This window comes from Hippopotamus amphibius, chromosome 13 (assembly GCF_030028045.1).
Source record: "Hippopotamus amphibius kiboko isolate mHipAmp2 chromosome 13, mHipAmp2.hap2, whole genome shotgun sequence".
Classification (NCBI taxonomy): domain Eukaryota; kingdom Metazoa; phylum Chordata; class Mammalia; order Artiodactyla; family Hippopotamidae; genus Hippopotamus; species Hippopotamus amphibius.
In genome coordinates, this window is record NC_080198.1 from 76,025,005 (window position 1) to 76,169,183 (window position 144,179).

General features: G+C 38.4%; 2 protein-coding genes across 2 annotated transcripts; both read left to right on the top strand.

Annotated features, from left to right (window-relative positions):
• Positions 1–29,116: 29,116 nt before the first annotated feature.
• Positions 29,117–72,650, top strand: LOC130835002 (cGMP-specific 3',5'-cyclic phosphodiesterase-like). The gene is made up of 4 exons (XM_057706168.1): positions 29,117–29,557; positions 50,969–51,557; positions 71,432–71,552; positions 72,551–72,650. Exons 1-3 carry the CDS (start codon positions 29,436–29,438, stop codon positions 71,468–71,470), a joined length of 750 nt encoding a protein of 249 aa, XP_057562151.1. The 5' UTR covers positions 29,117–29,435; the 3' UTR covers positions 71,471–71,552; positions 72,551–72,650.
• LOC130834503 (rho GTPase-activating protein 20-like) lies at positions 72,590–118,751 on the top strand (the record flags this gene model as incomplete). The annotated part of the gene is made up of 14 exons (XM_057704647.1): positions 72,590–72,654; positions 90,601–90,768; positions 95,096–95,245; positions 97,662–97,703; positions 98,335–98,419; positions 102,169–102,246; positions 104,695–104,761; positions 107,291–107,491; positions 110,163–110,338; positions 111,728–111,889; positions 115,321–115,430; positions 115,974–116,163; positions 117,390–117,519; positions 118,450–118,751. Coding segments are annotated over 14 exons (1,755 nt in total), but the record flags the coding sequence as incomplete, so codon positions are not given.
• Positions 118,752–144,179: the final 25,428 nt, after the last annotated feature.

A 144,179-nucleotide genomic window follows, 5' to 3' on the forward strand; every position in this document is an offset into this window, starting at 1 on the left:
TCCATTGCTACACATAGCTAGCAAAAAAATTTTTTTCTTGTGATGAGTACTTTTAAGATCTACTCTCTTAGCAACTGTCAGATATTCAATACAGTAAGTCCCCTACATAAGAACCCTCAAGTTGCAGACTTTCAAAGATGCGAACATGCGTTTGCATGTACAATCACGTAAGTTAGTTCACATATCTGGCATACATTGTCACATGCGTGAATCCTCTACAAGTGGTTGTGCTTTTGTGTACTTTACTGTACAATACTTTATAGAGTACAGTAGTACAGTATCTTTATTTCAAGCCCAGGATGTCCAGAAGTAAGCATAAAAGCAGCAGTGATGTAGCTGGTATTACTGTACTTTTCAAGGTACTACACTGTAAGATTACAAATGCTTTCTTTATTTTTTGTGTTTGTTTTTTATGTATTATTTGTGTGAAAAGTATTATAAACCTATTGCACTACAGTACTATATAGGTGATTATGTTAATTGGGTACCTAGGCTAACTTTGTTGAACTTAACAAATTGGACTTACAAACATGCTTTCAGAAAGGAATTTTGTTCTTATGTAGGGAACTTACTGTACATTATTTTTAACTTACAGTCACCATGCTGTACATTACATCCCCATGATTATTTATTTTATAACTGAAAGTTGTATTTGTGCCTTTTGACCCCCTCTACCCATGTTGCCAACCCCTACCCCCCACCTCTGACAAACGCAAATCTGTTCTCTGTATCTTATGAGCTTGTTTTTTTTTGGTTTAGATTCCACATATAAAATCATATGGTATTTGTCTTTCTCTGTTTGACTTATTTTACTTAGCATAATGCCCTCAAGGTCCATCCATGTGGCAAATGGAAAGATTTAATTTTTTAATGACTGAATAATATTCCATTGTATTTATAATACCATATTTTCTTTATCCATTTATCTGTCAATTAACGTTTGTTTCCACCTCTTGGCTATTGTAAATACTGCTGCAGTGAACATGAGGGTGCAGGTATTTTTTTGAATTAGTGATTTTGTCTTCTTCAGGTAAATACCTAGAAGTAGAATTGCTGGATCATGTGGTAGTTCTATTTTTAAGTTTTGGAGGACCCCTCCCCCCATACTGTATTCCATAGTGGCTGCACTAACTTTACCTTCCCGTGAAGAGTGCACGAGGGTTCCCTGTTCTCCACATCCTCGCAAACACTTGCTAGTTCCATGTCTGATAGTTTCTTCACAAGCATCTTTGATATAGACACCTTCGCCGCAAGCATTCTTGCTGCACACATTTTCGCCACATAACTACTTAACCACAAGATAGCTTTGCCATAAAAGATAAAATAACAAAAAATAAAAGAGGAACATTAAAAGGGGCATAAACAGGAAACATCAGAAATGTTTTGTATTTTGCAATAAAGTGATTGTAATTTTATTATTCAGGAGTGACTTCATTGCACTTTATTGCACAATACAACATATTTTAATGCATTTAAAATGTGTGTACATTCATGGCAATATGCACAAATACCTTTTTTTATGTTGTGGTTTGTACCTAAGCACTTGTCTTTAAAGTATTTTTTCCTTAGTATTTTATATCTTTTTTGTTTTTTGCTTGTTGATCCTTCTCCTTGTTCAGCATCACACTTTTTCTTTTTCACTAAAATTTCTTCCTTCATTAAGATAGACTTTCCAAATACTAGGATGCATTATTTATAACTGAGCTTTGTATTGTGTTGTGAAAGCCTTCCAAACTGTTGTTTGTTCTTGGAATATTATGTCACATGTCCATTGAGAGGCATTCCAAATTTCTATGGGAAATGTGGATTTGGCCTCTTTCTCCTCCCATGTACTGTGCTTCAAAATAAAAAACCAATTCTTGGTGCAAAATCACCATTATCTGTCATGCTTTTTGTATGTCAAACCAAACTATCAAACAGTTATTTTATCTTTTATGGCAAAATTGCCTTACAGCCAATTAGTTATGCAGCAAAAATGTGGCAAAAATGCTTACGGCAAAGATGCTTATGGAAAAAGTACCTGGAAACGTTATTTCTTGGCTTTTTAAGTAATAGCCCTTCCAACAGGTGTAAGGTAATATTTCATTGTGGTTTTGGTTTGCATTTCTCTGATAATTGGTGATATTGAACACTTTTTCATGTACCTGTTGGGCATCTGTATGTCTTCTTGGAAAAATTTCTATTCAGACCCTCCCCCATTTTAAAATCAGATTATCTTTTTTGCTATTGAGTTGTATGAATTATATATTTGGGATATTAACTCCTTATGAAATACATGATTTGCAAATATTTTCTGTCATTCAGTAAGTTGCTTTTTCATTTTGTCAGTGGTTTCCTTTGCTGTGCAGAAGCCTTTTAGTTTGATGTAGTCCCATTTGATTATTTTCTGCTTTTGTTGCCTTTACTTTTGGTATCAAATCCAAGAAATCATTTTTAAGACTGTGTCAAGGAGCTTACCTATTTTTTCTTTTTTATATACTATATAGTACTCTCTAACATATTTTATAATTTGCATGATTTTTATGTTTATAAAACAACACATACACTCCACAGAGCAGAGATTTCTTTTGTCATTTTTTCCCCATTGCTACCTTTCCAGTGCCTAGAAGAGTACCTGACACATATTAGACACTCTATGAATATTTATTGTATGTTGAATGAATTTTCCTAGACAGTAATATATAATTTAAAAATTGATAGTCGTGTCAGTTTTAAGCTTTTCTAGGTCACTATTATGTGCTAGAGAAGTTTAATCAAAATTCTTGGCACCAGTATTTCTCAAGATATACTTGATGGAAAATTAATTCACAAAATACCCTTACCAGACAAGTTTATAAAACTTAGTATGCCATTCCTCCCACTTGGAGATTTGCAAAGTCTATTCGTATATTATAGTCTCCAAGATAGTTTGCTGTAAAGAAACCTATTTAACTCTAATCCAGCATTTCTCAAGTTTACTTCATATAACTTATTTCATGAAGCAACTATTAGCATCCAATGGAATTATTGCTCTGAAGCTTATACTGGGGAAATATTACTCTAGACCAATGGTTCAAAAATAATAATATCCAAATGGAATTTAACCCAGAAATGAAAGGTGGGCTCAACGTATAAAAATCAGTCATCATAATACAGTATATTAACTAAATAAAAGACAAAGACCACATGATCATCTCTATAGAGTCACAGAAAGCATTTGACAAAATCCAAAATTATTTCATGATAAAAACAGTCAACAAGTGAGGAATAGAAGGAAACTTCCTCAATCTGACACAGGACATCTACAAAAAACAAAAACAAAACCACAGCTTACATCGTACTCAATGGCGAAAGACTGAATGTTTTCTCTCAGTGGTCAAGAATAAGAAAAGAATATTCACTCATAACACTTCTGCATCACGTTAAACTGGAGATACTAGCCAGAGAAGTTAGATAAGAAAAAGAAATAGAAACATCCAGATTGGAAAGGAAGAAGTAAAACCATCTCTATTTGAAGGTTACATGATTTTTATGTCACACACACACACAATCTGAACTAATAAATGAGTTCAGCATGGTTGCAAGATACAAAAACAGTTTACAAAAATAATCAGTTATATTATTATACACTAGTAATGAACTAGGAAATGAAGTTAAGAAAACAAGTCCATTGATAATAGTATCAAAAGAATACTTAGGGATAAATCTAACAAAATAAGTGCAACATAAGTACACTGAAAACAACAAAATATCATTAAAAGAAACCAGTGAAGACCTAAATAAATGGAAAGACTTGTTCATGGATGGAAAGACTCAATGTTGTTAAGATGGCAGTGCTCCCCAAACTGATCTACAGATTCAGCATAATCCCTATCAAAAATATTAGTTGACTTTTTTTTTCAGAAATTGACATGCTGATTCTAGAATTCATTTGGAGATTCAAGGGAACCAAAATAACAAAAGAAAGAAAGAAAGAAAGAAAGAAAGAAAGAAAGAAAGAAAGAAAGGAAGGAAGGAAGGAAGGAAGAGAAAGAGGGAAAGAGGGAAAGAAAGAGAAGAAAGAAAAGGAAAAAAAGCAAAAGAAAAACCTTGAAAAAACAAAGCTAGAAAAGTCACACTTCGGATTTCAATACTACGAAGCTACAATTTAGTTACAGTGTGGAACTGGCATGAGGACAGACAAACAGATTAAAGGAAACTAATTGAGAATTCTACACCAATTCTCGGTGGTGGAGCTGAGATTCAAACCCAGGTCAGACATGAAAACCCATGTTTTCCCCATTACCACCTAATTTTTGTTGTTGTTGTTCTCTATATTCTCCAAAATAGCTAGTAATCAGTCAATAAGTAACCAGTACATGAATGCTTCTGGTGATGACAGCTATCTTAGGGGAGTGAGTGGCATATAAGGAGGGATAATTATATCAAGTACAACACACCAGTTACCCTGAAGTCAAAGAAAGAAATTAAAAGTTATAATTGTCTGTATGCTGAATACAAAACACAGATGGAGTTTCTATGCACTAACATCCTTCACCCTTCAGAATGGATTGGTAAGAATATGAGAAGTAAAAACGGTTAGCCTGAAATATAAGACACTAAAACTTAAGATCAAAACTGAAATTAGAGGGACTTCCCTGGTGGCACAGTGGTTAAGAATCTGCCTGTCGATGAAGGGGACATGGGTTTGATCCCTGGTCCAGGAAGATCCCACATGCCGCAGAGCAACTAAACCTGTGCACCACAACTACTGAGCCTGCACTCTAAAGCGCGCGAGCCACAACTACTGAGCCCACGTGCCACAACCACTGGAGCCCACACGCCTAGAGCCCATACCCTGCATCAAGAGAAGCCACTGCAATGAGAAGCCCACGCAGCACAACGAAGAGTAGCCCCCACTCGCCACAACTAGAGAAAGCCCGAGTGCAGCAACGAAGACCCAATGCAGCCAAATAAAGAAATAAATAATTTTTTTAAACCCTAAAATTAGAGTAACCAGGAGACTTTCATCTCAGATTCTCACTTTTCCTGCCAATCTATTTTCAGTGAGATTAAGGTACGTGTTAGCTGTGTGGGAGGGGGAACATTACATATACACTAATATACACGAATTCTCCTGGGAAGTCCTGGGAGGCACCATAACCTTTAAGATCCCTGGAAATTTTCAGTCTTGGAATAGATTCACCAAACAAAACAATCTTAAAGAGTTTAACATCATGCGTGACTAATATGCACCATCTCAAACCTGGCTCCTCTGACACAGAGAATGAAATGCTACCGTAATCAAGCCCGACAGTAAAAGTGTTGAAGCACTAAGTGGCTTTCTAACAAATTTAGACTTGACAGTTATTTTGTCTTTCTCTTGTCTTAGTGGATTAGTCCACAAGAACACTGCGTATTTTCTGGCTGCTGAGGGAAATACACACTAACCTATCTGCCTCCAGGCAGCCATCCAGGATGGATGCCCTGCATATCGAGCTGTAGGGTGTACTTGTGACAGCTGTTTGACAACACAGGGGAAGGATGTCCAGAGGAGATTGTGGGTGACTGCTAGGCCAAACTTGTCAACTTCTCATTAGTCTCCTTATATAGACTTAAGAGCTAACCACGGGCAGTTGCATGCTTTGATAAAAGGGGATCACAGAAATAAAAATAAGTGCCACATCTGGCACACGTTTTAGGCTCATTTCTTTGGACAGTTGAATGTAAACCATTGTCTTTTATGGGATAGTAATGTTTAACAGGTGTTTTTAAAGGCTTTGTATTTTGTCTAATATTATGATATAAATGAAGCTATTTTAGGTAAAACAAATAGCATCTGAATAGTGGCATTTCAATGTTTCTAACCTATAAAATCACCTAGAATAATTTGCTTCACTTTTAGAGCCTAAATTTTGCTGCTTATGAAAATAGCAATAGTAAAAGTCATCTTTCTATTTTTTGTGTTACCAGGAAAGCTATTGTACAGATAGTGTAAAATATCCCTCTGGTATGAATTTAGCCCTGAATGAATGATGTGGGCTTGAACTAACAGAGTACAGGACCTTATAGGGTGCCTTCCTGGGAGCCAAACTTAAAAGGCTAATTTGTCTTCCTACTCTTGTTTATCTTTTGCTCTGATTTCATTACTTAGTTCTTTTAGCTTGTTATGTTATGTATGTATTTTGTAAGAACCTGCCCAAACCCTTTTGGAATAAAATGAGGGTATAAATAATCAAATTTTAATTAAATAATATAGTCATTTAGTTGGATTTTCTTGAGCACATGCTGGGTGATTATGGGGATGAAACAAGGAAACAGTAGAAACAGTAGAAAATTTTAATGTTTTAATGTTTCACTTAGGAACACCAGCTTGTTAACCACTTAAAATGGATAGACCACATACACATAAATAAGGTGCCCCTTAACATTTGAGAGAAATTTTAAAATGAAAAAAATGCTGAGAGTGAGAATTCAATATTTATTAATACACTTTTATACTACATGTTATGTGCCAGACACTATTCTGGTTGTTTTACATGTATGATGTGTGTTCTATTATTACAACCATCCACATTTTACAAATGAGGAAACTGAGGATCAGAATGGCTAAATTCCTTGCCTAAAGTCGCACTGGTAAAAAGTAGCAGCCAGGATTTGAAGCCAGACAGATTGGCTACAAGGTCTATTACACTATTACCCTGCATTATCGCTCCAGACAGTACAAGACAGTTGTGTAAACAGCTCTGTGATCCTCAATCCTGAAGGCTCAACAGCAGCATCCTGGGAAGAGGTGAGGGAAGATTAAAACACCTTGATATATGGGCCCCACTCAGAAATCATCCCATATATTTTTTTAAAATCCCTGCAGGTGATTCTATTCTTGCACCCTATGTTAAGAACTGCTGAAACAGATGAACTATCTATTTCAATTCATAAACTAAAGAGCAGCAGACTTTGAAGGGATAGATTATGTTCTGAGCAGGCTTTTCAAAATCTTTGGAATGATTGAATGCGGTAGCATAGTGATAAAAACAGTTATGAGAATAATCAAGACCCAGAGAAACCAAGCCATATACATACAGGTGCCAAGCTGTCCCTCTCCTGTCAACAAAAGACATCGCAATTGCAGCAGTAGGGAGTTAGATTCTATAGTCAAGAAAATACAGACATTTAAGTCCAGAAGTGAAGGAAGGCAGGCCAAGGAATGCCTCTTTTACAGCCTGTGTAGGTTGCACTTTCCATTAGTGGAAATGGAAAGAAGTACCATTGTAAGGTAGCCACCCACCAAGCTAAGTATACAGCTGCATAGTCCATTTTTACGACAGAATAAAGAATATCCTTTTTAACCTGTGTTTTATGGTCAAAAGTCTGAAATATCTTTAACCACTTTAATCTGTGATAGAAGATCACGGAGACTGAAGGTTTTTAAGTTCGTTTATTCTGTTCTTAACAAAAAGACTTTATTTGGAGGAGAGAGAGCAAGAGTAAAGGAGCAGGAAGGAGATTAAGTGAGAAGCTAAGTAAAGTAATAAGTTAGAACCAGCATGTGTATTTCCCTTGAGAGTTGTTGATTTCTCATGGAGATGTATGGTGCAGTCCCTTTTAATGTCAACCCTCCTAACTCAGTTATTTTAGTTCCTGGAGTTTTCCAGATGCACAGAGGATTTAACAAGTTGCAGAGACTACATATGTAAATTATTCCCTGGGCTTTTTTGGTATATTTCATGCATTTCCACACTGCTAAATGCAATTGTGTTAGGTACCAAATTCCTGGAAAAAAAAAAAAAAAGATTGTTCTTTTCTCAATAATGGTTTAGAGGCTTCAAATCTTTTGTGACGTGGTAGGGGTATAAAGAAGTAAATTAATATTATATGTCCTCACAGGCTGCCCGTGTTTATTCCTGCACGAATATCAAGCTGATTTGCTAAATGAGGTGACAATAAAATGGTCGTTATAGTTCCCTACTTATATTTCACTATGAGGTTCTTGACTTTAGGGAACAAACTGCTTATCCAGAAACCTACTCTCTCACCTAATTTTATCTTGACTGCCATGTGGTAAATAATCCTTCGCCTTTATGTGGCTGATTTTTTTTTCTTTCTTTCTCTTCAGGCCTTACAGCTTTATGGAGCAGTTTTACATCTCGAAACTGTTAAAAGAGCTCCTTGAGAATTTGGAGGACTAGCTCCATATCAATTTGAATAGCAAAGGAGCAACATTCTGTATAATCCTTCAAGGACTTCTATTTATAGGATATTATACTAAGTTGTTTGATGCTAAGGGGAAAATCTACCAAATGATAAGAAAAGTGATAGCAAAAATAAATAATAATAATAATAATAATAATAATAATCTGTCATGAATGATCATTTGGACAGGTTCTAGGTTGTCATTTTCCCTAACGTAAGTAGTTTGAAGAGGCAGGCTAAACAAATTAATACTCTGGGTAAGGTTACAGAGCAAGCGGTATTTCAAATACATATTTTCTGGCATGGCAAAAGCATCTGCTGATCTACAAGGCATTGTTTATTGGGGGAGTATTATCTGAGAAGAATCATTGCACAGACATCATGAGGGCTCATCTTTCTCTCTTAAACTGCACTCTGCAGTGTCTGAGCTTGCCAGGTAGACCTAGACTCCTCCATGAGACTGGCGGGCAAGTGTAGGTGGAGTCAGCTTTGCTGAGCCAGCTCCACCTGCAGAAGGGCTCTAGGTGTGTGTTTTGAGTCGAAGCTACAGAATACTGCCATTTCAACCTTGGGTCTCAGCTTCATTTTCTCATTCAGCTTTACTAGCCCTTAGTACGCGGACTCTTTCTCAACATTTGTGTCTACTTTCTACCACTTGGAACGTGGAGAAGAATGGGGGTGATTCATTGACTCCTAAATTTTTTTTTGGAAACTTTCAGTGGCCACCTTAGGCAAGTTGCTTCACCTCCACATATTTTTTAGGAATAAAATGCTCAGTATTAAAGGTCCCTTCAGCTATTTTAACTTTCCTAGGTAACACATTTTTTTGGCTAGTCAAATGTGCATGGATGTGGAGAAAAGGGAACCTGTGTGCACTATTGGTGTAGCCGCTATGAAAAACAATATGAAAGACCCTCAAAAAATTAAAAATAGAACTATCACATGACCCAGCAATTCCAATTCTGGGAATATATTCAAAGGAAACAAAACACTAACTGAAAAGAAATCTGCACCCCCTACCATGTTCGTAGAAGCATTATTTACAATAGCCAAGACATGGAAACATCCTAAGTGTTCATTGTTGGTTGAATGGATAAAGAAGATGTAGTGTATATATGCAATGGAATATTATTCAGCCATTAGGAAAACAAGAAAATCCTACCATTTTGTGACAGCATGGATGAATCTTGAATGCATTGTGCTAAGTGAAGTAAGTCAGATAAAGACAAATACTGTATGATCTCACTTATAATCTTAAAAAAACAAACAAAAAACCAAACATAGAAAAAGAGGTCAGACCTGTGGTTACCAGAGGGAAAGGGTGCAGGATGGGGAATTGGAGGAAGGTGGTCAAAAGGTACAAACCTCCAGTTGTAAGGACTAGGGATGTGATTTACTACATGATGACTATGGCTAACACTGAAGTTGATATACAAACATATTGTATTATTGTGCTTTGTTTTATTGCACTTCAAAGATACTGTGTTTTATCAGAAATTGAAGATTTGTGGCAACCCCACGTTGTCAGATGATGGTTAGCATTTTTCAGTAATAAAGAATTGTTAATTAAGATCTATACTTTTTTTTAGACATAATGCTATTGCACATTTAATAGACTACATTATAGTGTAAATATACTTTTATATGCACTGGGAAACCAAAAAATTCAAGTGACTCACCTTATTGTGATTTTCGCTTTATTGCAGTGGTCTGGAACCAAACCTACAATATCTCCAAGGTACACATGTATAGGAAAGTCATTATGAGAGTAAATCCTAAGAGTCTGCATCACAAGGAGAAAATTTTTCCCCTTTTTTCTTTCTTTACTTGTTTTATCTGTATAGGAAGATGGATGTTAGCCGAACCTGTTGTGATAACCATTTCACAGTGTATGTAAATCAAACCATTATGCTGTATGCCTTAAACTTATACAGCAGTTTTTGTCGATTATTTCTCAGTAAAACTGGGAGGGAAAAGTAGCCAAATGTGCATTTCCCTAAAAAAAACACCACACTTATGTTCAGGTCTACAAATTTGTGAGACTTTAAAATAGGAATTAAAAATACAAAATAAATTCTTATCTACACTGTTTTCCTCTATTCCTTTAAGATAGTAGATCAAGTATTAAAATATCTTCTTTTATTAAAGGAATTTTACAATTACTGTTATTTTCTTATCCCATGTAAAGATTGCATCTAGGAAATTCAAAAGGTTAAAAAAAAATACTGTATGAAAAGATATATGGATCCAGCACGCATTCATGAAATAAATACTCGAAGGCCTATCATCTCCAAAGCCAAATTGCTGTGAATCAGAAACTCAAATATGATTGCAAACTACTGCAGCGACTATTTTTGCCTAAAAAGGAAAAGGATAGAAAAGAGTTTCATCTTTTGAACATCTAGATGTGCTAAGTATTATGTTAGAGACATTTATATGTCTATGTAATTGAAACCCCTGCAACAGTTTTGTGATATAGTTATTTATATCCCCATTTTTATAGAGAAGTCAACTGAAGTTCAGAGAGATTGAACACATGCGCAGGAACACACTGTTAGTAAGATCTAGAGTTTGAGTCCCTATGTGATGACCCCAGAACTCAAGTATTTTCCAAGTCATCCTCACCATGTGCTGGCATGAGTTACACTGGCTGGTGGCAGTGGAAAACTATGATGACAGGGTGGTTTTTCACTTCTGACAGGATAAACTCCCTTTATACTCCCATCATCTATGTTTTTTTCAAAGAGCATCTATTCAGTCATAAGCCTCACATCCTCAGGAAGCAATTGTCCCATCATTCTTAGAGGACTGTTACTTCCTTAAATGTTAGATGGAATGAGGTCACACCTCAGGCCCATGGCAACCGATCTTTGTTTAATGTTTGATAATGCATTTGTCTTAAGGTCAAATGGGATTATTACCAGAACTCTACTGAAACATAAAAGGCAAATGGAAAAGTGACAAAAAACAGCATTGGGTCAGAACTCAAAAAAAGAAAAAGAAAAAGGAAAAACACCCACCACAGAATGGATTTGATGTTGAAAAGACAAAACCTGGGGACAAAAAAGCAGTAATGGAAATATATTTTACGAAGCTTATAAAAATTTGTTTAAAAGACAGATTTCAGTTTTGCAAGGCAAAGGAATGAAATCAAGAAAGTGTTTCTTTGCTGTAGAGGGGAAAAAAACTAGTAACAGATGACATTAAAAACAGAGATTTACATAATTTTACTCCTTCATATATTATATCTTATTGAAAAAATAACATACGTATAGGAAAGTGCATGCATTAGCCTACATATACATAAGTAAACATCTCAGTGAATTTTCATAAAATGAACACACCTGGATAACCACCACCCAGATCAAGAAACAGTATATTTCCAGGACTCTGAAAGTCCTTCCCTGCCCTGCAAAAGTAGCTCTCCTGACTCCTAACACTATAGATCAGTTTTGCCTGGTTTTGACCTTCATATAAACAGAATCATACAACGTGTACTTCTTTGTTATCTGACTTCTTTTGCTGGACACCTCGTTTATGAGATTTCACCTGTATTGTTACATGTAGCAGTTGTTCATGTTCATTGCTATATAGTATGTCATTGAATGAATAAAGCGCAGTTTTCTTATCCATTCTATATTTATAGATATTTGAATTGTTCCCGTTGTGGCTATTATGAATGCTTAAGAATATGCATATTCATGTACCTGACTTTCTGTAGTTCACATATCTGCTGTATATGTACTTACGAGTGGGATTGCTGAGTCATTAGCTGTGCATTTGTTCAGTTTTAATATTTATTATGAAAAGTTTTTCTGAAGTTGATGTATTAATTTACATTGGCACTAACGGTGTATGAGGTTCCGGTTGCTCCAAACCATTGCCTGAGATTGGTATTGTCAATCTTGTTCATTTTAGACATTCTGGAGGTTGTGGGGTGATGTCTTAGCATGGTTTTAATTTGCATTTCCCTGATGACAAGTGAGGTTGAGAACATTTTCATATGTTACTGGCAATTTGGATATTCTTTTGTCAAGTGTCTACGCATGTAAGTCTTTTGCAGCATTTTCTAATGTGTTTTCTATCTTTTTTCTTACTGATCTGTTGGAATTTTTTTTTTTTTATTCTAACTCTGTCGATTTATGTATTGCAAATATCCTCTGCTTTGCGGCTTGCCTTCCTTACTATTATATTTTATCAAGGTAAGTTTTAATATAGTATGATTTATCAGTATTTTCCTTTTTGATTAGTATTTTCTGTATGCTGCTTAAGAAGTCTTTTCCTACCCCAAGTTCATGAAGTTATTCTTCTGGGTTATCTCTGTAAACTTTATTGTCTTACGTTTCACCTTTAAATCTCAACATCACTTTGAATTGATTTCTGTGTGTGGTAGGAGTTTCCTTTCTGAAAAAAATGCCTGTTCTAATCCGTCATCCAGGACAAGAGATAGAATGATAGGGAATCCCCCTAAAGTGAAAAAAACAATTTAATTGTAAAGCAGTCTTAAAATATTGCATATGTTTGGATTACTTGTGCTTGGAGATGGGATCCTTATTTATAAAGTATATTGGCAGCTGTCACTATAGAGTCAGAAACTTTATTCTGAAAAGATAAGAAAGAGAAATAAAGTGACCTCTTTTGGACGCTAAAGAATACAAAGCCCCTAGTTATTTATGGTGGTGAGGGGATAGGCAACGTGCTATTCAAAATGAGTTCATGAGCTTTAGCAAGGGTTTTGCAGACAAAAATAACTGGGTTTACATTTTCAGTCCTGCCACTTACCAGCTGCTGCAGTTATCTAACTCACTGTGTGTTCTCATCTGCACAAAGTCATACCTTTCTCCCTGGGTTAAAGGGAGGAGGCAGATACCATATATGTTTTACTCATCATTGTGTCTTCAGCACTTACGATAGCATGTGTCACATAGTCGGAGATTAATATTGCATTTCTGTCTGTTTACACTATCATCATCAGTTAGCTACACTCTAATTAGAGTAAACATAGAGGCTCCATTGAGGGTAAAAAAGCAAGAGGTCACGAAGTAACTTCGAAAACCTGAGACTACTTTCACAATTTGGTCAAAGCAAAATTAGTAAGCTTAATGTTAATACTCAGGTAGAATATCATTATTTTGAAAATGTCCTTCAAAGGCCAGAAATAGAGTAATTAGCATGCCTTTGTAAACCCAAGTAGTGCTGGAAAGACCAATTTAATTTCTTTCCTTATATATAGCAATGTTGATAAAGGGGAAACTCTTTAATCATCACTAAGAGCTTTCGTTTCATCCTACCCAACATTCCTGGGAATAAACTAAAGTCTTGCTCCTCAACGTGTAGGCCTTGGCCCTGAATCCGCAGCGTAAACATGGCGTGGGAGCTTGCTAGAAATGCAGATTATCAGGCCCTCCCCCAGACCTACTGAGTCAGAACCTGCATTTTAGCAAAATCCCCGGGGGATTCTTAAGCACTTTAGTTTTGAGAAGCACTGGACCAGACAGCAGATTAAAGTCTCTACTGATCTGATAACCCACACTTAAAAAATAAAGCTAGGAATGGAAGCAAGGGTAGAAAGGGCGGGGTGGGGGGTGGGGTCAAACTGAAGCAGTGGTAACCATCCTGTATAAGGTCAGTTTACTTGCTGGCAAGGTCATACTGACTGCAAGCCCCAGGCACTGGGCACTGCGTGCTCTCAGCCAGGGCTGTTTATCTTTCCATTTATCACCATTTTTTGGCTCTTTTCTCCACAGTCTCAAAAAAAATTGTAATGATTGGATCTTACTTTTACTTTTAATTTCTGTCTTAGCTTAAAGAGGACTGCAGGCAAACTGAAGGAAAATAAAATGGAAGAAAGGAAAGAGGCAAAGTCTCTAAAAGAAATTGCAGCTAACATACTGTCCTGGTCTGTCATTCAGAGACTGATTCAGCCAAAAACTGTTCTCCTTTTCAATCTCTGACTTAGAGTCCTCAATTCTTTATCTATACTTCCTACATCCTCCCTTTGAAGAGAAAAACAGCATGAATGGATTGGGCCAAAGAGTTTCCAAAAAAGTATTTTTTGTTAGTTGATTTGTGGACGTAAACTCTGGTGAATTGAAGTGAAATGGGTGGCCCAGATCACTGTAGTGGTCTATGAACCTAAAAGTTTATGAAAATTGCTAGATGGTTAAGTCCATTTCGTTAGTGGGTACCCCAAAGACTTACTGTGTATGGTTTAACTACCTTTGTTAAAGAATGCTGATAAAATAATGAGACTAGTAACAATCACTAATATGTATGGTTTGGTTCATGTATGCCAGGCACTGTGCACATATTTTGGATATAGTCTCACATTTAGTCTTCTCTATAATATAGATGAGTTAGGGAGATTTTATATCAGTATTCATTTACTGAGTCCCAGTAAGTAAGAAGAAAGTAAAAGTCACAATAACACAAAACATTCACTAATAAGTTGACCACTTATAGAATGAATTCCCGCTCAAACAAGAATCACTTCTACTTAATGCCGGCAGTTCAGTTCAAGAGCCAGAGTTTTTGTCCTTCACTTTCTTGTTAATTGTATCAAACATCCAGCACCACAGTGAAAACCAACAACAAAGTATAATTGTAGATGTTGGAAGAGGTGAAGTTGATAAAAAACAAAACAAAACAAAAAAACCATGTTGGAACACTATTTAGATCACAGGCAAAGACATAACAAATGCGGACCTGGCAGAATTTAGAATAGTTAACAACTGAAAAAGAGAAAATCAGCAAACTGTTAACAGGTTATGTTCTTCATAAAAGAAGAATTTATCAAAAGATTGTGATCCTGCTAAAAAGCCAAATACAAAGTAAAGATTGTCTATCATGATATGATTTTATCCCAAAAAAGAATACCAAAACTTAATAACTGATTCATTCTTTATTTATGCAAAGAAATAACTTTTTTGCAATGTTAGCTATGAATTAAGATGAATTTATTTTCATATAGTTTAGCTTTCATTTTTAAAGATGAATTTGCAAGCTTCATACAATTTGCTATAAATAATGTAAAATGATATTTGAAGTGTATTCATTTTAAGTGGGTTTTTCTTTTCAGTATCAATCCTGCTCAGGCAAGAAGTCTCTCTTATTTTATTATTATCCATTTTTAAAAAATTGAAGTATAGTTGATTTACAATGTTGTGTTAATTTCTGGTGTATAGCTAAGTGATTCAGTTATACATATATATACAGATTCTTTTTCATATTCTTTTCCATTACGGTTAATTACAGGATATTGCATATAGCTTCCTGTACTTTACAGTAGGATCTTGTTCATCTGTTTTGTATAGTTTGTCTCTGCTAATCCCAAACTCCTACTTTATCCCTCTCCCATCCCCTTTTCCCTTTGCTAACCATTAGCTTGTTTTCTATGTCTGTGACTCTGTTTCAGTTTTGTAGATAAGTTCATTTGTATCATATTTTAGATTCCACACATAAGTGATATCATATGGTATTTGTAGTTCTCTGGCTGGCTTAATTCACTTAGTATGATAATCTCTAGGCCCATCCATGTTGCTGCAAATGGCATTATTTCATTATTTTCATATTTTCATTCTGTTATCTATGGGATAATATTCCATTGTGTATATATACCACATCTTCTTTATCCATCCATCTGTTAATGGACACCTAGGTTGCTTTCATGTTTGGACTATTGTAAATAGTGCTTCTATGAACATTGGGGTGCATGTATCTTTTTGAATTAGTGTTTTCATTTTTTCCAGATGTATACCCACGACTGAGATTGCCTGATCAGAGGGTAGCTCTATTTTTTAGTTTTTTAAGGAACTGTTCTCCATAGTGGCTGCACCAATTTACATTTCCACCAACAGTGTAGGAGTTTTCCCTTTTCTCCCCACCCTCTCTAGCATTTATTATTTGTAGACATTTTGATGATAGCCATTCTGACCAGAGTGAGATGATACCTCATTGTGGTTTTGATTTGTATTTCTCTAATCATTAGCGATATCGAGCATCTTTTCATGTGCTGATTGGCCATCTGTATGTCTTCTTTGGATAAATGTCTCTTTAGGTCTTCTGCCCATTTTTTTGGTTGGGTTATTTGTTTTTCCAATATTGAGTTGTATGGGCTGTTTGTATATTTTGGAAATTAAGCCTTTGTCAGCCGCATCATTTGCCAATATTTCCTCCCAGTCTGTAGGTTGTATTTTTGTTTTGTCTGTGGTGTCCTTTGCTGTGCAAAAGCTTATAAGTTTGATTAGGTCCCATTTGTTTATTTTTGCTTTTCTTTCTATTGCCTTGGAAGACTGACCTAAGGAAACATTGGCACGATTTGTGTCAGAGAATGTTTTGCCTATGATTTCTTCTAGGAATTTTATGGTGTCGTGTCTTATATTTGTCTCTAAGCCATTTTGAGTTTATTTTTGTGTATGGTGTGAGGGTGTGTTCTAATGTCATTGATTTACATGTAGCTTTCCAGCTTTCCCAATACCACTTGCCAAGGAGACTGTCTTTTCTCCATTGTATATTCTTGCCTGCTTCATTGAAGATTAATTGACCTTAGGTGTGTGGGTTTATTTCTGACCCATTAGTCCATATGTCTGTTTCTGTGCCAATACCATGCTATTTTGATTACTGTAGGCTTTTGGTATTGTCTGAAGTCTGGGAGGGTTATTCCTCCAGCTTTGTTTTTTTGTTTCTTTGCTTTAATTTATTTATTGGCTGCGTTGGGTCTTCATTGCTGCACACGTTGCTTTATGTAGTTGCAGAGAGTGGGGGCTACTCTTCATTTCAGTGCACAGGCTTCTTATTGTGGAGGCTTCTCTTGTTGCGGAGCATGGGCTCTAGACTCGTGGGCTTCAGTAGTTGCAGCTCATAGGCTCAGTAGTTGTGGCACATGGGCTTACTTGCTCCATGGCCCATGGGATCTTCCCAGATCAGGGCTCGAACCCATGTCCCCTGCATTGGCAGGTGGATTCTTAACCACTAGGGAAGCCCTCCAGCTTTATTCTTTTTCCTCCAGCTTTATTCTTTTTCCTCAGGATTGCTTTGGCAATTCTGGGTCTTTTATGTTCCATATAAATTGTAAGATTTTTTCTTCTAGTTCTGTGAAAAATGTCACAGGTAATTTGATAGGGATCACATTAAATCTTTAGATTTCTTTGGATGGTGTGACCATTTCAACAATATTAATTCTTCCAATCCAAGAGCATTAGTTTTCTAAGGAACTTCTATACTGTTCTCCATAGTGGCTGCACCAATTTGCATTTCTTTGAATCAGCTTCAGTTTCCTTTCTCAGTGTTTTATAGTTCTCAGCATATAGGCCTTTCACCTCCGTGGTTAGGTTTATTCCTAAGTATTTTTTTTTTTGGTTGCAATTTTAAAACAGATTGATTTTTTACTTTCCCTTTTTAATATTTCATTATTAGTGTAAAAAAATGCAACCAATTTCTATATCTTACTCTTGTTTCCTGCTACCTTGCTGAATTTTTTAAATCAGTTTTAGTAGTTTTTGTGTGGAATCCTGAGGGTTTTCTATATGTAGTATCATGTCATCTGTGTATAATGACACTTTTACTTCTTTTCTTCCAATTTGGATATATTTTATTTCTTTTTCTTGTCTGATTGCTATGGCTAGGATTGCCAATACTACATTGAATACAACTGGTGAGAGTGGGCAGTCTTATCTTGTTCCAGATTTTAGTGGGAAGGCTTTCAGCCTTACACCATTGAGTATTATGTGAGCTGTGGGTTTGTCATAAATAGCTTTTCTTATGTTGAGATATTTTCCCTTTACACCCACTTTGGTAAGAATTTTTGTCATGAATGGATGTTGAATTTTATCAAATGCTTTGTCCACATCTATTGAAATGATCGTGTGGTTTTTGTCTTTTCTTTTGTTGATGTGCTGTATCACATTGATTGATTTGTCTAAGTTGAACTATCATTGTGACCCTGGGATGAATCCAACTTGATTGTGGTGTATGATCTTTTTTATGTGTTGTTGGATTCTGATTGCTAATATTTTGTTGAGAACTTTTGCATCTATATTTATCAAAGATTTGGCTTGTAGTTTTCTTTTTTGGTATTGTCTTTGTCTGCTTTTAGTATCAGGGTGATGGTGGCTTTCTAGCATGACTTGGGGAATGTTCCCTCCTCTTCAATCTTTTGAAAGAGTTTGAGAAGGATCAGTATGGGTTCTTCTTCATATGTTTGGGAGAATTCTCCAGTAAAGCCTAGACTTTTGTTTGCAGGGAGTTTTTTGTTTATTTGTTTTTTGTTTTTTTTGTTTTTAGTTTTTTTTTTTTTCACATTCTATTTCACTTCTAGTCATTGGTCTGTTTAAGTTTTCAATTTCTTCTTGATTCAGTTTTGGTGGGCTGTATGTTTCTAGAAACTTGCCTGTTTCTTCTAGGTTGTCCAATTTGTGGGCATATCATTGTTCATAGTATTGTCTTACAGTTTTTTGTATTTCTGTGGTATCAGTTGTTAGTTCTCCTCTTTCATTTCTTGTTATGTTTCTTTGGGTGCTCTGTCTTTTCTTCTTGGTGAGCTGACCAGAGGTTTGCTGATTTTGTTTACCTTTTCAAAGAACCAGCTCTTGGTGTTATTGATTTGTTCTAATTTTTTTAAGTCTCTGTTTCATTTATTTTCTCTCTGATCTTTATTATCTCCTTCTTCTGCTGACTTTAGGTTTTGTTTGTTCTTCTTTTTCTAATTCTTTTAAGTGGGAGGTTTAGGTTGTTTATTTGAGATTTTTCTTGTTTCTTGAGGAAGGCCTGTATTGCTATGAACTTCCCTCTAAGAACTTCTTTTGCTGCATCACATAGATTTTGTATGGTTGTGTTTTAATTGTCATTTGTCTCAAGGTATTTTTTAATTTCCTCTTTGATCTCAATGTTGATCCATTGGTTGGTTGGTTTGTTTGTTTTTTGTATCATGTTGTGTAGTCTCCATGTAATAGCTTTTCTCCCTCATTTCTCTCTCTGTGTTTGATTTCTAGTTTCATGCCATTGTGGTCAGAAAAGATGCTTTAAATAAATTCTATCTCCTTAAATTTGTTGAAGTTTTTTGTGTGTCCTACTGTGTGGTCAGTCCTAGAGACAATATCTTGCACTCTTGAAAAAAATGTGTATTCTGTTTTTTTGTGGGGTGTTTTTAGATGTAATGTTCTGAAAATATCAATGAAGTCTAACTGTTCCACTATATCATTTAGGATCTCTATTGCCTTATTGATTTTCTGTCTGGGAGATCTGTTCATTGATGTGAGGTGGTAAAGTCTACTATTATTGCATTCTTGTCAATTTCTCCCTTTACATCTGTTAATATTTGTTTTCTGTATTTAGGTGCTCCTATATTAGGTGCATATATGTTAACAAGTATCATATCTTCTTCTTGTATTGATCCTTTTATCATTATATAGTGTCCTTCTTTATCTTTCTTGATTTTAAAGTCTTCTTTGTTTTTAAAGTCTATTTTGTCTAATATGAGTATTGCTACCCCCACTTTCTTGTCATTCCCATTTGCATGAAATATCTTTTCCATCCATCACTTTTGATCTATTTGTGTCCTTTGCCCTAAAGTGGGTCTCTTATAGGCAGTATATTGTAGGCTCTTATTTTCTTATCCAATCTGCCACTCTGTGCCTTTTGATTGGACCATTTAGTCTGTTGCCATTTCAGGTAATTATTGATAAATACGTATTTATTGCCATTTTAAGCCTTGTTTTCCCATTGATTTTATATTTCTTCTTTGTCCCTTTCTTTTTCTTTTTGTTTTTCCTTTTGTGGTTTGATGATTTTCTTTTCTATTATACTTATGTTCTCTTCTTTTTGGTTTTTGTGAATTTATTGCATGTTTTTGTTTTGTGGTTACCCTGTTTTTCAAGTATGTTAACCCCTTCCTATCTCTACTTGCCTTAGACTTGTAGTCCTATAGGCTAAAATGCATTCTAGAGGAAAAAAATCTACATTTTCTTACTCTCCTCCCCTATATTTTATGATTTTGACGTCCTCTTTTACATCTTTTATGTTCATCCTTTTGCTGTTCATTGTGGTTGTCATCAGTTTCACAAAAAATTTTTGATTTTTTTTTAATCTGTGTACTGGCTTATTTAAGTGATTTACTTTCCAGTTGTGATTTTCTCTTTCCTATAGATTCTTACTTCTTTTCTGTTAAGAGAGGACCTTTCCCTGCTTCCTTTAGGATAAGTTTAGTATTGCTGTGTTCTTTTTAGGTTTTGCTTGTCTTAGAAAATTTTTTTATCTCTCCTTATATTCTAAATGATAATCTTGCTGCTAGAGCATCCTAGGTTGCAAGTTTTTTCCTTTCAGGACTTTGAATATATCTTGCCACTCCCTTCTGGCCTTCAACATTTCTGTAGAGAAATCAGCTTATAGCCTTATGGGGGTTCCCTTGTAATTATATTTCTCTTGCTGCCTTTAGAAGCCTCCTTATGTTTAATTTTTGCCACTTAAATTATAGTATGTCTTTGGTGAAGGTCTGTTTGGGTTCATCTTGTTTGGGACCCTCTGTGCTTCTTATACTTGGTTATCTGTTTACTCCTTTAGGTTTGGGAAGTTTTCAGCCATAATTTCTTAAAATACATTTTTTGATCCCCTTTTCTCTATCTTTCCTTCTGGGATCCCTGTTATGTATAGATTGTGGTGCTTTGTATTATCCCATAGGTCTTGTATATTGCTATCATTTTTTTCACTTGTCTTTCTGTCTGCTGTTCTGATTAGATGATTTCCATTATTCTAGCTTCCAGATCACTTATTCGCTCTTCTGCATCATCCAGTTTTCTCCTGATTACTTTTAGCTCAGTAAATGAGTTTGTCTGAGCAAATGAGCTTTCTCATTTTAATTGGCTTAAGTTCCTTTTTACAGTAATCTGCATTTCTATCAATATCCTTTCTCAATTCCTTCAATATTTTCATTATGTCCTTTTTGAACTTGGGACCTGGTAGACTAGAGATGTTTGTTTCATTGTTTGTTCTTTCAGGGGAATTCTCTCTTTCTTTTAATTGGGAGTGGTTCCTCTGCATCTTCATTTTACTTATGTTACTCCGAATCTATGAGTTTAGGAGAAACAGTTACTACTGTGGTCTTGAAGGGCTATTTTTACGAAGGAGTATTGCCTTGTCTTTCCTCAGTGTGTGTTGGCCATTATCCCCTTGATAGGGGGTAGGATTGCTGTTGTGGTGACTAGAGCCTGCACTGGATATTGTGCAGAGCCTCATCTTTTCTCTGTGGTTGTCACAGCCCTGTTAAGGGCAGGTCTGCTCCCTGGTTGTTGGAGTAGACACTCCCAGATCTATTTCTGAACCGCAGAGTGGGATAAGCAGGACTGGAACACTCCTACTGGGACAGGCCTCACTGAGTATTCCTCTGCAGGAGCTGTCCACCAGAAAGTGTGCTCTGTGGTGCCACCTGTTACCCATTGTGCAGGCTCATAAAGTACACTGTAAATGGCACTGCCCTCAGCCCTGCATCAACTGTGGGAATTCAGTCCCCCAGGCACTGTGCTCACAAAGCAACTAGCACAGATCTTCTGGAACAGAACCACTGAGGTCCGGCACAAAGACTGCCATAGTGACACACTTAGACCTGCCTTGGGAGCTACTAAGTCTATCCAGATCCCAGCCCTGCCCCTGCATGCTTGCCTGCAGTAATCCACTTAGATGTCCACAGGCACTGAGTTTACAAAGCCGCCTGTGGTACATAAATCCACAGATCGCACAGCTGCTGAGACACTCGGATTTCAGCCCTGCTTATGAAGTCATGCAGCCCCTGAGAATTGGCTAGGATTTCAGCCTTGCCTCTGTGTGTGGGCAACCTGCTGGTACTTGGGTGCTCCCAGAACTTGTAGAGGTGGAGCTGCGCCCACTGTTGCACCCCAAGAACGAGGCTGCTGTGGCGGTCCCTGCCCCTCCCTTTGAGCGCACACCTTAACAATGGGGCTTTAATGGCAGAGCCAGGCCCCTTCCTGCTCACATCCCCACTTGTGGCTTGGACCACACTCCAGCCCCTTCAGGCTGTCTCCATGCAGCCAGCTCCAGTCCTCTCCCCAGGTCTGTCCTTTGAAGCCCGAGTTTCAGCACCTAGGCCTTGCACCCACCAGCCAACATGAGTCCTCAGGCTGGGGACTGCAGCAAGATGGTCAGGACCTTCTGTGCAGGTTTCTCGCTGTTCTGCCTGCTACAACCCAGCTGTTGCACTCTCCTCTGAGCTTCTGAAGCTCCCTTTCTGTCCCAGCTGATCTCACAGCTGGTGAAGGGGCTTCTCAGAGTGAGGGAATCTTTCCTCTTTCACAGCTCCCTCCTAGGGGTGTAGGTCCTGTCCTGATTCCTTTTTTCCCCCCTTTCTTTCATCCTACCTGGTTATGTGGTGATCTTTCTTGCAATTTTGCTTGTATGATATCTTGCGCCAGCATTCAGCAGGTATTCTGTGAGAACGCTTCCACATGTAGATGTATTTTTGATGTATTCGTGGAGGGAGGTGACCTCTGTGTCCTTGTATTCTGCCATCTTGATCTGGCTCTTACCCATTTTATATATAGGAAAACTGAGGCTTTATATGGCTCTCTAAGTTGACTAAGATCAGAGCCGGCATCCATTCTGCAAGATCAAGTCTTAGTCTTACAGAGTATTGGTACTAAAATTAGGATTCTAAAATCATTTCTAACAATAAGAATTTGACCAATGAAGCCAACAAAATGAGACCGAGGAACGTCAAATTCCTGACTTCTAAAGTTGTTGAAAGTAATATGATGATGTAAGACGTAGAATAGGACTTGGGGAACTCACTGAATTTATTATTTAGGGGTCAAGATTCCTTAGAGAAAGTGAATGCAGCTGGTACTGAGAGAAAAATTTTCTAAAAAGATGGTATTTGGTGGATCATTTAGTACAAAGCAAATTTGAAAAATCAGAGAACATCTGTAACCGTAAAACCATGTCATCCAAGCCCAGTGCTACATTCTACTCAAGTTTATGGACTGTGACCATGTGATTCATTGCACATTCAAATTGAAACAAATGATGCAGTACCAAAGAGAACTCTGGATACAACCTTTCATTTATAGAGGTAACCGTAGGTCCCAGACTACACAGGTATACATGCTAATTACAGCAGTGACAGATCCCCTCATGATATAAACTGCATGATAAATGGAATATCTGCTGATGATCATATCTTTTAATTCCAGTTGCTAGAATACATAGCCTTGTCTATTCTTCCTTTTCATATATTTGAGGAAATAGAATATGCCTCAAATTTTTGGTTAGATAAGTATGATATCCTTGGGGGAGGAGGGAGAGAGAACAATTTTATATGGTTAATTATCAAAGCTCCCACTAGCTCAAATTAAATGTAATTTTGTTAAAGATGTAAACAGCAAAAGCAAGAAGGTTGACTGGTGAGAAAGATATACTTGAACTGGGGAAGTTGGATTCTTGCCAATATCAATCTGAACTTGAGAATCAACTAAGAATATTAACCCTCTTAGGAAGAGTCAGTATAACAAAGAAATTGCAAGACAGAAAATATGTACATAATTTGCTTTACTTTCTTTTTAAAACTCACTGTATATTGACACAGAAACGAATGCTTATTAGTATAGACTTCTAGGACAAAACAAAATAATTGTGTGTAATTGGTAAGATGGGTTATATGGTGATTAACGTTTAGTTGTGCACATTTGCAAGGATGAAGGGACACTAAGCTGAATGTCCCAACATGCACTCACATGAGGGTAAAGTTGTAATATTTAAGCTAGGATATCTAAGGTAAGGTTGTATAGAATGTGTGGATTAGCCTCTGTACAACTGAATAAACGTATGATAGCTTGAAGGAAAGGTCAGGGAGGTCTTTGAGGACATAATGTTTTAATAATAATAATAATAATAATAAAAATCATAGGCACACCACTATGAATCCTGGGTGAATAAATTGTGAATGAATGAAACATTTAGTCAATGATTGAACTAAAAGCCTACAAACAAAACTGAGAAATGCTTAAATTGTATGAACACAGGATCATTGGATGAATATTTATATAAACATGGGAAAAAGAGAGCAATCACCTCAACAGAATATATTTGGACATGTCAACAGAAGTCTCTCAAAAGCCCTAACACTGTAGAAAATGGCTTGCAGCATTTGGCCCTATCTTATCAGCTTGGAAAATCCATCTGGGCAAATCATTGTCACCATTTTTTTGTGTAAACTAAAATAATCCTCTCCTCAGCTAGATATTAGAGTCCTGGCCACAATCACAGTCACCTCATTTGAAAGACTCAACCAAGGGAATGTGTGTGTAAAGGTACAAACAGCCACTCTAACAAATGTCACTTCACCCTACCACATGTTCAAATAAATCATCCAATTTCTAAAACCCACTGTCTATATTGAATACCATGTTAGGCAACAGAAAGGAATTTATAGTATGTTTATGAAAGTTTTCAAGTAATACTAAGACAGGTGGGTTCATTACAGACAAAAACAAGGTAATAGCTAGTAAATTACCAGGAAAGACTGATTAAGGACTAATAAGGAAAAAATTCTAGAGTCACAAAGGACAACAAATTAAATGTGTTATCTCAATCCTTATCCCTACACTGTCATATAATGCTTACATATAGGATAAATAGGAAAATGAGAGATAGAAAGACTTTTCTCTCAAAGTTAATATATGTCAAATCTGAATTAAGAGCTTTGTATTTTGAGGCCTTATGTTGCCCCCAAGTTTAGGAAACAGGAGAGAGTCTTGGACAAATTTTAGGAATAATAAATAATTTAAAATATGCTAAGTGCTATGAAATGTTAAAGATGTTTAGATAAGGAAAAAGAATAGCTGTCTTCTGAGAATCTTACCTCACATTTGTTTCAGAGTAGTATAAAACAAAATATATGTTTATTGATTTTAGATAGAATGGAACTCTTTGTAACTCTTTTGCAGGAGGATGATATCAAACCCTTATAACCACAATGAGCTGCCACTTCATACCCACTAAGAAGGCTGTAATAAAAAAAGATGGACAACAGTACATATTAATGAGGATGTAGGGAAATTGGAACCCTCATGCATAGATCATGGGAATGTAAAATTGTGCAATCACTTTGGAAGACAATTTGTCAGTGCCTTAAAAAGTTAAACAGAAGAGAATTGAAAACATACGTCCACACAAAACATAGGTCCACACAAAACATACAATAATATTCACAGAAGCATTATTCACGATAGCTAAAAGTAGAAAAATCCAAAAGTCCATCTATCAAAGAAGGGGTAAACAAGACATGGTATATCCATACAGTGGAATTTATTCACTAATAAAAAGGAATGATTCATGCTACAACCTGGATGAACCTTGAAAACATTATGCTAATTGAAAGAACCCAGACAGAAAAGGCCATATTTTATATAATTCCACTTATATTGAATGGTCAGAGTAGGCACCTGTAGAGGTGGAAAATAGATTAGTTGGTCTGGAGAGGGGATGGGGTTGGGGAGTGACAGATTGCTTTGGGTAGTCATTTTGTAGTCATTTTGGGTAGTCATTTTGTAGTCATTTTGTAGTCATTTTGACAATATTGATTCTTATGTGAGGAGATGCTGTAAGCTATGAAAATATCCCATCCATCATCAGTCTCATTAATTAGTTTTAGCAACCATTAATATTAATATTTTTCTAATTACGTGATTCTTTTTATATTTATTTGTTGGTGTTCTACTGTAAGAAACATCCCTTTCTCTTCTGTTTATTTGGTTATCTAGTTATTATATCAGTATGGAATCACAGTTTCTTATGTTAGTCAATGGTTTAAAATTTGTTGCAATCAATATATATTTTGATATTCCAATTGCTTTAGATATGTACATTGGAAGCCCCTTTCAGATATGTCCTCTGTTCTGATATGTTGGCATCATTTTTATTTTCTTATTTTCTGTCAAAACAAGATTTTCCAGGCACATTTTGTACTTTTCCTGACACAAACCTGGAATCTTTTCTCCAAAGACTCCTGGTTTCTTTTAAAGTGAATAATGGTATTTAGAAACCAAATCTGGGACGAAGTGTACTCATTGCCACATGAATGTCATTGCTTCTAGTATCTCTCAGTGACGGTGAAGTATATACTGAGATAAGTTTAACAAAAGACATGCACTAAAAACTACAAGACATTGCTGGGAGAAATTGAAAAGATTGGAATAAATGAATAAATATACTATGTTACTAGATTCTAGGACCCAGTGTTATTAAGATGCCAATTATGAAGCTGTCTTCTGCTTAGCATCTCAGAAGGCTGCAACCAGTTTATTGGCTGGCATCGTGGTCTTATCTAGGCTTGACTGGGGAAATATCTGCTTCTGCACTCACTCCAGTTGTTGGTGGAATTCAGTTCCTTGCAGTTATAAGACTGAGGAATTCATTTTGTTGCTGGATGTAGCTCCTTGTAGGCTGTCAGCTGGAGGCTGTCCACAGCTCTTAGAAACTGCCTGCATTTCCTTGTCATGTGGGATTTCCCCACATGACACATGCGCACACACACACACACACACACACACACACACATTTAATTTTTAACCTCCAATTCCATTTCAACACCACAATGTACCTTCTAGGCTTCCCCTTCAACAATGAGAAACCTAGATCGCATTATATGTGCAAATGTGTTTACTCAGTTTTCTCAAGCCTAGAGTATATAGGTTCGCTGCAAGGACACAGAAGCTGCTATGTGGTATTTGAACAAAACAAAACAAAAGGCAGGAAAGATGTCATGACTTTTATAATTTGTGTTCTCTTTTTTGGAAAAGGAATTTGATTATCCATGGTTTTGTTCGTTTTTTCTAGTTGTATGAATAAAACCTTTAGCAGCAGAGGTCGGTAAAAATCATGCAGAACCTTTTAAGCCATGGTAGAGAGTTTGGGTTTTATTCAATGGGAATGGACTGGAGGGCTTTCTGTTAAGTCGTTGCATGTTTGTTTGTTGTAAGTAGTATTAATATCGTTTTCCAAGTTATTTCCTAGTAATGTTTATCACTTACTCATTCTTCAACTTACTCTACAAGATAGACATGCTTAGAGCAATCCATACCAAAAAGTGAGAAAATACATAAAATAATGGAGCAAATAAATGGGATAAAGAATTAATGGAGCTGGAGAACAAAAGGCCAGGGTGAGGCCAGTTCAAAATATGCTTAACTTTAAGTACTTTAAAGTTACAAGACGTACTGTTTTCTCTGAGTTTTCTAGAGACTAGAACAGTTTGAAGTGCCTCATCCCCCATCCCTTGAGATATACTCACTCAGGTAACAGGCCTTCACAGTAACCCTCAACCCAGCATCTATGCCACGCAGAATTGAGACTCACTGATGGGAGAGTCCATGGATTGTTTTTCTTGCACAAATTTTTCGGAAGCCTTCCTGGTTGCTGATAATTTAACCCTTTGAGGTTAGGAAAGAAAATGGACATTTGGATAACGCCTGTTTAGTTAATCATGGTAGCCAACCAAGGCAAGAAATTCAAGCCAAAAATTCACTCCATCTTTAGTAGGACATAGACTTTTAAATTATAATTGACCTCTTGAGAGGAGAAATGCATGGCTTTCCACAGGGAAAAACTGAGCACTGAGGAGAAAGTCTTTATTCCATGAGCACCATAATCACTATCATAGTAACAAATGAGAAGAGAACTTTCATTTTAAAATCGGATATAATTTATCATGCATTACTTCATGCTATACTCCTTTGCTTGTTATTGGTTTGTGGCTACTTGCATACAATAATGAAGTTTCAAAGAAACTGAAGTTACAAAAGGACACATTTAATGCAGGAAGTATAAACCATTGCATTGGGGGACTGGAAGACATTTTTTAAAGTTCTCATATTATCTGTTGAATTATGTGTTTCTACACAGTGAGTAATGTCTTACATTCTTGCCAACAGTGTTTTGAAAGAAGTTTGTTAAAAGTATGTCAGCTAAATCACTTTTAGGATATCACTGCTAATGGTGTCGTTCACACGTTGTGAAACACACAGCTCCAATTTAATTCTGCCCAAAAAATTAGGTCATTGCAAAATACCATATGAAAACTGCAGGGAGACAGGGATGAGGATAAAGCAAAGGAAGACACCAATTCTTTTTTGTAAAGCGTAATAGGGATAGGACAAAACCGGGTAGGAAGGCTGAGCCCTTTTAAACAGATACTTTTTTCCGTGGTGTGTGTGTGTGTGTGTGTGTGTGTGTGTGTGTGTGTGTGTGTGTGTGTTAATTCCAGTTGAGTACAGATGATGAATTAATTTAAAATTGGGCTAACTGGCTGTTCTGCACTGTACCTGGGTAGTTCCTGTACCTTCAAGTTCACCTAATGGTACGGAGATGCCCTTGTTTTCTGACTTCATACAGAAACCATCGTGATTATTGTATCTCAATTTACTTTTTTCTTTTTCCAGTCAAGAAAGGGGGCTTAATGCAAATTAAGCCTTTGATGCGAAGGCACATAATTTATAATCATGATTGTTATTATTAACATTAAATCGCGGGAATGGCTTTGTTGGAAGTTACCCACCAGGACCCGCAAATCTATTTCGGTGACACACGCCCCAACTCTCCTCACCGAGGCGTGGTGCTTGGCTGGGGCGCTCTGAGCCACTGCGCTGGCTGAGCTCCGAAGGAGGTGGTCCCCGCTCCTCCCGAACCCACGCGCTGGGCTGGGAGAAAGCGAGGCGGGACAGTCATTGTTCTCCCTGGCCCGGGCTACCAGCACCTCTCACTTTCGGGAGAAACTTCCCCCGGCTGCCGCTCTCTGGGCTTGGGATGGGTCTCCACGGCGCGCCCTTCCCTGTCCTGGAGTGGGACGCTCAGCGAACACACACCCCCACAGTCACCTTTGCGCGCTCGTCCGGGGCCGGCCGGCACACAGCGCACCCCAGCGGCCGCGTGGCTGCCTTCTCGTCCTGGCCACTAGGCTTCCGCAGAGCTCGCCAGTCGCCGCCGCGCGCGCCTCGGAATCTGGGGACTCGAGAGCCTGCGAGAGCCAGTCTCAGCCAGACCCCAGGGAGAGCGCGGGGCTGCGGCACCCCGCCCCGCCCGCCACACCTGGGAGCGGTGAGGACCGGGAGAGGCGGGGCGCGGCAGGAGGCTGGCCCGGTGCCTGAGCAGCGCCGCCGAAAGCCGGCCGGACTGGAGCGGGGCGAAGGGGGAGGGTCTCGAGGCCGAGTCCAGCTCCTCCGAGGGAGGGACCCCAGCTGGGGTGGAAAACCTGCACGGGGGAGCCGCAGAGACGCGCCGCGCTGATCATGGAGTGGGCCGGCCCCGGCTCCGCGCGGCCGCAGCAGCAGTGGGACCAGGAATCGGTCGAAGCGTGGCTGGACGATCACTGGGACTTTACCTTCTCTTACTTTGTTAGGAAAGGCACCAGGTAAGAAGAGGACCCGTGGAAGACCCGGCCGGGGCATGGAGCGTAACCTGGGGCTGATCTCTGTCCCTTATTGAATTTTCCCCTTCGTTAACCATTAAACAGTCTCCACTCTCAGGCCCTTTGCCTTTGAAGTAGGGCCGTGATCCTGTTACGGTGTAGAGACCTCGACTTTAAGGCGAGTACAGCCGAAAACCCCAAGCGTCGGATTCGATCCAACTTGCACAAAGTTCAAATCCAAAATTGAACGTGCCGGACCCCCCTCTCCCTCCCTCCCTCCCCCCAACACGCTGGCAGCCCTGGTATTCCCTGGGAGCAAGACTATTTTCCTATGCCTGCGCTCACGGGCCTTCCTCTAGCCCTTCTCTAGCCTCCTGGTTCCCCTAAATCTCCTTAGCGAAACCAAAAACAGTTTTTGAGCCCTTTCCCTGCCGCTCCGGAAGCACCCTTTCCAATGCGGTCCCTGTGGCTCCGCTCCTCCCCCGTCCCCCTTCGCCCCGGCCCTGGCGGGGCGGGGAAGCCCGGGTAGGGCACGAGACCACGAAGAAGCCCCAAGGGCAGCAACATGCCGGAACCTTCCCAGAGTGAGTGCTGTCGGTTTTTTGCCCCCTTCCAGTCCCCTGGTTGTCCCGCGCTCCTCCTCTCCGCCGCTTTTGCGCGCAAGGCGGCGCCGCCGAACGGGCTCTGTGGAGGGGTTCGCGGCGCGCACACAAAGGACGGCGCGGAGGCGCGGCGGGGAGCGGACCCTGGGGGGGGTGACAGGTCCCGCGGCCCGGGACAACCCCAAAGGCCAGCTCTTCCTGGTCCGGAGCCAAGCGCCAGGGCGGCTGCTGCGGAGGGCGGGGAGGAGAGAGAGACTATCCTTCGGGAGGCGGCTGCTCAGCGGGCAGTCGGGGCGCGCGTGGGAAACGCTCGCGGGAGACTTGGAGAGGAATCGCGGCTGAAGCCGAGGGGCTAGGAGGGCGAAACGCAGAGTGCCCGGCGGCCGGGTGCCCCGAAGCCGGGGGAGTTGGTGCGAAGCCCGGCCGGCCGCTGCGCGCGGCGCGGGGCTGACTCCAGACGCACCCCTTTGAAGGAGGGGCCGGGATCTCGGCGTCGCCGGCTCCCGGCAGCGGCCCTCGGGCAGCTGGCGCTGGCCGCCTCTCCGGGAGGGAGACGCGAGCGGGGCGGTGATGCTGAAGGGGCCGGCCGGGGCTGGACGCTGGGCTCCCACCCGCCGGTGCACCGCCGCGACTCGGCCGGGCGCTCCCCGCCAGGGGGCGGCGCAGCGCGGGGCGAGCGGGCGGCGGCGGGCGGCGGCGGGCGGCGGCGCGACGGCGGGGGCGGTAGGGGAGCCGGCTTGGAGTCGCTGGCCTCACCTGGGCACGTCGTCGGCCCCCAGCCCCCACCCCCACGGCGCCTCCTCTAGTCCAGGGTCCGCCGACGCCGCCTCATCTGCATCTCCAACTCGCCACGTTTGCTATGTTGCCTTTTGGAGACAAAACAAGGTACTTCCTTAAGCATCCTCCCCCTCTTTCCCCACTTTCCCCGGGGGCGCGGTGGGGGCCGGGTGCAGGGTGCTTGCACCCAGGTCACACCGGCGGGGCGATGCTTCGTTGAAAATGTGCTCTGTGACATTTCTGTCTTCCTCTACCTTCCTGCAGATGTAATACTTTGAGGTCTTAGATGGGGCGCTTTTTAACTCCGTTGCTCCTAACGAATGTTCAGTGGGTGTCGAGTTGATCACTTTTGGGGGGTTTTAACAGAGGCGATGGCTTCGGGACAGATCTTATCTCCTCTGTTTAATTACTCAGCCTGCCTTTTAAAATCCTCTTCCCGCTTTCGCCTTCTATCAAAATACTAAATCTGGAGCGAGCCAGGGGATAAATCCTGAATGGAAAGTGGTTCCCTTTCTAAGGGCACTTTTCTGCGGGGTTGGGGTGAGGCACTAAGACCATCTAGGTCTGGAATTATCGATTGCTGGGAGCCAGCAGTTTTGAGAGGTCTCCTCCTCCGAGGCCATCTGTCCCCGTTTTCCTTTCACCCTTGCATACTTCCACCCTTCCGCCCTTAATGAATTATAGCGCATAGTATAATGTGGAGTGGGCAGGAGAACGGGGCTGATATTTTAAATGTGTAGAGGGATGTTCTTTAGGCAGATTATTAAGAAAGAACAAAATTATTTATTTTAAACTCAGCGTAAATGTCCTTTTTCTTTTTTTCTCCCCTCTCCCTTTAAAGACATAAACTTGGGATTGTTTGGTGGCAGCTTTTAACTCATACATAACAACACTTCACTTTGAGAGCCCGCCAAAAGTTTGAGTAACGTTTTTTTGGTTTTTTTTGTTGGTTTTTTTCCGGAAAATAAATTGAACGAGTTGTTACATTTCTTTTCACATTACTTTTTTCTCCCAAATAGCATAGGATTAAAATCCCAGTTCTCAAAATTACACTGCTTAGCGTAAAATGTAGATCATTGAGACTTTGTTAAAGGTTTTCTCTTCAGTTAGGGTTTTTATATCATAGTTGATGTGGACAATACGCTGAAACGCTTTCTGTGGTATATATATGTGTGTGTGTGTAATCTTGGGAGAAGAGTTTATGTTGAGTTCAAGTTGAAAAACGAAAGTGTAAGATAATCAAGAGTAGTGTAGGCCCTCAATTTTAGGAGTTATACATAAAGCGCTGAAAGTAGTCAGTGTGAAGAATATAATCTGTCTTGTCTGTAGCCAGAGATTTTTCACGGAACAGTACTCCAGTTTGGGCTTCTATTTGATGGCATGACCTGGAGACACAGAATGAGAGGTTGAACATTAGCAAATTATAAAAATGCCAACCTGCTGAACACAGTGTGATTCACATGGTTGTGGTAAAAGCTTATTGGAGACACTTTGTTTACAGCTGTTTTTTGTTGTGGTTTTTGGTTTTTGGTTTTTAACGAAAAGCTCACATTACTTTGCTTTTTCCCCTTTTGTTAGACTATGTATAAAATGAACACTGTATGTGATTTGGGAAACCCTTGAAAGAGAATAGTTCTGTAGAGGCATTTGGTGTGTTTTAAGATTTAAAATAAATTTGCATTCACTTAGAATGGCCAGCTGTGCCTGTAAACAGGCTGGTTGGTAGAATTATTTCTACCTTATTTGATTTAATTGTTGTTTGACATTCATGCATGCTTCTCTGTTCTCTCCCCAAACTGAATGGTCTGCACTCAATAGTAAGTCATTGAATAGAAGGAAGGTTCTGGCCCTCCTTAACTCTCATGTAAACACCTGTGAATTTTGGTTGACCTTGAAAGCAATTATCGCTGCTATATTTTACATTATTTCCTATAATTATCTTTCCTTAAAAGCTATAGCTTGTAGCACACAAATAGATGCTTTTTAGCAATCAAAACCTGTTTCAGTGAATTTTGAGAGTGTCAGTTGAACATTTCATAATATAATCTATTGGCATAAAAATTAACTTGAGACTAGTAACTAAAACCTATGGAAAACTTCCACCCTCGCTATTATAGAAAACTTTGCAGTCCTGCAGGTTTGGGATGCTGTGTTCATTAAGGGCTTTAATGCTTGTACATTCACAGATGGAGCCTTTTTGGTGCTAATGCCACTTTAACAGCTGTTGTTATTCTTGACAGCATATTAGAATAATTTATCTTTCATTAGTTACTAATCAGCTCTGTGATTGTGGGGGATGTTTTTGATCCTTTAGTATTGTAGGGGTAATATGATTGACTTTTATTGCTTTGTTTTGCACTAGGCAAAAGCTTGAGAATATTTGGCATATACTGGAAATAGGAGATATTAAGTGAGGACAACTTTTTATGACTACTTGGATCAAAGTCCAGAAACAGAAGTTTTACACTCCCATGTAGTTTTCTATGATAGACTTTTTATTTGACATTGCAAAGCTGTGGTGAATTAGTTGATGTTTCAGGTCCTGTGTTTGGGATTTTCTTTTTCTCTTTCTTTCTTTTTCTTTTTTCTTTCTTTCTTCCTTCCTTCCTTTCTTTCTTTCTTTCTTTCTTTCGTTCGTTCGTTCGTTCGTTCTTTCTTTCTTTTTCTCTTTCTCTTTTTCTTCCTTTCTCTTTCTCTTTCTTTTTTTCTTTCTTTCTTTTTCTTTCTCTTTCTTCCTTCCTTTCTTCCTTTCTCTCTTTCTCTCTCTCTTCCTCTCTATCTCTCCTTCTCTCTCTCTTTCTCTTTCTTCCTTCCTTCCTTCCTGTGTCTGTCTCTCTCTGTGTGTGTCTCTAAAAGCTATAACCTTTTATTTGCATGATATTTATCTTCAAGTCAGATGATGGGTGTAAAATAAATCTTGCTATTCGATCTTAAAAATGATTGTTTCTGTGATCATATAGGAATATAAACTTTTCACAATTTTCAAACGAGTTGCTAAGCATATTTTGTTAAGCAGTCACTAATACTGAAGATAATAAAGTCCTGTGGGCATTGACTCAGTCTGGCTTTGATATTATTTCTATTTTCATTATGGTAATTCTGGTGTAATAATGTCCTTTTATCCGTGTATTGCTTATGACCAGGGTCCTTATAGCCAGCTCTAAGACACCTTTTAGTGCCCTAAAAGTACTCATGTGGATTGAATTTGCATAGGATTGAATCTGGAAGAATCCATAGGAGCCCCTGAAATGTTTCTCATTGCTCTTCTATCACCAGTGTTCTCAGGGTTTCATATTCAGTTCCATTTTGAAAGCCCCCAATACAAGATCATGATTCCTAAAACTGTGGCAGAACTAATCAGTGGCAATTAGTCATTCAAATCTATTTGCTTAGTGTAACACTTAAATAGGCTTGTAGTACAATTCAGTAGCTTTTTTTTGTTTTTGATCTGAAGATCTATAGAGATTGCCAGTATTTTCTTAATATTGTTTTCAGTACCTAAAGATGAGCAGTTTTTAGCATTTTGATTATGTTGTGCAACCCAATTTCCTTTCTAAATAGTTCCACCTGAAGAAATGACTTGAGTCTGGTTTCTGATACGATTTCTTTTAAAATATGTGAAAATGCTTTCAAGTTGTATGGGTAAAGTTTGTACCTTCACCCTTATCTGATTACAGAGAGTATGTCTTACTAAGATGCATGCTTCCCTTCTTCTAGATTTGAAAACACGAATTAACCTAAACATGCTTGAACTTCCTAATACTTTTTAATAATGCTTGGGAAAGAGTTCTTTCGTATGAGAAAAGTCTTTAAAAAAACTGCTTGGTATTTATTAGTTTGTCCCTCAAATATTTTTCAAACTAACAATTTATTAAACCCCTAACTGTTGCGTTAAGTTAGATTTTTTCTTTGTTCTCAGGGCTAATTGTAGGATAAAAACTCTTGCTTTGGTAAGGGCTTCAGGGCAATTAAATAAATCACTGAGTTGATTGATAGTGGACGGTTGAAAAATGACTAATTTTTGAATTTAGACTGCACACTAGCTACTGACTTTGCAGGACTTCCTATGAGATTACTTTAGCTGGACAGATGTTGATTCAGTTGATCAATGTTACAGCTGATTGATGTGGCCTTGGAAATATCTGTTAAATCAGATTCTCAGTAAAAAAAAAAAAAAAAAAAAGTGCCTATGAATTACAACCTAAGAATAAAAATTGAAGAAACTCTTTCCACATGAGTCATTCGTTTGATATTTAGCTCTGTAATCTTATTTACTGACTTGGTATTCTCACTTTATTTTGAATCATATTTTTTTTCATGGTGTGAGTGCTTTATTCATTTTCTCTAACTGGTAGGAATTTCTACTTATTGCCAACTAAATATTTAAGGCAGGTACGGTAAACTAAGTGTTACGTTCATAAGAATCATCCTGATGAATAGTCTAAAAAGCTTTATAAAAAGCCTTCTGTATATGGATGTATACATAGATGTATATATACACATACCCCATTTTGTAGTTTGTAGTGAACATGCTTTTTAAAGTCTTAGGTGCCATTGTTAGCTTCTGTATTCTTTGAGACCTTTCCCTTATTTCTGAATTGTAAAGTAAAATTAACTTTTTGCAAATTGTCTTCTCGGAATAATTTTATTATATCTAAACTTGAGAAAGAAAAGATCCCTATCTGATCTCATATCCCTGGTAATAATTATTTTTTAAAAAGTCATCATTTCTACTTTCTGTTGAATAAGTATACTGAGGTTATAAGAAGAGAAAAAACCCTGATTTTTTAAGCTGATGAAATAATTAAAACACACAGGATCTTTGAACTGTAGAGTTAGAGGAGATCATGTCCAGTGTTTCTCAAATTTAAGTAATGTTTACCTTGTAAGAAAGACATTCTTATTGATCTCCAGTATCTTCGTTAAAAAGCTTTTGGTCACAAGTGACAGAAACTCATCTTAAACTCATACAAAATTAACTGACAATTGACATTCCTGGAGTTTGGTTTGGGTGTGAAATTCACCTGATGAAATAATCTTGTCAACATTCTTTTTGTCTGTATATCTATCTAATCAATCTTCCTTCCTTCATTCCTTCTCTCCTTCCCTCCCTCCCTCCCTCTCTCCCTCCCTCCCTCCATCCCTGCTTCCCTCCATCCCTTTGGCCCTATGCAGCTTTGGCTTTATTCTCAGGCAGGCTTTCTTTGTGCACTGGAAAAGTTTCTCCTTGGCAAGTTTATGTGGGTCTTAAACTTCTGATGTTTGAGAAGTACCTTCTTATCCATATCAGTCATCTCAAGATTACTTGGCCTTGCTTGCATGACTTGCCTGCTCTGGACCTGTCACTGTGTCGGGAAGAATAGGGGTGTCTCACTACTTTTCTGGGGCAGGTCGCCCATAGTGTGATTCGTCAGTGGGGGAGGAGAAATTCCCCAAAGAAAGTGATGTCAGCACCTCCAGAGGTTCCAGAGATCTGCCATACCTAGTACTGACTTTCTCTTATTTTAATGTTAGTTAAATGTGGAATTCTTAAGAGTAGGTATAAGTTAATCCTAGTTATACCAATTATACAGCTAATACCAAAAAAAGTGTATAAGTTAATTATGAATTAAATGATAAAACTCTAGCCAAATGTAAATTGACAGGCTTCATTAAATCATCCTGGTAAGGGTGACTGTGGCCCTGATTCCCCTGCGGGGGTCTGGTGAGGTCCGCTTGCCTTGGCTGCAGTTGCCTCCTGATGATTGTTTCTCCCAATGGGGCCCTCTTAACAGTCGTGCAACTTTTAGTGCCATAGCACAGTACACCAGCTTTGGGGTTTTATTTGGCTTGAAAGCATATTTGCATATTAAATCTACTTTTTTTTCTCTTTACCCCCGAACCATTGGGCTGCAGTGTGATTGTAAACAGAAATATAAACTTGACTGCTAAAATTGCAGGATAGTATTTGGTTATAAGGTGGTCATCCCAATCATTTAAAGTATATGTCTTGTACTTTTTTTTTTTTAGGTTTTAATTGTCATTAGTGTGAAAACGCAAAACTGAAGCATTTCCATAGAAAAACTACAGATCTTCAAAACATACTTGCTTTGGACTGTCCCGGCTTCTCGTACCTTAGATTGAGACATGCCAATCTAGTCCAGTCTTTCCCATATCTAAGCTGCAAAACAAATCGGTTTACATATTTACAGTATAGATTTTGCTTATTAGGTTTTCTTTCAGATGTAAGTAGGTTTTCCATGAAAGAACATTTTTCATATATGTGATTGTGAATGCATGGAAAATTATAAAACATGTCTCTTCCAACTCTTGGTCAAATTTGAATGTAAAAATATGAAGCAGTTGTGCATTTTATTTATATTTGGTCCCAGTAAGCGTCTCAGATGTTTTCATAGCTGGAGAACACTTGGGAACATCAAATAACTTTAGGCAGCATTTGTTTCTAAACCATGCCAGAAGCAAAGGAACTACTCACTGTAACATCAGAGTAGAGATTATTGGAGGAATCACTTGGAGGTGTCCCAGATCGCCCCTGTTTCATTTAATACCCTGTTATAGTATGTTAATCTTTTATTCATCCAAACCATTGCTTTTTTTTCTTTCCTTTTTTTTTTTTTTAATTGAAGTATAGTTGATTTACAGTGTTGTGTTAGTTTCAGGTTTACAGCGAAGTGATTCATCTTTTTCAGATTCGTTTTCATTGTAGTCAACCATTGCTTCTTAAAGGGGATGCTGTTTGGCATTCGGTAGTGATACTTTTTGTTGTTGTGAGAAACTGTTCCGCGTGTTGCAGGATGTTTAACATCCCTGGGCCCCAGAAACTAAATGTCAGGAGCACCCCGATTATTGTGACACACATTTCCACATGACCCCCAAAGGCTGGCACCACTACTTGGTTAGGAGCCACTGTTCTGAACCCTTTAAAATTTACCTCTATTTATGGTGGTTAAGGGCCCCAGATAAGATAGATTTAAGCTTCAACCCCAGAACTACCGCTTTCTTAAAAGTACCTTTAGGTACTTTATTTGCTTTCTCTGCAAAATGGGAATAATAGCATTGACTTCTAGTGTTCTTAAGGAATTTAAAGGAACTAATACATATTTCCTTATCTTTTTTAGACTGATTTTCAGTAGGTTACTGTTTATTTTACTGAGAATCATCAGTGCCTTAATTATAATTGCAAACTTTGAGAGTCACCCCCTTATTCTGATAAGTGGGAATTAGAACAACAGAACAGGGACTTAATAGACTTTGTGTCCTTCTCATTTTTTAGATGAGTTTTTATTAATGGTTGGAACAGAACCTTTTGTGGATTGTGTAAGGTACTGGAAAGGGAATTGAAATGGGAGTCCAGACCTCCTGCCTGTGTTCCCAGCTTTGTGACTGGCCCAGGTTAATAAATCTTGGCTTTAAAATGGGAGATAGGAGGGGGTGAGAAATCAAAGCAGAGAAATTCATAAATGAGTTTAACAATCTCTTTCAGCTCTAAGCTTTCTTGATTCTCACCAGGAGAGCAGAATATCAGCTTCTCAGATTGAATAGTTTCCTTCTTTAAGTATTTTCCAAGTATGAGTGGTGGATCTAGGTCAATTATGCAAACAACACAACTAGAACTGTGTAAAATTAGGATCCAAGAGCAGAAGAAATATCTAACATTATATTTTATGTGAGTTATTTTTACGTGTTTCCTACAGATCATTTTATCACATTTCCCTATGTTATCAACCATCCCTTTTTAGACAGGAAATTAGTGTACTCTTTGTAATTCTGGTTTTAAGTGGTTAATTCCCATCAGTGATGGAAAAAGGCACTGGAGAGAAAGAGAAAGGGGTCATGTTTTAATAGTAGACTTAAAAACATGATTGTGCACTGTGTTTGTGGATCATTCAGGGCCTGTAACTGTTTCCTTTGTTTTGTTTGAGGCACCCTGCAGATCTCTGTAATGTTACTCAAGGGTAACATCCTTGAGGCCCAGATATCAGCCTACCTATAGAATTCCCCCAAGTAAGCCCCCTTGGGTGGGAGCTAAAGTGGACCAATTTTAATCCCCAAATCTCCTGTAGCAGAGTGTTAAAGCATTGTTTTTATCAAGTGTTGATATTTAAAACCATTCTCCAGTTTAGAGGTATGGTTGTTATGAAATATTGCTATGGTTTTTATCATAAGTAATTAGTTGTATATTTTATCACATTTGTTGTCAAACAGTTTTATTATATCTGTGATGTTTTGAAAAACTCATCACCGAAATTCTATAACTTATTTTTAAAAATTAAATTCTGAGCAGTAATAGAAAGACAGTGATTTTTCTCAAGAAACAAAACACAACACTGTTCAGCTCTTAATCTTTGTGCATTATTCAGAAAATTATGTCATATGTAAGTGTAGTTATTGGTCTAGGGAGTCTATGTTTTTTCAGTTCTAATTTGAGAAAATACCAACATTGAAACAATTGTTTTTTTTTGCACAAGTGTTTCTATAGAGAAATTAGTGCTTTTAAACTAGGAGCTTAAAAAGAAACAAATGGGTAACATCTCATTATTCTGTAGAAACCCATGAATACATTATTTTTATTTTTACAAAATAAATTTTGAAAATATATTTCAGTTAATGTTCGATTAACTTGGGAATTTCCTGGTGGTCCGGTGTTTAGGACTCAGTGCTTTCACTGCCAATGGCCCGGGTTCGATCCTTGGTCAGGGAACTAAGATCCCACAGGCTGCATGGCGTGGCCAGAAACAAAAAATTCAGTTAACTTAAAAACAGTAATGACCACATATTAAACACTGTGTACTAGACTCTATGCTATTACTTTATAGGCATCATTTCCCTTAATTTTCTGAAGAACGCGATGAGGGTTAATGCCATTATCTCTATTTTATAGAGAGTGAATAATGCACCTGAGGTCTTATCTCAGAAGCAGCTCTGGGGTTGAAGCCTCAGTCTGTCCCACCAAGAGCCCTTACCCACCAATCTCTACTGAAGTTCAATATTCAATATTAACGGAAGCAAAGCAAAGACTCATAGATTTAATGTCGTGAGGAATTTAACTCAGGAAGAGGCTAAAGTTTCTCCTAGGGCCTCTTAATGTGCAAGCACGTTACTAAATGAGGTGCCTAAAGACTTTGCCCAAGTGGGTTTCGTTTCCATATATAATTTTAGAGTATGAAAAGTGGGACCTCGCCAATGACATTTTAAAATAGAACGGCTGAAAACTTGGGTACTGGACTGTTACCATTGTATTTTTAGTATTAGAACACAAATACCCTAAGTACAGTATATTTTCAAAGAATTTTTATCCTCTGATACATTATTTTAGGCAAGAGTACGAAACACATTAAACTAGTTGCTCTACAAGTAGATTTCATCTAATTATATTTTTAACCCGTGAGAATTATGTTCACATCAGAATTTTATACTGCTTTGTAAATTTTTCTTTGCCTTACTTTTCTAGATGCCAGGAAATAGTCTATAAAACCTAGACAAAGTATTTAAATTATTTTTCCCTTTCAAGGCATCTGGAATACTGAATATGTACTTTAAGGTATTTCTGTCTTTTTAAGATGAGTGAGCACAGTAAAAGCTATTGCTTCGTGGAGCCCCTTTGTACACAGTTGCGAGTGCATGTGTGTTTGTGTGTGTGTGTGTGTCTCCCTTTTGCTAACCGTATTTGAAATGGTATGTGAGAATTTGCATCCCACTATGCAGTAAGTTTTGCATATTCTATTTAATACTTCTAGATAGTAAGCATTTGGAAGAAGCTATGACTTGTTTAGATTAGTGGGAAATTTCTAGAACACAAATTATAAACTGTAGTTTTCCTCCCTGGGATAGGTAATAATATTGAGTGAAAATTAGAAATTGCAAAAGGGGGAAAGTTGTCATTCATAACAGAGTATGTGCCATCATCTGGTGACATTCCATTTTTTCAGTGGATATTACTAATCAGTTTATAAAATTTTTGTAGAATATGAGATGAAGCATAGCTCATATCTAAAACTTAAACCTATTTAAATATCCCGTAAAAAGATATTCTTAGCTTGGTACCATTAAATTTAATCATTAACTTAATTGAATCTATCATTTTAAGAATGATACACTTTTCATCTTCTTTAAAAATATGAGCACACAGGATGTGTAGGAATGAAATATGTAGCACTTTGTTTCTACCATGTGTGTAATTTTGATGAGATAACTCTTTGTTACAACCGTTGTAAAAATGACAATTTACCTCCTAGGCTTTCTACCCCCCAGAATTTCTTCGATGCTTTTTTCTTATCATTCACGAATGAATTTATTCTTTCCATTTCTCTGTGTATTACCAAAGATCCCAAATGCCCGACACTGGAAATGTCAAGCTCAGCCTTTTCCTGCAGCAGCTGCTAGAACCTGGCCGCCTGGCCTTTTGAGTGCATGAACTCATTTAGTTTTGTAGGGTGCTCCAGCCACAATGAACATTGTCTTGAAGGATGCAGTGCCGTTGGGGCTTTACAGAAGCCTCCTGAAATCAAAATATGTTAAACGTTATTCCTCATGACACTGATTTTTGTATTAAATCATCATTGCACGGATGGGACTCTTGAGCTGCAAGCGTCTTCAGTAAAGTAGAATACTAAGATAGTAGACTTCTGATTGGATTCATTGTTTTAAGAGATTGGGGGTTTAAAATCCAAGTCACATTTATGATAACTCATGGCACGTTTTGATCAGCTTCCAGTGGCTGTATTTCCAGCTATCTAATTAATTTCAATCTTTTGGGTTCTTTACTTGCTCAGGAAGGGAAAGGATCCCTTCGTGAGCCCTGAGCAGCATCTCTGGTACCTGTAAGTTTGAAAGCACAGATGGTATTCACATTCATGTTACCTGAGTGAAGTAACTCCCAACATTGATGTTGGCACCCTCCAGGGTTTCTCCAGTTATTTTAAGACATATTGTAGAAGTTTAAAAACAAAACTACATCGAATTTACCCATTTTAAAAAGGTGTATAATGCAACTCATTTATGAGGTGAGAAATTTTGTGTGTAATAAAATGTGGAAGGAAATAACTGACTGGAGAATAATAAAACAGATTTCGGTGAGGAGAGAAGGAATGACTTAGATGGGGTGTTAAACATCGGGATCTTGTCATCGATGATAAATTCTTGGCGTTAATTTTTATTGCATTTCCCTTGGCTGTGGGTTTTTTTCAAGGGTCCCGGGCCTGTTGTCCTTCATTAACCAGGGCCTGTTGTCTTTCATTAACAGCCTTGTAAAAGTTAAATCAACTCAAAGACTTCAAGAGGTCTGTTCTGCTTTCGATTGCAGGGCAGTTAGCAAGGACTTGCTGATACCTGAAAGCAGAGTCACTAAGTTATCAGTGCTTGTAGGAGAGGGTAGAATACCTTTGTGGAACGTGCATCCATTTTGTTCTTTTCGTTCAAATGGCTAGGATGTAATTTATGTAGAATTATGATGTAACTCTTCTTTTTAGAGGGAGAACTCAGTGGGATTCTATAATGAGTGACAATCTGCAGTATCTGCTTTGGACAAGTACTCTGGATGCTCAGGGTGCAGGTAGTCAGCCTGTTTCCAAACCCTCTTAGGCCCACTCAGCCTGTGGGCCTGTACCACCAGGAATACAACCTTTTTCTCCCTCACTTTCTCTGATTCTCTTGGCTGGACTTTAGGAGGGAGTGAACAGCCATGGCTCCTTACCCCAGCCCTACGTCTCCACTGGAATGAATCCTAAGGGTCTAGGAGATAGCAACATCTTCAATATATGGAAGAGATTTTGAAATGCTTCCACGTGCGTTTTCTAACTTGACTCGCACACCAACCCTGTGCGGTGAGTGAAGGAGGAAGAAGTCTTTTGCCTGTTTAAAAATGAGGAAGCTGAGGGGCAAAGGGAGATGACAAGAGTTGACCAACCTAATCCTCATCACCTACTGGCCCGTTCATCATGTAAGCAGGCTTCATGACCTGTTCATATGGCTGACCGTGTGTACAATGAAGAACTTGTACTCTGGAGAAAATGAACTCCAGAGAAGTTGTGATTGGTTCAGCCTCACGTCTGTGTATTCTTATAGTTGGAACTAGAGTTCTCTCCTGATGGCCAGTTTGGTATTCTTGACTTCATACTCTGCTGAAGAAAGTCAGCACCTTGCGCTTCATGAAGAAGTTAGAATAGGCAGTATTTCCCCTATTATACAGAGGATGAAATCGAAACTCAGAAGAAGGAAATTGTTTGCCACTGGTCACAAATCCCATTGGTAGCAAAAGCTAAGATACAGATTGGAATTTAGGATTTATGGCTGAAAAACACAGCTTCTCGGGGTGTGGTTGTAAGTCCCAAGAGTTTTTAGTACGTAGTCAGCCTCCCTTTTATAAATAGATTGCAGTTTGTTTTTTTCTCTATTAAATATATGGTATAGTTTGGACAGTAAAATGAAAAAGCTTGATTTTAGGAAGACTTTTATGCCACAAATTATTAATCCAAGAGCTTTCAAAAGGTTCAGTTATCTTACACAGGATCCTTTGTGCTCTTTCAATGATAAAATTAGTATTAGTGATTTGATAGCCTGGAGCTCATTAGCATGCTGCATAGAACCTGCTTTTTTCTTTGTTGTCTACCTGCCAACAGTGTCACTTGGGAAAAATAGAATATCGAGTGACTAGTGTGGCCAGCTAAAATATAGGACACCCAGTAAAATTTGAATTTTAGATACTGCTGATATTAAAAAATTATTCATTGTTTACCTGAAACTGAGTTTTAACTGGATTATCCAGGATTTTTATTTGCTAAATCTAGCAGCCCTGAGAATTATTCTTCTCTTGAACACATTTATTATATATTCTTTTCAGTGAATCATTTTCGGTTTGTAAAACATTTTATGCTTTCAGAGAAACATAGGCATGGGATTCAGTCAGATTTTTTTTCAGGACACTATCCTTAAGAATCTTGGTTCTCTGAATCCCTTGAGGCAGTGTTTTTACCTCAGTGGTTAAGTGTGCTGTCCTTTTATGATCTGGATGGAAAGAATTTAGTTAGAGGATGTGTATTATAGGTGATTTTATTTTCTCTATGCCTTGTGTGTTTAAATTTGATCTTTGACTCTTTCAGATGCAGCTAGACATTATGAAGTGTCTTCGTGACAAACATTGATGTTCTGGGAACTTTTAGGTTCTTGTAGGCCGTAAGACTTGGATTAGGAGACCCAGATTTGATTCCAGGTTTTGTTACCAGCTTGCAGAATGTGTTTGGTTCAGCCATTTAATTTAGCTTCATAATTTAGAAACTGGGATTGTGCATGCCTGCTTCACGAGGTTTAAATAAAATGGTGCTTTTTTTTCCCTTCCAATATCACTAATGTAAATACTTTTCAAAATCTCAGAGACTCAAGGAAGAGAAAGAAGGGAAAACAGAGATCCTATCTCAGGCCAAAGAAGTGATTTGCCCCATCAGAGCTACCAGCCAGGTTTCTTGAATCCCATCTGGTATATTACCCTCATATCTGACATGTTCATCTTTCCATCTTTTTTCATTCACATGCAGTTACATATAACTTCATATGACAGCAAATTCAGTGTGTGTGTAAATTAGCTGCTGGACACAATATAAGCTTCAGTTTGGGGAGGAGAGGTCTGGGCTTGCTCACTCCTGTATCCCTAGTGCCTGACACACTCAAGGACCTTCATGAGAATAATTTATTCTAGAAAAAAAAGGACACAGAAGTGAATCCAATTAAAACGGAAAAATATCAGTGAAAAGGCTTTGATTGGAACTTTATCTTGAAAAATGGAACCGCGGGTTATAAGAGTAAATTTACCTTATTTTAGATTTAAGAAGATTTAGATTATAATGAAAACTCCAAGCTATTAAAATAAACAATTTTCTGGCAAGGCTGTATCGTAAACACAAGTATCTTTACTTCTTATTTGGCATTCGCAGCAGGATCCTAAAGAGAGTCTTTTTTCCTCAAATATAGTTTTTTAAAATTAATATTTGACGTTTTTCCAGCAGCCTTTCTTAATCTAGAATGCAGTTCTTTGAATAGAATTCTCTTTTCACGTGTTTGTTATATCATGATCCTTGTTGATTTTTTCCAGTTGTTAGCTGTTTTTTAATTGGACTTAACCCTTAATTATCAGTGGCTTTATGTAATATTAGAATAGTTCTCCAATATCACCTTGGTTTCCTTCTAGAAATTCTATATCTTACATAAGAGTGTAAAATTTCAGTCTCCAGGTGATTTGTATTTGCAGAGATTAAAGTATTAAAAAACAATCAACAGGAGATGATAGATATTAGTCTTAGGAAGGAAGGCCCACTTCATACAGCCACGTAGGTCATGCACTGCAAAACCTCAAGGGATGCCTAAAGAGAGAGAGGTGTGAGAGAGGATTTAATTTCATTTATGCTTGGTTTATAAGTGATTGTTTTGATGTTATGATAACATATGTTTTCCTACGCAGGGACATATCTACAGGGACTCAGATAATCAATAATGTGGTCGTGAGAAAACCCTTCCCTCCATGACTGGTAGTTAATAAAAATTGTTGATTGACTCACTGAATATACCAGATCTATTTTTCCTGTGTCATTTAATACTGAGTTCATCTCTCCAAGAAAATATCTAGAGGTAAAACACTTGTGACACAATTAAATATAATACAAAACACCTAACAAAGAATTTTTGGACACTGGCTTAGTTTAAGACATATATTAGGCCCTATAGGATATCCTATAGGGTAAATTAGCCATGGTCAGTTATGAGACTCACATCCAAAGGAAGATGAACATTAATAGCTAAAACACAATGTTGATTTTCTGTAACAAATATACCAGCATTCACATTTTCAAAGGACTATTGTCCCTTTTAATGCAGTTAATTTAGGAGGCTTCATTTATTTATTCATTCACACAAATAGTTATCAAGGTCTTAGTATGTGCAAGGCATTTTCTAAGTACAGACATGCAGCCGTGAACAAGACAGACAAGTATGACATTTACATCTCCTCGGAGGAGGCAGACAATAAACCAACAGATTGGTAAACAAGAAAAATAGACGATAGTAAGAATTCAGATAGCGTGGGGGGAGAACATAGTGTGTCGAGGCCACTTGAGGTGGAGTGATCAGGGAAGACCTGTCTGCGCAGGGGATGAGGAGCTGCAGTCAGCCGGGTGCAGGTGAGTAGAGTGGTCCAGACTGGGGGCAGTTAGAGTTTGATGTGATGAGGAGTATCAAGGGGCCGGCATGGGCGAGAGGGGCTATGGTAGGGGATAGAAAGAGTTTGAGTTTGAGTCTCAATTCAGTGAGAAGCCAAGTAGGGTAGTTAAGATGTTAAGGTTTTCTTTGTTCAAAGATGACTCTGGCTGCTGTGTGGAGAATGGATTGAAGGGAGGCTAGTATAATATCAGAGAGACCAGTTAAGGGGCTGTGGCCACAGTCCCAGGTGAGAGGTGGTGGGCTTGGATCAGGGAGGTAGTACAGGAGATAGAAATGAACAGACTAGAATATAGGGTTTTGAAAGTCACGTAGACAAGACTTGGCTGCTGGATTGGACGTGTGAGTTGAAAGAAACAAATTCAGAGTAACTCCTAGATGTTTGAGTAGCTAGGGAGATCATGGTGCTACTTATTAATATGAAGAAAACTGTCAAGGAGTGAGGTTGAAGCAAGACGAAGGATGGGCCATTAGGAATTCTGATTTCACGATTTTAAGGTGTCTGTTTAGATGTTCACATGGAGTTGTCAAGTAGGTGGTTTGATTAAAAAATTTAAAAGTCGATCACCATTTTTCAATGAGAGGATAAGAAAAGTTGAGGCTGTGTTTCAGGTTTGTAGCTGAAATAGTTAAAATGCCTATTTTTTGTATACATTTGAGAATTTAAGTTACATGTACACACTTTTAAATCACAAGACGAGACGTTAAGTTAAATGTATTGCTTTTTTCTGTCTTACATTTTATGAAACAGCTTATTCAAATGCTTCCTGTGCATTTTTCACATACATGTCTGACATCAGTGTCTTTGGCACTGCTGCTGTGATTCTGGAGGTAATGCAAGCATTTCCCAAAGTATGTCCCCCTCATTTCTGTCGAAGTTTTTGAGATACAGCATTATTTTATTATCAGTGTATGTTCTCATCACTGGAAATTTTGTCCTAAGCCTTGTCATGAATTTATAAAACATTAGGCAATTATATTTTAAAAGATTCTGTGCTGTAGGTATACAACGGGGATCTGTACAGTATACTTACTACATTGCTTTTCTAAAAATAAATTTATTTATTTATTTATTTATTTATTTATTTATTTATTGGCTGCGTTAGGTCTTCATTGCTACGTGCGGGCTTTCTCTAGTTGCGGAAAGCAGAGGCTACTCTTCGTTGTGGTGCCATGGGCTTTTTAGTACAGTGGCTTCTCTTGTTGCAGAGCATGGGCTCTAGGTGCATGGGCTTCAGTAGTTGTGGTGCACGGGCTTAGTTGCTCCGTGGCATGTGGGATCTTCCCAGACCAGAAATTGAACCCGTCTGTGTTCCCTGCACTAGCATGCGGATTCTTTTTTTTTTTTTTTTAATTTTTTGGTTATCTTTGTGTCATTTTTTTAAATTTAAGCTCTTTTTTGGAATATAATTGCTTTACAGTGCTGTGCCAATTTTTAAGGTACACCAAAATGAATCAGCTGTATTTATACACATATCCCCAACCTCCCGTGACTCCCTCCAACCCTCCCTATCCCGGCCCTCTAAGTCATCACCCATCATCGAGTTTGTCTCCTTATGTTATGCAGGAACTTCTCATGAGCTATATATTTTACATTTGGTTGTGTATATATGTCAAAGCTACTCTCTCACTTCGTCCCAGCTTCCCCATTCCTTCCCCCTCCCCCAACCCTGTGTGCTCAAGTCCATACTCTACATCTGCATCTTTATTCTTGCCCTGTCACTGGGTTCATCAGTACCATTTTTTTTTTTTAGATTCCATATGTATGAGTTAGCATACAGTATTTGTTTTTCTCTTTCTGGCTTACTTTGCTCTGCATGACCGATTCTAGGTCTATCCACCTCATTACAAATAACTCAATTTCATTCTTTTCTATGGCTGAGTAATATTCCATTGTATATATGTGCCACAACTTCTTTATTCATCTGTTGATGGGCATTTAGGTTGCTTCCACGTCCTGGCTGTTGTAAGCAGTGCTGCAATGAACATTATGGTACATGTTTCTTTTGGGATTATGGTTTGCTTTGGGTATATGCCTAGTATTGGAATTGCTGGGTCATATGTTAGTTCCATTTTTAGTTTTTTAAGGAACCTCCAAACTGTTTTCCATCGTGGCTGTACCCCAACTTACATTCCCACCAGCAGTGCAGGAGAGTTCCCTTTTCTCCACACCCTCTCCAGCATTTATTGTTTTTAGTTGTTTTGATGATGGCCATTCTGATTGGTGTGAGGTGATACCTCATTGTGGCTTTGACTTGCATTTCTCTAATGAGTAGTGATGTTGAGCATCTTTTCATGTGTTTGTTGGCCATCTGCAGGTCTTCTTTGGAGAAATATCTATTTAGGTCTTCTGCCCATTTGTGGATTGGGTTATTTGCTTTTTTGGTATGAAGCTGCATGAGCTGCTTGTATATTTTGGAGATTAATCCTTTGTCCGTTGCTTCATTGGCAAATATTTTCTCCCATTCTGAGGGTTGTCTTCTAGTCCTGTTTATGGTTTCTTTCCCTGTGCAATGGCGGGCGGATTCTTAACCACTGCACCACCAGGAAGCCCTACATTGCTTTTTTAAAAACTAATTATTATTATTATTATTATTACTATTTTGGCCCATGCTGCGTCACATGCAGGATCTTAGTTCCCCAATCAGGGATCAAACCTGTGCCCCCTGCACTTGAGGGCATGCAGTCTTAACCGCTGGACCACGGGGGAAGTCCCTACATTGCTTTTTAAAGAGAACTTTAAAATTTATAACTGTATCTAACACTTGGAATTATGGGGTAATCCTGATCATATCTGTGTTATCTTTTTTTTGACCCATTTCATTCTAGACTGGTGTCATTTCAGGGTAGTACAGTATTTACCAAACAATAGTTGCTGTTCAAAATAAAATAATTAAGGGAACATTCTATAAGTGAAAGACTTAGTAGAGACTCAGAAAAAAGGCTAACTCTTCTTTCTCCCTTCTGGATCTTCTTTTTTCACTTAATAAATTGTGATAACTATTCACATCAGTACCTATGACCATTTTTAAATGTCTGCCTAGTGTTCCCTTTATAAATGTGCCATGATGTGTTTGTTTTTTTTTTTTGGCACACGGGCTTAGTTGCTCCGTGGCATGTGGGATCTTCCTGGAGCTGGGATCGAACCCGTGACCTCTGCATTGTCAGGCGGATTCTTAACCACTGCGCCACCTAGGAAGTCCGCCATGATGTGTTTTTGCCAGGCTTCTGTTTGTGGTATTAGGTTGCTTCTTATCTTTGCTATAACAAAAAGTACCACAGTAAATAAATACCCTGGTACTTCTTTTCCCACATGCGTAAAATCTGTGGAACAAAGGATAAATGCATTTTAAAACTTGTTAGCTATTGCCTACTTGCCCTCTGAAGAGGTGTTATCAATTTCTATTGCATCCAGAAGGATTAGAGAGTGCCTGTTTCCCTGCACTCTCCAAAATGATACACTGTCAAACTTTTTTATCCTGGCTCCTTGGTGAAGATAATCAGTAAGTCATTGTCAAGTGGAGATTGCATTGCTTTTATAGGCCAGTTCTTTTAAGTATCCTCAGTGGTAGCAAGTTTCTGTCTCTTGAAAGTGAATTTGAGTTTCAGAAAAAGTCAAGTCTAATGCATAAGATATACATTAAGTTAGCTTTTACTCTAGGTTTTTGTGGTTTTACTTGCTTGTTTTGAGAGGAAGGCTTAGTGAAAAACAAGATCTAACTTTAAGATAAAACAAATATTCTTTCTACTCAATACTCTGTAATGGCTTACATGGGAAAAGAATCAAAAAAAGAGTGGATATATGTATAACTGATTCACTTTGCTGTACAGCAGAAACTCACACAACATTGTAAATCAACTGTACTCCAAAAAAAATTAATTTAAAAAACTAATATTCTTATGTGGCTCTTGAAAATTTTTAGAAGTTAGTTTCAAAAGAAGAGTTCCAAAAATGTCTAAAGTAATGGCACCATCCGTTGGCATGAGAATGCAGCTTCCCAAGAGGAATTATTTGACCTGAACAACAATCATTTGGATGTGTATGATCTCTGGCATATTTGTTTTAAAAAATCACCCACTGTGAAGGCTTTAGCCCAAATGGGTTTTTTTCATGGGATGGCACATTAATAACATAAATAACTTAAGTTTTCTTGGACTGAATTTTCTATATTAGTTATTACCTACCTTTTTTGTTTTCTCCTTTATACAAGGAGTAGATACTCTAGAAGAAGAGATCATCTTTACCATTAATTGAACAAATCTTATTAGGATGATTTTAATGGAAATCTATAATCTTTCTACCACATACCAGATCAAATGGTTTATATTTTCCATTTCCCTTTCTAAATCTAATCTATATGTAGCGATATAGATTAAAACAACTATCTACAATTAAGCATATTAGCTAGCCAATTTTATATAAATTTTTAAAAATTTTTAAATATTTAACTTCAGAAAAAGTTGTATGTTTTAAATAGCAGATAAATTTCCATATTTATATTTTCCTAAGACTCTTGTCAAATTTAGTGTCTTTTACTTTAACACAAACTGATTTGAGAGGAGCAGACTTGACAATGTGTTACAAATCAGATATCTGAAAATACACGTTATAGGAGTTAGGCTTTATTAAAATGTTCACTGAAGCAATTGTCCTCTAGAGTTTTTCAAAATAAAACTGTCTTAAATAAACCATCTTGTTTTTATTTTCTATGACAAATCAATCATTACCACATCAGTTTACCATGAGCGGCTTTTTAGAAGCTTTCCGGGGTAGCAATATTTAAGAAGGGGTATTCCTCAAACATTTACTGTGTCTACATGTTCTTTTCTGCAGAGAAATGGTCAATGCATGGTTTGCTGAGAGAGTTCACACCATCCCTGTGTGCAAGGAAGGCGTCAGAGGCCACACGGAAGCTTGCTCTTGCCCCTCGCAGCAGAGTCCCCGTGCAGAGAGCAGCGTCCCTGGAACACCAACCAGGAAAATCTCCGCCTCCGAATTTGATCGGCCTCTTAGACCCATTGTCGTCAAGGATTCTGAGGGAACTGTGAGCTTCCTCTCTGACTCAGAAAAGAAGGAACAGATGCCTCTAACCCCCCCAAGGTTTGATAATGATGAAGGGGACCAGTGCTCAAGACTCTTGGAATTAGTGAAAGATATTTCTAGTCACTTGGATGTCACAGCCTTATGTCACAAAATTTTCTTGCACATCCATGGACTCATCTCCGCTGACCGCTATTCCCTGTTCCTTGTCTGTGAGGACAGCTCCAACGACAAGTTTCTTATCAGCCGCCTCTTTGATGTTGCAGAAGGTTCAACACTGGAAGAAGCTTCAAATAACTGTATCCGCTTAGAGTGGAACAAAGGCATCGTGGGACATGTGGCTGCTCTTGGTGAGCCCTTGAACATCAAAGATGCATATGAGGTAAATAAGAAACAGAGGCGGGGTGGGAGGTGGAGCGTGGGTGGGGCCTTGGACAACTGCTGTGAATTGTGGAGATATTTGAAACTGAGATGTAAAAATGTGCATACTTGTTAAAAATGGGACTGTCTGGTAAGGACCTCCCCATCTTTTAAATGCCAGAGTTTCTTCACTGGGGGCTGAATCAAGGATAGAGGCCTGAGGGAAATATTGTCTTGTTTTCCTGCTTAATGATAATTTAACATAGCTCATCTCACAGTTGTATTCTTTCATCTTTTTACCTCATCACTATACTTATCCCCTATCTATGTTATCTCCACATGAACCTCTGGGGACTTTACTAAGATTCTAAAATGATAGGTCCAAAAAGTGTCAGAAAGCCAAACCCATAGTCTTTTTAAATTCATTCACTCAATTCATCATATTCATTCATTTGAAGTCCCTTTGACACCAAAGTCTGAGTTTCTTTCTTTCCACTCTTTCGTTTCATTAAACAAATAAATGTGTGGATAGCTCTAGAAAATGGACATTTTTGCCCTACAATATTTCAATGGAAAGATTTGATATTTCTTCCACTTTTGCTTCCATTATGAACAGATCTTTATTATGGACTTAAAGTTTACACTGTATGATTTTTCAAATTTCCCATTTAAAATGATTCTTTTATTAATTGAATTAGAGGTTTTAAACAAATCATCTTAATTGAATGACACTTAGTATGTTTATGAATTATGTTCTGGCATCATGCTAGAACAATTATGCTAGTTACTTATCATGTGGTACACTTTGAAGATTCCATAATAATACCAGCTTGAGGCTCCTCTGTGTCATTTGAGGGGTCATAGATGTTTTATTCACTCCTGTACTCCTGATGCCTAATACAGTGCCTGGAACATAGATAAGTGTTAATAAATATTGATTGGGAGAAAATTATAGTAGATGAGATAAATAAGTAGACTAGATAGCAGGTCATAATTGATCCAGGGAAAATGTGTTAGGTTCAGGGAAGCAGGAGATCACATATAATTGGGGAGATGGAGAGAGGTTTCTTTGAGGAAGCAATGATTGATATGGACCCTGGAAGATGGATAAGATTTCAGTAGATTGAGTCGTGTGCATATTGAGATCCAGTTGCAAAAAGAAGTTTGAGGAAGAAACAGGAAGTTGGACCATGGGGTGCTTGTAAGGAAATGTGTGGGTGATAGTATAGACGTTGAGGAGCTACTGGAGATTACTGGGGTCTTAAATGCCAAGCTGAGGAGTATTTATTTGATTCAGAGCCATGAGGACTAATTAAAGATGGTTTGAAAGGGGGACTGGCATGATTCAGACTGTGCTTTAGAAAGATGAATATTATGGTGGCCATAAAATGAATTAGAGGGAAAAATACTGGAAACTGGGAGGACAGGTTAAATAGCCTGAGGGAGTAAGCACCTGAACCAGAGCACTGGCCTTTGAGACCAAAAGGAGGGAATGGATTAAAGATGAAGAAGCTGAATCTGCTAGTCTTGGCAGCTAACAGGAGGTGGAAGTGAGGAGAAAAGAGGAGTTGGAGAAGACTCAGGTTTTGAAGTTGGGTGAATAAGTAATAGTAACTGGTGAGAAATACTGAGGGCAGGTATCTGGGGAAAGATGTGATAGTTCAGATTGGCTAAATCCTGAGATAGCTTTCAGAATCCACTCTATACCAGCAGTCTTTTCAATTTTGATTCTTCACGGAGCTATCTCCATGACCTCTTTGAGCTCTGTAAGTAATGTCACAGCATAGCAGACTCCAAGAGGGGTATTAAGGACACAGCTGAAGGATGGCTGCCAAATTTGCAGAATTCCCTTCCTGTCTTAGGTGACAGCTGGGTTTCCGCTTTTCAATGGCACTATAGTCCCAAGTACAGTAGGACCATAAATATGCTACAGCTTTGCTGAGAAAGCCTTCATCTGTTTGCATGGTCCTAAATTTCTCCAGCCCTGAGAATTTCTTCACTTATATGCACGTTATTTAATCTGTTTACCATCTTTAGAGTTTTGATGGTGTAATCTTTGTTTTGCAGTTAGTAATGATTTAATTCTTGTACTGCCATCTAAAATAGGCTCAGTGTCCTTGATTTGCAGTGACCCCAGACTGAAGCCTCTTAGTCTGTGGATTTCTCATGTTGCTGCTTCACCCTTGACACCCTTGATCTGTGTTTATAGAGGCCTTGCAGAAGTTATTCCCATCCCAGGAATTTCATTAGAAGTTGTGGGATTGATCTGGGCCATAATTTACATTGGTATTAACAGTGGAAATCAGTTGGCTAGTGGGTAATTCATCACTTAGCCCACTCATAATTTGAATAGTCAAAATACTGTCTCATAGCCTTTTATGAAAATAGTCAGAATATGAAAGTACATTCTATGTTTTCTGAGTCCTACTGCTTTAAATACGTGTCTGTGAAAATGACACATTTCTTCAGCTTATGAGACCACAGAACACTTAAAAATTAATAATGTAGCAGTAGAAAACCAAGAAGTGGCCGTGAAACAAAGTAGTGCTCAGATTGAAGCTAAGAGTAAAAAAATAGTCTCCTAGATAGATTAATTGTAAGAAATGGTCAACTTTTGATTCACTTTTTAAAACTTTGTAACAGAATGATATAAATGTAGGGATTCAACTATTTTGTTATTAATAAAATAATACATTAATATGTTTAAAATAGAAGACAAGGTCCACAGTTTAGACCAGTGAGTTTCAATTAGACCACAAATACCAATGGTGTTCAGTCACACATCATCTCCTCCTTCATCAGCCCCATCATTTGTGCAAATTTCTTGAATGTGGCACAGTGTTTATTAATAATAAGATATTAACACATAATAATCAGAACAACTATATAAATGTGTTGGCATTATCCTCATATGTGAAAACTAGATATCATCCAATATCAAGATTGAATTGTGTATTAGTCAGTGTTCTTCAGAGAAACAGAACCAGTAGGATATCCAGAGATAAATAAGTGATTTATTGTAGGGATTAGCTCACTTGGATATGGAGGCCTAGAAGTTCCACAATCTGCCCACCATCTGCACAATCTGGAGAACCAGATAAATTGATGGTATAATCAACTGAAGGCCTAAGAATCAGGGAGGGGTCAATTGTGTAACTCTGGTTTGAGTCCAAAAGCTTTAGTTCCAAGAGCTCTGATGGACAGCAGGAGGGCAAGAGAAGATGGATGTCTTAGCTCCGAAAGCAAATTCGTCCTCCCTCTCCCTTTTTGTTCTGTTCAGGTACTCAAGGGATTGGGTGATGCCCACTGCGTTGATGAAGATCTTCTTTACTCATTCTCCTGATTCAAATGTTCATCTCTTCTGGAGACGTCCTCATAGACACACCTAGAAATTACATTTTATCAGCCACTTGGGTATCCCTTCGCCTAGTCAAGGTGACACAGAAAATTAACCATCACAAATTGCTTTGAACCCCTGGTTCCATGACCTGTGGAAGCCATAAGCCTCCCCAAGATTTCCTATGTCAAAGGATTTACATTGTGTAAACAACCCTTTTTCCTAAGTCAACTGGAATGCAAAACTTGTACTCTTCTCTTGTTTCCTGGAGACAGCCTCTCCATGGATACCATGATTTCTAGGGAGGAAACTTGGAAGGTCTTAGGGAAGGGTCACATTGCCACTCATGTGGCCTTCACCCACCCCTACTTTATTCCTCCCTTTTCAGTCCTTCTCCAGATAAACAAATCTTCACCAGCTTTCATCCTACAGGTCTCACTTGCTACTCAAGTGAATTTCTGATGAATGAAATTATTTCTAAAATGAATTTTCAGAGGAAAGAAAGAACAACAGCAACTGTTTTAATTTTGATAAGTCTTTAATTTATCAAAATTATTAATTTTGATAAATTTGTCATGGCATAATTGTACTCCAGGAAACACAGTTCGGGAACTGCTCTATCTTTGTTCAATGTTCTAATAATCTTTAGGTATTCCACTTTGTGGAAGAAAACCGACATATAATTTGGCAAGTCTACTGTGTTATTTCCATTTTCGTTTTCTTTTATCTTTTATTTTTATATTATTTCAAGCTTACAGAAAGGTTGCAAGACCAGCATCACAAACTTGTGTATACCCTTTACGCAGATTCTCCAATTGTTTATATTTTGTGCCATTTGCTTTATTATTTTCTTTTTCTATGTATAATGCATGTAAGTAATATATGCATATTATTTTTTTTCTGAGCCATTTGGAGACTTTTTTATGAGTATATATTTTCTAACAAGAATATTCTCTTACACAATTGTGATACATTAATCAAAATCTGGAAATTTTATGATACAGTACTCTTATCTGACATTCTATAGTCAAATTTGGTCAGTTGTTCCATGATGTCCTTTATAGTTGTTTTTTCCCTCTGATCAAGGCTCTAATTCAGGACTGCATATTGCATATACTTGTCCTATCTCTTTAGTCTCCATTAAATCTGGAATAGTTTCTCAGGGTTTATCTTTCTTAACATGTATTTTGGAAGAATACAGGGCAGTTATCTTGTAGAATGTTTTCCTTGAATAGATACAAGTTAGGCACTTTTGGCAGGAATACCACAGACGTTGACCTTGAGACCTTGTTTGGTTTTACAAACAACAGTCAGTTCTTCACTTCTCCTGCACCAGCTTTGAGCTACATTGCAGCTCAATTCAGACACTAGCTACGTGGAGTTAGTGCAGACCCCACAGGTTAAGGACTCAGTGCCACAGTATTGTCCCCGCTTCAGATGCCAGCCATACATAGGATCCCCACATCCATGTCTGGCTAGCTACAGATTCAGGAGTTCCCTGCTCAGATTTAATGATTTCTTAAAATGACTCAGAACTCAGAAAGCACTATAATTAACACTACAGTTTTATTATAAAGGATACAATTCAGAAATAGCCAAACAGAAGAGATGCATAGGGCAAGGAACGAGGTGGGGGACACAAAACTTCCATGCCCTCTCGAGTGGGAGGAGGGGCAGTGCATCACCATCCCAGCACACAGATGCCATCATAACCCAAATCTCTGACAAACGGGGCAAGAATATACAATGGATAAAAGACAGTCTCTTCAGTAAATGGCGCTGGGAAAACTGAACAGCCACATGTAAAAGAATGAAATTAGAACATTCTCTAACACCATACACAAAAATAAACTCAAAATGGATTAAAGACCTAAATGTAAGACCAGACACTATAAAACTCCTAGAGGAAAACAGAAAACACTATAAAACTCCTTAACATAAATCATAGCAATATCTTTCTGGATTCATTTCCTTATTCTTTATATATGTGTGCATGGGCTCAAGCCATGTTCCAAGCTCTTTACTCCTCTCTGTAGAATCTCTTATCTTTCTCTTCAAGCTGAAGAGCTTTCATTAACTCTTCTTTAGTACCCGTGTGGTGGTGACAAATTCTCTGATTTCATTTATCTGAAAATGCCTTTATTTTGACTGTAATCCTAAAAGATATTTTCACTGCCTGGACAATTCTTAGTTAATAGTAGTTTCCTTTCAACACTTAAAATGTTCTGCCACTTTTTTCTGGTTTTAATTTTTCTTATGAGAAGTCAGCCAGCCTTCATTTTTCACCTTATGAGTTTCACAATATATGTCATTTTCACACTATGTGTGTATGTTTAAGGTTTTCACTAATGTTGGGAAATTTTTGGTCATGTGTTCAAATATTTTTTCTGCTCCATTCACTTCTCTTTGAACTCCAATTGTATATATGTTAGACCATTTGATGTTGGACTCAGAGAACACTGAGGCTCTGTTAACTTTTTTATAGATTTTTTTTTTGTCCTCTCAGTCCTTTTGACTAGATATTTTCTGTTGATCTGTCTTCAGGTTCACTGACCCTTCTGTTGTTTCCAGTCTGTTGTTAAATCCATCAATGAACTTTTGTATTTTTCAGTTCTAGAATTTCCATTTGGCTTTTTTAAAATACTTCTTTCTTTCTACAGAGATGTCCATCTGTTCATTATTACCATATTTTCTATTCAGTGCTTAAACACACTTATAATAGCTGCTTTAAAGTCCCTGTTTGTTAATTCCAACCTCTGAATCATCTTGAGGTCATTTTCTATTGACTGCTTTTTTTCTTTACTGTGGGTTTCAATTTCCTATTTCTTCACACATGTTGTGATTTTTTTAAATTTTTTTTATTGTAGGTTGGATATTGTGAATGTTTTGTTGTGGGGCATTTGGATTATATCAACTTCCTTTAAAACAGGACTGACCTTTGTTCTTGTAGGCAGTGGAGTTACTGGAAGAGGCTTTCCGTCTTGTCAGGTTTGGTATTATTATTTGTTAGGATGGATCTACTTTAGTTTTAAATTTAGTCTTAGGAAATGTTGTCTGAATCTAGGGTATGGTCCTTACTTCCAAGGAGTGGCCCTTCTGTGTCTCAACTGAATGCCTGAGGTGCCTAGTAAGGTATCTCCTCTGGTGGGTGGGACCCCAGTGTCTTCAAACATTGTTATAATTGGTATCACCACTTGCTTCCAGGCTTCAACAGGTAATTTTTGCTGCTTCTCTTAGAGTCTTGCCAAATACATGTCTGAAGTGACTAGCCACTCAGTCTTCTGCCACTCCTTTACACTCCCTACCCCCACCCACAACACTGCCTCTCTTATCAGGTACTTTGCCTTGCACATTCCAGCCACTTTAGAAGCCCTGAATTCAGTTCCATTTGGAACTATTACTCTGGATACCAATTGTCTTCTCCTCCTGGGGGAAAAGTGCCCCCAGGAAGAACCAGATTAATGCAAGTCAGTCGTGTGTATTCCCCTCTTCACTGTGTGTGTTTTAGTTATTGCATGTATGTGGTCTAATCTTATATTTTTCAGCTGGAGGGCAAGTCTGGTACTAGTTATTTTATTATGAGAGATGCATATCTAAGCTTTGTGTTTTTTTTACACTGTCATGTTCTCATAAACAGTGAAATAAATAATCACAATAATAGTTGTGCTCTATTTTTCTTTCGATGGGGCTTAGAAGTTCTCTATGTGTTTACAACCCCTGCAGTGGGTGCATTGTTAAAGGAGAATTCTTTGAGATGCTAAAATTCGCTTAAAGTGATTTTGAAGCATACATTCCTCCTACCTCCTTCAATAAAGAGTGAAATCCAGGGCTGCTGTTTATTTTAAACTTCCAGTATGCACAAAAAAATTCTGTGAAAGTCCTTCTAATTTCAGACTCTTGCTTTGCTTAGATAGTTGGGTTGAATCCTCTTTTCTATAAATTGGTCTTGTAATTCAGATATTCATTAACAAAATAATTGCTGAGGATGCATTACTATTCATATTTTGATTATTAGCTTGTAGAATAATTCACTATATAAATTCATAATTTTTAACTTCTTTTACTTCATCCATGTCAGTATCCTGTCTGCTCTCTTTAGATACCTAGCAATATAGTATGTTATTTAAGAACTGCTTTTTGGAAACATTCAGCCAAGGTTTTCTCTGTCTTTCAATATAACTTTGAGCACTTTTGCAGAAAAGTTAAAAATGCAATAGTGTTTATTTATAATATAAAATATTCATATTGATTTTCCACCATTTTATAACTTTTCTTCTGAAATTTTCTTTACTGCCAGAGTTTGGCCCTCTCAGGGGAAAATTGGCCTCATTTCTGACCCTAGTTGATGGAATCTAGTGTAATCATTTACTTCATTCACAGCTTTGGCTTTGCGTGACTTTAGACTAATTAAAAAAAAAAACAAACAGAAATGACCTTCAAAGATGAGGATTTTTCCAGTGTGACTATTCCATATTCTCTGAAGGGAATTCCAAAAGCAGAGTTTTTAGAACAATAATGCTATTATTAGGTTGAGCATGTAAGTTCCCAAGGCAGTTGCTTTGAAGGGAACAATATGCATTCAGATGTTTATGTTCTGGTATGTTTGCTTCCATTCTAATTGTAGCTCATATACTGGTGTCTGTCCATTTCCTCAAGTATATTTTTCCTCCTACCTATAAGATTTGCTTTAAACTATAGTAAGCTAAAAATGATCACACTGGATAACTGTGATATCATTTGTTAATGATATCATGATTTCCTTCATTTATTGAACAAATGTTTCTGAGTTCCTGTGCTAATATTGGGAATACAGTGATGAACCAGAAAAAGCCCCTCGTAGAGTTTACAGCCTACCTTTAATCTTCTCAATCTGGTTTAATGGAAAATAGCCTGTATCTTTCTTTCTTTAAGCCACATTTAGAAATTTTACACTTTTCAGAAGTCCTTTGTGATTATTGAATGTGCAAGGATGTATTTTGTAAAAGGGGAGAGAGATTCAAAAGATTGAGAAATTGATTATAGATGAAGGCCATGCAGTTTTATTAGATACAAAAAAGGTAAGATTTTAATTCTTATGCACATCTGAGATAGAAATACAGAACAGTGAGGAAATATATAAACAGTCATTATGAGGGAAGTCAAGTCAGTATTGGAATGGTCATTTTGGAGGTGATGGGTTTTATAGGAAAACTTTCAGACCAAAGATGCGTTTCTTTTTCAGAAGAATCAGTGAGATGGGAATAGGCAAACGGTATTACAGAGGGGGAGAGTTGCCACTTTCCCCCGAGTTTAAGTGAGGCTGTCTAAATTGGTTAATATTTTGAATTTCCTTTATTTCTTCACATTTGTTTCCATCTGTATTTTTTCATTAATACTAGCTGCTAAAAAACCCTTAAATTTATCTTTGTCCAAGATGATGTGTACTTATATGCTTTGATGCCTCTTACAATGATAAAATTGTCATTCAGAACAACAAGGTGAGTCAAAGGTTAGATTTCTCTAATCCTATAAACCAGAAAAATCAAATCAGTCTTTGAACAGGTCAGTCACTAAATTGAATTTCTTCTTCCTTACTAGGATCCTTGGTTCAATGCAGAAGTTGACCAAATTACAGGCTACAAGACACAAAGTATTCTTTGTATGCCAATTAAGAATCATAGGGAAGAGGTAAGCCAATTTTCCATTTTATAAAAGGTCATTTGGAAACATTTTTCTTTTTTGAAAAAAATTTTTTCACTTTGCGCACTTATGAAATAACGCTATAGTGACAAGTTAACTATAAAGTGCTTAAATGTTCTGCTTGATGTGTTTTATTTAGACTTGAGTAATAGGGTTGAATCCTGATACTTTACTTTGACCTAGAAATAAATTTTAGACATGTCATTTCTGTACCTCTCTTTCCTGAGGACCTTACTGACTCCTAAGATACATAATTGCTATTGTGGTTGTAATCAGTTGATTTCATATTATATTTTAAACATCTCAAAAACGCTTATTTCATAAATGGTTATCCATTGCAGTGGTCGTCAGCTGATTTTTTTGTTTGGATGCAAAATGAGGTTTGAAAAAATGGAAATTGCAGCCAAGTCCAAGCAAAATTTATTGTGAAATTATAACAAGCCATTGAAAATGTTAGTTTATATTTCATCTAACTAGAAGGTTTGGATTCTGTAAGCACTGAATTCTCTCTTCATTTTACATTTATTTGAAAAAAATAGTTACTACATTATCATTTAAACTGAGCGCTTCAAATGAATGTTCTCAGTCCTGTCTGCACATTACAATCAACTGTGAAACTCTAAAACATTACCAATTAAATCAGGATCTCTAAGAGCTGGGTCTAGATACTGATACATTTTTAAAGCTCCCCAGATAATTCTGAAGTGTAGCCAGAGTTGAAAATCATTTCTTTAAGTGAAAACAAATAGATTGGAAGAGCCCATGTTTGTGGTTCTTAATCTTGGCTACACATTAGAATCACCTGTGGAGCATTTAGAAGTTCTCATGCCCAGGTTTCACCTTAAATCAGAATCTCTGGGGTTGGGACCCAGGCACATCAGTATTTCTATTTTTTTTTAAGCTCTTTATTGGAGTATAATTGCTTTACACAGTTGTGCCAGTTTCTGCTGTACACCAAAGTGAATCAGCTGTATTTATACATATATCCCCGTATCCCCTCCCTCCCACGACTTCCTGTCCTCCCTATCTCACCCCTCTAAGTCATCACCTATCATCCAGTTGATCTCCCTGTGTTATGCAGCAGCTTTCCACTAGCTAGCTATTTTACATTTGGTAGCGTACATGTCAGTGCTACTTTCTCACTTCGTCCCAGCTTCCCCTTCACCCCCCACCCCGTGTCCTCGAATCCGTTCTCTACATCTGCATCTATATTCTTGCCCTATCACTGGGTTCATCAGTACCATTTTTTTTAGATTCCACATATATGAGTTAGCACACAGTAATTGTTTTTCTCTTTCTGGCTTACTTTGCTCTGTATGACAGACTCTAGGTCCATCCACTTCATTACAAATAACTCAATTTCATTCCTTTTTATGGCTGAGTAATATTCCATTGTATATATGTGCCACATCTTTTTTATCCATTCATCTGTTGATGGGCATTTAGGTTGCTTCCATGTCCTGGCTATTGTAAATAGTGCTGCAGTGAACATTGTGGCACATGTTTCTTTTTGGATTATGGTTTTCTCAGGGTATATGCCCATTTCTCCAGAGAAGACATGCAGATGGCTAACAAACACATGAAAAGATGCTCAACATCACTCATCATTAGAGAAATGCAAGTCAAAGCCACAATGAGGTATCACCTCACACCAGTCAGAATGGCCATCATCAGAAAATCTAAGAACAGTAAAAGCTGGAGAGGGTGCGGAGAAAAGGGATCCCTCTAACACTGCTGGTGGGAATGAAAATTGGTACAGCCACTATGGAAAACAGTATGGAGGTTCCTTAAAAAACTAAAAATAGAACTACCACATGACCCAGCAATCCCACAACTCGGCATATACATCAGTATTTCTTAAAGCTCCCAGGTGGTTATCATGTGCTGCTAGGGTTGAGAACCACTGCCAAGAATACAAGAAACACTTTGCTGGTTCTACTTGATTTATATTCGGATTCTGATATCTTTCCTTTCCCTCCCCCATCCAGTCCTTTACCAAGTCCCGTCGCTTTTTTTTCTGTTAGTGTTTCTCATTTCGATTTCTTTCTTTTCATTCCTGCTGCCTGTACCATAATTCAGATCTTGAAGTAATGCCTAAACTTTTAAAATATTCTTGTAAGGGGTTTTTGTACTTTAAGTCAATTTTCCTTTAATCCACCCTGCATATGCCCTTGGGAATTTTCCTGAAACACAGCTTTCTAAATCAGTGCTTCTAAAACAGTAATGTGCATATGACTTTTTTTATTTATTTATTTATTATTTTTTTGGGGGGTACACCAAGTTCAATCATCTTTTTTTATACACATATCCCCATATTCCCTCCCTTCCTTGACTCCCCCCACCTCGAGTGCCCCCCACCCTCCCCGCCCCAGTCCTCTAAGGCATCTTCCATCCTGGAGTTGGACTCCCTTTGTTAGACAACAACTTCCCACTGACTATCTATGCATATGACTTTTAAAATGCAGATTCTGAGTTCAGGCGGTCTAGGTGAGACCTGAGTGAGGTTCTTTTCTAACAAGCACCAAGTTGATGCCAGTGTCCGCAGATCACAATTTGATGAACAGGATCCTAAATCAGTCACTTCTCAGTCGTCTAAGATAAGTTCTCAGTGCCTTAGAGTTGCTATGTGGTTTCTTAAGAGGGTAGTTACAGCCACAGTTACTGAAAATCCCTGTAGCTAAAACATGCAAATGAGCTTAAATAATTGATTAGCTAATTAATTGTGAATGAATAAATAAAATTGAAAAGGCCATGCATGGACCAGTAGTGTTCTTAATCAGATCGCCAGATAAAGCAAATAAAAACCATGTCTTATGCAATATTGGGGACATAGTTATATTAAAAAATTATTTGTTGTTCATCTAAAATTAAATTTGACTGGATGTCCTATATTTTATCTGGCTGCCCTAGTTATAAACCAAGGACTATGATTGTGTGCACTTAAGAAGATGATGTTCAGCTTTTAATTTGTAAGTATGTTTTAAAACCATGGCCTGAAAAAACAACTTTGTACTGGCCGAGAGACTCAGCTTGAATCACACTCTGGTGAAATATCTCTTCCTAAGTAGCATGAACGGTGGGGATTGGGGGGAGCCATGAGCAACAAAAACCCCAGGGTGAAGCAGGTGAGACTGCCCTTCTGTAAGAGAGCGTCCTCTGGATCCGTGCACTTCTGTCTTTATGGTTACCAGTGAGGGTGATGTAAACTGAAACACCAATAACAAAACCCCCTGCTGTAGTGAGGTGTAAATTACGTACCATATAATTCACCCATTTGAAGTGTATAATTTGATGAGATTTTGACACATGCATGTGTAGTCATATAAACACCACTGTAATCAAGATACAGAACATTTCTGTCACCTCAGATAGTTCCCTGTACCGCTTGGAGTTGATCTGCTCCTCCTCCCTCAACCCCCAACCCCCACAATCACCGCTCTGTTTTCCATCACTATTGTTCTGCCTTTTCTAGAGTGTCATAGAAGCCATATACGTGGAATCATACAGGAGGTAGTCTTGTATGTCTGGCTTCCCTCACGTAGCGTAACGCTTGTGAGACTCATCCATGCTGTTGCATGTGTCCATGGTGTGTTCCTTTTTATGGTGGTTATTCCATGGTATGGGTGTGCCACAATCTGAATATCCGTTCATCCATTGACAGACATGGAGTTGTTTCCAGGTTTTGTCTTGTTAGGAGAAAAGCCGCTGTTGATGTTTGTGTGCAAGTCTTTTTGTGAACATGTTTTCATTTCTCTTTGGTAAATATATGAGGGGAATTTCCAGGTCATGGGTGGGTATATGTTTAATTGTATGAGAAACTTGCAAGCTCCTATCCAAAGTGGCTGTACCATATACTTTCTTACCAGCAATGAATGAGAGTTCCAGTTGCTTCACATCTGAGGCAACACATGGTATTGTCAATTTAAAAACATCGTAGCCATTCAGTTTGATTACGTGAATGAATAACCCCACTCTCAGTCAAGAGCCGTCCGCTCACCTACAGACCTGATTAAAGTGGATTCAGCTACAGGTCCCCAGATTGGGATTGTCCAGAGCTCTCCCTAAGCGTCCTGCTGGGTTCCTCAGGATCCTCAGGGCTGTCTGCCTCCACACTCCCTCATCCTCTCCTGCTGCCTCTGTTTTACCCTGTGATGACTTGATATAAGGCTGGGCTCTTCACTTGTTTCCACAAAAGTTTTTTTCACACCAAGCATTTCATGAGATTACAAAAAAAAAAAAACCTTCAGTAACTTCACTGGAGTCTTAGTAACTTTACTGATGGGAAGGTTTCCAAATACAGCTTTTTAAACATCTTGCTGACCCTCCCCATTCTCTGTCCTCTCCCCCTTGTTCCCTCTCCTCCCACGCTCACACTGCCCGGTTTGAAATTATTTCCTGTGAGAATTATTTCTTCAGAAAAAAGGAATGAAGAGAAACAGTCGGAAAAACAGGCATACGCTCAGCATGGCTGTTGTAGAATAAAAAGTAATCTGGCTGACTGAGAACCACGGCCCCTAAGAAGATGCAATATAGGACTTCCAGAATTATCTTTAAATTTACAGCTACGTAAACAAACTCAGGGCAATGTTTGCTGTTGTGTACACACAGTAGAAAAGTACTCTTTCTCCCACGAGCGTTTGAAATCAAAATAGAGAGTCACAGTAAGGCTTTTGGGAGTAATTCTTAAGATTGCTTGCTGTGGGCTTGAATCCCATCTTCACCACTTACTTGATGAGTAGCCAGGATGGAATTGGTGAATCCCTTCGTTCTTCAGTTCCCTCATCTGCACAATGAGGGTTATAAAAGGACCCACCTCCTAGGGTTGTTGTGAAGATTAAATGCGTTTGTGCATGCAAAGGGCTTAACATATTTCCTGGCACACTGGAAGTGATTGATAAATGTCAGCTGTTACTTTTGAAAGGAGATCTAGAACTAAGCAAACTCTTAGGAGAAACAAGGAATGATAAGTTGTATGCAGAGGTCATCAGCCACATTATAACCAGTCAGCTGAGATCAAATGACAACCCAGCACCGTCCCTGACTTCACTGGTCTGTTACCCTCTAACACACTTTACGCTTAAAAGAAAAAGACTTTTCATTGTTTTTCCTCATAAATGAGGCAAAGTGAATTTGGTTTCTTCTCTCTGTTGTAGTCCAATTGTACTCATTCCGACTAATTACCAAGGAACCTAAGATGAAATGTGGTTGTTCATAACATGTCTTGGTACCTTTTCGTGACTCTAATTTCTTAAGGTGCCACCTCTGAAGAGCTGCTTGAATGGAGCAGTTGACTATTGAATGCTAAAGTCTGAACTACAACATAGTCCAGAAAATTCAGAAAGATTTTTAAGATTCAGTAAAATCTGTAATCACTGCATCTGCCTCTCTTCTTGGGAAGTATTTCAACTAATTAAAATTTTTCGAGAGTTCTTTTCATCCGTGTTATAACCATAAGTGTAATAGCACAATGCCTTTTTAGAAGTCAGGATCATAGATATTCCTAAAACCTCTATGACAGAATTATTTTTGAATCATAAAGGATAAGCTTTTGCAATTTTCTCCTCTCTGTACTCCCTTCTAAGACAGTGGAATTAATGGGCAGTGTGGTGGGGGTAGGGTGGGGACTGGAGAAGCTAGAGGAAGCTAAAATAATTTATTTTGGAAAGGTCACAGAGCTATTGGCTAGAGAAAATGAATGAAGACAAAAAGTAAAGGGGTCAAGGGAGAGAAGAGAGACAGCCCAGGCTGTATAATAGAATAGTTAGAGGAAAGACGGGGTAGGACTTTGGAAATAACTGCCTATCCTGTGGAAGCTATTCTAAGGACTTGACGTATATTCTTTCATTTAATCTTCATAACAACCATAGGAGGTAGTTATTATTTTATTCCCACTTAACAGATGATGAAACGGAGACACGGGACATTTAGGGAACTTGGCCAAAGTCACAGAACTAAACACTGGCGAAGCTCAGATTCAAGCCTAGACAAGAGGGTTTCTTAAAATTCTGCCGTGGATGACGACTGCACTCTCTTTTCTTCCCCCTCAGTGTTTTCTTGAGCCACTGCAGTCAACATGTAGATTCCTGTTGATTTGGGGGTGGGAGGTACACTGATGGGAGATGCGGCTTCACATATTGTAGAAGCAGGGCTCGAAGGTGGAGACAAGGAGAGCTGGCTGCATCCTGATGGTTCTTCAACGTCAAGTGTTGAGACCATTCTGCAGACAAACTTTTTAAAAAGAGAGAGAGGGGTAGCAGGGAGAAGGAAGGCAGGGGAGCAGGGGCGGGGGAGAGAAAGAGGGATCAGAGTCACATCCTCTGTAATGTCTTAAGAGGACTCCATCTAGTAAACAAGAAGAAATTTTTACCAGGGATGAAAGAGTTACAGGAGCATGTTTCATGTTCATCTGGGCCAGTGTGCTCTGTGATATGCACAGGAAGCATCATGAAAAAAAATTTGCAGCAAGTGTGTGAATGTTTAGGGCTGCTGTTACATTTCTTTCAGGCTTAACGCTGGATTTTTCAGACCTGGGCACTTGGATCCGTTTTTTATTTTTGTCACGTGCGTTACTTATTTCTATAAGCAGACGTTTCTTTTATGTTTAGTAAAGAAGTGCAGGGAAACTCAACTCTTTCTAGCTCAGATGACCTATTTCTGAAATCCTGCCCTCTCTTGAAGTATTGCTTGTTATGACATGGTAGCGATGAGTGCTTTTTTTTCTTTTTTTAATGTGTAGGGGCTGCACCAATGAGGTAGAAGCCAGGACATTGTGAAATAATGCAAGTTCTATGAAAATTTTGTATTGATCTGAGGTAGAGATTCTATCCAATAATATCAGGCTAGGCATAACCTGTTTTCTCTTGGTTGAATGTCAACTCCAATTTTTATTAAGTAAAAATCTAATTTGGAATCAGAGCTCTTATCCTCCTTCTCTGTTTTTATCATTTTGATTTTATTTTATCATATTTGATGATATACTTATAATTCTTTGATGAAATGTAACAGTTATAATAAAAGATTTATGGTAAGTTTTTTTACAGTATAAGGGAGCATTTTTAGCTAAATGTCCAGTTGTTTATATATTCTTTTAAAAGAAAACTGACAAACTTCAAAAAATATCAGCTAATTTTATGAGATTTTTATGAAATAAGTACAATACTTTGATGAATCAAAGAGATTTAATGTCTGCTGAAAATCGTAAAGTAAAGCATTAATGGAATCAAATGTGTCATTCTAGCTGCAATATACAAAAGTAAATGTTTTCTAGAATTTAAGGTACATAACTTTATCTGCTAATCCCCTCCTAAATTATCTTGCTTTGAAAGTAATTGTTGAATCACTGCACTAAGTAGAGCCCTGGTCTAGGCAGTGAGGGTATGAAAAAAAATGAAGCAAGGAAGATACTTGAAACTTTTTTTTCAATTTCAATGAGAGGGAGACCTTATATACCAAAAAGCAAATATCAATGCAAGGTAGCAAGACAGATGTTAAATAAGTTCAATATTCAACACATAAGTTCGAAGGAAAGTCTGTGGATTTCAGGAGCTGGAGGAATCACAGAGGAAGGCCGAAAACTGTGGTTTCATACAGCAGATCCCTGCTGTGTTTATCCCACAGGCTTAAGAGAGGAAGCTGGAACATGCTTTCTGTGAGAGGGTGGATGCTTGCCTATGATCTTCAGCTCGCAGTACTGACTAGGGCTTTTCTTAAACTTGACCCGTAAGCTTGGAACAGATAAACGTTACAGCTTTATACATAATCCTACAATTCGAAGTCAGACTAGATGAAAATAGAGCTACAAGAATAAGCAGAGTTTAATTGCAGACTGTCAGTTGATCTAGATCTATTTTAGTCTTAAAGAATTGGCTACTTATGTGTTTTTTTGAAAACTTATAAATTGTGCATTGCATTTATTCCCCTGTGATATTTGTTTTAGAAACAAAACAGAAATACTCCGAAAAGTTTCCATTGGTTCTGGACTTGATATGGTGATGGTGAAGATCTTTTCCTTTTTTTTTTTTTCCACGTTACCCTTTGAATAACAAACAAGTGTATTTTACAAAAAGAAGAAGATGGTAACCACTTTCCTAAGGAAAATAACATTTCTTAAGAGCATCAGATGAAAAACATAGTGCTAGTAAGTTGAATCCCTGAGGCTACACTACTGATCCAGGAGAAGAAAGAATGAATAAAAGCTTGAGACTGAAAGTTAAGTTAGTGGTAGGCTATATTTACCCAAATCTTATTTTCAATGCTCAGAAAATTTGGTTCAGACTGAATGCTATGTTTTATTCAATATAAAGTTAATCTTCATTGGTACTTTTAGAATTCCAGCAGTTGTTGGAATGCCTTGCATTTTTCATTTGATAGAGCATTTGTAAGTTTAATTTTGAGAAGTTTTATATAGATTCTGAATTATGGCTAGTAGAGGTCTGGAACCAGCTGCAGGTAAGCGAAAATAATTTCTTTGTATAATATCTGACCCAGAACCACATAATGAGACCTTGGGATGGATTTTGATTATTAAATAATGTTCATGCATTCTTAAAGAGTTAAGGTAGTTGTCAGTGAAATTGCTGCTCTCAATAGATATATGTATGCAAACATCTTTATTCATCTAAGAGCTAAGATTATATAGGCAAAGTGCTTTAAAAACTATGTACTCTGTATTCCTTCTTATTAAATCCTCACCTAAAAGTTCTTACTTGTTTCTCTTCTACCATAGAGTGAAAATTAATATTCTGGGTGGAATTCAAATAAAAGTATAGAGTTGGTGATCTTATAAAATTTTTGAATCATATCTTATCTCTCTCTTTTTTTTTTTTTTTTTTTTTGCATCACTTGGTAGCAGTGAAATAAAGTGAAGATGACCTGGATTTAGAACTTCCAGATGCATTTGATTATTACACATTATTTGATGATCCTGTGTATGACATTAGTGATCTCTTACAGCATAACAGATTACCCTAAGCTTAGTGATTCTGAACACGAGCCTTTCCTATCTCGGTTTCTGTGGTTCAGGAATGCCAGAGCGGCCTAGCTTGCTGGGTGGTTCTGGCCCAGGTTCCCTGCCCGTGGCTGCACTCAGGATGCAGCAGGGAGGCCTGACTCACGCTGGAGCGTGCACTTCCCAGAGGGCTCGCTCGCGTGGCTGCTGGCAGGAGGCCTCAGTTCCCGGCCAAGCAGGCCTCTCTGTAGGTCACTCTGTGTCCTTGACACACGGCAGAGGGTGAGCAAGGAGGAAGCAGCAGCGCCTTGTACGTCCAAGTTGTTCACCTTCGCTTCACGGTAGCTGTTCATTAGAAGCCAGGCCTCACGTCCGGCCCAAACTCAGGGAGGGCAGTTAGGTCCCACCTCTTGAAGAGAGCAGCATCAAAGGATGTGTGGAGATACTGTGAAACCACCAAAAGTCCTAAGAGTACTTTGAGGCTTTAGTCTCTTTCCTTAAAACTGGTCAGATGATAAACGAGGAACTCTGCTTGTTAATTAAAATAATATCTTAAACAATAAGGACCTACTGTATAGAACAAGAAACTGTATTCAATATCTTCTAATAACCTATACTGGAAAAGAATCTGAAAAAGACTATATGTGTGTGTGTGTGTGTGTGTGTGTATGTGTGTGTAAAAACTGAGTCCCTCTGCTGTACACCTGAAGCATTATAAACCAACCATTCTTCAATTAAAAAGATCTTAAAAAATAGTGTTTTCTCAACCTTTCATGTTCTAAAAATAACATCAGCTACCAGAGACAGCATAGACTGGATTTAAAATAAGGTGGTAAGTTGGAGTGTGTGCCCTGCCGGGTTGGCTTGAATCAAAGGGAAAAGAGCAAGTAGAATTACAAGAGGAGAACTGAGGAGGAGAAGAGGTAGATCCCTGCTGTTTGAGCTGCGACAAATGATTGGGGTATTAAAAGTTTCTAAAATATTATGTCACAAATGCAGGTCTTCGTGAGGTCACTGTTTGTGTGTAGCTTAAGTACTTTGCTTCTTAATACCTATGGAAAATGCTCACTGGTATATCCTTATTATCTCTCTGCACCATTGATTTTCGCCTCCCTCGTGGATCAGGATTGGAGGGAATGTGTCTAGTATTTCGGCACAGTGTTTGCTTGGGTGTAAACTGGAGGCGAGGCCATGCAGGCAAGCTGAGGCGGGATTGTGAAGAGTCGGCAAGTTGCCATGCAAAAGAGGTGCTGGATTTTTTTTTTTTTTTTAAGCCAGGAAACATTTGCTGTCATTTAAAGATCTGTGTGGCCAGAGTGTTAAGGATGAACAGTTTTCTTTGTTTAATCTCTAACCCAGAGCCACATGATTTGACATGATAGATTTTGATTTCCATATTTGTTCATATGCAGGGAAAACCCTGGGTGTGGAAGCAGGGAAGCTGGTAAGGAGGCTTTTGCATAATCCAGACTAGGGGTGGATTTGTTACACTTCTGTTTGGGCAATTGAGGGATTGATTTGATGGAGGGTTAAGTAGAAGGAAGAATCTAGAATACTTTCTAGGTTTTTTAGATAGATGTAATGGGGTAGAATTGTGATATTCCCTAAAGTAAAACATGCTACAGAGAGAATTGGTTTGTGGGGATCAAAACCATTAGCTCTTTTTTGGGGGGTATGTTTTGCTATCTGTTCCTTTCTCCTCTCTCCTCAAATCTCAGTGCTGCATCCCCAACCTCACTTTCAGCCAGTGGTCTTGCTTACTGAGAATTTGAAAACAGGAGCTAGGTTATTGATGGGGCAAGTTTTCTGTATAATTTGGAGGAGATCCATAATAGCAGTGGTAGAAATTTGCTGAGGATCGGAAGTAGGACCTAAGAAAAGAATTGCTTTGTATTTCCGTGAACCAAAAAAGATGCTTTGTTATGTATTACAGAATGGTTATACAAGTGTTCAGTTCAGAAATTGGTGGTAGTCATCTCAAATATTGAAAGTGGGGAGGTCCTTGAAAGATGGCAGTTTGATATTGAGTGTGACAAGACTGCAAAAGATGACAGGTAAGTAGGAATTTAAATTATTTCCACCTTAATATGCTTGTTCTAAAACTTGTTGTCTTTACTAAATGAGTTCTAATGATATTGAACAAGTTTCATATAAGGTATAGTTTTTTCTACAATGTTTAATTTGATCTTCAGTCTCCTGTGGAAAAGAATTGTGCTTATGACTTTAGCATGTCATTAACTTCTAGTACTTTTAACATAATTGCCTTTAGTCTAAATTGGTGAATTTCAGATTGTAGTATTTATGGTGGTATATGCAAAACTACATATGATGTACTAGGTGGCCCATTTAATGAATTGTTTAAAACTACTTTTAACCATAAGGGATTATCCTAGACTCTCCCAGCTTAAGGTGCAACTCTGTTGCATTGCACTTAATGCCACAGATTTCCTGACACTTCATAAACCCTGAAGTTTCCAGACCATGGGAATGGGAAATGCGCATCATTATATGCTGATGTCTAGCATTGTCCTAGGCATACTTACCTGTAAATTCAGAACCATTTCTCATAATGAAATGTAGTTTGCTTCTGAAGCCTTTGGTCTATTTTAGGAAATGTTTAGCTTATAAAAATAATTTGATATACAATTTAATATCTTATTTTAGACAATAGGGAATTAGACATTTAGGCATTACTAAAAATGCCAAAATGACTATATCCGTTAAACATTTTAGATACCACTGTTATTTTTATTTTTTAAGAGGTGCTGAAGCTTTCCTAACTTGAAGCACTTGGCAAATTTTCTGGTCATCTGATACAGAATGACCTGATACTAAGACCAACCCTAAAAAAATGATTAGAAGGATAAATGAAATAATAAAAATACATAGTATGTCTACTGTGGTATGGGTCCTAATGATACACTCATTTTTTAAAAACACTCCTTTTTAATGTATTACTTCTTTGATTTTGGAGTCATTAAATCAGATAAATAACCTTACAGATGTTTTCAGTAAGTCATTAAAACTTAAACTGATTTGATCTCTTTGATAGTGCACCCAGAGAAAAGTCTCAGAAAGCTATCCAAGATGAAATCCGTTCAGTGATCAGACAGATCACAGCTACAGTGACATTTCTGCCACTGTTGGAAGTTCCTTGTAAGTATTATACAACTTCACATTGACTTAAATTTGTTAGGGAAAAGACTAAGCTACTATTTTAAGAATTACCATTTTATTAAATTTTTTCTTAGTTATCAATATCATGTAATAAAACTAAGGAAGCATTATAAAGGAAAAGTAATGTTATATGCATTCTGTAAAATTTGGAAATGCTGAAAGGAAAGGAATTAAAGTATTCCACAGTACTCACCCTTGAATGTTTTAATGTAATTCCTTCCTTAATTTCTTATACATTTTTATGTATTGATATATATTTAAGACTACAGCTATAATTGTGTCTTACTTGTCTACCTTCCTTACTCCTTCAAACATCACATGTGTCCTGAATACCTACTATGTGCCAGACTCTGTTCTAGGCACTAGGATACTGCAATCACAGAACCAAGATGTCAGTTCTCCTGTAGGTTATATTCATGTTATCCCATGTTACTGATTATACACTTTCTACAAATATCTTTAACGGGTTTCCTCTTTAAAGTAAAGAAAAAAAACTTGAAGTTTTCATAAGATAAAGTGAAAGGAGTGCAATATTTTCTGTACTACAGTAAATTTCCATTGAGGAAAAGCAATTAACTAGTTATTACAGACCAGGCTAAACTACTTTTCTAACACTATGGGTGGTTCAAACTGTGAGGGAGATAGGGCAGGCAGTTTTACTTTTGAAAAAATAATGTAGTTCAATGATTTTATCTGCAATTTAGGTTCATTTGATCTCCTGATTTATACAGACAACGATTTGGTTGTACCTGAAAAATGGGAAGAGTCGGGACCACAGTTCATTACCAATTCTGAGGAAGTTCGTCTTCGTTCATTTACTACTACAATTCACAAAGTAAATAGCATGGTAGCCTACAAAATTCCTGTCAACGACTGAGGATGAGATAAAGACAGTATAATGTACTTGTATTCTCAAATGTGGTTTTCCTGAAACCAAATCAACTGTAGTTGATATGTTTTATTTCATTGGTTAATTTTTAGATGGAGAAAACTTAACATTATGCTTTACTGAATCTGTGCATAATCGTTCCATTCCTTGGTACCTGTTTCACTTTCCATAGGGTTGACGTAAGTTATTGCACACTGTTCCAAAGGGAACTAGCAGATTACATCAGCATTGTAATGTCAGTTCCTTTGACGATGGTAACTGTAGATGGAAAAACTTTTGCGATACAGCTAAATGTCTTTCTAAATCAGACCTTTTGGTCAAGCACCTTGACTCAGAGTATACAGAAATATCTAAATATAAAATAGAGCAAAAGAAATATGAATATTGAAAACATGTGTTTAGATCTTGAAAGGAACTAATGATAGTCCATAAGTAATGAAATATTGATCCTGTTAGGTCCCTTTGCCATTTATTTGTATAGTTTCCATATTGAAAAGTTTTCCAATTATTTGATTTTAATTTATATAACTCGAATCTATGAAGCCATGGATAGTCCTGCTATTCAAATTCCTGTGATACTGAACTTTTCAGAATGTCTTTTTATGTTTTATAAAATCAAGCTTTAAAGGACAATGATGAAATAAAGTTAAATGTGTATGTTCTAAATTTGTCTTAAAATATTCTTATATTGGTGTGGTGCTGATACAGTTAAATAGTTATAATGGATTCAGTGCAGCATACTATTTCTTGTGCCTACTATGGTTAGCCTAAGAATTCAAAGTTGAGTAAGTCTTGAGGTACTTTCACTTTAATGGACAAGCTTTTATTGTACCCCCTTCATCTCAACAGTACATTTAAAATAAATGTTCTTTTTATGAAATGATAAATGTCCTTTGGAATTAATTCAGTTTAGCAAATGTTGAGTTGTAGAACCTTTCTGTACTCTTAGCCTACTGCCAGTCTAATGTTCCATATACAGTTGACCCTTGAACAGGGCAGGGATTGGCTCACTGACCCTCCAAGCAGTTGAAAATCCCAGTATAACTTACAGCCAGCCCTCCACATCCATGGTTACCCCATACCCATGGATTCAACCAACCACAGATCGTGTAGTACTGTAGTATTTATTACAGTACTGAAGCTTGAGATCTTATGAAGGAGAGGAAAATACACAGCAGAGGACTATGAAGTAACCAAACAGTTTACTTCATTATGTATTGTCTTTGTTGTTTCACCTGGATAATCTTCTCTCTGATCCAACAGTGTGCTTGTTAAGAATAAAGGGCAATGTCTTATATTCTTCCATCTCTTAGAGCTGCTGGACGAATAGGTGCCCGTTTTTGATGATGGGTATCATGAATGCTGTTGCAAAAGCCAGTCTCTGAAGTGTTGTTGAAGCTATCTAACAGGTTCACCCACAAGTCTTCCTAAATAAGAAAGTAGTTACTCGGAAATACTGTTGATTTAGGGATGGTCAAGAGTCAACATTTGAATTCTTGAGCTGTTCATAATCTGTTAACATTTGAAATATGCGTTGAGAAGGAAAGCAGAAATAGAACTTGAGTAAAAATATGGAGAGTGTTGAAAATCATGGTCCTGTTTTTAGGAAATACGCTTGAACGTTTTTATAGAAAGCAATGACTGCTTCAGGGAACGCCGAATGCGCCCTCTGTTAGACAGTGGGAATAATGATGTGGTTCTTCCCCTCCCCGCCCCCAAAAAAGCTCACCATTGTATATTACTGATGACGCTTAAATTTCTATCATGGGTATTTTTGACAAATTAAGTGACCTTTAATATTAGTACTTTTCATTTGTGATTTATTATGTTACTTCTCCTTTAAGAGTTATGTCCAAAAATTAATGCTCTGGATTTGAAACTCTCAATAACAACCTTCTGCCATACAATCTGTTGCCCACAGGTTACGCTATAGTATCAGGTCTGCATCAGCTAGGCTCTTCTTTTTTTGAAAACAGCAAAAATTGGTGCTGAAAAATTTAATGGAATAATATTAGCTACGTAAAGAATCAAAGGGAAGGCTGAAAACCAGAGGACTAGGGCAGCCCCAGGGATTTTCAGTGACAAATTTGTGCGATCTGTATATCTTTATGTAATAAATGGGTCACTAGTGTTACTCAGTGATCTATCCAAATGACTCAGGTTGATGGTTTAAAAAAAAGTGACAATGAAAAGCTTTATTTCCATTTTAACAAGTTGAGATGTAAGACTAAGAATTCTGGGAAATTGCATTTTAAAATACCTTGATCATTTCATCTCGGCCAACATCCTTAACATGGTTAAATTAGACTTACCACACCATTTGCATGTTAATATTTACTCTTGTGAGAATTCTGAGGAGCTAGTCATGATCTCTCTTACCTCTTATAGATTATATGTCAGTTCAGAATTACACATATTTGAGTTGAGTGGGAGCCAAGCTATAAGCTTTAGTGATTAAACGAGATTGGGAAAGCTTTGGTCTAAGGTTCCAACTGGACTTGTTCCACCCTCTTTCTATACCGTGAGGCACACCCTGGGAGGGAGGTACTTAAACCAACAGATGAAAGAATTGTGACTGACTTCCACACCGTGTTAAATATAGAGAAGCTAAGATCCCAAGAGTCTGGTGGGCCTCTAGAGATGCCTGGGCTCTGACTCAGTTTTGCTTACCAAGGAGGTAGAGGAATGAAACCAGGTTCCAGGGGAGCCCATCAAGTTCTGAAATAGAGCCCCAGAAGGGACTGAACCATACCTGGTCTTCAGGATCCTTCTCCCAGTACCATCAATCCGACAGAGAAGCCAAGCCTGTGGGAATTTTTACACATAGGTTTAACAATCTCATGTATCAATTGGCTTTTGTTGTAGAGCAAACAACCATACCATTAGCAACAATAAGCATTTTTTCCTCAAGTCTGCAGGTCAGCTGGGGTGTTTATCTCATTCTCAGCTAAGCCTGCAGGTCATGTGTCTTGTTCTACCACTGAAGGGGCAGTGACTAGCCAGAATTCTCGAAGCTTAGGTTCAGAACGTGCACACTGACACTTCTCCACATTCCACTGGCCAAGGCACGTCTTATGGCTAAGCCAAACGTCAGTGGGGAAGGGAAGTGTACTCCTCCCAAGGAGATGGGGGGAGAGGTATGACAATCCCATGACAGGATCTAATAGACCAGGGGTTGGCGAACTTTTTCCGTAAAGGGTCAGATACTAGTTTAGGCTTTGCAGCCATATGGTCTCTTGCACCTACTCGAGGGATTCAGTTGTAACTTGAAAGCAGCCTTAGACAACAGGTAAATGAATGAGCATGGCTGTGGTCCAATAACAAAAACCAGATGGCGGGCTATATTTGGTCCATGGGTTGTAGTTTGCTGACCCTGTAATAGATCTGTTTGCTGTTTTGTTTACAAATATTCAAACCCCTCCCTGGTTCAGAGCAATTGATTCTATGATATTCAAGGCTCACATTTAAAACAGCATCATTTGTTTTTTCCATCCATGGTACCTCAAATGGGACAGCTCTCTGTCTTATCTCAATCCTGTATTCTGTGAAACACAACTGGCTATTTCTTTAAGGTACTCCTCAGGACACCCCACAGTGAATTATGATCTGAAAACTTGGGAAGGGAGGTTCTTTAGCACATGATGCATACAGAGATTCCAAATAGCATAAAGACATAGACATTACCTTCTGTTACCATTTAATTGCTTCATCTGTGAAATTTACCTTAATTTTATCTGTGAAAGATCAGAATAGCTACAATGCTATATTGTAATACCTGTATTTTCCACCAGGTGTCACTAATGTTGGGATCCTTAAAGTGAATTTCCTCTGACTCTAAAGACTACAATATTCAGCTTTTCTTACTGGAAGTTAACACTGGTATTTCTGTCTACAAAAATGTAAAGATATTGGGGGGGGGGGGAACACAGCATCTGTCTTTTGCTAGGCACTTCACATGAACTATTTCATTTAATTCTCATGCTTTAGTGCACAAACAGAATTGCAGAGTCAGTGTGCATGCAAACGGCACCATGTTTTTTAAAGTTTAGATGGTCTCTTTTGACCACAGCCAAGGAAGCTCATTTGACTCCACAACAAGCACATCAAAAGCAATTCTTCTTACGCCTTTTCTTAATGGTTCTTACCTTCTACATCCTTTGAGCAATTGAGTGTCCTGAACAAATTACTTTTTCTTTACTGGGCTTTAAGTTTCATTGGTGAGTTTGTATTTATGCTTTCCTCAGATGACTTTGACCAATGAATGGAAAGAACCAAAACACAGAGGACTTTATCCTATACCTTATCTATACTGTTTACAGAATAAATCAAGTATGAATTTTCAAGCATCTGTGAAACAGTTTTCCAACTAATCAGGAGAATTGTTCATTTAACCATCTCAGTTACTCCTTGGGGAATTAATTTTTTTGCTTAACTTGTAAATAATAGTTTCTCATTCTTTTTCTATTCAGTGTATGAAGTTGTAAAGTTATTTTGTTCAATGTAACCATGATAAAGGTTTGTGTTGGAATAACTATGAAATAGAACCTGTCTGCTAAACTTCAAATTTTATGAGTTATATTTTCTAAAAACAGATCTTCAGTGATCTTTCCGTTCTTGAATGTGGCTTTGAAAGCCAGCAGTATTAACCTACGCTTATTAAAAAAAAAAAATCTAGCTGGGAAAGCTACTTAATCTCCATTAGAGTTGACAATCCTGTTCCAATCTGGCAAAAACACTGTAGCCCTAGCAACAAAACTATTAGAAAAGGCCTAGAGAGAAAAATGTCAGAGTTGACCCTCTGATTTCACAAGTCAGTTTATGTTACCACTTCACCTATTTTTGTCCTCCTGCCATTTGATCTATTTTTATACTAGAGAAACATAATATAGTTTCATTTATTTGTGTAAAGTCCGTTTTCATCCACGTTTATCTGCATCATTTTGCTATGCAAGCCTGTTTGCACCTAGGAACTTGCATGAGATCAAAATCTTTATTATCTTGGAATTTTATCTGTGCTGGAAAAGGCCGCTGAGCATAAGGAGGCAAACCATACTCTTTCTATGCAAGGGAAAGATCTCAAAATGTCTTTAAAAACTATCTAGATATGAACATATTGAGTGGATGCCTAGACATGGATATGATTTCTGTTTGAATGGCAGTCTCACTAAGTGCAGAAGTTAGTGGTTTTAAAGATTGAGTCAGTGATATCCAAAATATTTCATTTCTAAAATACAGTTCTTGGATCACTGTACTCAATCATAATAGTCAATACAGCTCTGTAGAAAACAGTTCAAAGCTTCCAGATCTAAGAAAAGAAATTTATAGGTAATGAGCATCTACTGTGTGCCAAATACCAGTTCGGTGCTTTACACCTGTTCAGCCTGGTTCCTTCTAGGTGGGGAAGTGGGAGACTTGGGCTACAGCCTGTGGTCTTGGAAACTGGTGATGGGACATAGGCAGAGCCACGAAGCAAAGAAAATGATGAAGTCTGAGTTCCAAATGACAAGTCCTCCAGAGTAAGGAATAGCTCCAGAACTTCAGGTCTGTGAGGGGAGAAGAGTGTGGAAAGAGAAGGACTGGATCCAGAATGAAGGTTGTATAACTGCTGATCCCCAGTAAGTCCCAGAGGATAACCGTGAAGGAACACTGAGTAGGGAGAAAGAATCCTTCCTAGAGTATCTTTAGCTCAATTTGTGGGCAGGGAGGGGATCCGGCATCAAGTTAGTACATTACACATGCATTATCTCAGTCCTCTCAACAACCCAATGAGAGTTACTATCCCCATTTTATACCTGTAAACAGTGAGATTCAGGAAGGTTAAGTAATTTGCCCAACTTGAAACATCCAGAATACATCCCCAGACCCGACTCCAAAGCCCATATTCTTTCTACTGTATCTCATTGCTTCTCAGAGACTGGGGAACAAAGAAGGGTTCCCCTGTTTCCCTGTGCAGACTCAGCCAAGGAGACTACAATACCACACGACTCTAACCCCAAGCTGGAGAAGTGAAAACTCACAGCCACAATATTTGAGTGTCAAGGAACATTAACTTTTTAAAAAACTCTTTTGCATAATAAGCTATCACTAAATGTTTATTAACACAAAACATTTTGTTGTGTAACAGGAGCATTCGTTTTCTTCAGTCAACATTTTCTTCTCTCATTTCTTTCACTTGTTTTTGTAACTAAATGCTGTGTTGGAATTTGGGCTTCTGCTTTATGGACTTTAGCCAGGTTGAGAAATAGACCCAGGAAGCAGAGATTGAAATGTATGTCTTATCATCTAAATTATGGGGTTCCCTAGTAAAGCTGAGTAGGAGAATGAGGCTTAGGCCTAAAGCAGAAATAGGTTTGCTCCAGTTCTCCACAAATGAACTTCAGTCTTCCTCACTCAAGCCCAGCTCCAGCGTGGGAGTAAGAAGTACTGCTCCCTGAACGCCAAGGGCAGATTTAGAAAACGCTGTACCTGAGCTCCTGCAAGTCTTAGAAACTGAGTTCTTCTTTGTTGCCTGGGAAGGTGTGAGAGAGAAGGTGTAGAGAGGGGCCCCAAATATTTATCCAGTACCACTTTCCACCAACAGGATTAGAACAGAAACCTGAAGAGTGAAGCAACACGCATCCCTCCCCTTCTCTGCCAGGTTTCTCATCTTTTAGCATATTACAGTGTGTGTCCCACTGGCATTATGTCAGTTGATTTCAGGTAGCAGGGTGATGGTGACAGGCATTTTTTTTAATTTTAGTAATTATGCATTTTAATCTGTATTCAGAAAAAAATATATTTTAACATATCATGAGCTCAAGAATTTTAAAGTACACACAATATTTTTAAAAATGTATCAGTATTAGCATGGGTGATGCGCAAATAAATAAAAATCCCAAAGCAGCGCGTATATGAAGGAAGGCTGGGAAACGATGTCATAAGGCATTGTTCTTAAGCGAGTTAGAAGTCAGCCAGGGCTGCCGTCCTCTCAGCAGGGAAGGCAGCTGCTCACAGTGCTGCTGTGCTCTCACCATCGTACACTCTGCTCCTTTCTACACAACGTTCCCCTCTGGAACTGCTGATGGGCATTTCACCTTTTGCCCACAAAAGACTCTAGCATCATGAGTCAGCCAGGATTCCATGCGGCACCCTAAGCTCAAAATTCACTCCCTATTCTATTCTTATCAGTAATTATCTCCTGTCATGTTGTCCAGAATAGATCCACCAGATTTTATGAAATGAATACAAAGACTGGATCAACAACATAAACATGTCCCAAATTTGAACAACAGGAAACTCTTATTATTCAACGTCCTCAAAACGAAATCCCCTTGCAAATAAAAGCCCACAGAAATGAAAGTCCAAATGCCTTCATTCCCAATTTTATACGACTGGCTCCGTCTCAGCCAGAGGGTCTTACTTACTTGTCTGGGTTCCCACATCTGCAGCTGTGTCCCAAGCTGTCTTTCATAGGTATGTAGCTTCTTCAGCCTCTTTAAATTCAAATCTCTGGTTAGTTTTACTCTCCAAGGGGTCAGTAGCCACAAAGGAAACTGCAGCTCCACTGCAGAAGTTATCACAAACAAAATTATGATCCCCAAATTAAATGAATGGTGGAATGTCGTTCGATGTTGCTATTCTCAGCCAAAGAGCATGGCAGGTCACTTAGTGGTAGCTGTGTGGGAGACAGTGAGAACCTGAGAACACCTGGTTTCAGTCCCATGGCAGGCCAGCCAGCTGCACCCGTGTTGAGTCCACAGCCTGGGCATCTGTGTGTACTGACCAGAAACTGCCCAACAGTTGTATTTCTACGTGTATAATATATGTATTTCTGTGTTTCTTCTTGTTTTGTTTTGTTTGGGAGATGCTTGTGGGGATTCCCCCCGTATGTGTTGCCTACTTTCTCTCAGAGAGTGACATGCGAGACATTATTGCCTTCTTATTTAGATATTCTGGTTTCTTCATTTCCTCCTGTCTATTGTCTCATGCAAGACTGTGGTCTAGAGAAAACCTCTACTCCCAGATCCTTCCAAGTGTGTTCTCTGTAGGGGTGAAGTACACTATTCTCCATGAAAACGTGAGGAATGGAGTAGAGACCATCACCCTACTTCCTTCGCACTATGTTTTAACTTAATAATGTACACTGTTTTATTTACTCTGATACTAGTAATTGTCGTCACTTTTCCATAAACGTTTCCTTCCTACCTAGGCAGGCTGAGTTGGACCCAGGTGGGCAGTAGGTAACTAGAGTCAAAATTAAAAAAAAAAAAATTAAAACACTAGGATCAGGACTTCCCTGGTGGTCCAGTGGGCACGACTCTGCACTCCCAACGCAGGGGGCTGGGGTTCAGTGCCTGACGGGGGAACTTGGTCCCACTTGCGTGCTGCAGCTAAGACGTCTGCATGCCATAACTACGTTCGCATGCTGCACCTATGACCTGGAGCAGCCCAAATAAGTATTAAAGAACAAAAAACAGAAACAAACAAAAAAACACCAGGATCACAATAGAGGCCAGGGAGTCAGGATTACTCTTGTGCACTGTTGGTAGGAATGTAAACTGGTTCAGCCACTGTGGAAAACAGTATGGAAACGCCTCAAAAATTTACTAGAACTTCTAAATGACCCAGCAGTTCTACTTCTGGGTATTTACCTGAAGAAAACAAAAACACTAATTTGAAAAGATATATGCACCCCTATGTTTACTGCAGCATTATTACAACAGCCAAGATATGGAAACAACCCAAACGTCCAAGGATGGGTGAATGGATAAAGAAGATGCAATGTATATAGACACAACAGAATACCATATAGCCATAAAAGAAGGAAATCTTGCCATTTGCGACAACATGGATGGACCTTGAGGGCATTATGCTAAGTGAAATAAGCCAGAAGAAGAAAGACAAATACCATATAATTTCTCTTTTATGTGCAATATAAAAACCAAAACAAACAAAACAAAAGCAAACTCACAGATTCAGAGAACAGATTGGTGTTTACCAGAAAGAAGAGGGTTGGAGGAAGGGTGAAGTGAGTGAAGGAGAGCAATTGTATGGTGATGGATGGTAGCTAGACGTACAGTGCTGATTATTTTGTAGTGTATACAAATATTGATTTATAATGTTGCATACCTGAAATTTGTATAAATGTTATATACCAATTTTACCTTGATTGAAAAAACAAAAAAAAAGAAGAAAAAGTAACAGGAGGATACCAAAGTTTAGCAAAACTTTAAGGAGATTCTAGATATCACAGATGTAAGTAGTCAAAAGTTAGTATTCCAAAAGGTTGGGCCACTGAAAAGACAGAGCACAAGCACAGACAAACAAAAAATACTTAAACCTAAACTTCAGGGTAGAAACTTTTCTGTTCTTACGCATTCCTGTCTCAGTAGGATCTGACCATCAGTGTAAGGAGAGAGACTGCAGCTGTGGAGGAAAATGGTGCCAAGAGCTGCAGCTGCAGAATTTTTTTTGTTTGTTTTGTGTGTGTGTGTGTTTTTTCACTTTTTACTTTAACCTGTAAAATTAATACATGCACAAGTTAAAAAAAATAAAACAGTACAGAGTGGTACTAAAAAATGTAAGTTCTCTACCTGACCTCGTTCTCCCACGGCCCATTTCTAACCCAGCTTCCTACTTTTTTAATTAATTTTTATTGGCGTATAGTTGCTTTACAATGTTGTGTTAGTTTCTGCTGTAGAGCCAAGTGAATCAGCTATATGTATACATATATCCCCTCTTTTTTGGATTTCCTTTCCACTTAGGTCACCACAGAGCACTGAGTAGAGTTCCCTATACTATACAGTAGGTTTTCATTAGTTATCTATTTTATACTTAGTAGTGTATATATGTCAATCCCAAAGTCCCAATTCATCCCACCACCCCTCACTCCCTATTTTTAAACATCTTTTATTCTGTTGCTGGTTATTACCATACCTCTGAAACTTATGCTAATTCCTCCACTTCTCATTCATCAACTTTAGATAGTATCTATTGAAAGACGATAAACTTAGTTCATATTTCCTTATCCATTACTGAGTTTTTCCAGTTATAGTGCTTTGGTTCTTCTGGTGGTTATCTATAATTTTAAAGAATATGCTTAAACCCCATATTTCGTTACATCAATTTTAGATAGTATATCTGATTCATTACTAGATAACGTGAGAAAAATCTGTCTGATATTACCTTCCACATCTCTCTGCTGCCTTAAAAGTCAGACTTCCATTTTTATACATTATCAATGTTATTAATATTAGATTCTCTTTTATAGCTACTATTGTCTTCCAAGTTTTGTTTATATGTTGATTCTACAAACTGAAATAGCATTTACATTATTCCGATTATTAAATTACTCCTTGTTGAAAGACTGAATAGCTCTACCTATTGAGGAAAAAAAGGTAATCTATATCATTAAAATGGAAAGATGAATGTTCCAAGTGTCAAGCTCAAATGGGATTCCTTAAACCCAATCTTCAAGACTTCCTACTAAATTATTCATTTAGCCAAGGATACCTTTAATTTCCAAGAAATCTTTCTTCTTTGATTATTCTCATTTCCCAGCCACCTATTCTTTGGCTTCTTGACTCTGAAGATGTTAGGGTTTGGGGGTTTTTTTTTTTATCAATTTTTTCTTCAGTTCTCTTAATTAACTGTTTTCTTCAGGAGTCAACTGTTATATCGGTTCCACTTGGACCCTATCATTTTTGCTGCTGGTTTCTACTACACTTTCTGGGGTTTTTTTCTCATACACATGCATGATGAAAAAGACTGATCAATACTGTTAGCATGATTTTCAACTCTGCTATCAGACCTGTCCCTTGAGTGAAAAGATGGATGGTAGGGTCTATGTACATATAAGATGGTACAGTCAGCCCTATGCATCCATAAGTTCCACGGATTCAACCAACTTAAGGTCCAAAATATTCCAAAAAAAATTCCAGAAATTTCCAGAAAGCGATACTTAAATTTGCTGCACACTGGCAACTGTGTACCTAGAATTTACATTGTATTAGCTATTATAAGTACTCTGTAGATGATGTAAAGCATACAGAAGGATGTGCATAGGTTATATGCAAATACTATGCCATTTTACATAACAGACTCAAACATCTGTGGATTGTAGTATCCACAAGGAATCCTGGAACTAATCCCCCACAGATACTGAGGGATGACTGTATTCTTTAAGGATACATTGAGATATTTTGTTCATCATGTATTTTTTTGGAAATTTGAAATATATTTTAAAGTATTTTTTTGAAATTTGCCTTTTAAAAATAATGCATGAAAATATCACTTATTTTATTTACTTAGTTTTTTTGTGTGTGCCAGGATTCACTCACTCTATTAGGAATCTGGCTTGGACCAAGGGCCTGGGGGTTAAACATAATTCCCAGGTATGGTCAGCAGGGGGCAGAAAAGGGTAGTGGAACAAGTACTCACTGCCAAGGCCTGGGCATCCCTCTTTCCCCTTTCTGCGGAGGTAAAAATCAATTAGTAGGTAGTAGACGGTCCAGAGTGCCAGAATCAGGAGAGAAATTACTCACAGAGACAGTGACCCAGAATGGCGAGTAGGCTGAGGAGGCAGGGGAAAGGTTTAGCCACCATTCACAGCCTGGTCTCTGTCACAGAGACGTGGACAACCAGACATCAGGAGGTGAATCATCAGAGCACTTTCACAGTCCTGACTGCTACTCCCAGCCTGCCCGAAGCCCAAGGTCTGGCTCCTTAAAGTAACAGGAGTCGACGATCCACCTTGGGAGCTGATATAAACTTCCTGTCTGAGAGCTAGTCCATGCTGCCAGCCAAGGGTTCCACAACCAGCCACTTTAAGGAGGACAGAGTAGGGTATGGGCACCAAATGCAAATGCTGACAGTTAATGAAAACACTTAGATACATTCCAATTAAATAATTTGGGAGCCAACCTAAACCTGATGTGGCTTAAATATATTCTCTTCCCTCCTCCAGAGGGGAAACATTGTTCAGTTGTGCAAACATTTTGACTTTGAAATGAGACAAACGTGACTCTAAACTGTTCGGTATATGGTTCTCAGTTACTTAACCTTTCTGAGCCTCAGTTTCTCCATCTCTAAAACTAGAAATAATGATTCTCACCTCACAAATCTGCTGCAAAGAAATGAGATGCTGTACATAAACTGCATGGCAAAGAGCTTGGCAACTTGTAGTCAGTCAGTCAACATTGGTAGCTGTTCTAGCTCCCTGTCTTTGTCTTGGAAGAATATCCACCATGCTGCTTGCTATCTTTGAATACAAAGTTTCAGTCTCCTAAAAGTATGACTAACATTAACTGAGGGATTACTGTTTTAGGTACCACAGTAAGTTTTCTGAAGTATAATCTCACTTAATTTTCATGATGTACTTTTATCATCATCTCTATTTTACAAATAAGGACATTGCACACCGATTTTCCTAGTCTTTCCACATGGTAAAGAACAAGGAAGGATTCAAAACTAGGTAACTGGATTCCAGAACTCATGCTCTTGACAATACCCAATCTGTTTTCCAATACAGACATTTAATCAAAGAGTTAAAAATCTAAAGGAAAAAACAGAATAGTCTCGTCTTTGCAACGTGTTGAAATGTTGGTACTATTGTCATAGGATCACCTCTTCTATTTGATACTTAGGGCAAAAGTTCAGTGTTCAATGAAATAAATGAAAACGCGCCTTGTCGCAGACACAGAGAATGGACATGTGGACACGGAGGGAGATGGAGAGGGTGGGACAAATTGGGAGATTATGATTGACATATATACACTACCATGTGTAAAATAGATAGCTGGTGGGAACCTGCTGTATAGCACAGGGAGCTCAGCTCGGTGCTCTGTAATGACCTAGATGGGTGGGATTGGGGGTGGGGGTGTAGGGAGATCCAAGAGGGAGGGGATATATGTATACATATAGCTGATCCACTTCATTGTACAGCAGAAACTAATACAACATTGTAAGGCAACTATACCCCAATAAAAAAATTAAATAAAGTTAAAAAAAAAAAGAAAACACACGTCACTGTTTTTCCATTTAGAATTCTTTCATAAAATTAAAAGAACTAACAATGGTATTTTGGAAGAAATTCAGCTTTAGCTATTACATTTAAAGATTACTATTACATGACTAAGGAACCCTTCCTTGATCTTTCTGAGAAGTGTTCTCTCTTTTGCTTCACTAGAAAGGGAAGATGGTGTAAGAATACTTCTTCCTCAACTGATGCCTAAAAAAACAATCACAGTCCTGGTCCTATGTAAGGATCACGCAAAACACTTTTTATAAATACAGGTTTTCTGGATCTGGTAACTCAACATTTCTGGGAGAGGACAGCCTAAAAAGCTCCTCGACGAATATCAGAACTGATTACCAGTGACTAGATTCTAGAAGAGGAGACGTCTTCCTGGCCCCTAACCTCTCCAAAAGGGAGAGGCAGAGAATGGAGATAATTTGGGAACTGGGGAAGGTGCAGAGATATGTCTGCCTACATTTCTTGCCTTAAATAGATTCTGCCAAATGCTTGATGAGAGGCCAGAAAGTGTTGCCCAATGAGCCTCCACGGTTCTAATCACAGTCAAGCATGTCCAGACCAGCACTGTCCCTTTAAAAGTGCTGAATAGTCTCTGGAGGCCACTGTCTATATGCCGCTTCTATGCTAGTTCATTTTAAGAGTGAAGACCTTAACAAAGTCACAAAGGACTAAAAAGACCTGTGCTTCTGGCCTCCACCCACCTTTCCTGACTTACTTCACCTTCCCGTACCTTCTGTTAGTGTCTCCAATCTACCAAACTCTTTCACGTCTCTGAAATGTCATATATTCAGATTCTATCCCTTCAGCAAGAAATATGAAACATCCTCTCCCAACACACATTTTTCTCTTCTCTTCTCTTCTTCTCCCTCTTTCCCTCTCTCTCTTTCCGCTCCTTCCCTCCAACCCTCTTTACCTCTCTCCTTTCCTCTCCACCCTCCTAATTAATTCCAAATTATCTTTTTAAAAAATCTATTATTTATTTTGGCTATGCCGGGTCTTAATTGTGGCATGTGGAGTCTTAGTTGTGGTATGCATGTGGGATATAGTTCCCTGACCAGGGATCGAACCTGGGCCCTCTTCATTGGGAGCACAGAGTCTTACCCACTGGACCACCAGGGAAGTCCCCCAAATTATCTTGTAAAGCTCATTTCACAGGAGCTGTTCAAAGAAGCCTTCCTTGCCTGCCCTCTCCACAAAGTCAGGTGTCTGGTCCGTCTTGTAATTGCTCATCTCACTCTTTAATTTTTCTTTGTAGTACCTACCAGAGTCTGACATAAGAGTTATTGGTGAGATTCTGTTTAATTTCTGTCTCCCCCATTTAAATCTAGGTTTTGTGAGAGAGCTGGGCCAGAGTCCCTTTTGCTCCCTGCTGCCCACACCTAACCAAGTGCCTTTCCTTCAGGAAGGGTTCAAATACTCTCTGTTAAATGAATGAAGTAAAAGGAAGAGAGACTTTTAGATTCTCTCTTTTTTTCCTTCATCCAGGGCAGAAAGCTATATCATTGATTTACTCAATAAAATGTTTTGAATTCCTCTAATGTGCCAATGCCTGTGAGAATTTAATGATACATCAAAAAATAGACTCATTCCTTGAGGTCCTTAGAGTCTAGTGGGGAATAAAAGACATGTATTCAGATAACTATTACAGGAGCCTGCCAGGGAAACCACAAACTTTCTTACATAATCAAATTTCAGTCCTTCACTGTTGTCAGAGCAAAGAGACCATCCCTGTGAGAAAAGATTAGGGGCCTCACTGCCCAGAGGCTGTGTGACCTCCAGAGTCAGCGGGATTTGAATCCTTCCGTTACACTGTGGCTGCTTGGGTTCATGGTACCTAAACTATCTGTGCAGCAGCCTCCTCAACTGCACAATGGTCAATTTTCTAGTGGAAAGAGAAAGGTGTCTTTACAGGAAATGTTTTTAGCAGATTACCGTAGGTTCGTAAAACTGAAGAAGATATACAGATGGCAAATAAGCACATGAAAAGATGTTCAGTGTCATTAACTATTAGGGAAATGCAAATTAAATCCACAATGAGATGGAGCTACCCAGCTATCAGAATGCCTAAAATAAAAAATGACACCACCAAATGTTTGTGTGGATTTGGGGAAACAAACACATACAGTACTGGTGAGAATGTGAAATGGTACAGCCACTCTGGAAAATGATTTGACCGTTTCTTTAAAAACAAAAGGTACAACTACCATACAACCAGACATTTGCACTCCTGGGCATTTAGCCTAGAGAAAGGGAAACCTATGTTGACACAAAAATGTGTACACAAGTTTTTGTTGTGGCTTTATTTGTAACAGGCCAAAACTGAAGACAACCCAGTTGGTTAAGCAAACTGTGATACATCATTATCCTGGACTACTACCAAGAGTTACAAAGAAACGAACTATTATACCTGCAACAATCTGGATGAATCTCCAATTATGCTGAGTGGACAAGAGCAAATCCCAAAATGTGACATACTGTATGATTCCATTGGTATAACATTCTTGAAAATGGCAAAAATTAAAGAAATGGAGAAAGATTAGTGGTTGCCAGGGATTAAAGAGGTGGTAAAAGTTGGAGGGAAGTCTACATAGCTGTAGAAGGGTAATTTAAAGGATTGCTGAGGTGATGGAAATGTGCTGTATCTTGACTGTTTCAATGTTAATATCCTAGTTATGATATTGTATCATAGCTTAGAGACATGTTACCATTGGGAGAAACTGAGGAAAAGGTTATAGACTCTGTATGATTTCCTATAGCTACATGGGAATCTACAGTTATTTCAAAATAAAAAGAGTAATTTTAAAATATGAAAAGGTGGAAGCAAAGTCAGCGAAACAAGTATGGCGTTTCTCAGTTATAGCATAAGCCTCAAAACTCTGACATCATAATGGCCAGTGATCTTGACTACTACGGAATCCTGAGCTTTCGTGGATTTGTCCACAGTACTCTGCCAAGTGCTGTAGACATACTCTGGTTTCAGTGCCAAGAATTGGAGAAAAAACGATGTTCGCGTCAATCAGAAAGCACTTTGAGCTTTTTGGTGGTCATTCAAGGTTTCGCCGCCTCAGGTAGTCTTTTAATATACTATTTTTGATCATCAAAACAGATGGTGGTCACAGGAAGTGTTTTGTTTTATTTCCTCAAAGACATATGAACTAATTTTTAACTTCAGCACTGGTTTCATGAAAAGCTACTGGTGTTCATAGGATTCAGTGCTGCTGAACACAAGTGAGCAGCTTTACATTCCTGGGGTGGAGTGGGGAGTAGGAGACACTTTTTTGGCTCCACGGGGGAGAACTTTCTGTAGATCTATGAAAACGTCTGTTCTATTTATCAAAGAGTATTTTCTGTTCAACTTAGTTGTTTTACCTATCATGACCTGAGAGTTATGTTAGAGCGTAGTCATAGCTCAACCAAATAATAGCTAAGCACTACCATACTTAGAAACTTTTTGATGTTTCCAGCATTATTTGCTGATCTTTGAGAATTTTCCCCCAAATTTGAATACTTAGATAAGATTGGGGTCAATCTTCCAGAATCCTCAGTTATCTAAAGTTTTATGTTCACGTGAAACTGAATTGTAATTACTTCTTTGCAAATCTCCATATCCTTTTATTTTATCTATATGAGGCCACAAATTGTCCTGTTTTGGTTGGTTGTTGTTGGTTTGGTGGTGGTGGTGGTTTTTACCTTCTTGTCATACTCTCTACCTTTGGCCTCTTGGTTCTCCTCTTCCTAACAGTTCCTGAGCAGCTTTGCTGCTTTCTTCTTTTCCCCACCTTTAAGAGTCCACATGCCCCAGGGTTTTGTTCCTGAAACTGTTCTCTGTCCATATCAACTCCTTAGGTGACCTCATTTCTTTCAGTAACTTTCTATAACTTACTGACTCCTGAGTTTGAGCTATGAAGCCCTGTTTGGGAGATTGAGTCTAATTTTTAGAGGTGTGTCGAGCTTGACATTTAACATAAACTCCATCACATATCTGACCAGCGACTCGCTGTTCTATGGTGTTTGTGTTTTGCAGGAGAAGCCCTTCCGTTGAGGTGGACACCCACAGCCAAAATACTACATCCTCTGAGGGAGCCAATCATACCCTGCTGATCCACAGCCCCGTAGAACTCAAAAGAGGCTGGAGGAGGCAGAAGCAGCACCTCTTCTTATACAGCGATTTGTTGCTTATATCTAATACCAAGTGCGTATACATGACATGCTCTCCCGAGGATCATAAAATTGCACATTCGCTAACCCTTATTGTAGGAAAATATGACAGTGTCTCTCTTGCCCGGGGCTTGCAGACAGATGATAAAAATAAGAGGGGGAAATTACAGATTGTGATGAGTGCTTCTGATACAAGGGAGATAGGGTACCGTGTAGAGGATGGGACCATCTTAGAGAGGGGTTGTGCAGGAGAACCTCTCAAGGCGGCAGCCTCTAAACTGGACCTGCGGGGTGAGCAGCAGCCACCATCCCCAGCCAAGGTGCATGAGTCTCCTAGGCGTCTAGGCCCAAGTGGCTGCGGCTCAGTCCCCTGGAGGGAGGAGTTCAGGGAAGGCCAGTGTGACTGGAGCCTAAAGCAGGGGGCGTGACATTAGATGTGATATGGTAGTCAGGTCACAGAGGGTCTCCACAGGCCTGGAAGGGGTTGAAATACTCTGCTGAAGGGTGTTTAACTAGGATAGGAGCCATATCTAGTGTATATTTTTAGTAGAATTTTCTAACTATTGGAAGATGATGGACTTTTGGGTAAGCAAGAGTGGAAGCAGGGAGACTAGTTAGAGGAGGCAACAGTCCTGATGAACAGGAACAAAGGCTCCATCGTGGGGTTGACAGTGAAAATGAAAGATGAGGCCAGACAGATCTGGAATACATGTTGGAGACAGAACCAACTGGGTGCACTTTGCTCTCAACCCTGAATACAAATGCAACTAATACCATAGACTTGATGGCTTAAACAACAGAAACTTATTTTCTGATAGTTCTGGAGGCTGGAGGTCCAAGATCAGGCACCAGCGTAGGGAAGTTCTAATGAGAGCTCTCTTCCTGGCTTGCAGATGGCTGTCCTCTCACTGTATGTTCACATGGCATTTCCTCAGTGCATGGATGTGGGGAGAGTGGAAGAAAGCTCTCTCCCTCCTCTAACAAGCCCACCCATCCTACTGGATTAGAATCTTAGCCTCATGACCTCATAAGCCTTAATTACATCCTAAAAGCTCCATCTCCAAATATAGTCGTGTTGGCAGTGAGGGCGTCAGGGTGTGAAGGTGTTGGCAGGGAGCGGGGGGAACACAATTCTTCCATTGCAATAACTAGCAGGACTGAGTGCCGCCAACCTTGCACAAATTTTCTCCACAATTTTTAGAAAACTACCTACAAGATCATTCCCATAATACATTTAGGTATAGTCATGATCATTATTAATATGAAAGAAAAATTGTTTTTTTTTATTCCAGAAAGAAACAACAAAAAAGAAATAGCCGTCTGTGATAACAAACGTACTTCTTCCCTGTCGTGCCTCATCTTTTTAGATGGAGGACCATGTTATGCCCTGAATCAGTCTGTTCCAATTAATAATCTGAGTTTAGCACCCAGTTTTTCCACTTGCCGTAAGAAGGGGTGGAGGGACTGAATGAAGTTTCCTTTTACCTCAGCTCACCTTCAGACTTCAGGTGAAAACTCACTCATCTTTAGACTGATGCTACAGAAATCAACACAAATGGAATAAACAGCTGATTGCTACCTATGTAGTTGGTCAGAATAAGTAAATTTTAGCTTGTATGTAATAATAAGGGGGATTAAAATGTTTATTTCTTCACAAAGAAATTATATTTCTCCAGTTGTGTGGGATGTTAATATTCAGTGAAAATTGTTTTGAGGTTTTTGTCCTTTCTTTTTCATACTACATACACTAGAAAATTCTGTTCTCAAGAATTAAACTCAGATGAAACCTTCAATATCACTTTTGATATTCATTAGAATGCTTAATAAGTTATTTTTCAAATAAAATTATTACCTCTGTTGTTTAGAACAGGATCTGCTTTGTAAATACTAAGATATTAATACTAGTAGAGGTCCATGAAGAATTTACAAATGGGAAGGGACTGTACGTAGCTCACACCGTCTTTAGACATCACTATCCTCATGTTTAGTTACTGAAGAATACAGAAACAATGAAAAAATGAATTTTATTTAGGTCAAAAATGACGATTACTATTAATTTACCAGTGAAATGACAGATACTTACAGAATACACCACAATCCCTTCTCCTAAGCATCTAAGGGGACACCCCTGTGTAAAGAGAAATCTCCCTAGACTCCTATAAATTCCACAAACCATTGGGGCTTACTCCCTGGTATAAAGGTTGAGGTAAAGGAAAGGAGAGGGGTATCCATAGTAAGGGACACACGATAGAAATTAAAACTGCAGCCCTCCTCTCCCTTCTTCTCGAGTTAGTTTACATTAGCTTTGTTCTTTCTGACTTCTACTGAGAAAATCTCACTGAGTTGTGACTGAGTGTGAAGAAACACAATGAGACCCTAGGAGAATCACTGTAGTATAAAGCTTTGTTGTGATACAGTTTAAACATTTCCAAGCTAGCGTCTAGCTCTGTTGGTATAATATCATGAGATATATCATCTCACTCCACAAATAAAAGAACAATCCCATCAGAAAGCCTGGTGGCTCTGTGGGAAGAGGTTGGGGCTGAGGACAGGCAAGAGGAGGAGGCTTCTTCAGGGACCCACAGGTCAACACCCATGGAGGCCAAGTGGTTACGAGCACAGGCTCATGAGTCAGGTTGTCTGAGTTCAAACCCTGTTTCTGCTGCTTTTGGCAATTCACTTAACCTCCCTGTGAGTTTCCTCATCTGTAAAATGGGGCTAAAAAAGACTGCCTGGTGTGGTTGTTTGACAATTAAAGGAAATAGTGTTTATAAAATATTTACAACAGTGCTTGGCATATGCTAAGTGCTCAATGTTATAGGAGAGTGGAAACCATGCTCTGGACTTTTGGATAACTCCTAGGTTTGGTTTCAAGGGAGTGGATAATTTTGGCACTTCATTTCACTAAGAAGAGAATTACTGAAATGACTTTTGCAAGGTCAGTGTATTGGGAAGTTTCTGCACAGTACTTTGGGTGTCAATACACATGGATATCTACATCAGAAAAAAAAAATCTATAAAATCCAGCAGATATGTGTCTATCTTCCCCATTGGCCATATATTTTTAGCTTCATAATGTCTTTAGAGTTACTATGTAGAAAAAGAATTTTATCTGATAATTGTGTTTCATAGAAATCTTAAAATACACAGACATAGGGTAAAACTGTTGAAATTAAGTGTAGAAAAAAGCCACCTTGAATTATAAGGTATGTTTCCATATATATATATATATTCATAGTGCCCACTGAATCTAGATTATCCTTCAAGTGGGCTTCCTGCAAAATTATTTTCATTTCATAAATCCCACTGAAGAGTTGTAGCTTTAACTGTTCCATGAATCAGTGGAGTCACAGGGATTTCTGCACGTGAGGTGTCTTTGATCTCATTCTACCTTTAGTGTTTCTACATGTGGTTCTGGCTAGTGGGGAGTTCCAGAGCAGTGTGCCCAAGTCCCCTAGGCATCTTTCATAGGACTTGTAAAGATCTAAATCCTAGGCCCACCTAAGTGTTCAATTTGTGAATTAACCAAAAGATATGGTAGTTTCCATATCAGAAGTCAAAAGAGAATCAGCAGAAACTGTCAGAAAGCAGTTTCACTGGTGACAATCACCTTCTGACTCCCCAGAGATAAATGGGAAGTATGTCTATCACTTACACATGAGACACCCTAGCCACTGGTCTGAGATTGACTGACTGATTTTTCAGTTGGGGTTCAGCCTGTATGCTAACAGTTTTTCAGTTTTAGCTATAATCAAAGAGAAAATTGTATGAACAACATCTTAAGAAAGGAAACTTAAAATAACCTATACTAAAAAATATTTTTAAAAATTAAGGTTGAAAATGTATTTTAAATCTCTCAAATCCCAGCTTTTATTTTGCCTGTCTCTGCTAGGAAAATGACTGTATAATTATTTTTACAAACCATGTACCATGTATCTTTGTTCAGCCCCTCAATACTTTTTGAAGTAGGCAAGACGTGAGTGTATAATAAATTATAATTACAAAAATACATATATAATATATAGTGTCATAAATAACAAATATAAGAATGAGTTAATGGTTCTCTAAAAAAAGCTCTAAAATATAAACGATGGTCCATACTCAACACTCAACATTCAGAAAATGCCTATTTCCTGCCATCGAGGAAGTGTTTTCAGGGCCTTCCTGGACCAGCCTCTGCTCAGCACACACTTTGAAAAGGTCTATCAAACTACTCGCTATGCTGTGCACACAGAGTAACAGAGATGAAGGAGACATGCTTTGCCCTGGAGCAGTGAGAACTAGCATCCTTAGCATGAACACAGCTTCTCGCATTACATTTAAGAAACAGACTAACAGAAGTGTTGTTTGGTTCTTTCCAGGTATAAAAAGAACTTGAAGGTAAAAAATGAAATACCACTGAGCACCATGTGGACTGCCAACTGTACAGACAAAGTTGCTGAAGCCAACATTGGTGCCAGGAAGGCCTTTGTCCTAGGCTGGCCCACGGTGAACTTTGTGGCCACCTTCAGGTAAGACCTACAGCTTGGTCCTGTATTTGTAAGGGTTAAAAAAGGAAAACATTTAAATCTGATCGTATATCACGCCAGTGACTCACCTTTTGACAGCCCATGACACTTGTATGCCTTGTACTTTCCCCAAAAACAGTTTTTATGTGCAAATACGTGCATATTGATCATAAATAGTGGGAACTACTGGAATAACTTCCTTTGGTTTTGACCAGCGGTTTTTCAATGGGCCATGTGAGCTTGGGAAGTTGCATCTTCATGTGTTCATGGTGTTCGTGTATCGGGAAGGAGGAGCATGAGAGCAAGACCCTAGGAACCCGCTCCAACTTCCTGCCCCCTAATCTCAAGGGAGTATCTGTGTCTTTAAATCACTAGAATATCTTTCTTGAGCAAGTACAATTACATTTGAAAAACTGACTTTATATTCCCAAATTAATTCCCTTAAAAACAGGATTTAATTAGACACATAACATTCATCATTTCATCAAATACTAGGTCGCCTAAATTGCTGTGTACAGGTTATCTTATTTGGTGTCTGCAGAGGGGTGACAGTCTAAAACAAAGGTATGATTTCATGGAGTACAGGTCAGTTTTCCAAGATGCATCCTTAGGCTGGAGTGAGGATGGGGAATGTGGACATCCTAGGTCGACACTGCTGGGTTCCCAGGGGTCACGCAACACTTATGCCTGCCCTTCGGGAACAACCACACCTCAAGTCTCATTCTTATGCACACTGAGTGCTCATCACAGGCACTCAACACTCCTCTTTCTTGTCCCCCCCGCCCCACTCCACCAAAATCTCTGGCACCATCACAAAGACAGGACAACGAAAACGTTGCCAAGTTGTTAATTTATACTCTATTCTAGAATGCAGCTGTTGACTTCAGGAACATTTTCAAAGCTTTTTGGGAAGAAACATGTATTTGTGTCATTCTCTACATGTCTACTTTCCATGACTTACTTCTCGAAAGATCATCAGCTCCTATGGCTTAACATCTTTTCCATGTTGCAAGTGAAAGGAAGCAGTTTCAACTGGGAATATTCAAAGATTATGATAAGGGAGGGTCCAAGATTCTTGTTTTCTAGTGAGGGGGGAATGCGAAAGGCAGGTTCACACGTGTCATACTGGCTAAAAATCTGTGTAAGAACATATACGGCATGTATGACAATGCCTGGCACCTAGCGCTTTTGCCATTGGCTGTTTTGCTCTCCCGCAGACTGCCATGAGTAATTAGAAGCTGTGTCATGTACATATGTCGGTTGCGGAGATAAGTGGGCATTTCCACTTCCTGATTAAAACACGTCCTGAAATGGTGATGGAGGGGGCAGGAGCAGCGTTGCGGACAGGAAAATAAAATGTGGCAGCCCCTGGAGAACATATATATTCTGGGTATATACCCAAAGGAAATGAAAACACACATCCACACAAAAATCTATACACACATGCTCACAGAAGCATTATCCACAATAGCCAAATAAACAAGCCTAAGTGTTTATCAGCTGATGAATGTATAAACAAAATGTGGAACAGGGCCTGAGGGTGGGGGGATGGGGAGTGACTGCTTAATGGACACTGGGTTTGCTTTTGGGTGACGAAAATGCTCCAGAACCAGATAGTGGTGAGGGTTGCACGATACTGTTAATGTACTGAAGGTCACTCATGGTCAATTTTATGTTATGTGAAATTTACTACAATAAATAAAAGCTAGTAAGTGATAAGTCCACACATGAATGAGACTTAAAACATTTTCAGCTTTGGATAGTAAATGCTGCACAAACTTTAGCAGACAAACTACTACTCTTTAATAACTTAGCAGTAGGTAGATTGATCTCGATCAGAGGATCACAGTACTGAAAAACGTGTTTTCTAGAAACTAATTTAATGTATTACAATCTGCTATACGCTATACATATAAAGGAATAAAATACTGTAGGGTTTTTTCCCTAAAAAGATACTCTTGTTTCTGGGACAAGACAGTTCCATCCAAATGCCAGTTCCTAAGTATGATGTAATCTGAATAATAATGTTCTTTATACCTGAATCGCACTTCCAGCTGCAAGAACACTCTGAGGTATAATTAACCCTTCTTCAGTTCTGAAAACTGAAGCTCAGAGTGGTTAAGCGACTTGCCCGTGATGACACAGCTTGCATCACACAGCTGCAATCAAGTGTTTAGATTCCAAACCAGTTTCTCTTAAGATCTACTTGCGATCGCTGTAATACTGCTTGAAAAAGAGCAGAGTCCATCCATCAAAAGCCCAGTTATGAGGAAGGTACAACTTACACATGCATACACATCGGTTAACAACTGGCTGCTGATATTTTTATCTGGAATGGCACTTGATATGTTAGTACAAGTCTTAATATGTTAGTGTAAGTATTTCATGTAATTTTTTCTCCCACTTTTTAATATTACAGTTTTTCCGAACTAAAGGAAAAATGGCGCTCTTTCCTTCAAAGGTATTTTGCATACGTATCTTAAATCTTTAATCCATGATAGAAGAATACAAATCTCTTCAAGGCAGTGCCCCCAAACTTTTCTCCCTCTCTTTGGTAGGAATTGTTAGACTACCCTCTTGTGTAGATTTATCATGGCTCCTGCTGCAAATACTGTTCTCTCATTTACATGTATGTTCTGCTTATTTTTGAGGAAGTTCTGATGATCACTCTCATCTTTCCCTTTTCTCCATCCTGATGGCCGGAGCTAACATTATTCTCAAAACATATATTAAATTTCCATAAGTGCAGGTTACTGACTGTACTGAATGATTCTCAAAGCAACTGCTACTTCCTACCCTTGAACCCAGGAAGGCACTGGGCCTGCCAACCTAGGCAGGAAGGCTTTGAGGACTGGATCTGCTGCCCACATCTCACATGACAAAGGAGACCTGTTATTTTCTGGGTCATATCTTATTTTCCTGAAACATTTTTGCATATTTTCTTCCAACCCCTAATTTGATTTTGTTGAGTCTATCTATATGCTTTGAGAATAAAAAAGACTATTTAAAATATTAGCAACACAGATTGATTTGAAAATAAGCTAATAGCTAATTCGTCTACTCTGTTTTGGGTTATTACTGAATTTTATTAGGTACATCAAGTTAGCCAAAGAGAAGGACCAGCCAAAAAGCATTCCCCTCAAAATCTTCACTGAGGACATCAAGAACTGTGCCTGTGTAAGTGTTTTTAAGATCAAACAAGAAATTCCAAGTTCTTGGCTTAGCAAAATGAAACTGATAGAGATATACAGGAGAGAGAAAGAGAGAGAGAGAGAGATGGGATGGGTGGGAGGGAGGGAGAATGAAAGAGAGTGGAAAGAGAGAGGGAGTATTTAGAAAGTACTATGTGGGAACATGTATTTTCCTATAAAAATGTGTGTCTTCACACACACACACAAGTGTGAGTCAGAAATGATCTGCACTCTGGCTGTAGAATTTAACTTTCAGAAAAGACAAATACATCATTTTTCGATGTAATCTCCTCGCTTTTCAACACACTTTGTCCATCTGTCAACAAGCTTTCGTATTCCCTCATTAAAAATGTTCAAATGCACTGCTGTCTTCACTTCTTCATCAGAAGTGAATCTGGCTCCTTCTTGATGGCTAACACTTGTGTGACCTTCCTTGAACTCCTCTATCCATTCATACACACTTCGTCACAACAAAACACTTTCTCCATACTGCGCACAAAGTCTTCGATAAATATCGGCACCGGGTACACCCTCAGAGCACAAAAAACAAATCACTGCACGCTGCTCTTCTTTTGTGCAGATCACAAGTGGGGCATCCATTTTTGCTTGCACTGCAGTTACAAATGAACTGATGTAACACGTTCACACCTCCACACCAGTGACTGGGGAGACAGTAGCCTTGAACAGAAAGCGCTGATAAGACAGTACAGCCAACAGAAGTTTTAATATAACCGGAGTGCGGATAATTTTTGACCCTCCCTCATAAAAAGTGAATCCTAGGCAATATGAAGCAAGAGGAATCCACGACAGCTACACTGTTTAAGCATGGAAAGAATACTGACCGTTAAGTGTCCATAATATTTCTCTGGATTCTTCTAATAACGACTTTAGTGGTTCACTGTAATAAAGTAATTTTCATAAGCAGGTATTTCCTATCGAAATTAAACATTTTTTCTTCTAATTGTTGCTACTTACATACATTGTGGTTTGGATTGTTTCCACAGTTTTCTTTTTTTCCTGTGATGTTTTTATTTGGAATAATTGCAAACTTACAGAAAAGCTACAAAAATAAAAACAGTGCAAAGAATACTCCATATACCCTTGACCTAGATTCATCTATTTATGAACACTTTGTTCCATTTGCTTTATCATTTCTCCCTCCCTCTCTCTCTCTCTCTCTGTAGGTGTATGTGTCTAACTATTTTTGAGGGTCATACATACACCATGGCCCTTTATGCTTAAATACTGAGGTATCTCCTAAGAATGAGGATCTTCTCTCATATAACCACCACACAGTTATGACCTTTACTAAATTTAACATTGATGTAATACTTTAATCAACCATTCATGTTCCCATTTTGTCAGCTGACCTCAGTGCTGTCCCCTTTCCAGTACAGGATCAAGGGGATGGTGTTGCTTTTAGTCATGTCAAATGCAGAAGACTTCTGAAAGGTCTTTCATTCTGAAGAATGTCAGGATCGAATTGAGCTGAAAGGGATGACACTCTGAAATTACCAGCATATTTCTACCTGATTTTGTTTACGCTGTTGGAGGAAAAAAAAAGTCACACCATTAGCCCCAGTTATCTGTATATAATTTAATTTCTGAACGTGTACTGTAGTAGCCAAAACATTTACAGTGACAAGATATTCTGGGTACTTTTTATGACATTCTGTTCTGCTCCAGTTTACAGTAGCTCTAGATCACACAAAATAGTATTTGCAGACAGAAGAAGAGGTAGTTTAAGACAGTTATTTCCTGGCCAACAGCAAAAGCCATGCAAATATTCTGATCTGTTTCTGAGCACCAGATAAATGCAATGGTTGAGGGAGATGAGACGAGAGAGTTCTCCTGTAGCAAAGCCCACTCTTTATCTCTGCCAGCTTTGATTTGTGGCAGCAGGTTACACTCAGAATTTTTCACAGAAAATCACCTTGAAATTTTAAAAAATCAACTTTATATATAATTTACACAAAATAAACATTTCTGATGTTTTTCATTCCTGAAGATCCAAGTTTCCCTCTGGTACTACCTCATTTCATCCTGAGGAAACTGTCCTTAGCTTTTCTTGTACAGATCTGGTGCTAACAGATTTTCTTAGTTTCTTTTATCTAAAAATGTCTTTACTTTGGGAGACTTCCCTGGCAGCCAAGTGGTTAAGACGTTGCCTTCCAATGCAAGGGGTGCAGGTTCAATCCCTGGTCAGGGAGATAAGATCCCACGTGCCTCAGGGTCAAAAAAAAACAAAAAACATAAGACAGAAGCAATATCGTAATAAAGTCAATAAAGACTTTTTAAAAAGTCTATCTCACCTTAACTCTTGAAGGCTATTTTTGCTGGCTATAGAATTTTGTTTGCAAATGTTTTCCTCTCAGCACTTTAAAGATGTTCCATTGTCTTTTAGTCTCTGTGTTTTCTGATGAGTATTCTGTGCTCAAACATTAATCCCCTGTATGTGATTTGTCATTTTTCTTTGGCTGCTTTCAAGATTTTTTCTTTATTTTTCATTTTTAGCAGCGTGCCGATGAAGTTTCAAAGCATGGTCTTTTTTGAATCTGCCTGTTTGGCATTTTCTGAACTTCTTGAATTTGTAAATTTATGTCTTTCACCAAGTTTGCAAAATTTTAATCATTATTACCTCATATTAATTTTCTATAAATTGTCTTCCTATTTTTTTGGAGCAGCTTCTTAATGTGATGTGTGGTAGAGCTATTATAAATACCCTATTCACGGGCAGAGTTCGAAATGGAACTGGAATCTTTAAAATTTACAATCTCATTTCCTAGATTCATTGATTTTATTTAATTGACTCAACAGATTTCTTTTTTTTAATTAATTAATTAATTTGTTTGTTTTTGGCTGCATTGGGTCTTTGTTGCTGTGCACGAGGGCTTTCTCTAGTTGCAGCGAGAGGAGACTACTCTTCATTGCAGTGCGCGGGCTTCTCATTGCGGTGGCTTCTCGTTGCAGAGCACAGGCTCTAGGCGTGCAGGCTTCAGTAGCTGTGGCACACGGGCGGAGCAGTTGTCACTCTCGGGCTCTAGAGCGCAGCCTCAGTAGTTGTGGCACACGGGCTTGGTTGCTCCTCGGAATGAGGGATCTTCCCTGACCAGGGATCGAACCTGCGTCCCCTGCATTGTTAGTTGGATTCTTAACCACTGTGCCACCAGGGAAGTCCTCAACAGATTTCAATCATGAAAATCTTAGTAACCATGATACCTGACACAGAGAAAGTACTCACTAAATAGTAGTTTTTTTAGAAATATATTTTATAGCCAGCTCTTATTCTAATTTTACTAATTTACTTTACTATGTAATTGCAAAGCAATAAAACCATACTATAAAAACACAACTCAGGAAGAGAGAAGAGGGTCCAGATCCTTCTTTTTAAACTATCCTTCCTCTATTATAGACACAGCCTTAAGGTGCTGAAGACCAGCCCATGTGCCCTCTCAGAATTCTGTCTTTCTCTTTCTTACTTAAGCTTCTATATTTTGTGTGCCACAAATCCTTTAAGAGAAATATCTGTTTTACTGAAATGCTTTCTCCTAGCTAGCTTCATGTTATATAAAGAAATGGAAATCAACTATAATTAGGGGTTTGTGTTCTACATGCGCTTTACATTGTCATTACCTGAAAACAAGCTTTGCCTTTAGAATATGGATAATAATTTGACAATAGTTATTACTCACCTGTTTAAAACTTATTTATAGCAACTTTTCTTGCTTCTTGCAGTCTGTCACTATAACAGTAACAAATTCAGACACAGTGAATGATGTTATCAACATGTCACTTTCAAAGCTAGGAATAACTGTAAGTACCTGAAAGTTATTTTTAGTTAAAAACCAACTTTGATTTTTGAGATTCGTGTGTGTGTGTGTGTGTGTGTGTGTGTGTGTGTGTAATGTACCTACCATCATAAGACAGCTGATTATTACAGATATGTAAGTCATATTTTGTCCCCTAAATTTAGAAGTTGAAGGCAGCAAAGCTATATTATTAGCCTATGCATGTTATTCTTGTATTCTCATTTTAAATTTTGTGTGAGTTGAAAGTCACAGCATAATGAAATCGGGCTATAATTTTAGAGTGCTAATGAAAACATGTGCTTTTTATTGTCTATATTATATATATAGACAATAAAATCTTATAAGATTCTAAACATCTCCTCCTCTCTAGGACTGTTCTTTCTGTATCTTCATTCCTGATTCCTCTAGTCCCATCCCTATTTATCCTGATTGCCACCTGAGGACTCAATCTCAGCATCAGAAATCCTAAATGATATGTTTTGTTGTAAATTTGACATAAAGACCACCTGGCTAGACACTACATCCCCTTGATGCAGGTCCTGAGAACTAGATGGCTAATGCCACCTGTGAACTGGTAAAGAAGATAAGTTCTGAGTAAGACCATGGATCTGCGGGCATCTGTGTACACATCACTTTCATCTTGTTTTGCTTTCAAGTGTCTGTTCCTTTTTTTTTTTTTTTTTTGATATTTTGATTATTTTATTTGTTAAAGCTCTTTATTGGAATATAATTGCTTTACACTCTTGTACCAGTTTTTGAGGTACACCAAAGTCAACCAGCTGTATTTATACACATATCCCCATATTCCCTCCCTCCCGCGACTCCCTCTCCTTTATGTTTTGATAGGACTGTTATGGCTTGTAAGAATTTTTTGGTGAAAGAGATGGCTATGGGGATGAGGGTGCATAGGGGAAAAGAGAGGGAGAGGGACATTCAGATGGACAGAATTGAAAAAAGCACTTGTAAAGCACGGCTTCTTATATAAAATTTATATATACAAATATGAATATATATTAATATATATATATATATATACATAAATGCGAAAATGTCTTGCTATTGTGAAATGACATAATTAAAATATTTGTATTTAAGTTTTGTCTGACTCAGTGGTATAATATAGCCCCTTAAAAACTCAGGGCAGCCAGAATTTGATATAAGAAAGTGTTGATTCTGTAAAAATGGAATTTAATAATACATTATAAATAAAATTGAATTTATATGCACTGGGTGAAGTACCCCTCTGCATTGATTTCTAACCTACTTGATACGTATGTCCTGAATAAGAATTAAATCTTACAAGAGAGTGGTTTTAGGGATAAGGCTGGGGAGACTCATTAATGTTAGAGCTCATTTTATTTCATTTTTGTAATTTTCCTTTGCTTAAAGTGATCAATCTCACTAGACAAGAAAAAATTTCTATTTTAATGAAGAATTGGGGTTATTTGCCTATATGTGTATGCCTGATTTAAGGGATTCCAACACAGTTTTTTCAATCTTTACCTTAAAAGAAAAGATTTTTTATTAGCTTTCACTTCTTATTTGCAATACAATTTTGAGCAGGTTTAGCTGTGTGTGTGTGTGTGTGTGTGTGTGACTGCTTCCACTACCTGGGACCTTGCCTCCTTCATGGCAAGGCCATGGTTTTTAATCAGAAGTCAAGGGCAAGCATAGTACCTATCACCAACAACTCTATTTCAAACATTTTTTTGCTTTATCCTCTCCTGGAGGACTCTTTAATTCAGCATTTTTTATAATTTAGGCTTGTTTCAAATGGGATATCCAATATTCCTAGGCAGTGATTGTTTTCTGCATCTGACACTCTCTAGGCTACAGTCCTTGTCCCTTCTCTCCCTTGAATGGCACTCATCTACATCAGAGCCAGTGGGCTGACTTGATTCTGCCATCTACTCAAAGCCTCTTGGGCATCTGTCTCCTTTTGCTCATGGTTGCTGAGCTTATGATGCCTTTCAAGTTGTACTTTGCTCAGGAATGGTCATGGCAGAGTGTGTGGCTCTCTGCACAACATGCTTGTCTGGGCTGGGATATTCGAAGCCAAAAGCCAACATTCTCCAAGGAATCTAGAGACAGCAGAAAGCAGGACTCCTGAGATTAGACTTCTCCTCCACAGTGAAGGGGCATTACTGCGATTTTTTTTATGCCATGGGCCGCCCACAAAGTGAGGGGCTAATTGCACTGTGGTACCATAGATCCCCACCCTTTACCAAAAAGGACAAGAATCTCAGAAGGTCCACTGGAGGCTGTGAAAGAGACAGGAGATCCTGAAATCAGCATTGTTAACTCAAAAATTGTAGCCACCCCCATGCACCACATAGCATTTATACTGGCCCAAGTTCTTTCTCTTTGGAAGTATAAAAGTGCTAAGGAAATGGGTTCTTCAAGTACCTACTGGGAAGATTTGCTGTGACACACAGTTCTTTTTGTCTCCAAGGGCTCTGAGAAAGATTACCAGCTGTGGGCCAGTTCTGGTAAGAAAGAGGCCTCATACCCACTCATCGGTAAGTGTCAGGGAAAACCTAAGATGGGGTTGATTGGGTTCAAAACTGTAACTCTAAAGTCTCAAAGTAATAGCTGATCAGTCTTGAACTTAAATACCCTTAAAAATGAAAATCTCATGCAATATTTATTCATACATTTATTAACGAATTCCAAGCACTTACTCTATCCTGAGCACTAATAACATCTCTTCATTCAGCAACTTACGGTCTAGCTGGGGAGAGAAATGGGAATTTTTCTTCTTTACTTTTTTCACTTGACAAACAGACTTGTCTTGAAAACATTGATTTACCTCCCTACGTACTTACTTACTTAGATATGAAAGCAACACAAACTGGAATTTCTTTTTCTCATACATTACTTTTCTTTTCTTAAGCTCTTTATTGGAATATAATTGCTTCACACTGTTGTGCCAGTTTTTGCTGTACAACAAAGTGAATCAGCTGTATTTATACATATATCCCCATAGCCTCTCCCTCCTGCGACTCCTTCCCACCTTCCCTATACTTTTCATATTCCAGTCTTGAAGTCCTCTGATCCATTTCCTAACTACTAAGCAGTCTCTATTTTGTGAGACTCTTCTAAAATCCAGCCATGCCTCTGTACCCGAGTACATTTATTTAATAATCTGCTCTGTGCCCAAAACTTTTCTCAGCATCATAAAGAGAATGAGATAATCACACTCAGATTCTTCAAGTCTTCACTGACTAAACCACCTGTACATTGCTGTTTCTCAAGCTGTTTACCAGCATTGCTCTTGAGGTTTTTGATACATAGATTCCATCTTTCCTACAATAGTTATTATATAATAGTTAGAAATAATAATAATATAATAATAGCTAAAAATAATCTAGCTTTTCTAAAGCTAGGAAAGACTTGCTTTTCTTAGATCAGCAAGTCTGTTCAGTGTGGTCAGTGAAAAAGGAGGGAATAAAACAAAGGAAAGGACAAAACCTGTAGCAGAACTTGCAATACAGTAACGGTGACAATGATTTCTGCTAGAAATCTTAGAGCATTCCCTCTTTTTTCTTTTTTTAATCTGTTCAATAATCCTGTGAGGCTTTTACTCTTTCAAGTGACCTGAAGAACGTTTTCAAGTGATCTAGAAAATCTAATCAACTGAGCTTTTTCTATGATATGTATATTCCCAGTCTCAGAAATACATGGAGTCACCAAGCACCAAGCTGAGGACAAACTCCCCTCACCTATTTCATGTGTTTTTCTTGTTTAATGTTGACATTTTTGTAAAAGTCCACCAGCAATAAGGTGAAAAAAATCGAATACTTAAATATATTTATTTTAATGAAATGCATTCATTTAAACAAAACCATGTAAATGACAATCTTTAGGCTTAGAACAGCTTCACGCACCGTGGCTGGCTCTAAGGACTCCTAAGAGCCTGGCCTTCATGATGCTACCTCAGCAGTCACCCCGAATGCATTTCCTAACCTGCTCTCAACTCACAGTTACGGATTAGCTCCTGGTTATCCTGGTGATTTGGTTGCATTTTATTGCTGTCATGGAAGCTTCTTTTGCTTTAAAGGATGGAAGTCACTGTGATTCTTGCTCTGAACAGAACGCTGACATTGCACTTATGTTAGATGAAAAGCAAAAGCAAGAGCTCCCCAAGTTACATTCAATAATAAATCAGAAACAAAAGAAAAGGAACTTTCCTTCTATTCTTAAAAAATGAAATCCACGTCACAACACAGGGTCTTTGGGCATTCTATGGAGAGGAAGCAATGTAAAGCATGAAAGAGCAAAACAAATCCCTTGGCAGGCACCTCCTGAGGATTTCTGGTGTGGTTTTCCACTCTGTAAACACTGGTTTGCACTTTGCTTCCGGGTTTCCACCACCGCGCAGCCTTGCCTCTGATCACTGCCTCGCAGGAACCCCCCCCACGGAGGGAAGGCAGCAATGGGAGGGAAACATAAAGGCAAACCACCCCGCTGCTCTGGAATAGCTCTGGCTGTTGAACTGACAAAAGGAAATGAAAAATCTGTGTGTTAAACTGACATGTGTGAGAGAACAGTGATCAGAGCAATTCTTAACGTATATAGTCCAATCATTTTAAAAATATTAAGCACCAATGTTTATTCATATATTTACTTTGCTCCTTATCAGTCTATGTGAGGGTGAGCATTTCAAAGGAAGAACGTAAGGCTTGCCTGAGATGTACAATCTAGTGAGTGTCAAGGCAGAAACTAGAAGGCCTTCAATATTCTCAGATGGAAACACAACAAAAGTCAACATTGTGCAATGCCGGGATGGATATATACATTCCAAACCAAGCAAGGTGTCTCAAAACATTCTTCTCTTTACTATTTAAACTCATTTGCTTGGGCACCTGCTTTTTGCAGGGTGTCCCCCATGACAGTGCACATCCTACTCAGAAAGTACAGCCTTCTCTACCCAGAAGCCCCAGAAGAACAGCAGCCACACCAGTGTGGGGCACTTGCTCACGGTAAGGTAGGTTTGACTGTACCCATCATATCAGCCTGAATCTATATGTAGATTTTTCTCCACATAGGGCATGAACATCCCTATGGAATTAAAATGAGCCATCTTCCAGCTACTGTGCTCCTGCAGCGGGGATCGGAGGACTCCACCTCTCCTTCTGCCCTCCAGGAGGCCTTCCCACTGCAGCAGGAGTCCCAAGAGATCCAAGGCCGGTTTATCCTGAAACCCAAGCACACAGCCAGGAACCAAGCCAGGAATCAGCAGGGGAAAGGTGAGCCCCTTCCTTTCCTGGAAGTGTCTTCCCTTGGCTCTTGTCTCTCCTGCTGTAAACAAACTCATGGCATACAGCCGATTCTCCATGTGGGGTTAAGGGAACCGTATAGGCAGGCCCCAATACCCACAGAATCAAGCTCAGAGAAACACCAAAGGTCTGAAATCAAGATCCAACTCACTTCCAGGAAGGTTTTGGCTTTTGGTTTTTTGGTTTTGTTTTGTTTTTTTAATTCCTCCAGGTACACATCTCCCTTCTCTGTATCCCCAGAGCACTGCCTACATATAATTACATCTGTACACATCTGTGTGTCTTATTAGAGTATGAGCTTCTTATGGCCTGGGAACACATGTTCCCCATGTTGTGTCTAGCATCTCGTGCCTTCACAGGAGGTGGTTAGATGACTGTATGGCTTAGAAAAGACTTCAAATCTATTCTGGACTTAGGCTGAAGTGGCTCTGGGGGTTCTGGTTAGAATTGAACCCTTAATTCTACCCCCACAGCAATCGCATTTCCACGTTTGCTTCAGACCCAGGTTGCGATTGGAACTGAACGTTTATGGCTGGGGTTTTTAAAAATCTTCCCTCTTGCAATTTTCTCCCCCTACCATCCCAATATTGTCCCACTGATATTTCTTTCTCTGAATAAAATGTTCATAATTAATCTGGGAAGTACTGGGGCCAGAATAGAATTCCTACTTAAAGTATTTTTATTGTTATGATTGTTATTCTGTAAGCAAAAAGTTTCAAAAATTATATATTTTTTTAATATTCAAACCCTAATCTGAGCATCAGGAAACACTAAACTACATCTTGCCAAGACTGTGTAAGAAGGATGAGGTTGTAAGGTTAGCTTGTTTACTAGTCTCCATATTTTTCATGGCTATAGCATATATTTTGATTGGTCACAGAGGCAACATGAACTTTAATGTACATTATGAGAGGTCCAACTAAGCCTGAAAGTATCTTTGAGAAAGTATAGGACTCAAGGTCTATTTTGCTTTCTGTCTATGCTCATAGAGTAGCTGGATATATAGCTTTATAGCAAGGGATAGAGCACTCTTCTTAGGAGTATTCTTATTAAAGCTGAACAGTGAATGAATACAGTTGGAATACATGAGTACATTTGGATAGCTTTAAAAATAATACAGTCAGGTTAAGAATAGGGAAACCAGGTTGCATAAAACAACTCAACCTATCTAAACATGTATCTTAAACTTCTGTACATGTTAAGGTAGAAAAATCTCCTCCTGGATTTAAGAATGTATTTGCTTTCTTCATTCTCTCCTTTTAAAATGATGGAGGTATACATGCCAGGGCAGGAAGAGCCTAAGGTGGACTGGTGGCATTCGTTCATGAGTGCACATCTGCAGGCTGCAAAATCAGCTGAAGAATGGGGGTGGGCTCTGCTTTGCAGGGAGGAGACTGATGTCTAGGCTGCCTTAGGCTCTCTGAGGGGGGGAAAATTACCTCTACTAAGGCTGCTATGAGCCATGTCTTGTGTTGAGTAGTACATTACATTATGTAGTTCAATGAAGTGTAGGTAGCATCATTTATGTTAAATTTGAGCAAACCAAAGCTCAAAGAGTTTAAAGTAACTTATCCAACTAGCTGGCAGAACAGGAGCCTTCTGGTTCTCTCATCCAGAACCAGAAGTCTTCCGTCCACATGAGTGGACATGGTGATGCAGTCACTATGTCTCAGGAAAGCCAAGTGGATGGGCGTTTAAGGATATTTGGTAAAATGTTGCTCATCTGTTTATTTTCCTACAACTTGGCACCTCTGTTGACTTTTTTAGTTGGTTATTTCAGCAGGTTTTTTAAGTAAATGTTAAACAGGTTACTTAAGCAAATATCCAGAAAATACTCACAGTTAGGCAGTAGAAATGTTGAACTCAGCTTTTCATTGATGATCACTTTTTCTTTAAAAGCCTGTCTTCAGCTTTCCTTTGACAGGGGCCTGGGTAGCTGGGTAGGGTGTTACAGGAAGATGGCCACCTGGCATCTTACCATATAGCCAGCATTTAATGACTACTTCCCAAGGACCCTGACTGCAGAAAGTCATCTATAGAGCTGCCAGAGGGTTGTGGCCACCCAGAAGAGAGGTCCAGAAGCTGGCTGAGAAGTGGGGTCAGGCAGGATGTGTCATGACAGGCAGATCCTTTTGACGGGAGAAAGTTGACCATGGTTGGGTACTCAGCCAAACAGGAAATCTAAGAGTGGGAAGAAACCTACTACAAAAGTAAATGATTACCAAACTCTGCTTGATTTGAATACCAAATCTTTTTGGCTTTTAAAATGAGATCTGACACCTGAATCCACTGATAACACTTAACATCAGGAAATTTGTATAATACAGGTTAAGTGCCTCAGGACACAGTTAAGAGGCAGTAGATAGCACTGTCTGGGGAATACTGTCACTGGGAGAATCAGTCCTGAGTCTAATCAAGCCTCTAAGTTTAAATACTGGGTTGCAGGATACGTTGAAGAAGAATACATGAACACCACAAGGATGCAAGTAGCCAATTTCAGAATGTGGGAAATTCTGTACAACAAATGACTCAGTTTTGCTCTCTTCCGGCCACTGCAATGAATATGCTGTAAAATGTAAACCGTGGAAATCAGGTTAAATAAACTTCACTGATATTCGTAATAATCTCACTTCTTCCTTAGATGCAGGCCAAAAGACAGTCAAGAAGAGTTCTGCCAAAAACTGGGCCTTCTGGCGGAGCTTCAGGACTCGCCGGGACAGCCAGGGCCCAGCCCCACCGCCCACAAAGCCAAAACCGCTCTTCGGAGTTTCTCTGGAGGATGTGTGCGATGATGACAGCCTGCCCACCCCAATCCGAGTAGGTCTCATTTTGGGCTTCTGCAGCCCTCCTGAGGAGGGGAGCTCTGAGAGATCACGTGTTCTCATCCAAATCCACCCTCAAATGGAGACGTCATTAGACAGCCCCTGGCTCTGACTGAGAAGTTTTGTTAACACTATTTCAAAGAATAGGATCTGATTTAGGTAGCGCAGAGTCATAAGGCAAATACAACAAGGAAAAGATGTTCTTGGCCATTCCACTGGTTTCAGCAAAGACCCACCTGCACCTGGTCAGATCAACTGTAACGGGCTCTGTGCATATGAATCTCTGAAAACCCACCTCATCCTCATATCCTCATCTCCTTCCTTGAACTCCATACAAGTCTCAAGTCTCCTTCAGCTGAGTCTACTCCACCTTACCACTCAAAACATCTCACAGAGATTTCACTTGTAATTCACATGCTTAAGCATAAAGATATCCTCTGGCAAATACGAATCATTTAATCCTGACAGAATGTGTCCAATGAAAGTCACAGAGTTTGGCCTCTGTTATCTCAAAGTAGTGTATTGAATTGTCAGTGTTAACATCTGTTCACGGTCCACTATCCCTCCAAGCACTGTCCTAGATGCAGGGATTCTTACGCTATCTATGAAGAAATGTATCACGCTATTAATAGGTACATGCTAGCTCCTACCCCAGTCCTTGCACCTTTCACAGCAAATTTGGGGCTAACTATGATAATTACCATCCCCACTTCATAAATGAAAAATAAAAAAGCCTCAATAAAGTATGTGCTGTGCCCATAGTCACACAGCAGATGAGTAGCATAACAGAGTTCAGAGTGCTTGGATTACCTGACTCCAACATCTGTTATCTCTCTACCCTGTAAGTACAGGACCTGAAGACACAGCAAAAGGAAATGAAAGACTGATGGGAAGGGAATGTGATCAGAGAAGGAGGAGAAGGGTTTTGAGCCTGTTTTAAGAGAGGGGAGGAAATACCGGAAGTAGAAATGGGGTGTACAGTCACGGAAAAAAGAAAAAACAAATGGGAAATGAGTATGGAAAAAGATTTCTACACTTAGGAAGGAGCATCTATATTAGGTAATACTGAGAAAGGAACAGTGGAGGAGGAGAGGATGATTCTACTAACGCCTCAAAGCAGAGAAGTTTGACTTAGTGTAAATTTACTAAAAAGGAAAATCTAATTAAGCAAGTGTGTCAAATGTTTCAGTGTATGAATGTAAAATGGATTGTTGGGTAGAAAATATATTTAGAGACACTGAAAAAAAATTTCAAATTGACTCCAGTCCTTGCAGCTCTAGCACTGTACCCTCATACACCTCAGCTCTGTCAAAAAGGGGGCAAGCTTGTGCTCTGAGCTTGTAGATATGAAATGCTGCACAGTTTTCTTTTTGTTTCTCTATAGGATATACTTTACTTTATCAATCAAAAAGGGCCACTCACAGAAGGCATCTTCAGAAAACCAGGCAGTATAAAATCATGCAGAGCCCTACAGGAGAAGATAAACTCTGGGGACAAAGTGAACTTGGATGAGGAATCCGTTCTTGTGGCAGCGTCCGTCTTCAAGGTAGGGTAATTTCTAGCATTATCCACACAGAGTAACTCTGAAGCTATATGACTGGTCCTGCATCATGACTGCCCAAGAACCCTAACAGGCGTAATATAAAAACACTTCACTCACCTCACCGGTTAGAATGGGGATCATCAGAAAATCTAAAAACAGTAGATGGTGGAGAGGGTGTGGAGAGAAGGGAATGCTCTTGAACTGTGGTGGGAATGTAAATTAATACAGCCACTATGGAGAACAGTTGGGAGGTTCCTTGCAAAACTAAAAATAGAGTTCCATATGACCCAGCAATCCCACTACTGGGCATATACCCAGAGGGCACCATAATTCAAAAAGACACATGCACTCCAATGTTCACTGCAGCACTATTTTCAATAGCCAGGACATGGAAGCAACCTAAATGTCCATCAACAGATGAATGGATAAAAAAGATGTGGTACATAGATACAGTGGACTATTACGCAGCTGTAAAAAGCAACAAAACGGGGACATTTGTAGAGACATGGATGGACCTAGAGACTGTCATACAGAGTGAAATGAGTCAGAAAGAGAAAAACAAATATCGTATATTAACATATATATGCGGAATATAGAAAAATGGTACAAATCAACCGGTTTGCAAGGCAAAAATAGAGACACAGATGTAGAGAACAAACATATGGACACCAAGTGGGGAGGGTTGGGGGGAATGAACTGGGAGATTGGGATTGCCATATATACATTACTAAGAAAAAAAATACCAAATTGTACACTCTAAATATATGCAGTTTATTGTATGTTAACTATGTCTCAATAAAAGTTCTTAAAGAAAACTTCACCAAGTCAGAATTGGAGGAAGCTACTTTGGGTGTTAAAAGCCCCACATGTTAGATATACTTTCCTTTTTTCATCACACAACACCCTCCCCCATTTACTCCTGAACACTCTATGCAAAAGAATAAAAATAATAAATTTCAAAACACACACTTATACACACAGAGTGTTTACCAAAACAAGCTTCCTGCTTGTAATGACTTCCTCGCCACTAATGAAGGCAAAGTTCATATTAAAGAAAATTCATATTAAGCTTTTGGAAACAGTTACAGAAGTTTACCACAGTAAGTAAACATTTGCCTTACCATAAATCAAAAAATGCTCAGTGAGGCCACTGAAATCGCTGACCATTTCATCTTCCTTCCCCTGTCTCTCAATGCCTTTTACTTTAAAGTTAGTGTAGGGATGACTCCACCCTTTGTTCCTCCTTTTTCCTCCTTGTACCACCTTTGGCATCCTTTGTTAATACTTGTTATGTTTAACCCACCACCTGCGGTTATAGTTACATGGTAACCAGCTCCTACCCACGTGCCTTTTCCTATAAATCTGACTTTTAAAGTGGGTGCAGCAGTCAAAATCAGTTTGGAATTCTGAAAATTCAATAGATTCATACAAAAATAGATTGAGTTTGAAATGATACAGCTGAATTACAAGTGTCTAGTTACATTCTACTTGTTAGTAGCTCTGAACAAAAATATGTTAATGTAGTAAACAGGTTATTAAAATTATCTTAGGAACTCAGTAACATGTGGTCTTTCCCTGTCCCCTATTACTGTTCGGTCATAATTCAATTATATGATAAAGAGCGACAGTTTAGAAATGACTTAGAGTTGACCGCTACTACACTCGCACCATAATAATACACACTAGGTAGGCAAACAGCAAGCTAAGTGTTGCCCTCTGTAAGGTACACACATGGAACTGACTTGATTTTCTAGCAAGAGTTAGTAGGCGCTTACCTATTTCTGTGTTATAAGCAGAGACTAGCAAGAGGGTGGCTACTCATGGGTACGGTTCTTAGACATTCCCAAAGTTTTCTCTTCCTAAAGTTGACGGACCTTGGTGGAGGATCAGACTTTGCAACCTTGACCTTGATGATACCACGTGTCAAACTAACCAGAGAGTTGGCCTCAATCAGAAATGAATGTATCATGCGTACCGCACCGAGTTTGCCATTAAACTTTCTGTAAACAGAGGTCCAACAGCAAATACCCTTGGCATATTCTGCATGGGTCATGTTCTGGCTTAATGACACTCAGCCCCACCAGTGGGCTCTGCAGCACAGGGTCCAGGAAAGAGAGGAGACACACACTCCAAGTGCGTGCAGTTTGGTACACATGAGGCAAAGGCCCTGCTGCACCCTCCCAGACTCCCAGAACCAGCCAAAGCTGGAGTGCTGCTTCTCTCCAAAGACACTGGGGTCACTCCGTAGGAAACAGTGAAGAACTTAAAGACCGTGAGTGGGTATTGTATACCAATAACACAGTGAAGGTTTGAGAGAACTGAGACTTTGTCCATTGTCTTCACTGCTCTATCCCCAGTACTCAGCAGAGTGTCTGGCACAAAGAGTAGCTCAATAAGTATCAGAACAAGTGGACAGTTACTGGATTATAATCATGATAGTTGCCTAGAAGCACTTCCTGGACAAACTACTACTAAGAGAAGTCGGGCTATATATTAAGATCAGTGGAAGCAAGGTGTGCCTTTGAAACTAGCAAGGCAATGCAATAATTTCCCCTCAGTCTTGCACAGAAGATTACAACTTCATAAATTTTAATGGACCCAATTCTATGATATTAAGACTTGTTCCTCAGCCCTCTAAAGGGTCAAATTTTCCAGGCCTCCACTTGGCAAACTTACATTTGCATATCACTAGCCTGATACTCAGAGGCCTGAAGCTGCTATATATCTAAATTTTTAATTTCCTTTTTTTAGGAGGATGTGTTCCATTCAAGGAGGTGTAAGAGGTAACATGTAGTTACCCACTGGGGATTTGGATATATTTCAACACCTGCTGCTTAGAAGTCTGCAGAACAAACTTTTATATAGTTATAAAAAAAAGGAAGACTGAAACTATTATTAGAGTAGTTTTTTCCCAAGGAGCACACATACCTCAAGTCAGAAAGCCCAGTTCTCTCTTAAGATGCAAGAGCATGTGGGAGTGTGTTTTTTGGTTATTTTTTTGTTTCAGAACTTCTCTTGCTTGAATTAAGAGCAAGCACTGTGTCTAAAGTAAACAAGCAAAATGGGTATGTGCATTTCTTTTCAAAAAACTAATACGATTTAGGATGAGCTATCACCAGACCTTGTCAGTTTGTGCTACTGTGCTAACATGTACACAAAGAGTAAGTTCCAGGTGATAGAAGGGGCTTTAGCTTCACTCTCTCTACAGCCCAGACTCTACTTTTATGCTTCTAATTTCAGTTGCAGAAAATCCAAGCAATGCTTCTGGATGTGCAAGTCTATGGAGAATCAGAGCCAAGCTCTGTGTGGATCACAGTTTGTGTAGTTGTGAAGGAAATGGGCACTGAACTCAATTTTTCAACTAAATGTTTTCCCTGTAATTTCTCCAACATATTTAACTTAAGATTAATATATATTTTTTTTACCCACGTAAGGATTTTCTTCGAAATATCCAAGGAAGTATATTTTCGGCCAGTCTCTATGATAAATGGCTTGGTGTTATTGACCAGGGGAACGAGGAGGAGAAAATAGCTGCAGCCCAGAGGTAATGATGCAATAATTACTCAACCCTGTTCACACCTCAAAAATGCAACCAACATACTCTCAGGAAAATCTTAGCTTATAGTTTACAGCTTTGTCCACTAAAATAATGACCAATGTCAAAGGGTTCCACTTGATCCTAACCATGGCAGCCAGTATAAAAAATAGACACATGCCTTACTGCTGATATTGAATTCGTGTTTTTCTCCTAATCTGATTAATATGGAATCCTTGACCCTTTTATACCTTCTAAATACATGAAACTGCTGGAGATGAAATCCACTGGTCTAAAAAGAGATGCTAAAGGACCAATCTGCCAGGGGTATATGATTTTAACTTTGTCAAACACATAACTAACCAGAGGAGTTCTTATCTGGATCAGGAATTAAATTCAATGAAACAGTTTTGTATGCATTCACGCCTGCAACTCTGTGAGAGTGGAATGTGTACATAGTATACAAAGAAGTCCTCTATTTTCTGTCTTTGTATTTCCACTTCCTAAGCAAAATGACTTGTTTTATTTAGAAGTGCATTCTTCTGCCTTTAGTCTTTTAGGCCAGCTGCCAAGAGCTAATGTAGTTCTCTTGCAATACCTTTTTGGAGTGTTACGCAACATTGAGCAGAATTCCTCATCCAATCAGATGACAGCTCACAATTTATCAGTGTGTATAGCCCCAAGCATTCTTTGCCCACCTCATTCTGGCAGCTCAGCATTAGAAAACGACTTCAGAAAAAAGGTAATAAGATCTCTCATTTTTATGCCTTATGGGAAGGGGTCCCCGCTTTGAACCTGAAGTTTGTGGTATTAACTCTGATGGACCAGTTTTTTAAAGTGCACATTTTAATTACACTCCCCTGGAGTGGCAGAGTCCTTCTCTGGTGGGATATGGGAAGGTGGGCTATTAAGCGGGAAGCTGAGAGCAGTTGAGTCACTTCTCCTTTTCCATCTAGGAGACCCAAACAATAGAAAGATGAGAGTAGGATGATATGATAGAAAAGAATCTGGGCTTTGAAGTCTGAGAGCCAAGGTTCAACTCTCAGCCTAATCACTGAACGATGTGTAAACTTGGGCAAAGTTTCCAAGCCATGGTTTCATCATTACATAGTGATGCCAACACCTTGCGGCTCCGGTCACTGCTGGCACATCCTAGGTGGCTCGGGCAACGTGAGCACCTGTGGCGCCACACATGCTGGCCTCCCACTGGCTCGTTCAGAAAAATACTTGGCTGCTATTTCACCTCCACTACAGGATGAAGAAACTAGTAAAAGATTTCAGAACATCCTAACAGAGCCACAACATGCCTAATAGGATCACAGCTCTTCCCCCAAGCTTACCCAGAGCAAGCATGAGGCAAGGCAATGCAGTTAGACAAGCAGACATGTTTTCTCTCCAGCTGCTTCCTTCTTTCACAAAAAACCACTGAAATCTCTGCTTCCCATATTTCAGATATTTCTTAACTGAAGTAAACCACACAAGTTTTTCTGTATTGGATACTTTATAAATTTTAATAAGATGTTATATATAAATTATATCTCAATAAAACTGGAAAAATTTTTAAATAAAAATAAATAAAATTTAATAAGAGAATATACACCTTGGCCCCAAACATTCTATGTGGGTTACTTGAAAATTATCCTAGTATTAAAGACATAACCATCATTACAAAAATGTTCGCTATTTAAACTAGCCCACAAATTATAACTTTAGCCCACTGATTGAAAGAATTTTAAAATCTGTGCCCAAAGTCCTCTTGAAAGTATTGGTTATTTCTTAGAGAAAACTGGTTTATAAATATGTATGTGTGTGTATATATATATATATATTTTTTTTTTTTAATCAAGTCTGAATTTCTCTCAGGATTATTTTGCTTTTTTGTTAGAGCCAAGATTCATATATGAAGTGTGATTTACCACTATGCCATATGTAAAATAATACCTTGTTTTTGGCCCTTTTGTGTAACAGATTTCTTTTGTACAATTTCTCATTGAAAACTGCCTCAAGATATTTGGAGAAGATATCACTTCCCTCTTTGAAGAGAGCTCAATGAGTTGTGATAGTAGTGATATCACTGATAGCCGTGAGAAGGCTGCAGGTACTGTGAATAATTTAACTGGCCTTGATGAGAAAGACAGCAAGGCTGCCAGGGGTCACGGCAGATCCTTAGACTGTGCTGTCCTGGAGCCTAAAGCACATCCCAAGGGCAACGATTTCCATGTGCTCCAGGTCAGGTGAGGTTTCACACTGTTGTGAGAGCAAAGAAAGGATGAGACAGATCTAACTGCAAGAAGTTGCAAGCACAGCATTAGGAGACATCACGGTATAACACAGCATTTGGTTTTTCAAACAAAACTTTAAATGGGACTGATATATGTATCACATGTGCTCTGGTTGAAACCAGAGTGAGAGGCCCAGAGCACTGCTTGGTTTATTCCCCTCTCTCTCCTTTTTCTGGTCAGTGGTTCCTGACGTACCACAGGTACCCCGTGTCTTTGAAATAGGTTGAAAAGAACCAGCATCACTGAGAGAAAAAGGACTTGACTTCACGTCAAACAGCCTTTCCAGACTATAACCTCATGTGCCTCTATTTACCAGCTGCGTTAACTTCAGCCAGTTATTCTAGCTCAGTTTCAGTTTCTTCGTCTCTAAAATGTGAATAAAAATAATGTCTAAATCTTAGGATTATTGAAAAGATTAAATAAAACAATGGATGTAAAATAAATTTGTAAAAAAGCAATTAATGGGGCCAGTAGAAGTTTCCGTGAGATCAGAGCTAGTTCTAACTGAGCCTAGCTAATCACAGCTAACGGATAGCAGTCCATTTTATGCGGCAGCATTTAGATTCAGAACCTGAGGACATGTGTCATGCGTTCCTTCATATTTTTCACATTTCTTGGTTTTATGACATTTACCTCACTGCTTTGAGGAAACCGTTAGGAAAAGCCATTTAATCAGGTATTGAGATGAGCCTAATATCTGAGAAGATGCTTATACTTAGATAACTGTTTGTTTTTCATTTCATCAGTGACAACAGAACAACCTCTTGAATCCAAGCCAGTGAGAGAGACAGTGATTTACAAAAAGGCACAACTGCAGGATGATGCCAAGACCCCGCCTAGCATGGGTCCACCCAGCGACGTGTCTACAACTTTCTAAGTCCCCGAAGGTTATAATCTCCATAATCACACTTGACCCTTCCTTTTCCTCTCTTTAGCCACCTGTCTACAATTTTCAAAGTCACTGAAGATTAGAATTCCCCATAATCACACCTGACCCTTCCTTTTTGTGTATTTCCTATAATACCTCATTTGAATTTTATTAAAGGCTTTTTCTGCATCTATTGAGATGATCATATGGTTTTTATCCCTCAGCTTGTCAATATGTATCACATTGATTGATTTGCGTATCGTGAAGAATCCTTGCATTTCAGGGTATTCATGGAATACTTGCATTCATGGTATATGATCTTTTTAATGTGCTCTTGGATTCTGTTTGCTCGTATTTTTTTGAGCATTTTTACATCTATATTCATCAGTGATATTGGCCTGAAATTTTCTTTTTTGGGTGACATCTTTTTCTGGTGTTGGTATCAGGGCGATGGTGGCCTCGTAGAATGACTTTGGGAGTGTTCCTCCTTCTACTATATTCTGGAAGAGTTTGAGAAGCATAGGTGTTAGCTCTTCTCTAAATGTTTGATAGAATTCACCTGTGAAGCCATCTGGCCCGGGACTTTTGTTTCTTGGGAGATTTTTAATCACCATCTCAATTTCAGTGCTTGTCATTGGTCTGTTCATATATTCTATTTCTTCCTGGTTCAGTCTTGCCCCCAAATAGTCAAAGCAATCTTGAGAAGGAAAGATGGAGCCAGAGGAATCAGGCTCCCTGACTTCAAACGGTACTAAAGGCTACAGTGATCAAGACAGTATGGTACTGGCACAAAAATAGAAACATAGATCAATGAGCAGAATAGAGAGCCCACAGATAAACCCACGCACATATGAGCACCAAAGGAGGCAAGAATATACAGTGGAGAAAAGACAGCCTCTTCAATAAGTGGAGCCGGGAAAATTGGACAGCTACATGTAAAAGAATGAAATTAGAACACTTCCTAACACCATACACAAAAATAAACTCAAAATGGATTAACGACCTAAATGTAAGGCCAGACACTATAAAACTCTTAGAGGAAAACACAGGCAGAACACTCTATGACATACATCAAAGCAAGATCCTTTTTGATCCACCTCCTAGAATAATGGAAATAAAATAAAAAATAAACAAATTGGACCTAATGAAACTTAGGTACCCTTTGCACAGCAAAAGAAACCCTAAACAAGACAAGAAGGGATTTCCTAGGTGGCGCAGTGGTTAAGAATCCGCCTGCCAACACAGGGGACACGGGTTCAATCCCTGCCCCAGGAAGATACCACACGCTGCAGAGCAACTAAGGCCATGCGCCAAAAAAACAAAAACTAAAAACAAACACAAGACAAGAAGACAACGCTCAGAATGGGAGAAAATATTTGCCAGCAAAGCAACGGACAAAGGATTAATCTTCAAAATATACAAGCAGCTCATGCAGCTCAATATCAAAAAAAGCAAATAACCCAATCCAAAAATGGTCAGGAAACCTAAATAGATATTTCTCCAAAGAAGACATGCAGATGGCTAACGAACACATGAAAAGATGCTCAACATCACTCATCATCAGAGGAATGCAAGTCAAAACCACAATGAGGTATCACCTCACACCGGTCAGAATGGCCATCATCACAAAATCTAAAAACAGCAAAAGATGGAGACGATACAGAGAAAAGGGAACCCTCCTGCACTGTTGGTGGGAATGTAAGTTGGTACAGCCACTATGGAGAACAGTATGGAGGTTCCTTAAAAAACTAAAAATAGAACTACCATATGAGCCAGCAATCCCACTCTTGGGCATATACCCTGAGAAAACCATAATCCAAAAAGAAACATGTACCACAATGTTCACTGCAGCACTATTTACAATAGTCAGGACATGGAAGTAACCTAAATGCCCACCAACAGATGAATGGATAAAGAAGATGTGGCACACATATACAATGAAATATTACTCAGCCCTAAAAAGGAATGAAACTGATTTATTTGTAGTGAGGTGGATGGACCTAGAGTCTGTCATACAGAGCGAAGTAAGCCAGAAAGAGAAAAACAAATACTGTATGCTAACTCATATATATGGAATCTAAAAAAATGGTACTGATGAACCCAGTGACAGGGAAAGAATAAAGATGCAGATGTAGAGAACGGATTTGAGGACACGGGGTGGGGGGTGAAGGGGAAGTTGGGACGAAGTGAGAGAGTAGCATTGACATATATACACTACCAAATGTAAAATAGATAGCTAGGGGAAAGCTGCTGCATAGCACAGGGAGATCAACTGGATGATGGGTGACGACTTAGAGGGCTGGGATAGGAAGGGTTGGGAAGGAGTCACGGGAGGGAGGGGATATGGGAGCATGTGTATAAATACAGTTGATTCACTTTGCTGTACAGCAGAAACTGGCACAACAATGTAAAGCAAGTATATTCCAATAAAGAGCTTAAAAGAAATATCTCTTTGAGAACTCTTTTCACAAAACATGTGCATGATTTTGTTAAGTCTGGATTAAATCCTCAGATCCTGTCCAGAAATAAATGAATTTCCTGGCAGAAGGATATACATGAGGCACCTTAAACCAAGAAAACACTGTAGATCACTGAATGAAAGTTAAGACCTTACAAGGTCACAACTCATCCCATTTGAGTTTTCTTTGTCTTGATCCCATGTATGCATATTTGAGAAAATCTTCCCACAAAATATCTCCTCTATCTTCTATTCCTGCCATATTATATTTTTTGTATTTTACTGTACATTTTTATATTAATAAAAGTGGGTTAGACAACCATTTTATTTGCTTATGATTCATATTAACACTGGTGGTGGCTCATCTGGCAGTCTGGGTCTCAACTAAGATCACTTACCTGGAGCTGACTTACATGTCTGCTGGTTGCTGTTGGCTCTGGGTCGACCCCCATTGTCTTCAACAAGCTAGCCAGTCTTCTTCACATGGTGGAAGAAGAGTTCCCAACAGCACGAGAGGCTTTTCAAGAGTCAATGTAGGAGAGGACTTCACAAAAGACCACAAAGACAATGAGTTATTCATTATTTACTGAGGGCTATTCCTGTAATCTACCAGACATGAAAATCATAACTCGACAGCATTACTACCACACACCTCCCTTTATTCATCCACTTTCAACCCTCCGTTCTTCAGAACAGCACTTCCCAAGGGGTGTTAGGAAGTGTGGTAGAAAATACCTCTGAAACAATAATTGATTTTTTTTCCTCAGATATTTCTTGCCTCTACCCTTCTCCCCGTCTTAAGCTGTCTTAAGAGACAGCTAGATCATTTCCTCAGGGAACAGAAGTTACAGAAGAATATGAGGGGAAAAGAGCTCTTTGTTGCTTATCAGTTTTGAAAATTTATTGCAAACAAAACAAAACAATTCATGGCACAGAGTAAAGATTTAGGTGGAAACCTCATGGGAAAAGCCCAAAACCATTCGATGTACGGAACATGTGACCCATTTCCTGAACAGAAACCAAGAGGAATCAGGAAGCCCTCACAGAACAACTAAATGACATGTCTAAGAAAGATGGGGTGTTGTACGTTCATGCAGAATTTCTTGTACCTCAACATGGAACACATCAGTGAAGTTATTCCCATCAATCTGAGAATGGTATGGAAGGAACAAAGCCACTGGAATTGAATGACACGTCTCAGCAACAGTTGTACAGACCAATTCCCTGGGACCAGATAGGAATTAGGACATCTCAGCAGATGCCCAGCATACACAGATGACACAGAGGATAAGTTACATGTCGTCTCCCCACTCCATAACCTCCTAACTCCTTGGCACTAGAAGACTCCAGCACATGGACACACTCATGGAGAAAACAGATCTTGAATTTCTGCCAATCTGGGAACAAAGGATTAAACCAGAAATCAAATGAGTTATTTAAAAGTATAGAACAGTACATATCTTACATATATCAGTTTGTAGACTGAGATTAGTACCAATACATGCTGAATAGTTGATCCACGCATTGTTTTCCTAGAAGGGGTTCCATGATCACATAGGTTTGGGAAATGCTGTATTTTCTTTTCAGAAATCAAAATGCCCATTAACATATTAATGTCTTAGAGAAGACCCACAGTACAGAAAACACAGTATTTTCCACATTTATTTGACCTGGGAGATCCTTTGGGAGGAACCCTATTAATGAATGAATTAATAAATGAATATATTAATAAACTTTGCTCTACATTTATCTTCTTAGGTCATAGAAGATCCTCCACAATGCAACCTGCTCCAGTAATCAGTTTTCTCTTCACTATTTCCCAGTGTAGAACCTTTTCTTTAGCTAGGTCAGACACTCCACTGTTTCCCGAACAAGATACACTCATGTTTCTACGTACAATTATCAACTACCCTTGGTCTCTACATATCCACAAACTAGGTAGCCACTTGGGTTCTACTCTCCTAGAAATTTCACAAAGCTGTCCTTGACCATTCCAGCTCAAATTAATTGTTTTTTTTTTAATAATGCACGAGCATTTGATTTCATTAGACATTGGCTCATATGCTGCTTTGCAACATCAGGAATTATGCTGGTATGTTTATACATAGCTCAACAAATCCAAATTCCTGTGGTAAATGGTTATACCTTGTGTTAGTTTTATATTACTTTTAACGCCTGGCTAAATGTGTACTAACAAAAATGTCTGAATTTGTGAGCTTTTCTAAGAATATAGAAATTTTACATAGATTGGTAATGACTGCAAATTTTAAACCTGAAGAGGTAGAACACAGCACAAATGGAATTTCAGTGGGTGGCAATAAGACATCAGTTTGACTAAAGTGTTTTAGATATAGTCATATCTTCACAGTCTACTATTCACAGGTTCTGGGATATACTAGTTTTATTCATCTTGCAACAAATGGGATACTGGTGTGATGTATTTGGGAATAATTACATGCTTGTGTGAAATTTCTTTTAAATAGCAACAATTCCATAATAAAAGGGGCAAAAAACATAGTTGGGCAGTGCAACTGTGAGTTTTTGAGCCAATAAAGATATACAAAAGTCCCTCAAATTTGAAAAGAAGAAATAATAGGAGGTAAAGAAAAGCTGAAAATAACTAATTTGTCAATTGTAACTCATAGAGGAGATTCTTGCCATGTGGAAATGGTCAATAAATGTTTTTCCCCCTCAGGATGCTCAAGTATAATGTATCATTGAGAAAGTCAATTTATTAAATTTTAGAAAATTTAGGAACTGATAAACTATAAAAGGACCCAGTTGTCTGATCCAGAATGTACAAAAGGCAATTAAGACTTTCTGATATTGGTCTTTACCAGCTGGTAAGATCTGTATAATCATCAATCAACCTGCATTTAATGATGTAATTAAGATGAAACATTTTCAAAAGTACAGCAAAGATACTGAGGATGAAAATCTTATTTTATTTCAGAAACAAAGCTATTCATAGGCTACCTTTATGAGAAAACTAATCCTCTTTATGGTAATTAATTACTATGGTATATTGAATGGAAAAATATATATAATATGTATAATACATATATTCAACTTTTATTCCACAAAAGCAACATGTAAGAATTGGGGGGATGGAGTATATATTTGTACAAAAAGCCATCTTTTTTCAGAAAGGATTGGGCAATGCCTTTCATATTTCTCCATCATTCCTCCCATGCTAGCCAAATGAGCCAGTAGGTACTCTAAAGATCTGTAGTGAATGGTGACTGTATTTTCCACTTTTATGCTTTACATGTCCACAGCATAACTGGTGCTAGGAAGACAACTGATTTCTTTTTGGCCTTGGGTCTAAATGTCAGTATTCATTTGGTTGGCTAAGTCTTTCCAAAGAATGAAATCATTCCTTTGTCATGTAAAAGAAACTACTAGAAAACAAAATTGTCAAAGGAGGAGTTATAGTTTCCTAAAATGGGAAAAGAGAAACTACTTTGTGACAGTGGGAGTTTTTCTGAAATGCAGAGGTATAAAACTAGTTGGAAAAGTAAAATAAAACAAAACGATACTGACTTCAGGATAACGGATACCTCTGTGGATGAAAGGAAGAGAACGGGATATAGGAAAGGTGAAAAAGAGACTTCAAGCATATGTATATTATTTTATTGCTTAAAAGATTTTTAAATGCTAACATTTTGCCATATGCTTCCATTTTTTTAAGAAATAGAATGTTAATAGGTAATTTTGTTACATAAATACCCGCAACACACTAATGCACGCGCGCGCGCGCACACACACACACACACACACATATACATTTTTATATATAACATAAAACTTTATCCAGTGAATAAATAAAACAGAAATTTTTATCATTCAGCAACTTTATTCTTTTCCTTAACATATGTTTTTCTGATTTCTGTATACTGATACATGCAGGCCCGATTCACTCAGTCTAGTTGCTGTATAGTAGTATTCCATGATAAGAATCACGCATTAATCTACGTACGTATTGGACTGGCCAAAAAGTTCATTCGGGTTTTCCCATGAGATGTTACTTTTGGGCCAACCCAATATATCTATCTTGCTCAAACTTTCTAGAGCCTTGACTAGTTTACTAGCTTTCAAAGGAATCGATTTTTAAAATTATCTCCATTAATGTTTTTCCTAGATTAATGTGTTTTTATAATTTCATTGCTTCAACCTTCTTACTCTTCTTTTGATTTCTTCATCTAGCTTCTTAGATTAAATGCTAGCTCATTTACTTATAATAAATACATTTAAGACTATTCATAACTTCTAGGTACTGCTTTAGCTACATCTCATAAATTTTTTATTTTTATTTTTTTAGTAATTTAGTTTTTTTAATCATCAGTTAATACATTTTATAATTTCTTTGTGAATTTTTTTAATCCATTCATTGTTTAGGCTTTTTATTTTTTCAGGGTTTCCATTACTATTTATAATACTTCATTTCTAATTTAATTACATAGTGATCAGATGATATGTGAATCACTGTGATTCTTTATGACTGAAAGTATACAGTAAATTTTATACATTTAAAATGTTGAATGCATTCTCTGTTGGGTTCTCTTTTGGATACAGAGACATATACGTTCAAAATCATGCTATATGTGTTATTCAAATCCTCTGTTATATATTCTCCAAATAAGTAGTTTCTAAGAGAGGTGTTAAATTCTGCCATTATGATAATGAGTTTGTCAACTTTATTTTGTAATTCTGAGTTTCTGTAGGTTTTTTTTGTGTGTGTGTGTGTTTTACAGCTTGTCTACGTTAAGTATACATAAATTTATAATTTTTATACTCTTTTCATACATATTCTTTATTCATGTTAATGCTTTTGCTTCATCTTGTATTTTGAGCGACACTGTTATACCAGCTCTTTTTTGGTCCATATAGCCTGGCATATCTCTTTTTCTTTTTTTCTTTTTAAATGTTCTGTTTTAGGGTAGTAGGTATGCATGGGTGTGGCAATGTGTGTATGTGTGTGTCAGTGTCTCCTATAAAGAGCATATAACTGATCTTTTTATATGCAAGCTACTAATTTGATTTTTAATTTAATCAGAATCATGTACTCCATTTACATTTAGTGTCACTATAATGTATTTGGAGTTACACTCACCATTTTATTCCATGGTTTACGTTCATCAGCAATTTCTCACGGCTTCATTTCTCCTCCCTTCCTAACTTTTCTTGGATTGGTAAACTGTAGACTAGTGTTTTCCCTATTGATTTTTATTTATACACATTAAAATTTCTCAGGCATTATCTCTTTGAATATGCTGCTATAATATTCCTCTATTTTGCTAGAATCCCATTAAAACTTTACGAAACAAGGATTCTTGAAGAACACCATATCTCAACAACTTTTTCAATTTTTTTCTTTATGCTGCATCCTGGGTATAATTCTTAGTTCTCTCTTCCAGTTTATTAAGTCTTTAACTTTGTTCATTCCAGAGTTTATACTTTCAGTTTTATGACTTTTTTAATGCTGATATAGTTTCTGGGGTTACTAATTGGATCTTTTTCCTATTCACATATATGATTTTATCTTTTTAAACAGAGGTCATTCCTTCCTTTTCCTCTCTGATCCTGGTACCAAGAAGTAGGATGCTTCTGTAGTAAATAACTAAAAATGTGGAAGGGGCTTTGCAACTGGGTAGTGAGTAGAGGCTAGAGTTTTTGAGATGCATATTAGGAAAAGCCTGAATTGCTGTGAAAGCAGTATTGCCTTCTGAACCTCACCAGAAAGATCTTTAACATCCATATTTCTACTAACATTCTGTTCATGATTATTTATGTATTCTCAAACTCTCCTCTTTTCTTTCTGAACCCTTGCTAGAATCTAGAGACAGTCTGTATCTTCTTCAAGAATACATAAATAATCATGAACAGAATGTTAGTAGAAACATAGACGGTAAAGGTCATTCTGGTGACGTCTTAGATGGAAATGAACATGTTACTGGAAACTGTAAGAAAAAAATAACCATGTTATAAAGGGCAAAAAATTTGGCTGATCTGGTCTTCTAGTGTTTTGTGGAAGACAGAACTTGCAAGCAGTAAAAATGAGTATTTAGTTCAGTGGCAGGATTTCCACTACTCTGTCTTCCAGATCACTGATCCATTCCTCTGTATCATTTAGTCTACTGTTGATTTCTGCTAGTGTATTTTTCATTTCAGTTATTGTATTCTTCCTCTCTGGCTGGTTGTTCTTTATATTTTCTCTTTGCTAAAAACTTCTAACTTCTCACTCTGTGCATCCATTCATACTGTGGAAAACAGTATGGAAGTTTCTCAAAACCTCCAAAAACAGAACTACCACATGACCCAACAATTTCATTTCTGAGTATATATCTGAAAAGACCAAAAACGAATTTGTAAAGATACATGCACCCCAATGTCCATAGCAGCATCAATCACAATTGTCAAGACATGCAAGCACCTTAAGTGTCCATCAACAGATGAACGGAATGTACATATGTACAATGGAATACTACTCAGCCATAAAAAAGAATGAAATTTTGCCATTTGCAGCAACATGGATGGACTTGGGGGGCATTATGCTAAGTGAAATAAGTCAACAAAGACAAATACTACATGGTATCACTTACATGTGGAATCTAAAAAAATACAAGAGACTAGTGAATAAAACAAAAAAGAAACTCACAGATACAGAGAACAAACTAGTGGTTACAAGTAGGGACAGGACATGAGGGAATTAATAGGTACAAGCTATTAGGTATAAAATAAGCTACAAGAACATATTGTACAACACGGGAAATATGGTAAATATTTTATAATTATAAATGGAATATAATCTTTACAAATTGTGAATCACTAAATCATATACCTGTAACTTCTATAATATTATATAGCAACTATGCTTCAATTAAAAAATAAAATTTAGGGACTTCCCTGGTGCTGCAGTGGTTAAGAATCCACCTGCCAATGCAGGGGACATGGGTTCGAGCCCTGGGACAGGAAGATCTCACATGCTGTGGAGCAACTAAGCCCATGCACCACAACTACTGAGCCCATGTGCTGCAGCTACTGAAGCCTGCATGCCTAGAGCCCATACTCTGCAACAAGAGAAGCCACCGCACTGAGGAGCCCCAGCACCACAATGAAGAGTAGCCTCTGTTTGCTGCAAGTAGAGAAAGTCCTTTCACAGCAACAAAGATCCAACTCAAAAATAAAACATAAATTAAAAATAATTTCTTTAAATAAAATAAAATTTTAAAAAATGGGTATTTAGCTGAGGAGTTTGCTCAGCAAAAACGTTAAAGGAGCAGTGTGGTTCCTCCTGACTGCTTACAGTCAAATGCAAGAAGAGGGAGATGAACTAAAGAAAGAATTGTTAAGCAAAAGGGAACCATAACTTGAAGACTTAAAAAATTCTCAGTCTACCCATTTTATAAAAAATGAGAAAGCTTGTACTGAAGAAAACACTGAGGGTATGGCTAAACAACCATTTGAAAGGAAGATTAGCAGGGAGTAGAATCACAAATTTATTCAGCTACCTCAGCAAAAACAAGGGATAGAGATGGGATTCTACTAGCAGAAACACTGCCAGCCAAGGAGACTGAGACAGGATGGAATGAAAGAAGGCTGTCAACCTTAGATTCTACAAGACAGGACCGCAGAGCTATTTGGGTGCAAATGTACACTATTCTTTAAGAAAAGGGAAGCATTACTCCAAAGGTCACTCAGAGATCATTGGCGCTGCCTCTTCAGCTTCGAAGGGTAGGGCCATCACCTTGGTTTCAACAGGCCAGCCAACCTCCAACTGAAGGCTTGGAGATGAGACCCCACCCAGCAGAGAGCCACAGGACTGCCACCCCAGTGGGTCCAGAAGGTGGGGCATGGAGCCAAAGAGGATTATTCCCAAGCCTTAAAATCTAGTGGACTTTGCCTACTAGGTTTTGGACTTGCCCGGGACCTGTCACCCCATCCTTCTTTCCCATTTCTTTCTTCTGGAGTGGGGAATGTCTATGCCTGTCCCACCACTGTAGTTCACAAGCACATAAACTGTCTGGTATCACAGGTTCACAGCTGGAGAGGAATTTTTGTTTCAGGACAAACTGTACCTTGAGTCTCATCCATATCTCATTTAGATGATATTTAGATTAGACTGTGAACTTTAGACTTAAGAGTTGATGCTAGAATGAGTTAAGGCTTTGGGGGTTGTTGGGACAGAATGAACGTATTTTGCACATGATAAAGACATGAATTTGGAGTGGCTAGAGGCATATTTGAACTGAATTGTGTCCCCTCCCCAATTGTATATGTTGAAACCCTAATCCCCTATGTGACTGTATTAGAGATAGAGCCTTTAAGAAGATGATTAAGGTTAAATGAAGTCAGAAGGGTGGTAATCTGATACACTGGAACTGGTGTCCCTATGAAAGAGGAGACATCAGATTCCACACCCCCTCCCTCTCGACATATGAGGACAAAGTGAGAAGGGAGCCCTCTGCAAGCTAGGAAGAGAGCCCTCACCAGAAGCAGACCCTGCGAGCACCTTGATCTTGGACTTCCCAGCCTCCAGAACTGTGAGAAAATACATTTCTGTTGTTTAAGCCACCCAGTCTTTGGTATTACATTATGGCAGCCTGAGCAGACTAAGACAGCATTTTAAACAGACAAAGTCGTTTTAAGACGGCTCATTTTCTTCATTTTTATCTGGAATGAATTCATCTTCTGAATGGTTAGTTTTTTACTGTCTTCATATCTCCTATATTTTTAGTTTGATGGCTCCCCTTGAATAAACATTTTTAAAGCTCTTTTCCTGCCCTTGTCATTCTCATTTCATGTTCTTCAGCTGCCCCCTATCTAGCCCCCTGAAGCTACCAGCCTAAAGAAAGACTTTTCTATCAGTAGCACAGAGCTTCATCAGCACGAATATTGGGAATATCAGAGTCAGTCCCAGGGCTTCAAGGCTAGGTCTATTTCATGCCTTATAAATGGTTCCCTAGGCAGTTTTTCAGTGTTTTGGGCCGACTTTATTTATAACAACTTAGGATTTTCTGGTCTCTAGTTAGTAGATCAGAGCTATAGACTAGGTGGTCACAACTCCTGGACTGCACCCTTGCATCATTATATGACTGTATTAATCACGTCTTTATTTTCTGCATTCTGATGCTTTGACATCTGACACCTTGCTAGCTTGAAAGAACTGCCCCTCCCAGTGTCAGCCAATTCTTAGGAAACCAAAAACAAAAAACAAAAAAAACCTCTCCCTTGCATGCACCTTTCAAATGTAAACCAAACAATCCAGAGCCCACATCCCCAATGACTTCCTTTATTGGGCTCTTACACCCCAGACCAATATCCCCTTGTCCCAATTCCTCCAAAGGCTAGGTACAGTAAGTCCCCTACATACAAACCTTCAAGTGCGAACTTTCAAAGATGCAAACATGCGTTCACACGTCCAATCACGTACGTTAGTTCACGTGTCTGGCGTACATTTTCAGGTGCGGGCATCCTCTACAAGTGGTTGTACTTTTGTGTACCTTACCATACAGTACTATATAGAGTACAGTAGTACAGTATCTTTATTTCAAGCCCAGGATGTCCAGAAGCAAGTGTAAAAGCAATGGTGATGTAGCTGGTACTGCTAAGAAGCGCCAATACATAACGATGGAAACAAAAGTGAAAAAAATTGAGTGGAGTGAGATGAAAAGATGGTAGACGTCGCTCATTTTTATAACATGAATCGTTCGACTAGCGGCACAATTCCAAAGAACAAAGACAAGATCATGGAACATGTGAAGTCTGCTGTGCCGATGATGTCGACAATAATACCAAAGAAGTGTGGAAAAGTGATGGAGGAGATGGAGACACTTCTCACTGTGTGGATGCAGGTTCAGCATCAGCATCGAGTCCAGCTCAGCTTAATGCTGATTCAAGAGAAAGCTAAAAGGCTTTATGAAGACTCGAAGAAGAAACACGGCGAAGAATCAGAGGGCGCATCTTTTGATGCCAGCCATGGCTGGTTTCATTGGTTCAAGGCTACAGCCAAACTTCCCAATGTAAAAGTAGGTGGTGAGGCAGCAAGTGCAGATACTGTAGTTGCCCAAGAATTTCCTGAAATGCTTTGAGAAATTATTGATGAAGGCACATATTTACCTGAGTAGGTTTTTGATGTGGATGAGAGAGGTCTGTCCTGGAAGAGAATCCAGACCACAGTTACATCAGTAAGGAGGAAAAGCTGATGCCGGGCTATACAGCAGCAAAGGATAGGCTAACTCTGTTTGGTGGCAATGCTTCCAGCGATATAGGAAGCTGAAGCCTCTCTTAGTTCATCATTCAGACAATCCAAGAGCCCTTACAAACATAGCCAAGGGCTCTCTCCCTGTTGTGTGGAAGAGTAACCCCAAAGCCTGGGTTACACAGGCCATTTTCCAGGACTGGTTTTTCTACCACTTCATCCCAGAGGTAGAGAAATATTGCTTGGAGAAGGACGTCCCATTCAACATTCTTCTGCTGTTCAACAATCTCCGGGCCACCTCCCCCTGCCCCCCAATTCATGGACAGCTTTCATCCCAATGTCAAAGCACCGCATCTGCCACCGAATGCTACATCACTCATCTAGCCTATGGACCAGGGAGCTATAGCGACTTTCAATAAATATTATTGATGTCACGCTTTTCGTCAGGCAGTAAAGGAAAGTGATGAATCGGGAACAAACCTGTGATAATTTTGGAAGGACTATAACATCTACAAGGCCATAAAAACACTGACTTTGCTTGGCGTGAGGTTACGGCTGTTGCCATGAATGGGGTTTGGAAGAACCTTTGCCTGCAGTTTGTTCACTATTTTCCTGGATTTGAGAAGGTGGATGAGGAGTCCAAAGAGGTCTTCAGCAACTTAATGACCCTCAGTGAGAAGCTGGAGCTAGATCTGCAGGAGGACAATGTCACTGAACTCCTTGCTGTGCAACAGCAAGAGCTTACTAATGAAGACCTGATGGAATGGGAGGCCCAGAGAAAGGACGAAGAGACAAAAGAGGAAGAGGTAACTGAAGAATTGAAGAGATTCACAACACAGGAAATGGCAAGGGGGTTTTCTTTATTTGAGGAGGGACTGCTAGTTTTGGAGGCACAGAACCCAAACACAGAATGGTACACGAAGGCTGCAGCAGCTGGTCAGAATGCAATACAGTGCTACCGTGTCATCTATGATGAGAAAAAAAGAGCTGTTACCCAGACGTCACTGGATCGTTTTTTTAAGAAGGTGGATAGAATTGAATCCAGCAGGGAACCAGAACCTGTGCCATGAACATCAGGCATGAGTGAAATTGCAGCTTGCCCTCCGTCTTCTACTGCGGACGATCCTTCAGCTCTACCACCTCCCACCTCCTCTCCCTCCTCCCGTCAGTAACTCTTCTTGCCTGTTCACGCGATGCCAGTCCCTGTACGCCAGCTGTTGTACTGTACTCCTGTACTTTTCAAGCTACTGTACTATACGATGAAAAATGTTTCATTTTTTGTGTTTGTTTTTTATATATTATTGGTGTGAAAAGTATTATAAACCTATTACAGTACAGTATTATGTTAGTTGGGTACCTGGGCTCCCTTTGTCGGACTAACGAACAAATTGGGCTTACAAACGCTCTCTCAGAAGGGGACGCGTTCATAAATAGGGGATTTACTGTACTAGACAATGAAGCCCTACGCCCCCAGGGACTGCTGCACCTCTTCAAACTAGCCAATCGTGAACCCGTTTACACGGCCTCACCTGTGCCTTCCCTTGGAAACCACAGTAAAGGCTCCTGCCCATGATGTCCTCCACGCCCTCTGCCTCCTGACCAACTGTGCGGTCCCCCTGCAGGGTGTGCTGTGCCTCCTCTTTCTAGGGATCTGTGAGAGTTCTTGCTTCATAAACATTCATTTCCTAGTCTGCATGTCTTACCATACCTTATTAAAATAAATCCCAAGTACCATCAAGGCTATGATGAACTACTTGAATGACAGAAAAATAAAGTAACTTGCGGTAGTGGAATACACATGTCTCTGTACTTGGTTAACTCTAGTCCATTTAACACCATAATTGCAAAGTTTTGAGGGTTTGGGAATGTGTGCTTTTATAATATTGTGAACCCAATAGTTCAAATCAATATTGGATTATTACTTTAAAAACATAATTGCATTGGAACTTCCCTGGTGGTCCTGCGGTTAAGACTCCGTGCTTCCACTCAGGGGGTGTGGGTTCAATTTGTGGCACAGCCAAAATGTAAAAAGAAAAAAAATGTAATTGCATTAACAATACATAGTTTAAATATGAGGTCTATAGGAGCAAACAGCACAGGGCGCTTTTCTAATTGAAAAAAAAAAAGCTCTCCCATTAACTCCTGAATCCAATAAAACTTCCTCATTTTACACTGAATTTTAAACACCCAATATGTATTGGGGAAAGTTCTAAACGCTTAATGTTCAGAGGTGATCCAACACTTCCGGTGTCCTGCCCCCAGTAATGCTTCTCAATCTATCCAATTATTTCAACTACTCATCACACAGCCTCTTCCCTCCACACTGGTGAGTCTCCCAATGTCAATTTCTGTCATTCCTGCTCCAGCACGTATGCTCACGCTGTCACCACTCCTAGATGGTTCCCTTCTTGTCCTTTTCCTTGTCCGAATCCGACATATTGAGTGCTGGCTTCCCAGTGAAGGCTGTCTTGATTTGTTCAGTCACACTGTCATTTACTCTTCTGAATTTCTATAGCCTTGTAATCATTTTCACATAATTTTTGTGCAATGGAGTCTTTAAGCCACGCACCTTTTAATTTAAAAATTTCTGAAACTGAAGTACTTCTCTATGTATATATGTGTTTTTGTTTTTCTTCCCCTAGTGATTCAACCAAATGTGTTTAAATGAAATAACACACGTACAATTCTTGGGTTCTAGAAATGGAGAAAATAGGATATACTGATTTCTCAATGGTTCTCAGGTAGCCCCTCCACAGCACCTCCGGAGCCCCCAGGAGCAGGGCTGAAGCAGTAGGAAATTGAGGGAAACCAGTGGGGCCCTGCTCTGGTCACTCCTACAACCTTGAACAAGCAGCTCAACTTATTCTTTTTTTTTTTTTTTCTTTTGGTGGTTTTTGCTTTACTATTTTATTCATGCATCTGAACAAAAGGTTCTGTGAGCCTGAAAATATTTATGTAAATGCTTAGTATGTGTTAGCTTGGTCTCTCTCATTAGATTCCAGGCTTCTGCACCCAAAGAGCCTGGCACAGTTATGGCCAGATAATTGGGTCAGCTTGTTCCTAACGGGTTCATGTGCAACACGCAGACTACATCCACAGTGATCATTTCTCTTCATCTTTTCAAACAACTCTATGCCAGTCTCCTAAATGTTAGTTCCTTTCTGTGTTCTCTCATTTTCTTAAAAAATGGTGTCTTGGGCTTCCCAGAATGAACATGAATTACAGCTTCATTATGTCTTTATAGATAGCAACTTTGGCTTTCTTGCCAAAGCACACAAATAGATTTTAAGGAGATCTGCAAATGGTTATAATTTAAGATCAGAGGGTACTATCCTTGAGATAAGATTAGAATTTGGCAGGAAAAAAACACAACTTTTATTTAGAAACTTGGCATCTTGAACATAGAATTTTAGTGAGGCAGAAGTTCAAGTTAGACACTTGGGATGCAAGAAGTAAAGGTTGGAAAACTAGAAGTAGATGAAATTTGAAGAGACTATGTAGTGAGTGAATTTACACCTTAAACTGTTGTCTACTTCCCCCCTTCATTTTGTTGTACTGAAATTTGTTTATTTATTTGTTTATTTCAGGCAGAGAGAGGGAGAGAGAGAAAGCACACACAAGCACTTCATCATAAGAAACTAGTTTAAATGTTCATGAGGGCTGGCAAGTCTGAGATCTGCAGGGCAAGCGAACAGGCTAGAAATTCAAGTAAGAGTTAATGTCACAGTCTTGAGTCCAAATTCTGAAAGCTGGTCAGGCAGGTGAGAAACTCAGGCAGGGCTTCTACACTGGAGTCTTAAGGCTGAAATCCTTCTGCTTGGGAATCTAGACTAATGTTGACCAAACTACTGTACACCACAGCCTAGTCAAGTTGACATAAAATTAACCATCACTGTGGCTTGTTACCTGTTAGGCTCTGTTTTCTGAAATCTTTTCCTCAGTCAGCTCTGCTCAATTCCACCTTACTCCACAAAGTAAAATGCAACTTAATATTAGCCTTTTAAGGGTCTCCAGTTTGCTATAGACTTGAAATCACTGAATTCATCTGGATTTCAGAGAGCTTCTGGATGATACAGCTACACAGACCAAATCCCCGGTGGCCTTGTGCATCAGAGGCTTTCCTGGCTGGTATGTTTGGTGGAAGAGAAAACAGAGACAGAAATGGGTTCTGTGAGGCAGGTCGACCCCCCAGTTTTCATACAGACTTGTCACTGAATCAGTATGATTATGGACGGTATGTCACTTATGTCATTATTGCTGTAAGTAAATTTTCATGAAGCCTTTGAGGCAGTCCACTGGTAAGGTACATACGTCAAGAGTGGGGGTAGGTGTGGATCCGAACGGCTCTTTCATCCTGTGTTTGGTATCTCAGTGGTCATCTCCATGGATTCGTTTAGAGCAGAACTGAGGTATTCAACACCATAATTCAAGCTCCCAAAATGACATTTGTCCAAATGAACACAAGCGGCCTCATAAAATGAACACTAAAAAATGAGGTTAACCGTTGTAGTAACGCTTTATGAGCCTTTGTGTGCTGCTTGAGTTTATCTTCTAGTGCCATGGTAACAGGAAACTTACTTGTAGCATTCATGTCTGTTTAAAAAGCAGCACATATGCATTTCCACATTTGATTCTCCTTCCAAATAACACTAAGACAAAATACTGTTGTCCTACAGATACGTAACTGGAGGTTCGGAATTCAGATTTCACATGCTGAAGGACGAACAGTAAATACTGGGGTCAGAACTAGATCAGAGCTTTTTCCACTACATCATCTAGTCTGTTAAACATTCATAATTACTGTTCTGGGAAATAGAAATCATTATGTTTCTAAAGTAAATTATGGACAAGCAGCACTGAACTACTTATTCCAGAGGTAGGGGTTCTGACAGGAAAAACAAAAAACAAAAAACCAAAAACTGGCATTACTTTGAAAGTCTCTTATAGTGAATTGCCAGAGGAAAAATAAACTTTACATGAATCTCACTGATTTAAAATGTAACATTAAAAAAAATGGAAGAAGAAAGAAATGATATTTTTCAGTTATGATAATAAAGGAAGCAATTTTCTTTTGTGCCTGGTAATTACAGTGAAAACATGACTGCAGGTCAAATTTAGCTGGATCTTTGAAGAAGTAGAGCAGGTAAGAGATTCATTTGTGGATTCTGAGGATCAACTTGATCCTCCCTTCTTTCATAGAGATCAAAAGAGTTATTGTTACTTGAGAAGGAGAAGCAAGATTCAACAATGGCTGAGATGAAAGACACCCGGAGCAGAGTAGCTGCCTTTTCAACATTCCTAATTGGGTATCCTGTCTCCAACTAGATACTCTTTTAATTGATTCTTCAAAATCTTAATTCCAATAAGTAAGCCAGTTGAGACACTGGAAAGATGTTAACAGAGTCCAGTAAGAGCAATACAACTCAAAGCCACTGCAAATGACAAAAGTGGAAAAGTGACAAAGGAATTGGAAGATAATTTTTTTTTCCTAGCCCTCCAAAATTAATCTGCAATGCCTCAAATTTATCTTTCACAGGACAAATAATATGTCTTTGAACTCTCAGAACTTGTTTCTCTTTATCTGTATAAATCCATCCTGTGCTTTACATGCAAAATCTAATTATTCCATGTTGGTTTTCCATTCTATCATCGTTAGCACTCTGACCTAGAGCTCTGCACCACTCAGGAAATCTGCTGATTGTTGAATTCAGCAGTAAATTCCCACTTCTGGATAGTCTATAAAAGGTTCATTTAGCTCAGTTTAAGATGGTGGTTCACTATTTTTTATACTATAAAAAAAATTTAGAATTTTTTCCAAAAAAATATTTCTCTTAAGAAATTACCTAGCGAAATTAATCTATGTATAAATATAATATGGATTTCATACAAAAATCCCTAAAATATTCCCCAAAAGTAGGTGATAAAGCCCCAAATGCATTTAATTTGTGTAACATGATCAATTAAATGTCCCCTGTTTCTAAAAGAAGATCACGTGTTCTAAAAAACCTCATCTTGCCTTGTTTCATTTACTTCAGAGCTTTAGTCACTGCCTGAAATGACCTTGAGTTGCTCGTGGTTGATTTTCCCTTGCTAGAATTAAGTTCCATGAAAGCAGAGCTCTTTTCTGTCATGTGCTCTTCTAGATCCTGAAACACCAAAGGTGGGTGCTTGGCACGTAGTAGGTGTTCACGTTTTTTTTCAATAAATTCCAGGCACAAGTCTACACACACTACGAATATTACATCATATATTCTCAAAATCATCTTGAAATGCAAATATTATTATTCTTCTTTTACAGTAAGAAATCAAGGTTTAAAGGAATTAAGTAACTTGTCAAAAAGCAAGCGATTAAAAAGAGGGGATTTAAGCTTAGGGCTGATGCACATTCTGTCTGTGCACCATGTTATAAGGCATGTTTCCTAAAGTGGACGATGGCTGGAAACAAGACGATTATGGGTATTTTTTAAAGTGGCATTAAATAACATAGCATTAGATCATAAGAAAATTACTCCTTTAAAAGTTTCCTTTTGACTAACTTTATTACATCAAAGATAAAGTCTCAGTGTCAGTGTATATTTAATGCTTCTCTGATAATTGCTACTCTCTCTCTCCTCATTTCAGTTAAGGGCAGGTAAGAAAATAAAGTCAAAGTTTTGTTTTCAGTGTATCATGTTTATCTGATTATCAGATAGATGATTATATTTATAAATTACATAAATATGATCTGTTTATAAAGGAACTATATAACTATTGCAAATGGGAAATCAGAATCACCTGCCTTATTCTGGCTTCCCACTTGCAGTAGTTATATCGTTCCTTCGTAAATAAATTTTAGATAAAAGTCTTGAATTTGTTTAAAGAAAATATTAATTAGCTAACAGTATAGATGACATATTTGGCAAAAACTGTGGAGGTGGTACATAACGTCTAGTTTCAAAAATACTACGGCGGAGCAATTTATAGGCCCTGGAATAGAAACAAGCAATAGAAGGCATTGTTGTGATAGGGAAACAGACATGGAAAATAATTACCCCCAAGCTACTGTAAAAGTGGTGTACTTGATGCACAAAAAATTAAAGACTACTAACTCGTGGCATAACTGGGGAAGATGCCACTGATACAAATGCTGGGTCTACAATTAAGTTATAGCCCCTGGCTAATTGTGCCTAAAAGATAGTGGGGGAGATACTCAAATAATCCGAGTACAAGTTAGGTTTCAGGAAACACAAAATGCGCAAAGGGAAAAAAATACATGGGATGTGAAAATTCATAGTTCTACAAAGTATTAATTACCTCGTTATTATTAAATTCGTTAATTGTAATTAATAATTACATTAGTTATATATTTTACTTAAGTTATAATACATAAATTACAGAAATATCAAATTCTTTAATTATAATTTTATCATTAATAATTTTATTACCCATGCTCAGAATAATAATGAATAGCCTTGCTGATTCTAATATATAGAAATAGAAATGAGAACATATAGCTGTATCCCCTGTTTTGGATAAGCCTACAAATGAGAACTATTCACACTTGCCAAAGCGTGAGGCATCCTTTTCTATAATTGCAAGAGAAGCCTTGAGGGGTTTGGCAAAAAAGACCTGCTAAACTGCCAGCCATTTAAAAAATAATCAAATTCATAACCCCAGCAAACTTACACATCTTTAATATGGCACAAAGTTAGTGTTTCACTAAGGTTGGGTGCTGCCTGAGAAACTGTCATCACTTAGTATACTTTAGGGTAAACTCTTAACAATGAAGGGACTGGTTTTCCTCTTAACTTCTTTATGCTGACATCTGTTTATAGGGAAAATCAGAATAAATACACATGGTCCAAAAGCTTGGGCTTTCTGTGAGGCCACTTCAGTGAACTGGAGTAAAGTACAGTGCTTATCTCATTAAGTTATTTTGAATGGTAAGTGAAATAAAGCAAGAGAACGTAGGTATCTGGCACATAATAAGCCCTCCGTTATCATTAGCTACTATTAGCCTCTGGTATGAAGCACAATGTTCTCTCCTCTGGGCCCTTCCAGAGACCTCAGGTAACATGATCCTTTTAACCTTTCTTGGACTGGTACCTACTATAGTGCTTCAGGCCGGCTCGCCCTAGGCTCTGTCAAATCCATTTCCCTCTGCTAGTACAAATAGAAAGGCGGCGTTAAAACTCAAACACGGACTTTTTGATTTCTCCAAACTGGGAGCTCTGACTTTTCATCATATCCTTTGTAGTCTAGAACATCCCTTTCTTTTGTCATTTTCTTCTACAGCTAGATCTACTGGCTAAGGGTAACATTCAATATGACGCTTCTCTTAATCTTTTTATAGCTACCAACTGTAGCTCTCTGGAAACTTTTGCCTCTGACAAACACTATGTCCGACATTTTCCCAAACAAAATATAAAGAAAATGTTGAACTCAGCCTGTTCTATTTTTGTATACTTTTTTCTTTATAGCCAAGTACTAGGATAAAGAGGATGCATAAGTTCAGTGAGTTTTAAAAAAAGGGTATCCCCTTAGACTCATTCACCTGTGTATAAAACAAAATGTTTTAATTCTTTGGAACATCTATTTGGAGGAAGGATCATTCCTGAATTTTATATTTTCACCCATGTACACTGATTGTGAAGTAAGCCCCTACTGCTCTGTTCTATAACCTGCCAGGATGACCATATAGATCCAACAGTCAACTGGACTCTGAGAGACAACTGGAGCTAAGAAACCACAGGAGATCCCTCGAGTTACCCTGGTGTTCACTCTTCCCGAGGCTTGGTTGTTCAAATCTCCTTGCTTTCTCAACATATCTGAATAGCCTCATTGTAAATTTCCTCTTTCAACTTAAGCAAGCAGAAGTGGATATCTGTTGCAAATAACCTAAAGATTCCTAGTTTATGATTTATATTTAAAAATTAAAGATATTAAACTTGTCAGTAATATTAGGCTTTTATATGTTTCTAAACATATTAAATATGGAATGAGAAAGATAGTACTTTTTTTTCACTATAAAACCCACGCTACTTGCTTCAACAGGCAGAGTTAACTACCTATAAAAATACCAGCAAAGAGAAACACTCTTATTCAGTGAATTTCTCAAAGGAAGTGGAAGATCTACACACTGAAAACTACATAACATTAAGGAAAAAGCTGAAGTAAACATAAACAAATGGAAAGATATTCCATGCTCATGGAGTGGAAGAATTAATAATATTAATATATCCATACTACCTAAAGCATTCTACAGATTCAATGCAATCCCTGTCAAAATACAGTAAGTCCCCTACATACGAATGAGTTCCGTTCAGAGACTGCGTAAGTCCAATTTGTTCATAAGCCCAACAAAGTTAGCCTAGGTACCCAACTAACACAGTCAGCTATATAGTACTGTACTAACTTATGTGATGGGACATGCGAACACGTTTGCATCTTTCAAAGTTCACAACTTGAAGGTTCATATGTAGGGGACTTACGATACCAGTGGCATTCTTCACAGAACGAAAACAAAAAATTATAAAAGTTGTATGGAAACACAAAAGACCCAGAACAGCTGAAACAATCTTGAGAAAGAATAAAGCTGGACGCGTCATGCTCCTGATTTCAAACTCTATTACAAAGCTGTAGTAAAACAGTATGGAATTGGCATGAAACAGACACATAGATCAATGGAACAGGATAAACAGCCCAGAAGTAAACCCACGCGTGTACGGTCAGTTAATTTATGACAAAGGAGCCAAGACTATACAATGGGGAAAGGACAATATCTTTGATAAGCGGTGTTGGGGAAACTGGACAACCACATACAAAAAAATGAAACTTGACCACTATCTTACATTATACACAAAAACAAACACAAAATAGATTAAAGATCTGAACATCAAGTCCTGACCTCAAAACTCCTAGAAGAAAACATAGGAGTAAGCTCCTTGACATAGGTCTTGGTGATGATTTTTTGGTTTTGACACCAAAAGCAAAGGTAACAAAAGCACAAATAAACAAGTGGGACTACATCAAACTAAAAAGCTCTGCACAGCAAAGGAAACCATTACCAAATCAAAAAGCAACCTACCCAATGGGAGAAAATATTCACAAATATATATTTGATAAGGGATTAATATCCTATATACATATATATATATACACACACACAAAGAACTCATACAATCTTATAGCAAAAAAAAAACAGAAACAGAAACCAAACAATCCAATTTTAAAAATGGGAAGAAGATCTAAATATTTATTTTCCACACAGATGGCCACAGGTATGTGAAAAGATGCTCAACATCACTAATCATTAAAGCAAATCAAATGCAAAATGCAAATCAAAACCACTATGAGATATCAGCTCACACCTGTCAGAATGGCTCTTTTTAAAAGGACAAGAAATAAGAAGTGTTGTCAAGGATGTGGAGAAAAGAGAATCTTGTGCAGTATTTGTGGGAATGTAAACTGGTGCAGCCACTATGGAAAACAGCATGAACATTCCTCAAAAAATTAAAAATAGAACTGCCATGTGATCCAGTAATTCCACTTTTGGGTATTTATCTGAAGGAACCAAAAACACTATTCACAAAGATATCTACATACCCATGTTCATTACAGCATTATCAACAACAGCCAAGACATGGAAGCAACCTAAATGTCTACAGATGGATGAGTGGATAAAGAAGAGGTAGTATACATATACAGTGGAATGTTATTCAGCCATAAAAAAGAATGAAATTTTGCCATTTGGGATAACATGGACAGAGCTTGAGGGCACTGTGCTAAGTGAACTAAGTTAGGCAGAAAAAGGCAAATAAATACCATGTGACCTGTCATATGTAGAATCTAAAAAATATGATAATAAAAATTTAAAAATAAAAATCAAGCTCATAGGTACAGAAAACAGATTGGTAGGTGGCAAAGGGCAGGGGTGTGAGAAATGAGTGAAGGCTGTGAAAAGGTAAAAAAAAAAAAAGAATGGAAGGAAGGAAGGTAGGAAGGAAGGGAGGGAGGGATGGAGGTAGGGAGGGAGGGACCGTGAAACAATCGGGAGCTTGATGTTGTTAAGCCTCTAAACTAACCAAACTGTAGATTTTTTTTTAGGTGAGCTAATCAGTGTCCTTACATTTAAGTCACTTTGGTTGGAGTTGTTCTGTGCAGCTGAAAACAATGTATCTAATAACCTACCAATAAACTGTCAGTTGAAAATAGAAATATATCAGTATTTGCCAACAGTTGAGTCCTTGCACAATATATAATGGTTCTGTCCCTCAAATTTAGTTTAATTCAATGTATCTCAAAAAGAAACTTGAATTAGTATCATGGGGGTGGGGAAAGGAAAGAAGTTGTTAAAATGCACATCCCTTGGCTTTACCATAAACCTACTAAACTGAACCTTGGGTATGGCAGGGAGAACAAAAACATGTATTTTAAGTAAACACTTAAGTGATCCTAATGTATTCTAAAAACTAAATGTCACTGACTTATTTAAGACTGGTCACGTGAATCAGTGAATAATATAAGGCAGGATATATAATAAAGTGTTGAAGTGTGAAATGTGGAATATGAGCTTTCAAGTTACGCAGACATTCAGAAGTAGCATGGCAAATTGGAAAGCAAGATAGATTGAGGATAGAATACAGGTTCCACCACTTACCATCCAAGTGTTTCAGTTAATTCATCTTTAAACAGGGCTAATAGGGTCTACTTTGCTGTGTGGTTGGAAGTTCTGAGATTACATGTTTGAGAAGCATGCGGGGGGTGTGGTGAAACCAATGCAAAAAAAAAGTTGTATTCAATTAAACTGAAATATAATTCTAACAGACTTCTTTTGTCAATAGTAATTATACTCAGTGGCATATCTGCTTAGACATAGTTTCCAAGTTTTTTAGTTAACTTTAAAACCCTGTACTAATATTACACTGGATTAATTAATAAATAATCTTTGAATACTTGGGTAATTTCTATATAAAATAGAATACTGAAATATTGGTCACCAGTATTTGCTTATTAGTTACATATTTATGTTTTCTTATTATTCACATATTCTTTCATATTCACATAAATACTTTTTCTTTACTTAACATGTTCATTTTTGCCACTTTCTGAAGGTGTAAAAATAGTGCTTGTAGATGTAGGTAGTTGGTTTTTGTGTGTTCATGAAATTTGCTGGTATGCTAACAAGATTGTGCATGAAACAGTTATTACTTATCTTTCAATTTTCTTTGCGAAAAATAAATCGGACATTTTGGTTTAAAATGAGTGTTGAAGCTATTCTGGGAACAATGATTAAAAGATTAAATATGTAGACAAAGTAACAGGATGTATTTTTATTTATCAGTGGGAAAAAAGAGTAGTTTCTTCTTAAAGCAAATATTCTGTACAGCAAGTTAAAGAAGACAGTAGAAAACTTGTATGGGCAGAGAAAGTTTCGACGGTTTCAAGAAAATTAACTGTCTTAGTTTATAATAATTGCAAATGATGAGTCGGAAGAGAAGCAATGAAAGCCATTAAAATGTTGGCAAAGTCGGCTCAGCTTTTATGAGTTTATTTGTAAGATAAAGAGAAAAACCATGAATTCTTCACTGCTAAAATATTACATTAACACAGTACTAGAATGTCATTTTCTCTCTATTTAAAATGACAAATTTGTGTAGCAGTATTCAGTCTGCTCTCAGAAGTAGTTGTTTGTTACCTTCTGTATAACCTGCCCAGACAGATGAGATTCTTTTTCTTACTAGATTAGGCAGCATATAGGTGGGTCTTGTTTTTTTATCCATTCAGCCACCCTATGTTTTTTGCTTGGAGAAATTAGTGCATTTACATTTAAAATAATTATTGATAGGTATGTACTAATTGCCATTTTGTTAATTTTTTTTTCTGGCTGTTTCATAGTTCCTCTCTGTTTCTTCTCTCTTGCTTTCTTCTCTTGTTGTTGATGATCTTCTGTAGTGTTATGCTTCGATGC

Coding starts and splice junctions, on each gene's coding strand:
- LOC130835002 (XM_057706168.1), top strand. CDS start 29,436: ATGGAGTGGGCCGGCCCCGGCTCCGCGCGGCCGCAGCAGCAGTGGGAC. Junction 29,558..50,968: donor TTTGTTAGGAAAGGCACCAG/GTAAGAAGAGGA, acceptor TCTTTTCTGCAG/AGAAATGGTCAATGCATGGT. Junction 51,558..71,431: donor ACATCAAAGATGCATATGAG/GTAAATAAGAAA, acceptor TATGTATTACAG/AATGGTTATACAAGTGTTCA.